The 144,179-nt window shown below is 34.7% G+C and overlaps 9 protein-coding genes, 1 long non-coding RNA gene, 1 other non-coding gene and 6 pseudogenes across 12 annotated transcripts; 6 read left to right on the forward strand and 11 right to left on the reverse strand.

Moving 5' to 3' along the window:
* The first annotated feature begins 2,615 nt into the window (after positions 1–2,615).
* Positions 2,616–7,765, forward strand: LOC120159913 (annotated as a pseudogene).
* A 164-nt stretch (positions 7,766–7,929) lies between these two features.
* LOC120159931 lies at positions 7,930–10,366 on the reverse strand. The gene is made up of 3 exons (XM_039170430.1): positions 10,255–10,366; positions 10,040–10,158; positions 7,930–8,099 (listed from the first exon to the last, which is right to left on the reverse strand). Exons 1-3 carry the CDS (start codon positions 10,340–10,342, stop codon positions 8,001–8,003), a joined length of 306 nt encoding a protein of 101 aa, XP_039026361.1. The 5' UTR covers positions 10,343–10,366; the 3' UTR covers positions 7,930–8,000.
* A 7,435-nt stretch (positions 10,367–17,801) lies between these two features.
* LOC120159930 (DDT domain-containing protein PTM-like) lies at positions 17,802–27,545 on the forward strand. Of its 2 annotated transcripts, XM_039170429.1 has the most exons (10): positions 17,802–17,954; positions 18,084–19,092; positions 19,630–20,334; positions 20,619–21,849; positions 23,442–23,730; positions 23,844–23,968; positions 24,076–24,542; positions 24,650–24,678; positions 25,535–26,047; positions 26,139–27,010. In XM_039170429.1, the coding sequence occupies exons 2-10, from the start codon at positions 18,248–18,250 to the stop codon at positions 27,008–27,010; spliced, it is 5,076 nt and encodes a 1,691-aa protein (XP_039026360.1). In that variant the 5' UTR covers positions 17,802–17,954; positions 18,084–18,247. The 2 variants fall into 2 exon arrangements, with proteins under 2 accessions (XP_039026360.1, XP_039026359.1); XM_039170428.1 differs by lacking the exon at positions 17,802–17,954 and having other exon boundaries at positions 18,248–19,092; positions 26,139–27,545.
* A 2,206-nt stretch (positions 27,546–29,751) lies between these two features.
* Positions 29,752–42,973, reverse strand: LOC120159907 (annotated as a pseudogene).
* Positions 42,974–44,983: 2,010 nt separating this feature from the next.
* On the reverse strand, positions 44,984–49,076 carry LOC120159898 (protein RETICULATA-RELATED 1, chloroplastic-like). The gene is made up of 7 exons (XM_039170412.1): positions 48,399–49,076; positions 47,865–47,963; positions 47,348–47,568; positions 47,001–47,070; positions 46,633–46,712; positions 45,764–45,828; positions 44,984–45,482 (listed from the first exon to the last, which is right to left on the reverse strand). The coding sequence occupies exons 1-7, from the start codon at positions 48,942–48,944 to the stop codon at positions 45,289–45,291; spliced, it is 1,275 nt and encodes a 424-aa protein (XP_039026343.1). The 5' UTR covers positions 48,945–49,076; the 3' UTR covers positions 44,984–45,288.
* Positions 49,077–49,152: 76 nt separating this feature from the next.
* TRNAS-GCU lies at positions 49,153–49,234 on the reverse strand. Its single transcript has one exon. It is a non-coding gene; the product is annotated as a tRNA-Ser (tRNA).
* Positions 49,235–50,129: 895 nt separating this feature from the next.
* On the forward strand, positions 50,130–50,569 carry LOC120159899 (non-specific lipid-transfer protein-like). Its single transcript, XM_039170413.1, has one exon. It carries the CDS (start codon positions 50,195–50,197, stop codon positions 50,567–50,569), a length of 375 nt encoding a protein of 124 aa, XP_039026344.1. The 5' UTR covers positions 50,130–50,194.
* Positions 50,570–55,511: 4,942 nt separating this feature from the next.
* On the reverse strand, positions 55,512–56,183 carry LOC120159900. Its single transcript, XR_005519393.1, has 3 exons — positions 56,150–56,183; positions 55,934–56,069; positions 55,512–55,838 (listed from the first exon to the last, which is right to left on the reverse strand). It is a non-coding gene; the product is annotated as an uncharacterized LOC120159900 (long non-coding RNA).
* A 10,515-nt stretch (positions 56,184–66,698) lies between these two features.
* LOC120159929 (protein argonaute 5-like) lies at positions 66,699–72,980 on the forward strand. Its single transcript, XM_039170427.1, has 22 exons — positions 66,699–67,283; positions 67,792–68,009; positions 68,113–68,262; positions 68,350–68,483; positions 68,579–68,691; positions 68,814–68,917; positions 69,509–69,647; positions 69,730–69,846; positions 69,929–70,039; positions 70,130–70,201; positions 70,462–70,581; positions 70,664–70,814; positions 70,888–71,009; positions 71,099–71,236; positions 71,309–71,451; positions 71,541–71,603; positions 71,678–71,741; positions 71,928–72,054; positions 72,145–72,218; positions 72,314–72,408; positions 72,502–72,533; positions 72,620–72,980. Exons 1-22 carry the CDS (start codon positions 66,762–66,764, stop codon positions 72,793–72,795), a joined length of 2,985 nt encoding a protein of 994 aa, XP_039026358.1. The 5' UTR covers positions 66,699–66,761; the 3' UTR covers positions 72,796–72,980.
* A 1,912-nt stretch (positions 72,981–74,892) lies between these two features.
* On the reverse strand, positions 74,893–77,326 carry LOC120159914 (lysosomal Pro-X carboxypeptidase-like). Its single transcript, XM_039170418.1, has 9 exons — positions 76,879–77,326; positions 76,631–76,817; positions 76,425–76,558; positions 76,238–76,350; positions 75,901–76,144; positions 75,634–75,786; positions 75,442–75,521; positions 75,122–75,171; positions 74,893–75,035 (listed from the first exon to the last, which is right to left on the reverse strand). Exons 1-9 carry the CDS (start codon positions 77,284–77,286, stop codon positions 74,893–74,895), a joined length of 1,512 nt encoding a protein of 503 aa, XP_039026349.1. The 5' UTR covers positions 77,287–77,326.
* An 809-nt stretch (positions 77,327–78,135) lies between these two features.
* LOC120159916 lies at positions 78,136–80,412 on the reverse strand (annotated as a pseudogene).
* Positions 80,413–80,911: 499 nt separating this feature from the next.
* On the reverse strand, positions 80,912–91,369 carry LOC120159923 (annotated as a pseudogene).
* A 3,010-nt stretch (positions 91,370–94,379) lies between these two features.
* On the reverse strand, positions 94,380–97,226 carry LOC120159924 (annotated as a pseudogene).
* Positions 97,227–106,837: 9,611 nt separating this feature from the next.
* On the reverse strand, positions 106,838–107,413 carry LOC120159917 (probable transcription factor At4g00390). Its single transcript, XM_039170419.1, has one exon. It carries the CDS (start codon positions 107,411–107,413, stop codon positions 106,838–106,840), a length of 576 nt encoding a protein of 191 aa, XP_039026350.1.
* A 2,062-nt stretch (positions 107,414–109,475) lies between these two features.
* LOC120159897 lies at positions 109,476–111,030 on the forward strand. The gene is made up of 3 exons (XM_039170411.1): positions 109,476–109,589; positions 110,385–110,507; positions 110,600–111,030. Exons 2-3 carry the CDS (start codon positions 110,425–110,427, stop codon positions 110,721–110,723), a joined length of 207 nt encoding a protein of 68 aa, XP_039026342.1. The 5' UTR covers positions 109,476–109,589; positions 110,385–110,424; the 3' UTR covers positions 110,724–111,030.
* A 1,120-nt stretch (positions 111,031–112,150) lies between these two features.
* Positions 112,151–115,006, forward strand: LOC120159901 (pheophorbide a oxygenase, chloroplastic-like). The gene is made up of 7 exons (XM_039170414.1): positions 112,151–112,663; positions 112,759–112,994; positions 113,077–113,203; positions 113,466–113,602; positions 113,956–114,115; positions 114,328–114,603; positions 114,682–115,006. The coding sequence occupies exons 1-7, from the start codon at positions 112,241–112,243 to the stop codon at positions 114,934–114,936; spliced, it is 1,614 nt and encodes a 537-aa protein (XP_039026345.1). The 5' UTR covers positions 112,151–112,240; the 3' UTR covers positions 114,937–115,006.
* A 356-nt stretch (positions 115,007–115,362) lies between these two features.
* On the reverse strand, positions 115,363–115,780 carry LOC120159908 (annotated as a pseudogene).
* Positions 115,781–144,179: the final 28,399 nt, after the last annotated feature.

A 144,179-nucleotide genomic window follows, 5' to 3' on the forward strand; every position in this document is an offset into this window, starting at 1 on the left:
CACATAATGCAACAAAATATATAATATGTAATCATAGTGCAGGTTATATATATGCACGCATAAATATAAGGATATTTGGGGACAAACAACCAGCGTATTAAACAAATATAACCCTAAGGGTGTGTTTGGTTCACAGAATGTAAGATTACCTCCGGGAATAGGATTGCCGGAATGTAACATTACCTAACAGATTACTGGGAATGTTACATTACTGTGTTTGGTTTATTTGGCAGGAATGTAAAATTACAGTGTTTAGTTGAAAGAATAAAAGATTACTAGAATGTATATTTTACCAAATTGTCCTTGTTCTATATTTTTTTAACAAGTTGAATTCTAAATATTGAAATGAAAATTATTTATATAAAAAATCATCAATTATATATTATTTTATTATTTAAATATATCATGTATTATTTTAATTTTAATTAATATTAAATTTTACATAATTTATCTAAACATATATTAAAAATTTTACATCAACATTTAACTAAATAAGCATATGAATATTGTAATAGATGAACCATTTTACTCCTACCATGAACCATTTTACTCCTACCAAAATGTACAAATATGACTTTAGATAATTTTTTAATTTATTAATTATAAATATTAATATTAGTATTAAAAATTATATTTTTCATTATTAGTATTAAATAAAAACAAGTCACTTGAAACTAAAAGGGTGAAACATTAATATCACAAAAATACATACAAATGTATACTTATGTGTTACATATACTAGAAACAAAAAAGAAAACTAGTTGCATGTGTATTTTCACGCTTCCCACTTATAACTCTAATATCCAATGGCAATCTTTCCCAACTTCTCGCTATGTACACCCAAGAATCAAATTGCACTTTTCAAGCACATCAAGAACTTCTTTATCATCCCAAGAATCAATTTTGTAAGATCCATTTTCCAAGTGCATAATCCCACTAGCCAATACAGTAGGAATGTGGTTTTTCAAAGGGGAATTAACTTCACAAAGAGTGTTGTAGAATTCAAGCTACATGGAAGGAAACAAAAAACTTAACAGTGTGTAAAAGATACATGGACACTAAGAGTATAAATTTGCACATACACCTACCTCAGTGCCTAAATCGTGTATAAATTGCAAATGAATATATACCCACAAGCAAAGGATTAAACACCAATCTAACAGATTTCTACTCCACTAATTCAATACTGTGAACTAATTCAATCAACAAATGTGAAGAATCCAACAACAAGCAAAGGGAAGATGATCAAAGGAGAGGGAAGATGATGTTAGCTGCACTTGTAAATAATGTTGAGATTTTGAGAAAGACAGTTGTAGATACGAAAATGATGGATTTCTCTATTTCAAAAACCAATTTGACATATATGAATTATTATTAAGTTATTCATTTTCTAAAATCTAAAGAAACAAAGACCTAGAAATTAAAACAAACACAATACACTAATAGTAATAAATTCGTTTGAATGTCAAAATCATTCATCAGATTAGATTTCGATTTTAAAAAACCTGAGTGCATGCCAACTTAAAGACACCAAACAAAAAATACAATAAAGCAGGGGCTTTACTCTGCTTGGTGAATACTGTAAACATTCCAACTATTCTTAGCAATGTAGTAGTTCTACACAATGGTTCAAGAATCAAATGATTAAAAGAATTCACACACAAATCACCAGAAAACTTGTCGCATCCATCATCTGTTAGGCCACATCTTCCAAGATTTAAGTATGCCAATGATTGCATGTCACATGAAATTATCATAATTCCAGGAAATTCGGTAATTGCTCAAGCTCCATGGACTTGCTAACAACTCATTGTTTTTTGTGATATGATGAAGTTTGATCTTCTATGCATGATAATGATAGAGAGTTTATCCTTATCCACCTATCTCACAACTCTACGACATTACATCCACCTACTGGTTTCCCCCATGAAATACATGTCACTATATCTGAAGGCACATCCATGTTCAATGTATAACATCTACAAAATGTACTGTTAAATTATCAGTAGAGGTAAGTAATGAGAACATACCTGAGATGGAATCCAAGCATGCAGCAGTAACGTTACATCCCTCCAGATTCAATATATTAAGTTTGTTCAAACCTGCAATGGAAATTAACGTTAGTATATAACATAATATGTTTAATTCTTTAGGTCGTCTGGTCTTATTAAGATAATAGATTATTAGTACAGGAAAGAAGATTAAGATGCAATCACTAGGAGACCCTGAAGACTATGACCTAAAAGGTAATATGTATTAATCATGTTACATTCAATGTATTAGGAACTGAAACCAAGAACAATGAATATAAACAAAGAGAAGCCATATCCTTTTATATAGCGCAATGGACGATAGTGTGTGTCCACCATACAAAAGAAAAGGTAGATAAATACCTCTCAAATAAGACAGCTCAGAATTAGTGATGTTACTATTTGATATCTGCAGCTCCTTCAGATTATTAAGCCCTGAAATAAAAGAAAAACATAAAGCCATAACCAAAAAAAAAAAGAAAACACCTAGAATCTAATATAAAGAATAATGCTTGAGGCTCAGCTACATACATTGATATCCACATTTGAGCGTAAACGCAAGACAGAACTAAACTCAGGATCTAAATGGATGTTGCGCCATTTTCCAGTACCATGCTTAAGAACTCCTACCTTAGTGCAGCTTCTTCTTCCGCTGTCCATTTCTTCCTCTGTTTTTCTGATAGAAAAGGGAAATCAAAGAAGAAGAATGCTTCTCTCACCAAATCGAAGAATGTGGTCTTTGAAATCGGAAGAGGAATTATACTCTGTGAGTTTCTCTCACCAAATTGAAGAAGTTGAATTTTTTCCATCGCAGAAGCAAGCAAACGGGAGAAGGGTATTTTAGCCCATTAAGCACAGGAATAAATAAATACCTAGGTGAGACGAGGGAATAATATTCCCAGTAATCCAGACCCAAGAAAACTATTGGTAATAACCTTATACCCTCACTTGGGAATGTGAATCATCCAAACATGTGTATCTTTAACCCGGAAAAAAAATATTACTGCCAAGAATCCAAAAATCCATGAACCAAACACCCCCTAAAACTAAATTTATCATATCATTAACTCAAAGTATTCCCCCCTTTTCTCTGCGCCACTTCTCCTCTTTCTTCCCCTGTCATCTCCCTCATGCTCACAAGAGGTGATGTTCCCCTCTTTGCTCTCTTCCTCCTGTTTTTCAACATTCATCACACAGTCGTGGATTTCAACAGCTACCTCCCAACGTTGTCGCTCCGATTGGCATCAAACCAGCTCGAGAAGCCTGATCAAACAACCTTAAACGAGATGACACCCCTAACATGGCTCACTCTTGGTTATATTCTAACCCTTTCTTTTTTATTTACCTCAATCTAAAACTATGGAACCCGACGCTGCCAACCTAACGCTTAAAGCTCATACGATTTCGGTGAGCTTTTATCTCCTATTTTGTTTTATTATTTGCGTTTCAATTCCATATACATGCACTGTAAAGTAAAAAATGAAATGAGAGAATACCTTTATAAATTTTGTATTGCTTTCAATGAAAACGGGGAAGACCCCAGTTACACTGTTTATGTGGGTTTCACAATACCCTCGTTACAAGAACAAAGCTTTCTTTTCGTGTTTCTTACTTGCTCTTTGTTACTGTTGAAAAGTCGTGCCTTCATCTGGTTTTTGTGTTTTTTCTGCCTTCCCCCCCTCAAAAGCATTTCCATGTTTTTATAGTGGAATTTGGTTGTTGTTTAATGGATGCTCCACTAGTATAAGAGTAGTGGTAGAGTATATTAGGTAAGGATACCTAATTTATGAGATTTTATTTGATTAAAAAATGGATTTAGTGGATGGCTTAATTTTTTGGTTGATTTTGGTTGCTGCTTGACATAGGTGATGACGATGATAGCTTTGGATGGCTTTTAGAAATATTCGACGGTGGCTTTGCTCGGCTGTGGGAATTTGGATGGTCACCGGTGGCGCTGGCAACTTGTTTTAGGGTTAGAAAACCCTATTCTAAAATGAGTAGGTTCGGGTCGGATCCGGGACTGGTTCGGGTCTTCGGGTCTGGGCTCCAGCTGGATCTTGTAATTGAATCTTGTAATTTGGGCTGCAATTGGACTTCTGTTGAGTATGGATTGGGCTTCTGTTGAGTATGGATTGGGCTTCTGTTGAGCTTTGTAATGGGCTCTAGTTTTTTTTATTTGGCATGCATGTAAATTAATAATAATAATAATAATTTAATAATATTATTAATATTTTTTACCCGGACAAAAACTGGTGTCTACAGCTGCTCTTCAGGGCAGGTTAAATCGGGAAAGAAAATGGGGTATGCTCTGTTGTTCTTCAGGATAGGTTAGATCTTGAAAAGTCCATATATTTTGTAAAAATCCATATATCATTTGAATTTCTTAATCTAGTGTTGAATTTCATCTTCTTGAATCCTTCCTCCTAAAAATTTCGCACGACTTATCTTTACTTTCAACCTCAAAATCATTGGTCTTCCACTTTCTTCAGAAGACATGTAAATATTAATTGCATAATAATCATGTATTTTATGAATGTCATGATCCTATTTATGTCTATAATGTATGTAATAATGCAATTCTTTTTGCATGTTCAATTTTTGAGGAAGAAAATGTCATTCTCTTGTATATTGCTTCATGAATGGATCACATCTTAGAGATGAACATCAACAATAATTCACCTTGACCCACAAACTTAATCAACATAATCCTTTATTAAACGAGGTCATGTCCCTCTTTTTCTTTGCAAACACCACCAATCATTTTTTAAGGTGGGATTGAAACACTATAAAATCGAGTAATTTAATAAAACATTTACTTTTTATCAAAATATCAAGTTTAGAGTCTGTAAAAACGAGAAAATAGGTTCGGGAGTCGGTTAACACCCCCACAGCGCCCAGAAATTGGTACCTAGTCGATTACCCCATTTTAAAATAAAAAAATTTTGAATTCGAGATTCATTTAATTTATAATTAACACGTTCTGAAAATCACTAAAATAATAACAATTATATGGGGAAGCACATGATGGAACGAAGAATGTGAAAGGCAGCTAGCTGGCCATTAGCCAATTTTTTGCTCCATAACTAATGGTAATATTGTTCTTTATATATGTCATTGTCTCTTTTTTATTCATATATCCAGCAATATCTGTTTGACTTGAACGTAGTATATATATTTCCACCGTTTTGGGATCATCAACTCCAAAGTAGGCTTTGATTAAAAAAAATCTTTCTTTCCTCTTAGCCAAATCCGAGAGAGAAAGAGAGACGGGTTCAACTGCAGTGCATGATGGTGGAGAAAATGATCATCTTCTCCAAAAGCAACTTTCTCACATGGAGAAAATGATCATCTTCAACTGCAGTGCATGAAGGATGAATATACCATCCTCATCAGCAGACCTCTTTCTCCTCACTTTGTTTCTTCTTTTTGTTCTCTGCATTCATCTTTACTTGAGATTATTATTATATTTTGGATATTTTAGTCAAAAACGAGCTTAAGCTTACGTATCTATAGTAGCCATGGAAACCGCCAAGTTTGAACTAGAATTGACACAACCTGACAAGCCTTGCGTGCCAGAAATCTATGTATAAAATTGGAAGTCTTTAGATAAAAATGGAAGTTTTTATATATATTGGCCAAAAAAGAAATCGTGGATGTTTTAAGTACTAAAAGATTTGAACGTTCAGTAATTAATATTTTGAGTTTTTTTTATTTGATTAAATTACATAGATGTTTTAAAGAAATGAGAATTGAGCGGGGTCATGGATTCACTGTGGTTACCACTTGACGACATCAATTGTTGCGCCACCGCTTCTGAGTCTCCCGTTTGCTTTCACCTTCCTGGGATGGGCTGCCGGAATCATGTGTCTGGTGGTCGGAGCATTGGTCACTTTCTATTCTTACAACTTGCAATCTCTTGTCATTGAGCACCATGATCAATTGGGTCGTCGACATCTAAATTTCAGAGACATGGCCAACGATATCTTAAGTAAGCATTACTTCAAATTGCAAATATAATTATAAACATAAGGGTAAATTATTTGTTTGATCACCCACCTATTATTTAGTTTTTGTTTTGTTCGCTTAATTATTATTTTATTTTTAAAATTATATATAATGTTACGTTTTGATTATGTTTTAGTCAACTATCGTTAAAAAAATAATAATGATACTAACATGTCATCATAAGGTAATACTACGCCATATTAAAAAATAATTTAAAAATACCATATCATAATCATCGTTAATTTTTTAACGATAAATGATTAAAACAAAAACTAATTAAAAAGTAGATGACCAGATAGATAATTTACCCTAACAATAATATATATTTATTAGAAAATGGGGGATGGTTGATGAATGATTAGAAATCGAGGGGATTCTTTCTTTTGCATTATTGATCGACAAAAATGCATCCTTGTATGTGATATTAAATTAACAAACTTAAATGCCTATGACCAAGCCATACGCGGTCCATTATGTACCTTACACTTGTGAGTTGCTGTATGATTCCAAATTCTGGCATGGGCAGGGCCAAGATGGGGTCGTTATTTTGTTGGGCCAATTCAATTCATGGTGTGCTATGGTGCTGTAATAGCCTGCAGTCTTCTTGGAGGACAATGTATGAAGGTAAGCTCATAATTAACCCTACCTTTTTTTATAGTTTAGAAACTAAAAAGAAAGCATTAATCAATTATAGTCCTGAAAAATTGTTTCCAATTCTGGCAGGCAATTTATTTGCTATCAGAACCAAATGGGAGTATGAAGCTTTACGAATTCGTGATTATATTTGGAATTTTGATGCTGATTTTAGCTCAAGTCCCATCTTTTCACTCACTAAGGCACATCAATTTGATATCTTTGTTTCTTTGCCTTGCCTATAGCTCCTGTGCCGCTGCTGGCTCCATTTATATTGGTAATTCTGCACGCTGAGAACTTTGTTTCAATCATCTGTTTGTTAAAATGATTCTGGATGATTTTGTTTCCAGTGAATTCTTCAAAGGGACCGAAGAAAGATTAGAGCCTGAGAGGTGATACCGAAAGTTAAATTGTTGGAATCTTCAACGCCATTGCCATTATCACCACGACTTATGGCAATGGTTCATCTTGATGACAAACCTCTTCACCATTCTCCAACTATCAGCAGTTGGTGTGGTAATGACATGCCTTCCCTCCCTTTTACTGAGCTTCATATCTACATTGCCCATCGAACTTTTCATTTTTCTTAAAATAACTGTATCAAACACTTACTTCCCAATTTGAGCGACATGGTCGTTTGTCACAGGTCGTCTTGCAGCCTACAAATGAAGTGCTGGAAAGAACATTTGCAGATCCAAATAGCAAAGAGTTCTCTGCCTGCAATGTTATCCCGAGCTTGGTTTCGAGATCACCGTCTGTTGTTATTTCCACAACAGTTGCAGCAATGCTTCCTTTTTTCGGAGACATCAATGCGGTCATTGGAGCTTTCGGTTTCATGCCCCTCGACTTCATTTTACCTGTTGTTTTCTTCAACTTGACGTTTAAGCCATCGAAGTGGAGTCTTGTATTTCGGTTGAATTTTACCATTGCAGTGGTTTTCTCTGCACTGGGAGTTATAGCAGCCATTGCAGCAGTAAGACATAGTTCTTGATGCCAAAATTATAGATTATTTGCTAATGTATGATGTATCCAGCCAAGTTTATCGATGCCTGGCCTTGTATCCTGTAGATCATTAAATTGAGAGGGGAAACTGTTGAATGAATCAATCTTTGATTTAAATTTATGCATTGAAATTGTTGAAAGATAGTAACAGAAGCTCAAAAGGGGGAAAACAAGAAACATCAGCTGCAAATCTGCAGCATACAGCTAAATGACAATTTATCACTAACTCTCGTACAAAAACCTAAGATGGAGCAATAAAAATGTAATGCTGATAAAAATCATATGTGAAATAAAGCTCTAATACTTTTCAAATTTATGAATCCATATCCTCTAAATGTCCAAATTCCTTCTTCCAAAAGATTGTGCTTCTTCAGGTGTCCGAAATGTCCAAATATGGGACTCAGCTTTCTCACGAGCTACAAGAATTTCCTGTTTTCAGCAGGAGCAGTTCGTTATTCGGGAAAATATAGCACAGGTAAATGCAACAACCATTTGAAGTTTTTTCTAGGTAGAAAAACCAAATAGTTGGGCAGACAATAAGCCTCCCTACAGATCCTAGTCATCGTTCCTTTACATGGAATGTTATTGTCATTGGCATTCATAAATGAAATTCTATGGTTTCGTATCCACCACAACTCCCCCCACCCCGAAAAAAAAAGAATAGTCATCGTTCCTTTACATGGAATGTTATTGTCATTGGCATTCATAAAATGAAATTCTATGGTTTCGTATCCACCACAACTCCCCCACCCCCAAAAAAAAAAAACAATACATATATATAACACCCAAGCCTAGGCCTAAGGCTCTCCTCATTAAAATTTTGCCATATCAGTAACTCTCTCCAATCTTCACCATCACATCCATCAAGGGCTTCATTTTTTTTTAAAACTAAACAATGCAAAATGTAAATGCCTTACCTCTCACCTAAGAAATATCAGTATTTACTTATTTATATGTCTAGCAATTAGTCTTTTCGTGATTCTCGCACATTAGTTTTTCCACACCACTCTTTGTACGTAAGTTATTTAAACCATTTAAATGTATGCGAAGATATTGAACTAAGACATCAAGGTAATCCTCTCGCCCTTGCCCCACATAAGTTCCTTTGCAATACTCAGCTTAGCCACTTAACCCTTTTTTGGTTATATCCCTATTTATAGTCATCTTTCCCTTCCACTTAGTTTGAGGTTACAATGGTAACATACTTGAAGAAAAAGTATTTGATTGTCTCTGAGGTAAATGTTAAAATCTTTTGAACCAGGGTTGGAGAGAGGAGGGGGTTATCTTTCATTTCTTTAATATTTTTCTTAAAACTTTTCATTATAGGATTAAAAAAATGTTTTGCCTCCCTAAAAACCTATGATTTAGGGGTTGTTTGTTTGCCTCTTAATGGAACCATTCAGTATTGAATGCTGAATTGTTCAACATTCAACGCATTTGTTTCACACCTTTGAATGATTCAGTGCTGACTGATTCAACAAAACAGTATTGAATGATTCACCACAGAAGTACATTCTGAATGATTCAGAGCCATTATCAAACAGCATGTCATATTCAGAGTTAATTCATACAGAGCATCTGAATCATTCAGCATTTGAATCATTCAACGCTTAATCATTTTGAAATAAACAAACAGCCCCAAAGTCTGCTTTCATCCTCTTCAAGTAAAATTTCTAGCTTTGTCCCAATTTTAAACCTATGTTACTCAGACTCTTCATTTCACAAAAGCCGTGTGCAACATATATTTAACCATAAAGGAGTTAGTTCTTCCAATATATGAAAAAAAACTCTAAAGAAAAATGTGCATGCTCATATCAGACACATCCTTTACGACAGGTAACACAGCTTTGAACTTTACTAAACATATTGAAATTTCCCATTAATCACTATTGAAGAGACAAAGTCACATAACTAGAAACATCTCACTAAAGTTACTACTAGTTGATGCTTGAAACATAAAATTAAAATCAATTGACACTATTTTTTTCATTATGATTAGTCGTTTAATGTCATCATTTAACATTTACAAGAATATGGCGGATTTAGGATACTAAGAAAGGCCCACTTTAAGAATTGAAATTGAGAACAAGTTCATAGACTCATAGTAAGGGGTTTTTCAATTGAAATATATATCTTACAATTAATATTGAGATTAGTGATCAAAAGCGACTCAAATGGAAATATATTTTACATATACAATTGTCAAATGTTTATCTTCAATCGTTCCTCTAATCAGATTTTAGCTTATGAAGCAATATTTAAGCATAAAGCAACTATTAATTAGTTTATAAAACAAATATCACAATAAAATTAATTATAAGTTGAACTAATATTAACGTAAAAATTGAAATAAAGAGAGGGGAAAGAACCTCGAGTTGAGAAGAGGGCTTGGTTTTCAAATACAAACAATCCCAAAGAGCACTCCACTTTCCATAGCAATTATCAAGAACTCCTACTCTATAATATTGTTGCAATTGATGAGCCGGGGCTGCCGAATAAATTAGCAAAACCATTAATTCACTAAAAAATGGATAAACTGAAATTCGTAAGAAAAAAGAAGGGGAAATATAGAGGGGATGTTTACAATAACAAAACCAGAGAGCATCGAAGCATTTGGTGCAGGTTAAGCGACGCCGAGACTGAGTAGCGGAGGATTCTTTTTCGGCACTCATTTTCCTCTCCGCCGATCTGGTCTGCCTCTCGACTCGATTCTTTGTTGATTTTTATGTTCCGGATTTGCCGTGAAATCGAAAAATGGAGTAATACGACGGCGTTGTAGATTTTTTGAGTTAGAGGTGGGCTTCGGTATCAACCCTGAGCTGAAAATATAGTTGAATTACTAGGCCCAAAGTCAATTACCAATTTTGGTATAATATCATTATTATTTTAGTCCCCGCACTATGTTGAAAGCGTCATTTTCCTTCATTTTTTTTACATAAAGTTTTGGTCAGGGCTAGTTACCTTAGTTCAGGGTCAATGTGTATTTAAGTATTAATTAAAATTTATATAAAAAATTATAGATTATTTATTAAAAATGACGATGCTATGATTTAAACTTGATCTTATAAGTTCATATTCTTAAATTTCAACCACTTATATCAATACTCGTTGGCATTCATTTTCCTTCTGAAATACTTGGTCCTTCAATTTTTATGTGTTTAAATGTAATATTGTGGAAATAATACTCATTTTATGTCTATTTATTCAAAAGGTTTTTAAGCAACTTTATTTAGGAAACTAGCATCCTTGCTAACAATGTTTTTAAAATACTTGTTTTTGTAAGATATGTCTCTATTGACCTGGTAGATTTTTTCGAGTATAATTTTTAAAGTTTATAATCTAAAATCAATATAAAAATATAATAATGGATTTTTTTTTAAATTACGAAATGTTATCTAAAATAAAAAAAATAAAAATAATAGACACAATTTTAAATTATAAATTTTTATTCAAAAAATTTGACACATGTGGCACATATAAAAAATATATATTTATACAAGCACGAGCTAACTGAAAGATAGCAACGACGCAATGTATATTTATCTTTAGCCATTCCTTGAGTACATGTTTAAAAAAAATTTTATTCAAACAATTGAAAAATAATACATATGGAGTATAAACAATGTGATATTTAAGAATATTAGGACTAGAATTTATTGATTTTGAGTTGATAAATACAATTCTTGAATTTGATTATTTTAGACACTTATTTTCATCCGGGACTTCAAGAGTCTTTATTACATTGTATAGTATATATATGATATCATATATAATAATTTCAAAAATATATAATATACATAGTTTTGAAAAATATATATTATAATTTTTGAAAACATGTTTTTAAAAACATATAATATATAGTTTTCTTAAAAATTATTTTTTTGAAAACATATATATAATATAGTTTTTGAAAACATAATTTTTGGAAAATATATATTATAATTTTTTAAAACACGTTTTCCTATCTTTTTTTATTTTATTAGTTTATTTTATTCTTTTTTTGTTTCGGTCCAATCAGGTAAGGTCCAAGTCTAGGAAACCCCGACCCGATAGTCCAAAGGTAAGGTCCAAGTCCGGGACGCTCAAGCCGCCTGATCCAGCGAGCTAGGGTTTCATATCAAATTAAGGCACCGCACGAGAGGAAGTAAAGAAAGCGTGAGGACCGCGTGCTAACAGCACCGAGAATCCTGGGCCAATTTCTAGTGACCAACCAGCCGAGATCTTTAGCATCTCAAAGTACCCAAATCGCAAAAATTCGGAGCAACTCAAGACTTAACCATCCCAAGATTTTCGGCCAATAACGACCTCCTTAAGCCTGAGTAAAACGAGGACGAGGGAAACGACCTCGTTGCCATCTGAAATAGCCCCGTCGGGGTCTATATAAATACAACTTCGGGCAATTGAAACAACAGGGAGAAAAAAACTCAGAACAAGCACCAAGAAAACCAATAGAGAAAAAACTCAACCATATACAACAAATATAGAAAAAAAGAGTCAAAGTAAAAAAGCAAAAAAACAGCCGAGATCGAAAGCAGAAAAATCAAAGCTTGAAGCTTTGCTACATCACAGGCCGCTGGAAGTACGTAGGAGCCTCATCGAAAAGGAAATGCCACCGGAAGTTGAAAAGGTTCGTCGGAAATAGGTAAAAAAAATGAAACTTTATTGTTAGATCTACGTCGGTTGGTTCTTTTTTAAGGCGTTTTGACTTTGGTTTTGGGCTCGAAGTAACAAAAGGAGTATTTTGGGTATTTTAGATTTTTTCCAACCATCGCCTCTGGTGGCCGGCGGTAGCTCTTTGGGTGCCGACAAGTGGCCGGCTATGTAAGGGGAGAGAGTTTGAGATGGGTTGAGAGAGTTTTTTTTGGGTGAAATTGGTTTAAATGTTTTTTTTTGTGATTTTAGGGCTATTTATAGGGAGAGCTTCTATGTAATTATGAAATTCTTAAATTATTTTCGCAATCATTGCAATTTTGATGAGTAATTCATTTTTGTCACATGTTATAAATCTGCCCTTGAATTTTAAATTAATTTAATTTAATCTCCATTTATATTTCTTATATTTTGCAAATTGACCCCTAATTTTTATTTTTCCTTCCAGCTTTCAATTAACATCAATTTGACCCACAATTTTTAATTATTTCCAATTTAATATTTGTTTTCTTTTAATTTAATACCTTTTATTTTATTTTATTTAACATCAATTTGACTTTTTTAGGGAAATTTCAATTTGGTTAAAATTAAATAATTAAGATTGAATATTTAAATTTAAATTTTAACTTTTAATTTTTGTAATTAAGACAATCGGGAAATCAAATTGGTATCGAAATGGTAACTAGGGGTGTAAACGAGCCGAGTCAAGCTCGAGTATTGCTGAGCTCGACTCGACTCGAAAACTCACAAGCTTAAAATTTTCAAGCTTGACTCAAACTCGAAATCCTGAACTGAAGCTCGTGAGCAGCTTGAAAAGGCTCGAAATGAAAAAAAAAATTCTTAAACTTAACTCGATTGAAGCTTCAAACTCAAACTCGAATATGAACCTTAAATACATAAAAATCTTACTGTATTTTTAAAAAAATACATAAATATTAATATTATTAAGATTTTATTTTCTAAAAAAATAAAATCTTAATATATTATATTTTCGAGCTGCTCACGAGCTTTTCGAGTCGAATATCGAGTAGCTCGTTTCGGCTTGTTAAGAACTCGAGTCGAGCTCGAGCTCGAGCTCTAGACGAGTCCATTCGATCCGAATATTTATCGGGTCGATCTCGAGTAGCTCGCGATCTGTCTTGTCTCATTTATAGCCCTAACAACAATACATATGTGCTAATCCTTCTCTGACTATGATCGACTCCCTGATCCGACAAGTTTTTGGTAAGTTGTAGATCAAATAACGATAAGTTATGGTATCCAATCAACCAAATTAAAATGATCGGTGAAAATCCCAACATATCAATCAAGTCGGAACATGATTCTACGACCACTCGAATGAAGGTTACGACAATTATATTCATATCAATACCATAATCAAAGATAATTATTACCTTATGATACACTCAAAATCTGAATATCTAATCTTATTTTTAAATATCATATTTATACAAATTTAATTAAATTTTAGAATTGTTTTTAATAATTTAAATTCAACAACATTTTGACAATGCGATTCTAAAATCCCACATCATCTATACATAAGTTTTTAAGCCAGTATACTTTTACTTGAAATAATAATAAATTGTTTAAATAGTGCTCTATGCAACATCAATATATTCAAATTTATATAATATTAAATATTATTTAATTAAAATATATATTTATGTTATTAAAAATAATATAACATAATAGCAACGTTTTTGAAATTTTAAACTAAAACTTAGTTCATTTTACGTTAAGACGTAATCATTTTACGTTAAGACGTATTGTTAATCGTTTCTCTTTCTTTAACCCTTTTTTTTAAAAAAATTTTGTGATACATTCTTTCTTTTTTTATTTTTATTTAGTCGACGACAACATTAATTTTAATATTAATTGTGATCACTAATGATTATTATTTATTTTATTTTATTCACATTGTGCCATTTGTTTTCTTTTTTTTCTTTAGTTCTTTTTAATTTTCAATAAGGATCTTTGTCCTTACAATATACTTTTCTTTGCTCTTATGTCACGTGTTATTTCTGCTTTTGTGACATGATCCTTACGACTTTTAGTATGTTTTTCGTACATTTTTGCCGTCATTTTGGTGTTTACACAAAAATTATCACAACACTTATTTTTTTAATTGATTTATCAGTTGTTACGTATAATCATATTCCCTCTTTGGTAAAAAGTTATTTGTCGATATACTCAAAAATGTGAAACGAAACAGCTTACCAGATAGTTTGATTCACTCACTACTCTTTTATCACTTTGTAAAACGTGTCGTTCGACATATACAATAATTTTTTTAAGGTTATTAGGGTTTTTTTTTACGTTAATCATCATTCTCAATAGAATATTATATTTTTCTTTATATATGTAAATTTTATGTTTTTAATGAAATTTTGATAGTTATTGTCTTTAAATTTATCTTTATATTTGGATATATTATAATTTGATTATTTTTATTAACGAAATTCAGTTGATGTCGTAAAGAAAATTACATTAAGACGTTTCGATTTTAAGTAGGGATAAAAATAAAAATACGTCGATGTTATCGTCAACTAGGGATGGCAAACGGGTACAGTTTCGTGGATTCCACACCGCATCCGCTTCAATTGGAGCGGGGATGGGTATAATTTTAGCGGATAGTGGGCGGGTGTGGATTTATAAAGTGGTACCCGTCGTGGGTGGTGGGCGGGTAATGGGTTTGAGACATTACCTGCCCCACATCCGCCCGCCCAGCTAAATATCTATTAAATTTTGGACCATTATGAATTTAGGTGTAATTTTAGAGACTAATCTATAAATTTTAATATTGTATAATATATAACATATAATTTAACCAAATATTAAGGATATTTAGTCTTTAATATGATCTTTAATTATGGAAATATTAGGCTCTTTGATTAAACCCATAATCTCACTAACCACGTCACTTTCCATGTTCTTTAGCCCATGTTGCCCATCCAAACACAAATTAGCCGTACTATATGCATTAACATCAAAAGCAGCAGTTTCCATGTTCTTTAGCCCCTCAAAACCCATATTAGGCACACTATGAGCATTAACATCGAAAGCAACTTAATAATCTAGCTCTGCGACTACATGCTCCCTACAATCTGTCTCCATAACATTCGTAAAGCCACTCCTCTGACAAACTGAAGCATGCGTTGCTACCCCATCACGAACTGTCTGGGAACCAACTCCAACATCTCATTAGTTTGCTGTCAGGCGGGTCTAGATGGATATGTCGCTAGTGGGTAGTGGGTGTGGGGATAGATTTGAAAATGCACCCGCGTGGGCGGGTGTGAATTTGAAAATTTGTACCCATCATGGGGGGTGGGCGGGTGGTAGATTAAAAAATATTAGGTGGGTATGGGGATGGGGGAAGGGGTATCCGCACCCGACCCGTCCGTTTGCCATCCCTATCGTCAACCCCTAAACTATAATGATTTGTTTAACATAATATTTATGGAAAGAACGTTCGTGAATTAACATAATAATAATACAATTTGGAAGATTTTAAAAAAGTGGAACAAAAAACATTTGGCGGGTAATACCGCTGAAAGTGGGGAATTTTTTTCCCGCCATTATAACAGTTTTATTTATGCTGTCTGTGTATTCCATTTCCCTGTGATAATCGATTTCCCCTGTACCCGACCCGCTCTGAATGTAAAAGGAGCAAAAGCGTGGGCAGGGCAGCTTTGAGTCGCTAAGAACATGCATGAATCGGACCAACTCTGAGTTGGCTCGTTTATACGCCGAGTCAATTTGATTATTTATCATCGTTTTTTTCTAATTTAAGGTTTAAGTCTTTTCCAAAAAGTAGTTTCAAAATTTAATTTTTTAAATAAAAATAATTAATAATTTATATGATATTTTAAATTATCTTCACGATTAATTCTAGTCGGGGGATCGAGTCATACGGAGGGCATTTCATAATTCGGAGGTCTTCTACGGAAGCTGCTCTTAACCTGGTGTTGGGGCAACCTACTATCTTACCTCCCCTTACCCCATTATATATGAGAACAAGGGACAACCATTTTTGTTACGTCTCTTTTTCTCTTTAGGTTATTTTTTTATTAGTTTTTCTTCTTCTTCTTTTTTTTTGCCATTAATGATAACACTAATCTTGAATTAACGGTCTACTTTTTTTTCACTTCTTATATTTTATGTATTTGAGTTATACTTTCTTGTTTAATTAATCTTTCTTTTCGTATACAATTATAGATAATTGTATTTGTTCTTGTAATACGTTTTTGTATGTTATTGTAATATTTTTTTTTTCAAAATTAAATATAATGTCGTCTTATATGTATTTTTATCTCAATATTGATAGTGTTATATTTTGTCGTCTACAATAATTTTTGTTTATATCTCTCGTTTGTTTACTTTACTTAATTGATTTTTTAATTATTTCTTTGTGTTGTCAATTTTTTATATTTATGTGATTAGTTTATGCATTTTGATGGTTCTAAGAAAAACGCTTGGCTTATTACTCTTATTTTTTTCACACTGTTCATGTTATTTTAAGTGTTTTATCTTCATTGAATAAAACTATGGCTACTGTAATTCAAAAAAAATATCTTCATAGTTTATTTTGCATTATAAAATAATTAAATTAATTATAGATTAAATTTAAAAAAATTAAAATTGATACATGCAAATTTTAAAATTATAAATCATAAATGATTCAAACATACAATTTAATTTGATTTTTAATTAAATAATTTTTATTCTTCAACGCTATCTAATTTTTCAAACTTATAAAAAATGATAGAAAGCATTCAAAAGTTTATCGATAAATAAATAATTAAATAAAAAAACTAATGTCCGTTAAATTTAAGTTAATCAATATTTGACACGAACCATACAACATCAGTGATGAATAAATTGTTATTATCTGTTGAGATTTTGAGTTCAATCACGATGTTTTGCAAGGGAGAATGAGCATTTAATGTTTTTTTAGTAAGTTCAGGTGATTAAAAAGTAATATCCATTTTAAATTCTCTCAATCATTTGACAATAAACGTTCAACCACCTTGTTACAGTCGCTGATGCTCGAACTTATGACCTCTAGGAACAATAACGATTCATTTAAATAAAAAAATAATAAACATATAACATTATTAAAATACCGTAAATTTAAGTGAATTTAGATAATTAAGGTTTTTTCAAAAAATTAAGACTTTAAAAATAAATAATAAATATAAAATATATTATAACAAATTTTATTTATAATTATTTCAATATATATATACAAATATAATATAATTGTATAAAATTTATTTTAAGTTAAAATAATACATTTTTCTTGAAATAAACAAATTGTTTTTAAATTTTTAAAAATATGTGAATTTTTATACACGTTCCATTATGACGACCCTAATAAATCGTATCGATAGCCGAGAGGATGTCCTCACATTATATCACCCCATCTAAAAGTGGCTACGGAAAAATCATTAAACATTTCACGCCCCCAACTCGTTCGAGTTGTTCAAATCGTCAACTCAAATAACCGAGTCCGCCACTCTCACTTTCTCACGCGCGATAAAAGAGGCCGTTGTTCACTTCTATTGGGATACACTATCTGCCTATCGCTTCTCTAACATGACGATATCAATGGCGGTTATCAAACCCTAACAGGTATCTCTGCACAATTCTTCTGTGTAATTACTTCTCGTTAAAGATTTACTCCTATTTTCTTAATACAAAATTTATTTTTCATCTATTTAGAAAATCGATTTATTTAATATGTTGTTAACTTGTTTTAAGGGATCTCCACGAGCCCCAGAGCACTCAAAAAAGGGGAAAAGGACGCCGAATCACGTATTCTCACAAAAAAGAAGGTTTTATTTGGAAATCCTAGTAGGCTGATTGGAAACTAGTTTTTACTTAATCCAGGGTTTGATTCGATCTGTTACCGGGTCGGTCGATCAATGGAGGCTACGTTAAAAAGGCCTAGAGGTAGGCCAAGGAAACGTCCGAGGCCGGAAGAAGAAAATGGAAGTGCCGTTGGTGATGCGAAATTCAATAATTCCAAAACTAAAAAGCGGATGCTGGAGACAAGATCCATAGCCTTTGTAGGTCGATATGTGTTGAAAGAATTTGGGGGAAGTGGTTTTTTAGGGAAGATTGTTTCGTATGACACTGGATTGTATAGAGTAGATTATGAAGACGGTGATTTTGAGGATCTGGAAAGTGGGGAACTTCGAGAATTGATTTTGGAAGAATCGTATTTTGATGATGATTTGAGTAGAAAAAAAGTTAGGTTAGATGAGTTAGTGTTAAGAAGGATTGTAAAGAAGAGAGAGTTGGAGGAGGAAATGAAGAAATTGGAGGTTTTGAAAAACGAGGCTGATGTCCTGGAAACCTCAGCTGGGAGTAAGTTGAGTGATGCGATGATGGATGAGAATGAAGGAGAGCAAGACAAAGATGATGCGGATTCTTCAAGTGATTCCTGTGAGCATGCACATGATAGGGAATTGTCATTGGAGTCAGAGATTCCTCTTATTCCACCCCCTATATTACCTCCTTCTTCGGGAACAATTGGTGTGCCAGAGGAGTGCGTTTCACATCTGTTTTCTGTGTATGGTTTTCTTAGGTCCTTCAGCATCATTTTGTTTTTGAACCCATTCGGATTGGATGATTTTGTGGGGTCACTAAATTGCTCTGAGCCAAACCCTTTACTGGATGCTGTTCATGTTGCTTTGATGCGAGCATTGTGTTGTCATCTTGAAACAATCTCTTCAGAAGGCTCAGAGCTTGCATCAAAATGCTTGAGGTATGTTCATACATTTTAACACATCATCAAATAATGATTTAATGGGTTGTGTTTAGGATGTTTAACAACAAATTTGGTTTCCACCACAATCCACTGTACTGTCATTATTGCTAAAAGTACAAGGTAGTCCCTAGGCCTCAAAGAATTAAAGAAAATCAGGAGCTCATATAAATTCTGGGGTGATTAGAAATGCAATCCTTAAAATGATACAATTGGTGCACTTTTTCCACCAATTAGGAAAGCAAATGAGAGTAGTTTTGATCTCTCTTGGAAAAAATTGTGTGCTTTATGGGTGACTAGAAGTGCCACATACTTTACATGTTACAATTAATGCACTTTTCCTCCCATTTTGAAAGCATCCTAGTGGCATCTCGCCATCTCTCTTAGGAATATAATATATGTTTGGGTTCAACTTTCAGGGCATCATAATAACTCACCAACCACCAAGAAGGAACAGAAAAGAAAAAAATAACGTTCTTACATTCATTCATCTATAGAAATTCATATAATTATAATTGTTGTATTCTTTATCTGCAGGTGTCTTGATTGGAGCTTGCTCGATACACTGACTTGGCCTGCTTATGTGGTCCAATATTTTGTGATAATGGGATATGCAGGAGGACCTGAGTGGAAAGGATTTTATGAATATGTCGCTGAGAGAGAGTACTATTCCTTGCCTGTGAGCAGAAAGTTGATGATTCTACAAATTCTTTGTGATGATGTACTAGACTATGCAGAGTTGAGAGCTGAAATTGATATGCGAGAAGCAACTGAAGTGGGAGTAGATCCTGATGCAGTTGTAATTGATCCTCTTGAAAAAGGACCTACAAGGATTCATCCTATATATTATAAAACTTCTGCATGCAAAGGAAGGGAGTTAATGGGGATAACCTCAGAGGGTTATGAGGTCAAGTCATCTTCTAGGACCTCCTCATTGGGTTTGAGAAATACTGGAGGGACTGTTGGTGTTGATACTGATGTAGATGGAAATAGTGATGAGTGTCGTCTTTGTGGCATGGACGGGACATTGCTTTGTTGTGATGGTTGTCCATCTGCATATCATTCAAGATGTATAGGTGTCATGAAAATCCATATACCTGATGGGCCCTGGTATTGTCCAGAATGTGTAATTGATAAAATGGGACCAGAAATTACAGTAAACACCTCACTTAGAGGAGCAGAACTTTTTGGTGTTGATTCATATGGGCAGGTCTTCTTGGGTACTTGTAATCACTTGTTAGTGTAAGCTTTTAAACCTGTTTCTTATTCTACGCTAGTAAGACATTCTTGTCAATGACTTGGAATTTTCCCTCTGATTATCTTCTTCTTCTAGCATTTAAATGTCTCATCATTTGAAGGGGGTTTTACTATGTGAAATTATTATCAATTTTTTACTACCTTTAACTTTTAAGTTGCTCAGTGTGCTAAGTTGCTGATATGCATGAATTTTATGCCCCATTTCTTTTCTCTGTGTTATCCAATCTGTTCTAAATTTTTGTTTACAGTTTGCAATTCGATAATTGCAGGCTCAAGGCTTCCCTTGACACGGAATCGTATGTCAGATACTACAATCTGAATGACATTCCTAAAGTTCTCCAGGTTCTTTCTTCATCCATTGAACATAAAACATTATACCTTGATATATGCAAAGCAATTACACACTATTGGAATGTCCCGGAAAATATTGTCTCTCCACTTGAAATTGGTGGCAGTGTAGCTAAGACGAAGGAAGATGCAAAATTTTTTGCTGGATTACCTCTTTCTGTTGTGAAGGATAGCCATAAGTTTTCGGGTTCAGTTGATGTTGAGAATGCAAGTAGCTTCTGTGGAAGAAATGTGGGAGTTTTGAGTCCAGATACTTCAATGTTTGCAATGAATCAAACTGACCTTCCTGGCTCCCTAAGCAATGGTAGGACAATGGGAGGGAAGGATCATCCTCCAATGAATAAGAAGCTGTCTGAGCAGATTTATATCGAGTCTGCTGTATCTGCTGCTTCAGTTAGCCAGCAAACTGCCTCTGATGTAACCCACCAAAGCTTAGTTGACAGATCAAATGTCATAGATCATACATCATGCGCCTCAGGAAGCAGTAGCAACAATTATGGTGGAGCAGCAAATGGTATCTATATGTTTTGCCAGAGCCAGAGCAAAGTGGGCAAGCAAATAGGTTTTGGAAGGGATGCAAGAAATTCTGCAGTTGATTATCTATACATGGGGATTTCTTTTAAACCTCAGCCTTATGTAAATCACTATAACTACGGGCATTTTGCTGCTACTGCGGCTGCCAAGCTGGCTGTTCTTTCATCAGAGGAAAGTCAGGTTTCTGAGGTAAATAAATCAGGTAGTGCCAGAAAGGTTGCATCTGATAGTAGCATGTTGCTGCAAGTAAAAGCTTTCTCATTAGCAGCCTCACGGTTTTTCTGGCCAAGTGCTGAAAAGAAGTTGTTGGATATTCCACGGGAAAGGTGTGGCTGGTGTTACTCTTGCAAGGTCCCAGCTTCAAGCAGGAGAGGATGCATGTTGAATTCTGCTGTCTCCACTGCCACCAAAAGTACCAATAAGGTCCTCAGTGGCCTTCCTTCTTTAAAGAATGGAAGGGGTAGTCTTCCCAGTATTGCAACATATATTTTATACATGGAGGAGACTTTGTGTGGTCTTGTTGCTGGCTCTTTCTTAAACCAAGATTATAGAAAACAATGGCGTAGGAAACTAGAAGAAGCTTCAACCTGTAGAGCAATAAAAATCCTCTTGCTTGATGTGAGTATTACAAAATATATTCATTAATTTCCTTAATACTTCTGTTAAAAAGCACCTTATCTTGATATTCCATCTTATTTTTCTGGTCAAGGTTTCCTGACATGCTGTAAACCTTGAGCATCTTATCTTTACCTAATTTTTGTTTCTAATCACTGTATGCTTTAAAATTTTGGATTAATTGAGAACATAACTGATGTGGAAGGTTTGAGTTTGTTTCTTTTCCTCTGTGGATTATCAGTTTTACTTTCTAGATATTCCAATTCTATCATTCATTTGGAGTGTTTGTGGTCTGTTTTAGAACTTTGTTTGGAGTGTCAGTTTTTTTTTGGATAAGAATAGGAGGTCTCATTAAAAACCTCCCTCTTAGTGGACCTTATCCGTAAGGTAAGGCCCAACTAGCAGAAGGAGGAAAAGAGTACCTCAATTTATTAATGAAAGCCAAGTTACATAAGACTTAAAAACACTTTTACATTCAACATAAGACCTCACACACTCCTCTAGCTTCTAGGCTCAGAAACAGATACCAACTGAAACAGCCAAAAAAATCACCCGATCCCCTCTTTTGCTAGCTTGTCAGCCTCACAATTACAAGACCTTGGAATCCACCTGACAATAAAATTTCTAAAAGAAACAATAGATACAATTTCCTTAACAAAATTTGAAAGGGAAAGAGGAACCAAAGCTTGATCTTTGATCTAATCCACGACCAGCTTACAATCACATTCAATAATGAGTCTGCCCTTGAACAACCATTCTGAAGAAACAAAGATATCAATGCCTCTTTTAACAGCTTTCAATTCTGCTAAATAGGGATGAGAAGGACCAACATTTTCTGAAAAAGAGATAAGTATAACCCGATTCCAATCCCTGAGAAGACCCCCTATTCCAGCAACTCTCCCAACTCTACTAAAAGCCCCATCCACATTCAATTTAAAAAAATCTACAGGAGGAGGAATCCACCAGCACCCAGGTCTAAGTAGTTCCTTAGAAGCAGAGATACTATCTGCCAAGGAAGGATCACCAATTAAAGAATCCACCTTAATATAGGAAAGAGGATATTTTGCTAGAAACCATCTTGCTAGCCTTAAGCGAACAGTGAAAAACAGTGAAAACTTGTTTTTATTAATAAAATTTGGGCACTCTTTTCCTCCTTCCAATGCCGTTAAAATACCTTGTAGCTTAACGGTTATGAAGGGGGGTTTTTAACGAGGCCTCTTTCTTATCAAAAAAAAAAAAAAAATTCTATCATTCATTTCTTCTTTGCTGATGTCTATTTTTTTTTCCACCCCTAGCCTGGTCTGTCCTCATTCTTGTTCACGTCAGTGCTATTATTTTGCTTTCTCTTCCTTTCCTGTTTCTCATTTCATAGTTGTTAAAATGTTCATATAACATTTGTTAAAATGTATGTATTTTGGTTAAAATGCTTGTACCCTTTTGTACTTGTAACATGAAATTTGATGGATGCCATGTTCTATATAATCAATTGCTATTGATTGATGTGGTTTTTGGTTTCTGACATGGTAGCTGATATGCGTTTTATCATGCTATTTTCTCTCTATTTGGGTTAATGTACCTTTGGTTTCCATTTTCAGCTTGAGGAGAACATTTCAGTTACTGCTCTTTCTGCGGACTGGGTCAAGCTAATGGATGATTGTTTAGTGGATCCTTGTGTTATTCAAAGCACTACATCCTCTGTGGGATTGTCACAGAAGCAGGGACCAGGTGGACGACGACGTAGGAAACAATCTATTGCATCTGAAGTTACAGCTGATGACTCTGATGATAAAAGTTTTGACTGGTGGCGTGGAGGGAGGTTATCAACTTATGTATTCCAGAAAGCAATTTTGCCTGCCTCAATGGTTAGAAAAGCTGCTCAGCAAGGTATCTTTGGTGTCCATGAAATAATTTTTTTAGAAGTCTAATTTGCTTTCTGTATAGTAGTAAAATTGGTGAAAACAAAACAATTAAATAGAATCATGGTTGTGAATGATTAGGTGGGGGGAGAAAGATTTCTGGTATTAATTATGTTGATGATTTTGAGATTCCTAAAAGAAGCAGACAATTAATTTGGAGAGCTGCAGTGGAAAGGAGTATGAACACGGCACAGCTTGCACTTCAGGTTTGCCATTAAACTGTGTTTGAATTGACCATTACTGTAACCCTGTTTCCAATAGTGTACTGGATTACCAGGAATTTTAATAAAAATTCAATTTGACTTTGGTTCAGGTTAGATACCTAGACCTTCATGTGAGATGGAATGATCTTGTTCGTCCTGATCATAACATCTCAGATGGAAAAGGTTCTGAGACTGAAGCATCAGTTTTTAGAAATGCTTTTATATGTGATAAGAAAACTGTAGGAAGCAAGATCCAATATGGAGTTGCTTTCGGCAATCAAAAGCATCTACCTTCACGTGTCATGAAGAACATAATTGACATTGAGCAAACTGAAAACAAAAAGGAGAAATATTGGTTTCATTTGACACACATTCCTTTATATTTGATCAAAGAATATGAAGAAAGAATGAGTGTTTCTGTTCTTCCATCGGTTAAGAAGCCTTTCACCGAGTTATCTGAGTTACAACGAAGGCAGTTGAAAGCTTCCCGGAGGAATATGTTTGCTTATCTGATATCTAAAAGAGATAAGTTAGAGAAGTGTTCCTGTGCTTCATGTCAAATGGATGTTTTCTTGAGGTAATCATCTTATACAGTTATCAAATCAAATATTATTTTTGTTGATATTGTAATTCCTGTTTTCTCCACCTATTTGCTCTAAGCATATTCTTTTATGCAATCATCAGGGATGCGGTAAAATGTGGCACTTGCCTAGGTATGCTAACCACTCGCTAGACTTCTCATTCTAAATTATCTTTTATAGTGAACATTTTCTAATTTTTCCTGTGGGCTCCTAATATCATCTGTTTTTTCAGCATCTGTTATGTGTACTTGACTTTTGATATTTCCATTCTATCTTCATTTTCCATGCTCATGAGAGGAAGTTTGTACTTCAATGTTTTTGGGGCTGTTCTCCCATCAGTTCATAGTTTAGATTTACATTTTCCCTACAAGTGAGAATCCTGTTGGATGGAGAATTCCTGTAAAGTCTCACTAGAAGTGATCATCTTGTTTAATTTTGATTGGCTTGAGTCAAAATTTCAATAATAGCATACATAATGAATATGAAATAAATATTAGAAGAATATATGAATCTGAAACTGTCATAAGATTTTCTTATAACTTTACTAGCAATTGGTTAATTTGAGCAGTTTTTTGAGATGGGGAAACTTGATCTTATGGTTCAAACAAAATGAATTTGTTCCTTGCAAAATTTGGATTAAGGGGAAAGCCGGAAATATATTGATTGCAGATCATTAGTGCTTGTGGAAAGCTTATCATTAGTAATCTTCTATTCATTAAGTGTTTGTGTGATGGGACTTAAAGTGATAAACATGAATCTGACTCTTATTTGGTCAACTGAATAGCTATCCAAACTCATTTATTTTGTGTGGGGAGTTATTTTCCATTTTAAACATGAAAATATGTGGGATACATGCATTTAGGTAATGTGTCTACATTTTTGCAACAAAATCACACAAGCCACCAGGAATGGATGCTCTTTGGCTTTTTGAGTTTGGTTTGGGTTCAAATATCTAATTGATTTTGTTTTTTCCCCCAATTTTTATCAGGTTATTGTCATCAGGACTGTACGTTGAGCTCAATGCATATGAATGGGAAAGTTGAGTGCTTGACCATCTGTAAGGGGTGTTACCATGCCAAAGTTCTTGCTCGAAATGAAATCAATAGCAAGTCTCCTACCGCTCTGTTGCCATTTCAAGGACGAGATTGCTGCAGTGCACCTGCAGCCACAAAAGGCATGCAGGTTAAAAGTTCTACTCAACCCATGAAACCACTGGCCTCCAACAGAAGCAAGGAGAACCAGGTTAGAATTCAGGAAAAAAGGTATGATACAAAAAAATCTGCTTTAAATAATGGCTCAGGAGCGAAGCGAGGTAAGTTGTGTAATTGGGGTGTCATATGGAGAAAAAAGAACAGTGAAAGTGAAACTGGAATTAAATTCAGGCAGGCACACATTCTCACAAAGGATGTTTCAGATAACCACTCTTTGTACCCTACCTGTGAGCTGTGTCAACAGCCCTATAACTCGGATCTGATGTATATTCACTGTGAAACATGCAGAAGTATGCAACTGATCTTTGCTGTTCTTTCCTTTCTAAATAATCTTTTGATTTTAAGTTATGATAAACGCCTATTCTTTCTTTTTTCCCCCAGAGTGGTACCATGCTGAAGCTGTTGAACTTGACGAATCAAAGGTTTCTGATGTGGTTGGGTTCAAATGTTGCAAGTGTAGAAGGATAAAAGGACCCGAGTGTCCTTTCATGGACGCTGAACTTAGAGAGCAAAAGCGCAAGAAACAGTTTGGAAAGCTGCAGAAACAGGGACAAGGAAGTCTAGCATTGGACTCTGATCTTGGAACTATTTCCGACATTAAAGAGTTCAGTCCTGTCACTCCAATGATTTCTACAGAGGATGAGCTAGGATATGCTCATGATCCTCAAGTTTTCTCGCTTTCTAAAGTAGAGCAAATAACAGAGTACATTTCAGAAGTGGGTGTTGAGTTGGATAATGCTTCTGCCACTGGACCACAGAAGTTACGTGTCAGAAGGCAAATAAAGCGGGAAGGGGAGGCGCATGGTCTTTCTGGGGATGGTCTTGAACATGTCGAGTTGTCAGCATACCCTGAACCTAATGATTTTGCGAGGCCCAAGGGGGACTCATCTATTCCTTTTGCGCAATGGGATGTTTCCAGTAATGGGGGCTTTGAAGGTGTGCTTTTATTAGATTATGAAAATCTGAACTACGAGGACATGGAGTTTGAACCACAAACATACTTCTCTTTCACTGAGCTGCTAGCATCTGATGATGGAACGGGGGATGGATTGAAGGATTCTGATAATCAAGTGGATCCCATGAACCCCGATGTTACTGCACTGCATTGTCACGTGTGTCTACAGAATGAACCCGCACCTGAACTTTATTGTGATATATGTGGTTTTTTGACGCACACCCAATGTTCTCTTTGGGATGAGTCTTCATCCTCGGAAAGCAGCTGGAGGTGTGGCCGATGTCGAGAATGGCGTTAGTTGGTCCAACGCTGTTCAAATTTTGAGAATCTCTTTTGTCTATTTTTGTTGGTCCAAATTATTACAAAGAGGGGAGGCAAAGCTAGCCACAGCCCACATGTGACAATTCTTGAATATCACACCAGTCGCGTAGGTTATCATGCATCTGGAGGAAACTGAAACCACCTCCATTGCTGTGCTTTCTCGAGGCTAAAAAGCTTCTGCTTTTTTCTTTTTGCAGTGGCTTTTTTGTTGATACGCTCCTCGAGACTCTTTCCTCAGATTGGATCAAAGGAGAAAAACCATGTTTCCAGTGTTTTGGTGAAAATGCGTTTATGACATAGCTCAACTTTGGGTGATGATCAATTGCTTTGGACATCGTGTAGGGAAAAGAGAAAAAATTAAGGTTTAGAGATATTTACGTAGAACAGCTTGAAAGATGAGCAAATGCCCCCCTTTTTAGTGATGCTTGTCTGATTGGCATTGTTTTTTTTATACAATTGAAATCCAAGCGTTCTCCCAATTTTTAAGATAATCGAAGGATTTAATTTAAGATGTTACTTGCATGTTCCGCAAGTAACATTTTCTTCTACATTCTTTCGTCAATCATCTCTTCATGTAATAATTAAACTAGACATCCAACAGTCGACTCTTCTGTTATTTGCTCAAACTATAAATTCGAATGGCTCCGGTTCCCAAGTATAATTTATTACTATCTTGATACGTTTAAATTAATAGCCTTTCTTCATGCATCCCCACAAAGCTCCGGGGGTTAATGGATTACCCCGGCAGTATTTTTCGGACATTTGGCCGCTTGTTGGGGATGATGTTCTCACATTGTATCTGGATCATTTGCATAGTCGGGTGCCAATGGAAGAAGTCAACGAGATGATCATCGTCCTAATTCCGAAGACTCAGCTCGGAACAATTAAGACAATTTCGACCAATTGCCCTCTGCACATTCGGAAGACTGTTAGACCGGAACAATTAAGACAATTTCGACCAATTGCCCTGTGTAACTTCCTTCGGAATATGCTGGTTCGACTTGGTTTTGCCCCGGAGTGGGTGTCTCTTATTATGTCCTGTGTAACTTCGGTCTCATATTGTGTCTGAGTGAATGGATGTCTCACGGAACGTTTCCGACCAGAACGTGGTTTACGACAAGGTGACCCTTTGTCACCCTTTTTATTTCTCATGTGCTCTCAAGGTCTTTCATTGTTCCTGCATAATGAGCGACAGGCTGATCTTATCAAAGGGCTTCGGATCAGTCGGCAAGCTCCGAGAATCACTCATTTATTCTATGCCGATGATTGCATTCTTTTCCTCTGCAACGCAACCAGCGAGTTCACTTATATCCGGGATGCTCTTTGTACTTACAGTGCTGCGTCAGGACAGCATGTAAACTTCATGAAATCAAAAGTGTATTTTGGGGTAAATACTTCCAACTGCAGACCGTGCTTCTTAGATTGCCATCCTTGGTGTGGCCGAAATTGATGAACCGGGATGTATTTAGGGGCTCCACTTGTGGTTGCTAGAAACCAGATGGCTGCTTTCGGATTTCTTTGGGACAAATTACTAGCTCATATTCGTAGCTGGATGAAACATCTTCTATCATATGGGGGCGAGCTGTCTATATTCAATCTGTGGGACAGGCCATTCCGACATATCTTATGGGTTGTTATCTCCTCCCAGAGGGTATCATTTCCAATATGGAAGCCATCCTCCGTTTGTATTGGTGGTTGGGCAGCCCGTCGGAGCGTGGATGGCCAATGGTTGCATGGAAGAGCGTTTTCCAGCCGAAAAGACTTGGTGGACTTGGATTTCAAGATCTCTGGCAATTTAATTTAGCAATGCTAGGGAAACAGGTGTGGCGAAGCATTCAAATGCCATCTAGTTTACTGAATCGTGTCCTATCAGGAAAATATATTCCTACTGGCAGCATCTTTGATGCACGACTGGGTGTTCGACCTACTTTTGCATGGCAAGCGATTTACTCAGCCATGAAAACTGTTATGCATGATTTCCATCTACGTGTGGGAAGAAATAGCAATTCAAGGCTTTTTGTTGATCGCTGGGTTGCTGACCATCCCATTTGCCTGCAGGGACACTATGTGGATAATGAGGTCGACCCCATCCGATGTGGCGAATTTATGATCCCGAATGAGGCTCGTTGGAATGCTCAGTTGGTTTCTGGGGTGTTTCAGGCCAATGATGCAGCCACGATTTTAGACTGTCCAATGTTGGTAATGCTCAACCCGAAACCGGAGTGAACTGCTGGTGGTATTGTACTTCTGATCGGAAAGCACTCAGAGAGAACTCACAGAGAGAATTTTAGAAAACACTTTGTAAGTGAATTGTGAATGTTTTAAACTTATTACAAAATATCAAACTGAATTAAAATTCCAATTTTTATATCCGATATAGGTTACTCAATTTAACCCAAATTTGTTTTGAATCGAACACCAACCCGATTTTAACCTATAACTGAGTTGAGATGAAGATTTTTGTAGGTTTTTTCCCCTTCAGTTCTATTCCCCCCGGAATACGAACAACACTGAAGATGAATCGCAAAAATCAAAATGAGATAAAAAAAACAAAACAAAACTACATATATATAATCAAATATCTCATGTCCCCACTATATACTTGCCTTTAATCTTATTACAAAATATATTGGGTTCGACAAGCCACTACATTGGTACAGCTGATACTACTTCATGCCATATCTTTTACATGCGGACATCTTACTAGATATACAAACCCCAATCTGGTAAACTAAGAAATGAAACCCTCACCATGGCTGTGTACAAAGAATCACAAAATGCCCGATCACCCTTGTCTCACTAAGCCGTACTAACATAATTAAATCTCATCCGTAGATCCGGCGAGCCCTTGCTTCTCTTTTCTATATGCACCTCTTTGTGGGAGGGACAAAAGCTAAATGGATGGCCGGAAGAGTATAAAAATCAAGTTTTACAAGTGTATACTGAACAAATCTTCATTTTCAAGATGGCAAGCCGGCTAGTATAGCTGCGGGATCATTCGGTGGTATTTGTGGGGTTGGTTGAGCTGTGGGAGGTGCTGCTGGTGCTGGTGACCGAGCAGTAAGGATGCTAATTAGTTGTTCCTTGATAAACTCCTTCAACCTGCAGATCAAATATAAGAAAAAGCTGCCAACCGCAAGATTTAGACATGATCAGTTTCAAGTTTAGCTACATACTCAAAATGTTAACGAAGGATCGCCTGAAGCAACTGTCATTCGCAACTGGGTTCTGTCCGCTGGATCTGTTTCAATTCTGACCTGAAAACATTACAGAAGAAAAAGCTGTGAGAAGTGACCTACCCTAGATCCCAATGGACTAAAAAGTCATAGATAATTTGACGCCAAAAGGGCAAGTCATAAAGGCTTAAAGACTAGATTCAATTCGGGTGACCCGATCAGGTAGAAGAATGAAAGGACTGGAGGAAAAATATAGAAGTGGGTAATTTCAGAACAAATTTCGATCCTCTTTCATACATGTAACACAAACCATACAAATCAAATAACTACCAAACAAGGGAAAATGATAAGAGTTCCTTGGAAGTCATGTCATTCGAATTTACCACCAAGCTCCACCATTATAATAGAACAGCTATGGAGATTGCACAGAACATATTTCTTACCAGACACAGCACCGAATGCGTACTCTCTTGAGTAGAAGGTAGTGCTTGCAACTAGATTGTTAGGATTTGGATCCTGAAAGATTTTGAAAAAAAATTAAAAGGTCAACATTGCTGCTTTAAATGAGAGAAGGGATTAGTCAAATGAAAGAGACTTACCAGCCCAGGACATATCATTATCCGGAAACTGTTGAGTAGATTAGCCATTTCTGGAAGAGGCATGGGTCTTACACCTCTAACCTGCACAATTTGGAACAGTTAGATAAGACAGCAAACCCAGCAGAGGAAACGAACTGGTCCGCAAATGATAATATGATAAAAGCACACAAAGAACAAGGCTTCGTTATATGATGGTTGTTTACTCAGTTACATGAAGGTGAAGGTGAAGGTGGGTGTCCACCTATATCACACTCCAATTGAAATAAAATGAGGGGACTAGTAACCCACTTATAGCAAAGCATACCTAAAAGGCTAAAGGATGAAACACAATCTCTCCCCCCAGCCCCCACCCCAATTCCCAACCATTAAAAAAGCACAAAACAGGACGTAAACGTACAACTTCTTGAAGTTTCAATGGTGGTCCTGAAAGTGATCTCCATTGGGGGTAAAAACTCCTCTGCAGGCACTTGAATAGGCTGCAGAAATTTATTCAACACAGCAGGAAGGCGAAGCTTCACATTAAATTGTAAAAGGTAATAATAAGTTACCTGGTAAAATTTAACAATATGCTAGATGTATACATGACATATATATTATCTTGAAGTACCATATTGGTCCCAAACTTGTAGGAGAAGTCTAGAACAGCTACATCCCGGCTCGGCCAAAGATTTACAACCTCAAGTGGGCATTGCACCTACACATATAATGCAAAAAAAAAAAAACAGCTACATCCTCGGTCCTTTCTAGAATATGACATGACCGGGAAAAAACATCAATAGCTATTAGTGAGCAACTAGCTACAAGCAGAATGAGTCCATTTCACCTGAGCTCGAGGAGGTATCATGTCAGGCACTAATGAAAGCTCCATTTTCAGGTGAGGAGGAGGCAATATTATAGCCTGAACAGAATCGAGAGGAGCAGTATTCTTGTTTCCCAAGAAAAGAACAACACGTACATGATGACCTCGCCCTATGCTTTAATGCCAATCTGAAGTAAGGTTTAGTGGGAAAATCAGCAACAACATTTTGGAAACTTTTATCAAATCAAAAACCAAAAATATATCCTAGAGTATACTAAAGAAATAATACAAATGAGCAGATAATTAAAACTAAAATTATGAGATGTAAAGGGTTCGAACCTGAATATAAGGATCCTCATATAGAACACCACTATCTTTCAGGCATAAAGCATGAAATCTTTCAGCAATATTTCCTATTGGCTGCAGATGCAAGTAATAAAACCAAATGGTAAATCTTATAAATTATAACTTACTAGAATCATCGTGCAGCAATGGCTTAACTTCTTAATTTTAGTTTAGCATGTTGCAGGATACAGTAAATGGTGAAAATTTTAAGCAAGTAATTGGAAAATAAATGCCCCGTACAATGACTCAAAGATACGTGAAAAGAAAAGGCATCATAGTTATACAATAGATAAACTACAAGCAAATAGAAAACCAGGAAGAACTTTCTCTAAGGTGACAGCCAACAATAGAATCCCCCAACCTCATCTTCTCAAGAAGCAAAGAAAAAAAATCCCATTCTTTTTTAATATTAGATATAAGAAAAAGAAAACTAAATGAAGAAAGCTGTGCCCCAGCATGAAATGCATCAGTAAGCACTGCTAGAAAGGGCAAGGAGGCATCAAAACTGTAGCACAATTTTGAAGCAGTGGGTTCGAAGGCTGTTAACGAGGTTGGATCAAAAGAAGTTACAGTGTCCTTGTACACACCATAAATAGGACACGGATTAAAACCAACTTTCTTCAATGTTGAAATAAACCACATAACGGTTCCATTCTGATTTTTAAACTCCGTAGAAGAGATTTAACCATGGGTAAACATTAATGAGAGAATGCAGTACCTGAACTGTGTTTGTCTGCTCCTCTACAGGCACTATGGCTGAACCATCAACTGCATCTGAACCACCTTCCATTCCAGAGAACGCAATGTGTTCAGATTGGACAGTAGAACCAGGAGGGCCTTCAATGGCAAGTGGGCCCAAAATATCACTAAGGAGGTCTGCTGAAGGAGGTTGTGGATCTACTTTACTTAAAGAACAATTTTGTTGCGACAAAGCTTGGTCTGTTGAAGTATCATTCTGCCAAGGTAATCAAATATAATATTAATCCAAATTACATTAAACAAAAGCTACAAACATGTATATATATATATCAAAAACATAGAAAACAAGTAGCTACTAGGATTCCAAAAAATCTAACCTCTGTATTAATCATGCTGGGCACCTTTACGAGAGTAAGCTGGTCAACAGGAATTGGTGATGTCGCCCCATTAGCAGGGTACTGGTCAGTAACAACTAAAGCATTTGATGATTGCTGTTGAGCACGCAACTTGGTAGCACTTTGCTCTGCACTGTCAGCCTCAGAATATTCAGCCCTTTTGATCAATGAAGACTGCAAATGGAGGACATGAGCAGGGTTAGCATGGTTATCCATCACTTGAATCAAGACTGACATGAAACGCCCGGAACTCAAAGCTGGTGCAGCCAATTCTAAATAAATATTGCAAAGTACACACCTTACGCTCAGGAAATTTAGGCATTTCAGCCAATATATCCATCAGAGCAGCACCTTTCTGACTCATTGCAAGATATTCAACAGCTCGTTGTTGTATCTCGACATCAATGCAACTCTCATATCTGAGTTAACAAATACAAAATTGTATTAAGCAATTTCCATATTTCAACAGACTAGTTGAGATACTAACCAATGTAAAGAAAGATATAAAAACATAAAATCTCACTTATTGAATATTGCCCAAATCTGACTTTGAAGCTCTTGATCTGGTGGCTGAGTGTGCATCAAAATCTTTGCATAAGCTGACAAAAGAATAGGAATGGTAGTAGTCCTGAAACACGATATCCACTATAAGACACTAAAATATATGGAATGCAAACACCGCCCAAACATAGAGAATCAAGGTATAAAGGTTCTTACAATGCTGTAGGAAGCTTCTCATGTAGGATGCTAAAGATTTCTTTTGGACTACACCCAGGCCTTCTAGCCAATAGGTGGCTGTATTCTCCAAGGATGTAAGCACTGACCTGAAACATACAAATTCCGAAGTGACATATATCTTTATCCCTGAAATATATAGATCTTGCTAAAATTCAGTGCTGTATAATAACTTGGAAGAGATTAACACAAATAAGGAAGTCTGATTGAATTTGGTTAAATAACAAACAAGAGAAAAGGGCAACAATACTCAGCATGGTCCATATTTTGGTCCATTATACATAGAATAAAGTTAAAAAATAAAAATCCCTTTAATATTGAGAATAGAATGACTATAAAATGGACATGCCAGATGTAAATGAAGCCAATATGGTGATTCAATAAAGATCCCTAATTTTGGCTTGTAAGGAGGTAAGCTGTGACATAAATACCAGTTTTGACGGGCAGAGATCTCTAACCTGGCCAAATATGCTTTTCCTACTGCCCAAGGATAGATAAACAAACCCATAGAAGCTAGTATTTTACTGCCATTTTTTCAAAAGGAAGTAGCATGGATTATTTAAGCCATTCAAATTGACCATACGCTGTTAGGTATTGATAAAGAGAGTGGCAGTTAGAGAAGAATTGATGAAGCGAAGAGTAATAGGGATTGATGACTCGTCTTGTCCGTTGTGTGGTAAGTGTGTGGAGTCGGTTTCTCGTCTTTTCTTGCATTGTGAGGTTGTAAGGGGTTTGTGGAGTAGATTCTTGTCATCTTGGAATGTCTCATTTGTGGCTTCTCAGAGGCTGTTGGATTTCATCACTGTTTGGGACGATTTAGTTCCGAGCTCCATCATTTGGAAGTTCATTCCTAGAGCGGTGTTGTGGTCGGTTTGGAAGTGGTGGAATGAAATTATTTATGGGAAAAGAAAGGTGGATGGTCCGTTATTGTTCTTCCTTGTTCGTTTTAGGATTGCATCATGGTTTGTGGCGAGATTCAAAGATGTGTAGATTCATTTTAACTCTCTTGTGGGTGATGTTAGAGTAGTTGATTTTGTGGGAAGAAAGAAGGGTGGTACTTCTTCCTCGTGTTGGATTCCTCATGTTGGATTCCTTCCCCCTCAGGTTTTGTTAAATTAAATGTTGATGGTGTGATGTCTAAGGGGTGAGATAAAGGAGGCATTGGTGGTTTGATAAGGGATTCTGAAGGGCTGCAACATGGTTCGTTTTCTGAGAGGATTGGGGGTGGTCCTTCTATTCTTGCAGTGTTATTGGCTATCAAAAGAGGGCTGTTGTATATGGAGGAGATAGCTTTGGTTTCATTTCCAAGGGTCATGCTTGAATCGAATTCCCTAACTGCTCTGAGATGGATTAAAAATCCGGCTCTATGTACACCTATGTTTCAGTCATTGGTGAAAGACATTGTTGCCCTAGTGGAGAGTAAAGATGTAACTGTTAGGCATATATTGAGAGTTGCTAATTGGGAATCGGATAAATTAGCTAAAGAATGAATAGGATGATTATTAGGGTATTGGTGAGGTTGTTATGCTTCTGAGCTGGTTTTATTTCTGTTCTTTGTTTGGTTTTTAAGTGTTATGTTGTAACAGAAGCTTGTTAGGATATGACTTTGTATTATTCTTATATTAATAAATTATTAGACACTCTTTTCCTCTTTCCAATGACCTTCATGGTATTGTTGTAACATGGAGGTTATGAAGAGTTTTTTTAATGAGGCATACCCTATTTCTATCAAAAAAAAAAATATTGACCATACGCTATACTTTCCAAGACCACACAACTCATCTAGAAAAAAAGAAACACAAATTATACAAACCTTGACCATGGTCTCATGTACAGCAGGCTTGTCAATATACTCTTTTACCTTTGCAGCAGCATAAGGCTGGTCACAAGCGTAAGATTCTTAGCCCAGAAACCATCAAAAAAGAAAAATACATTCAGTTATAAAATACAGAAGTAAATCTGTCAGAATTTTTTTATCATCTGTAGGTCATCGTTGTTAGTAACAAACTGCACAACACAGAACCATATGTTATCGCTAATAAAATCTCCTGCCTTGTCGGATAACATCCACATACCTGCAAGATTTAGGCAAGCTAGTCATTTGAAAATGATAACAGGCAATCATATGATGAATTTGATGTACAAAATAGAGAAGAAAACACTGAGGTACAATATTTTTTATTCATAAGAATAAATGTTAACATCCAGCTTTAACCAAACATGCTTACCATGACAAATCAGGAGAAAACTTCTCTGCAAGAATGGCAGCCTTAAGTGACAATTCTTCCAGCATTGTGGAATCAGCCGAGCTGAGATACTGGTAAAGAGATGACAGTCGGTGATATTCTCATCTTATGCTTCAGCATTTGATGTTATATGGAAAATAAATCATCCGAGTATTATACAAAGTAAAACAATTACATGTTTACGAATATGGTACCTGCAGTAATTCTTCAACGATGTCCTTTGCATTTGTTACATCACACATTCCATAAAGCAAATCAAGAGAACGCCTACGAATACTGGAAATTCCGTACTGCCGTCAGTCAACAAAAATGAATCTTAAGAGCATAAAATTCAAAGCAAAAGTCATTTAATTTTTATAATAGAAGTTGTTTGATTATTGATTACAGTTGCCATTTATATATAATATTCCATTACTGCTATTTTTTACTTTTTTTATTTAAAGTTGCAAGTATGCCCATGTATTTGAAGGTATGCAGAAGGTCATATCGCAATACCTATGTCATAATGCAACGGATACAGGTACTTCAAGACAAATGAAGAGTCAGAGCAACATATGATACAAATTAAGGTTTCTGATCGAATTAAATTAAACCACTAACTTGTCGTGTCAATTAATCAGATGAGGAACTCATCAACAGACAGAGGCGATTTCAAAACTTTTGAACTGCATGAGCAAGGATAGGTACAAGCACTGCTTATACACTTTGACATGTCTTACATGGGACAAGTGATAGATGTTACCAAGATTTGAGTCTAATTATTAATGATTCCCAAAAGAGAATCATTGAAATAACTAATTGATAGATGTTACTAGGATATAAGCCTGATTATTAATGTTAATCTTTTTTTGAATTCTTGCCTTGGAATAGTTATCACTCTCATTTTGAAAACTGACCCTACTAATGATTGTCTGTAGGTCAATAATTATGCGACTGTTCCTTGGTGGATGAACTATATTGGCAATTTCAAAGGCAAGAATAAGTATGTTCTTTAAAAACATTCTGCAAGATGCAAATTCCTTATCGGTTGGTTTGGCAAAACCTGAGTTAGATGGAAAATTGATTTTATAGCTCTCTTATAATATTATTTTTCTAGGGGAACTCCCAGTGTGTGCAAGTCTTGATTGTATACATCTTGTTCTTTAAGCATCAATGCAAGCCACCTTTAGGGGGAACTAAAACTTCAAAAATAAGAGACTCAACCTGACATCAGGGTCCTTTTTTTTTAATAAAAAGGGAGGACTCGTTAAAACCCCCTTCATAACCGTCAAGCAACAAGAGTGGCTCAACGGACATTGGAAGGAGAAAAAGAGTGCCTCAAAATTTTATTGCATAAAAACCAAGTACAAGAAGAGTACAATACCACCAAACACAACCTGACTACCACCTCAACAATGATCAACATTAAACTACATATACACAACAATGACCAAACCCAACTCAAGAAAACTATATCCTAAAAACAATCAACCAAACGCAAGCATACCACAATTGAAAAATATAACCAAAACTTCCCCAAATACAACAAACTCAATGCAACAAATATATCCCAACCAATTAGCCTATCCCTAACTTAGCAAATTCATTCACTTCCTAGTTAGCTGCTCTCAACGCATGCCTAACAATAACCCCTTTATTAACCACAATCGAGACGATATCTTTAACTATGGACAAGAACAATGGGGTGATGACAGCAGGATTCTTGATCCAATCCACAACCACAACATTATTGGATTCTAAAATAAGCCTTCGATTCGCCGACATCCCCGACTCCAAGAAAAGCCTCAACCCTCTCATAATTGCCATCAATTATGATAGAATTGGAGGGCCAGAACCAACTCTATCTGAGAACGATCCCAACACCACACCTTTCTCGTCTCTGAGCAGCCCACCGATGCCACCTCTCAACCACATTTTATCCATAGCACCATCCACGTTCACTTTAACAAAACCGGTTGAAGGCAGAGACTAGCTCACAAAATTTGAATGATCCCTTTAGGACTCGAAACACGATCAGCTACTGAAGGATCCCCCACTAGGCTATCAAAAGAAATCAACACTTTTGGAAATTTTGAAGTAAACCATGCTGCCACTCTATACCTCGTGAGAAAAGATAACAGAGCAAAATGCAACTTCCCTTGTTAAAAACGATCTCATTCCTCATCTTCCAAATTGACCCCAAAACGGCTCCTGGGATGAACCTCAAATGATTGATCGAGACACAAGGTGAAACCAAATAGAAATCAATGCTGCAGGGCACTCAGGAATAGCAAAAGAAACCTTCCAAAGCCGTAAAAGACTCACCCATAAACCCCATAACACTTTACACGAAACAAACAAATGAAAAGCAGTTTCCTGAACCAACCAGCAAAATGGATCATCAATCCCTCGCACCTCATATTTAAATAAATCCACTTTGACTGCTACATTCTTTACACCACCTGCCAGACAAGATTCGACCCGAGGAATAGCCATACCAGACCACACATGTTTTAATATAAAAAATTGTCATCTGAATTGCCAAGAAGGATTCTAAGGCAAGATTTAACTGAAAAACGACCATCACCTTCTCCTGACTACACAAGGCTATCATCAATCAAAGGCGAGGGATTAAAATTATACAACAATGAAATAAGTTCATTCCATTGCAGCATCTCCCAATTGACAAGATTTCTTCTCATAGGAATGTCCCAAAAACAGCCTGAAGAGCTTGATTTCTTGAAATCAACAATCTTCCTTCCTTGTTATTCGAAAGAGTGAACAACCTTGGAAAACGCTCTTTCAATGGAACTCCACCAAGCCAAACATCATGCCAAAACAAAATTGAATCCCCATCGCCCACCTTCATTTTAAAATTACTCCGCAAACAAACTCCACAGTCATCATCTGAACAAAAAATTTTAACAACCCCTTCCATATCCAAGATGCTTTGTAAGAGGCCGAATTTCCCAACCCCATTGAATTCGGATCAATTTTGTTATTGCAACAAATAATCATTTTCCACAAGGATTTTTTCTCATTAGCAAATTTTCACGTCCATTTTCCCAATAACGCTATGTTCATAAGCTCTAAATTTGGAATCCCAAGCCCTCCCAAAGCCTTAGGCTTGCAAACAGTAGACCAATTAACCCAATAAATTATGCTATTAACAACCGAATCCCCCAAAGAAATTTCGCCATAATTGAATTAAGCCTCTTCAATACACAACTCGACATTATAAAAATTGACATGAAATATATCGGTAAGGAGCAAAGAACAAATTTTATCAACATAACTCTACCAGCAATAGACAATGAAGTTGCCTTCTGCCTAGCCGATTTCTTGTAAAACTTTTGAATAACCAGGTCTCATAATGATGCTGAATTTTTCTTCACTCCAAGAGGTAACCCCAAATAATATGTTGGGAAGGAACCCACTGTGCACCCTATTATAGAAACCCATCACTAAGGACCCCTTCATACTGTCGTCATTTCCATATAGCCTGCTTATGGATAAATTAATTTGCAAGCCAGATATCATCTCAAAGATCAAAAGCACCCTACTCACATTATTCAACTCCCTGATCGAAGCGTTACAAAAAATTAATAGATCATCTGCAAATTGGAGGTGAGAGAGCTCAAAGGATTACCCTGATTTCCAATCTCAAATCCTCTAAACAAACCTAAACTCATAGCCATTGATAACATCAAGCTCAATAATTCACCAACCAAATTGAAAAGAAGAGGATAAAGATAACAACCCTGTCGAAGACCCCTTGCAATCCGAAACTCATCCGAAGGAGAACCATTCACTAAAACCGAAATTGAAGTCGTAGACAAGCACATTTTCATCCAAGATCTCCACCTCTTCCCAAACCCTATTCAATCCATGATTTTCAATAATATACTTCAATCAATTGAGTCACACGCTCTCTTGAAGTCAACCTTGAACGCTATTCCTTCAAGGCCTTTCCTTCTCCAACAATCAATCTCCTCATTCGCAATAAACGAACAATCCATAATATGCCTCCCCGGAATGAAGGCGAATTGGGGAGGGCCAACAACTGCATCCATACATTACCGTAATCTCCTAGATAACACCTTCGACAAAATCTTATAAAGCCCTCCGACTAGGCTAATCGGTCTAAAATCCTCAATACTTTCTTTTGATAATCCCTTGCACATCAGTAACCATTGGCATCCTAGTCATATTTTCCTGCGACCAAGCAGTTTAAAGACTACAAGTAAATCCTTAGGTTATTGGTAGCTTTGGCACATGTGAACATGATTGCTACTATTAAAAAAGAAGATCGTTTAAAAGAGAACTAAGTTATCATGTTTCTATAACTTACCAAACCAAGATATCGAATATTTGGTTCGCGAACAGCGATAAATTTTCCAAGAAGGGCAACACATTGAGACATCATCTCCTTTTCAGCATCAAGATACATGTAAGGAGAGAAAATGCACAATACAACTTAAAAAGCAACTTTCTAACATGCATGCTAATTTAGAACAGTTACATATGTACATGGTTGTATCCTATATGACACTCTAAGAGGGACCAGGAGAGTGGAGTAAATAACATTGATCAAATCATTAAAATATGTCAGAAAGAGGCAAGAAAGCAGATAGATTTCCACTTTAAAACCAGTATGCTTTCTCCCTTGTGCAAGTGCAGAGTGAGGGGTGTTATTGTCAATACAAAATACTTCTATTACATTCTTAAATGTGAGCAGAATATGCATGTGTGGATTCTAAAAAGCAAAGAATGATAGTCGGGCAATGAAGTTGATAATAAGCTTTACACGCCAAAACCAGAACTCGTAGCAAACTCACAAGTGCAAGGGCTTCAAAGAGGACAGCGTGCGATGCATTATTCTTATTAACGCTTTTCACAACATCGGTTCCCATTAATATCCTTTGTAAGACCTGAAATCAGCATGCAAAGTTCCATCAGTATCAAACTAATATTTAAAAAATCAAGAGATGAATTCTATGGGAAAGTTAAAACCTCAGACAATGTTCTCCGTGTAGAAGGATCTTCAATGGTAGGAAAATACTGGAGAGCCGTCATCGTCTTAACCTGTTAATGTTAAAAGAGAAAATAATAAACATCAGATCAGCTTTACCAAAGAGTTGATAACTACTAAAACCGAAGTCATCCACCCCCAAGAAGAGATAGGAAAAGAAACAAGGAAAACAATTACCAAGAAGCCTAGTGCAAACAATCTACAAAGTAATCAGACCAGGTACATAACATTTTTCCAAGCTTGGGATTGAATTTATAGAGGACTGAAACAGAAGTACAAACCTGAAGCCAGGGAGATGGGATACCATAGTAAGTGTATTCCTGAGGAACATCTTGGTTCCTTGCAAGGCGTTCCAATATCTTAACACATTTTGGAAGGCAAGACCAATATGCTTCATGATTATTTGATACCAAAGAAACAAGAAGGCTCATAAAAGATGTCAAAACACCAAGATCACGCTCATCTAAAAGTTGCGCTATTCGATCCACCCTAAACATAGTGCAATTAAATAAATTCAGAATAAGCACAAGTAGTATAATAAAGCATCCACTTGGGGTAAAGTTTTAACATTCTAGCATACCAGCCATCAACATTGACAACATCAGGTTTTTCCTATACAGTCGTAGCAAACATAATGCAGCTTTTTCTCTTACAAGTGGTCTGCAGCTGCTAGAAAGCTGGAATAACAGATTTCATCAGTGAATTATTTTCTAAAAGAAGCACTTGAACTTAAGAAGTTTCTGGTCTCTTACAAGTAACTTTTGAACATAAGGTGCAAAAGATTCAGCAAATTCACTCCCGCCAATATTCCCAACCTACAGAATTAATTCAGGATAAGAGTAGATATAAAAATATAGGAAAAATGGTATAAAAGTAACAATATGAAAAATACAAGGTGCATGTAATGATAAGAACCACTGCCGCAGACCCAAGAACAATGAAATACAATGTAAATTATAAAGTGATAAATAATATTTAGAGAAGTGAAAAAAAAACTTCTCTTGAGAGGAGAAAAATGTCTTGGACTAAATCCTGCTCCGAACCTTTTGTATGCATCCTTGTTAAGTATGTAGTAAGGTAGCTATTTGATGGTGTCAATCAGAAATAATTCCTCCCCATTCTAATTACAAGGAACATCTAGAACCACGAGCAAGTTTTTCAGCCTTACCATGGTAAGAGCAAGGCACTGAAAAGTCTCATTTCGACTGATTATAGCATTACGTACAGTGTTGATTGCTAGTCTCAGAAAATCATGATTTTCATTGAGTAAACAAGAAGTCCCAATGTATCCAACCTGTGATCAATTATGGGAGAACAAAAAAATGGAAACATGCAGATTTCAGTATCAAGCATAGAGTGTATGATAATTAATTAATTACACAAGCTTCCATAATAAATCTATAAGAGATTCCCATTAAAACATTTTCAGAGATTAGGATAAAATTATATGACGGTTAAAATTGGTTATTATACTGCTTCAACAGTAGAAAAAAGTTTTCAGCTTTATTTTTGGAGACACATAACATGTAACAGTAATTGTCATATACATGAAACAGAAAACTTTCATGGTAGTGCATATCCTAACGAGTGACACAGAGATCAGACGTCATAACATGCTATCCTCTTAGCTCTTTATGCACTCAAGTTTTATTGATTTATTCTTTCTTGGGAGTTGGGAAATAAGGAATGGTTATAGCTACTTCAGACCTTGGTTACAACTCTTTTCTCATTTCATCTTCTTTCCCACTCTTGAACAGGATGTCATTACTACAGCATGGATCCACTATGTCTTCTCCTACATTTAATCCCACAAATGTGCCTCTAATTGTATTAAAGGGAAAATGAAAAGGATTTTACCTGCTTTTCTGGATATTTTGGTGCAGATATCAAGGACACAGTTTCCATATGACCACAATCAACATCATAGCCCAGCATGTATCAAGGATATTCTTCTCATATGGTGTCAGTCCCTGAAGAATATGAACTTTCAATAAGAAACTTCTCACTCGTCTTCTTAATCACTACAAAAACCTTGTCCAAACAAGCTACTAAAAGGTTCTGTTTAAATGTTCCAAGAGGGGATGGCCAGTGTTTGGCCAAATTTGGCTCTAGGAATTGAATGTCGAGCCAAAACTTCTCCTAGATAAAGTTAACTACTAAAAAAAACGACGCTACATTCTTGAAGCTGAACAACAGTCTGAAATTCACAAAACAGCCCTTAAATAAATAAATATATGGATTCTTGTATAAGGGAATGAACCTGGCATTCTAGCATGTTTGAAGCTGGAAAAGATGCTCATTATGAAAGAACACAAATGCAGTTTTGGTTTCTTACTGACTATAGTTTATTTGTATGAACCTTTATGAGAATCAAAGACAATAAACAAATATGAAGATGCAAAGTTTGTGTAAATAAAATTCCCCAACAAATATGAAGTTGGTACCTGGTACACAACTTCTTGTGAGGGAAACATTAATTAGATTAAGAACCTTAGTCCTGTCCCTTTCAACGTATAGAACATGAAAGGTGAATGTAGAAAAAAGCCAAATAAGGACCACCAACAAGTGTGCTCACAGGGTGAGGTTAGAAGAGATAGAGAGGAAAATAAACAGTAATTCTAACATCAAACCAAATCAAAGCTTGAAGGACTTCTACTAACTATTAGTAAACAGCAGTATTTATAAAATCCAAATGAAATTATATTTGCAATTTGAATATGACAAGGGATTGACAAGTTCATCACTTTATTTAAATGCGTCTTTACAAGTTAGAACCCTCACTAATACGATATTGAAGTTTTAAAAACAAGCTTTTTAAACATGGTTCTGCATTATACAATCAATATCAACTTCCAGGCCTTCACTGCAAAACTGGTGAGAACTGACTCTGGAAAAAGAGTCGTGGACCTAACAGTCATTCAGCAGCCAGATTGAGCAAGCTTATCACATGAGACCTATTTAATTGCAACTCTATATAATTTATGCTTTTACCGAAAGGAGCAGGTTTATTTGATTAGAGTACTGTTGTACTACAGTGTACATATTGTGTTGCCTACCAACTATAGGACCTTAGAAATGTGCATGTTAGGAGTTTTTAGCTGGAAGATCAAGTTGTGAGAGATTTTCATGATCGGCCAGAAAAATACTTGAGAGCATTATGAAAAATTCACTCCAGTTAAGTCTTCAAATATTTTATATATAATTCAAATATTATTCTTTTTCTTTTAAATTTATGTTTTATATATAATTCAAATATTTTTGTTTAAAATTTTATTATTTTTCTTTTAAATTTATTTAAATGAAATATTTGAGAAATTTTAATATAAAATAGTTTAAATTATTAATTAAATATTATTTGATTATGATATATAAAAAATACATTAAATAAAAATGTCAATCTTAGTTTTTTTGCTAGAATTATATAACAATATTAGGATATGCAACTTATTTTATTAAAAATAAAGATTGAATGAGGTAATTTAATTAAAATTTTGTAATCTAAATAAAAATTAAATTTAAGTTTAATGATTTAAGATATAAATTACTAAAAATTTAACATGAACCTAGCTATCTTAGTAGTTAAAAATTTAACAATATTAGGATATGCAACTTATTTTATTAAAAATAAAGATTGAATGAGGTAATTTAATTAAAATTTTGTAATCTAAATAAAAATTAAATTTAAGTTTAATGATTTAAGATATAAATTACTAAAAATTTAACATGAACCTAGCTATCTTAGTAGTTAAAAATTTAACAATATTAGGATATGCAACTTATTTTATTTTTGTAATCAAAACTTCATATGTATAATTACACAAAATTAAAATTCTTATGTTATATTGCGTATTTAATCAAAATTCGTATACAGATTAATATTTATCCCTTAAAAAAATCTGAGACAAATTCTATCTTTTTATTTAAAAAAAATCCTGATAAAATAATTGACACGTCCAAGTATGAGGAGGAAAAGGAAAGAGAAATCCGAACATGAACAAGATACTGACCCTAAAACAGGGAATTCTAGTAATCCACACACACACACACACAAAGGCTTGTCATGATCAAAAGCCAAATTTATAATGGAAGGAAAGCCTTCGTTCAGTGGGAAATATTTGAACAAACCTATGTATCTAAGTCTTTCGCTCTGTTCCTTTAACTGGCTGTCATTTTGATTGTTAAGACCAATTCCGCTGGCGGTGTCTCTCATTCAATAAGCGGCCTGCCACAGACGCGAATATTGCTCTGCTCTATTGTACACCACTCCATCTGGCCCAGTCGACGAATTGCATCCCACCGTAAATGTTATTGGCAAACCGGACACCTACTGTGAAGGCCATGGCAAGCAGTGGAACCTGCTTTGCGGCCGGTGATGCTTCCACCAGACGCTCTAATCCATTAATAATTTGATAACGGGTGTTGGAAGATACCCCCAGGAAAACACCTGATTAAGATGGCAAACCATTAGCAGGATGTAGATCAACAAATAGAACTTCCTAAGTTAACGGGTCTCTACGGTAGTTGCTAACCAAACGGTTAACTAGATTTTGTCAACCGATTTTCAAACTAAGAGTATGAATAAATGAACAATTTTCAGTTAATAATTTAAAACCCATTCAAGGCTCAAGTACTGAAGCATTCCATGAAATAGTCGTCATGATTAATGGACGATTAAGAAGTACAAGATTGAAGTTAAAAGTTGGAATGTAAATATGTTAGACGTACCCCAAAGAGCAGCACTTTTCACAAGAGGTGGCACAGGAATGTCCTCGTCTGATTTCCTTATGTTCCTGATCATTTAGAAGATTTATACAAGAAATAGTTCAAAACGAAATTAAAAAAAAAGTCAAATACTATTAAAGATTTAAAGTTTAGAGATAAATCATTAAGAATTTAAGAGATTTGCTCCATTACAAAATAGAAAAAAAGTTGAAAGAAAAAAAGAAAGAAAGAAGCAGGGGGTAATTCCTCTCAGAGAATGCAGGTGATATGATTCCTGAAATTGGTTCTCATGCTAGGAATAAGAAGATTTTGCCAGTCGCATACCAAAACATTCCAACATTATAGACGAGCAGGCAACTAGATATACAGAAATGACCCCTATAAGAGTTATGATCTCGAACAAGTGGAAAAGCCAATTAGATCTCTTGCAAACTGAATTCTGGTCCCAAATAATTTGAGAAGCACATTTTTTTTTTATAGGAATTGGTAGGCCTCGTTAAAACCCCCTTCATGATTAATGGATCACAATGTGCTCCTTAATCAGAATTGCCCGTCCAGCTCAGTTGGTAGAGCGCAAGGCTCTTAACCTTGTGGTCGTGGGATCGAGTCCCACAGTGGACAATTCATAATTGCCGGAGGTCTTCCACGGAAGTTGCTCTTAACATTGCGTTGGGGGCACCCTACCACCCTACTTCCCCCTTACCCTATTACATATGGGAATAAGGTCAGTTAATTTATCATGTGCTCCTTAATCAGCGGAAGGATGAAAAGAGAAGCACATTGAACTTTTAGCAGGAAAGAATGCCAAGAAGGATTCGAGTATAAATGGTGAACAATGAAAAGATACGAGAAGCATCGAGAGAAAATTGTACCTTTTGGCAGTCATTATCAGATTTGCAATGCCTTGGCCAACAAGACCACAGCCGAACCCTACTGAGCCATATAATACACCCTGGATCCAAGATAAACCAACAAATAAACTAACAACATAGAATGTCATTAACACCTTTTTTATAAAATGGATAAAACAAGGGATGCTACAGTAGCAGCAGAAGATACAAGTAGTAGAACTGGATGAGGAAATGCAAACTGCTTTGATCATGCAAGAAATAATAGATAACTCTGCAACAACTATCTGAGGGCTAAACTAAATGCAACATCATATTTAATCAGAACATGAAGCAACATGACCTCCCTGGTTTGACATTTCCTCTAAAAGTCCTTCATTACTCAGTGGTACCTTATAAAAATATGTAGCAATCCGCTGTTTCACTGAAAATTTACAGCCTGGTCTTTCGGCTTCAAAAACACTGCAAGAGTAGAATTGTTCACATTGAGTTAAGTTTTTCAATATTTTTTTGATTAGTTAAATCCGCGTAAAGTACAAAAAATGGAATAGAGAGGAGAGGAGTAAAATGAAATTTTATGTTTTATCCAATGAATAAATTGCTATAGAATCTACTCTAGTATCAAACAGTGAGAATGTCTACCAATGAAGAACAAACTCAAAGGAATGCTTGAAATTCAACTATCAAAATATGTGCTCAAAAGTTCATATGACATAAGCTATTGATATGTTACAAAGACCTGCTAGGAAGAGAAGCAGTAGCATGCTGTAAGCTACCAAATAATCCTCTGGATGCAGATGGTTGACCAAAACGAGCATACGGTGCTAACATACCAACCAAAGCAATGTCAACCACTATACCGACCAAAAGGTCAGCAAGGAACAACTCAAACTCTGCCCAAAAATCCTTTCCCCTTTTCTGTATTTCCGCAAATGTTGCACAGCAAGAATCAATTACTATCTGCATCATGATACATAAAAAACGTAAGGAAAAATCAAGTGGAAAACTTAAGGACAGTGAAATACTCAGCATAAACTGTAATAAACAAAGAACCACATGTACATGTTGCTAAATTATAGCTAAGCTTATCAGGCTAAGCATAATGATGAGACAGCAACCAAAGCCATATAGTTAATGTTAACGGTCACTTGGTCAGTACATTGATAATTATATAACATGGGTTCATACAGATAACTTTCAGAAATCGCTAACATTCATCTAATCGTGTGAAATAAACATAAAAACTACACACAAACCTCTGTTCCAACTTTAAAAAGAAATGAAGGATCTGCTAGCATTCGATTCCGGAGCAAAGAACAGTATTTAATTAAAAAGCCAAGTGGCCAAACCGTTCCCTGTCAATTTAAAAGGTAAAAAGTGAGCATAAAGCAGCCTGTTCATAAAAATAGATCAAAATCAAAGAACAGAGAAAAAGAAGGAAACTAACAAGAACCACCACATTCTAAGCCAAATTTTATCCTTGATTCGTATTAATTTTAAATTGAACTAAACCAAAATTTAAAGTACTTCTTGCTCCTAAGAATACTGCTATTCGTGAATAAATACCATGATAAGTAATTGTACTATTCTTCAATCTCAAATGAAGCCAATTGCTCTATTTAGTTCCTTATGTAATCGAGTGTAACTGTGTAAGCAATTAGTTTATCTATATTTCTTAAAGACAATGACTCCCACTTCTGTTTCAGTTTATTTTATATCCATTTTCTAAACAACTAGACAAAATCAACGAAAAAAGAAAAAAGAAAAAGTTAAAGACGTTAAAACCCGACCTGTAAATCCAAGTAACGAAGAAGGAATAATTTCCGTAAACCATTACTTTTCGCAGCTTCCAGCATATCCGAAGGCAGCTCCACTCCTCTTGCTTTCGCTTCCTTCATCACATCCTCAAACTTCAATATTGGCCCAAACTCGCTTTCATCTTCATTGCCACCTTCACCGCTGTCTCCGCCACCAAATGATCCGCCGCCTTCATTTCCTCCACCACCACCGCCGCCGCCGAAGTCATTCTTTTGTTGATCACCGTTTCCGATCTCCAAAACCCTAGACTCATCATCAAAATTTCCTTTTACCCCTTCTAATGAACTACTAGTGTTCCCCGCGGAATCCGGCCTAACGCAGTGAATCGCAACCGCGCGATTCGTGAAAGTCAGACGGTGCGTATAAACTGATGCTGGTGAAGTTAGTTTAGAGCGAGATGCGGTATTATTAAGCTCTTTAAAACAAACGAAAGTTCTAGTTCCGATCTCCTTGATCGTCGCTAAATCGTTACCGGGAAAAATAGAGAGTTTGGAGGTTGCGACCGATGATATTGACATTTTCTGAAATCTGGAAATATAGAGTCGAACGACGGCGGGGAAGCTAAAATTGGAAGGGACAGATTCAAAGGATAATTAAAGGCCTTGTGGAGTTTTTATGTTTGGTTTAGAGCTTCGAAGTGAGGAGAGGGAGTGATGGAGCTATGCTTATATACTACGCGTGGCAAAATATGATTTTGACTTGGCAGAAAAGGGGGAAAAATATAATCGTCGCCTGAGAGATTCGAACTCTCGCGGGTGAAACCCATGTACTTAGCAGGCACACGCCTTAACCACTCGGCCAAAGCGACCCTTGATAATATGCTCTCCTTGAATATTAATTTTTTTACAAAACATGATTTTATTAAGAAATAGGGCAAAGCTTCTATTATTGATAGTGATTTCTAAAAAACTAAATTCATAACCTTGTGGTCGTGGGATCGAGTCTCATGGTGGACAATTCATAATTCTGACTGCCAGAGGTCTCCCACGGAAGCTGCTCTCAACTTAGCGTTAGGAGCAGCCTACTATTCTACCTCCCCTTACCCCCATTACATATGGGAATATGGTCAGTTAAAAAAATTAAATTCAACATTTTAAAATTAATTACAAAAAATCAAATTTTACATATATTACATTACATATTCAATTGTGATATATATATATAGTTGTTAAAAAGTTTAAAGGCTTATTTTATCTTGTCTTTATTTTTTAATTGTATTAGTTTTGTTATTAAATTTTTTTGACTGAATTGATTTTATCTTTTGATTGATACTGATCGTTAAAATATTAATGTGATAATTTATTGTGTTGACGTAATAGTTCATGTATTAATGATAATGTGATAAAATGACTAAATTAATATTTTAACCATGTTCGATGACATAATTAACTTTTGATTGAGCTCGATGGTATAATTGAGTTTTTGGTCTAGTTTGAGTTCATACTTTATTTTCATTAAAAGTTCAATCATTTATTTAATTTTTAAATAAAAATAATTAATAAAATACTAAAAAATTAAAATATTCATAAAAATTACTTAAAATAAAAACACTATAAGAATTTTAAAAATAAAATTATAATTTAAAAATATTTATAAAATATTAAAGAAATTAAATATTTTCATCTGGAAAACATTATTCATTTATCGCCTAAATTCATTATAAGAAAAGCTTAGTCCCCAACTCTCTGCTATAAATACCCTCGAACGCTTAGTCCCTAACCACACAACAATCAGCTTTCCATTGTTTGTTTTCTTCTGTTTATCCAATATGGCTAGCTCCATGTCCCTTAAGCTTGCATGTGTTCTGGTACTGTGCTTGGCCGTGGCTGCACCCCAGGCTCAAGGGACAATCACTTGTGGCCAGGTCGTATCGTCCCTGGCACACTGCATTGTTTATGTACGAAACCACTGCGCTGGTGGTGGTGTGCCTGCAACATGTTGTAACGGGATCAAATATCTCAGCACCGCCTCCCAATCAACACCGGACCGCCAATCGGCTTGCAACTGCATCAAAGGAGTGGTTGCCGGCATTCCTGGCATCAACTATGGCCTTACCAACAAGCTCCCAGGCATGTACGGGGTGAACATCCTGTACAAGATCAGCCCCTCCTCCGACTGCAAAAGGTCTTATAACATCAATTAGCTAGTATCACTGCCAATGCTTAATCTGTTAATTGATTAACCGATGTGTTTTTTCTGTTGTTGCATGCAGCATCAAGTGAAGTTAGCCATGGAAGTTGGTCAGCAAATTGAAGGGAAATAATAGTAACTACATAATAAAAATGGATGTTGAAAACCGTAGGAATACCATATCCCAAGTCATAATAAAAGCTCAGACTTTTGTATGAGATTTAAATTTCTACGATCACGTCTTAGAACCATTATATCTTCGTCTAATTATTCATCAATCTCTATTGATGCTCTTTTATTGCTTGAATGAGATGAGATTAAACAATTCTCAGCTTTCAAGATACTATACTATACACCTGCATTGTTTTTTCTACACACCTTTTTAATATATTTTGTTTTTATTTAAATATTAATTACTCGAACTAAGCGATCTCAATGGTTGAAGGAATAATTATTATCCCTAGAGATTCCGGGTTTGAGTACCAGTGACTGCAACAGGATATTTGAACGTTCATTATTAAATGATTGAGTCTTTAAAACATATACTACCACTTGTAATCACCTTATATTAATAAAAAATAAATAATTAATTATAACATTGTAATGAAATAAATAAATAAAACTAAATAAATAAAGACAATCAAACATAAGGAATTATTAAATATATAAAAAATATGAAATATACTAAAAATTTAAAAAATGAAATCATAATTAAAAATACTCAAACAAAATCACGCATGTCTTTTTTTTAAAAAAAATAAGAAAATGAAATCATAATTAAAAATAGTCAACAAAGTCACTTATATTTTTCTAATAAATTGAGATGAGTATAAAATAATTTAAAACTTTAATTAATAGACAATGTATACATAATTTATAAATATAATTACTTAAATTTAATATTTCTAAAAAATAATATTTACTTTTACATTAAAATCACTTGGTAAATTTTTAAAATTACGTATTTCTTATTTATAATATAAAAGATATATATATATATATATATATATATATATATATATATATATTACCTTTTATTCAACTGATCCATTTCTAGTATATTAGATTAATTTACAAAATGGTTTTCAAATTAATTTGGAGTTATATATTACCTAAATAATCAATAGTAAATATAATAAAAGCTTATCATTTTAAAATAAGATATTTTATAAAATTATAATTATAAATGTAATAATAATTAAAAGTAACATAAAATAAAAATAAATAAGAACATATTATTATAGATTGAAGCTTTTTATATTATCTCACCATAGCTAAAATTGATCTTTTATCTTTCTTTAATGAATTGTCATTAAAGAAAGATAAAAGATCAATTTTAGCTATGGTGAGATAATATAATATAAAATTGATATAAATAGTCCTTACTTTTTGAGGAATTTACAACTGATTAATATTAACAATCTCATTTTTTAATTGTCATGTGATTAAAAAATACATAACTGATCGATATTATTGATGCCTTAATTTTAATTTATATACTTTTAACACTTTGAATTCAATGATAATATTTTCATGGGTAAAGTACACAAATGGTCCTCCGATTATAGTGTAATGCTTTGTCGAGTCTCTTAACTATTAAAAGTTATAAAATGATCTTCTGACTATAGAATATTGCTTTGTTGAGTCCCCGACTATTAAAAGTTACAAAATGGTCACTCGAATATTCATATATTTCAAACTCATCATTTTTCGTTAAAAATTGATGGTCGTCTATGCAGGACATTAACCTGCTGATTGGAATATGATAAAATCAATGTATATTGGTATCATCGTTACTTTTAAGCATTTGTTCAACGACATAATGTTTCAAGTACTAGCTAGACAACATAATGTAAATATAGACTTGATCCACAAAATACAACTCAAAAAGTTATAAGATCGGATTTTATCATCTCCTGGTGAGCAAGTTAATGTCCAACTCAAACAATCATCAATTCTTTTAACAGAAAATGATGAGTTTGGAACATATGAATAGTAAGGTGACTATTTTATAACTATTAATAGTCGGGAGACTCAACGAAGCAACACCTTACAATCGAAAGATCATTTGTAACTTTCAATAATCAAAGGATGCAACAAATCATCATCCTATAGTCCCGAGATCATTTGCATACTTGTTACCCTATTTTTATTCATGTGTGTTTTATAAGAGTTTCATTCACTTGCAGACATTTAGTTATTATTAAATTTTTTGAATTCTTTATATTTTATATAATTTTTTATATATAATAATAATTGATATTATAATTTATTTAAATAATTATTTTAAAAAAATTTAAATGTCAAATTAATAATGCTTGAAAACCCACACTAACTTGCCTTAAACACATATATGAAGCTCTACCTACTTTATAAAATTAATGGAAATATTATCATATTATTTAGTATCATTTTTTTATTAATCCAGGACGATTACAAGTGATGGTATATGTTCTAGAGATTTTTAATCATTTGACAATGAATACTTAAATACGCTAAAGTCATTAGTTCTCGAACTCATGACCTTTACAAATAATAACTATTTTGAAATAACTTGATTCGTGCTATTTAGTATATTTTTATAACTTAATAACACTAAAATTCATATAAAATTTCATACACAGGGACTGAGTTATCCTTTAGCTTGGGGAAGGGTAGTTACCCTTTATTTTTTAATATATAGATATATATATATATAAAGGGATATATAGATAACTAAAATCTTGTTTTTATTGTTAATTATATTTTGTTCCCTGAGATGATATTGACTTGTCCCTGATTATAGATAAAATTACCACACCCAAAAAAAAAAAAACTCAACATACATATACAACATATAAAGCATCACATTTGATAGTGGAGAGTGATTGTTCAAATGCGGTTGAGTGGATTCAATCCTCAAAGACATCCCCTGTGACCTTTTCCCATCTAATCCAACAAATCTCCGCTGCGGTGCTAAGAAATAACATCTCGATAAGCCTGGTCCCTAGATGCTGTAATCTGGAGGCCGACCATTTAGCAAAGAGGACATTAATGAGGGAAGTTTCTCCTGTGCCTATCGAGCCCCATAACTATCTCGGTTCATTGAATTCTTTTGACTGTAACTTTGGTGGTTTCTGCGTTGTTTTATTTTGCTGTGAGATATGTCTTTGTCTGTCTCTGTTTTGTTGTTTGTTCGATGTTGTATCTTGCTGAAATGTGAGTGCTTGGCTAAGGCCCTGGTTTTTCAGGTGGTTTGTATTGTCGTTAGTTGGGGCTGTTGTTTTTAGCTTGTTCTTTTGTTATGTTTTGTGACATATTGTTATCTGGGAGCTTGCACTTTATCAATAACAGTTTTGGGCACTTTTTTTTCCTTTCGCTGTTGGATATGAACTTTGAGATAAGTTTTTAACGAGACCCCATTTTCTTTTAAAGAAAAAAAGCATCACATTCATAAATTTTAGTGAGCATTTCAAAAGAAACGTGTATTAATTCAACATACAATAACAAAACAAGCTCCTTTCCTTTTGTCAAAAAGATCTGAGAAAGTTTTCAAAATCTCAAACTCTTCATGTAGCTTCATTCCACTTCAAAAAAGATGGTGAGATTGTTTTGAAGTTCATGAAATGAGGTGGTGATTCTTACCTTATGGATGATTAGAATGACAAAGTTTGTTCCTCCAATGGCCACACGCTAGGGTTTGAAAGGAGGAAGATAAGAGAAAGAGATGACAGAAGAAGTGCAAATCTGTTTCCAAAACAACGGTTAATTATCTTTTCGGTTCTCCCTTATGTATTCTCTATTAAAAAAAATCCCATTTTTACTCTCAATTAGGTCCATTTGTCATCAAATTAAATCCAAACCATCAGAAGATTGAGTATTCATCACCAATGAATCTAATTTCACTCACAACCTAATTCGTCCATGACTTGGTTCAACGTATGAGCATTGATTCTAGAATTCAAGTTGTTACAAAGTTGTTAGTTTTTGTCTATTTTTCTTAATTTTGTATTCTATTTCGTTGGACCATCACTTTGATGACGGATGGAAGAAGTTTGATAGATCTTTCTTTTGTATTTTACATTTTATAATATGAATATGTTTTTACTTCGCCTATATGAATGCCATGAATGTTTGCTTTATCTTTTCACTCCTATTTTATTAAAGTTTAATTTTTTTTAATTTAATCACTTAACTTTCAAATTAATCCTAGTTTAATCACTCTAACTTATTTTATTAATATTTTCTACAATATAACATCTTTTAATTATTATTTTATTAATATACAATTAAAATAAGAGGGAAGGCCCGAGTTGGGGAGGCTGTGAGGGTGGGTGAGCTATTTGTGATTTTGGGTTTATAGTATAATTTTAAATTTAATTTTTTATTTTAAATATATACGAGTAAAATAATAATAAAAGTATCACATAAAATATTAATAAAATAAATTATAGTGATTAAAACAAAAGCATTTTGAAAGTTAAGTAGTTAAATTAAAAATAAATAAATTTTAGAGACCAAATTAGGAGTAAGAAGATAATTAAGTGATAAATAATGTAATTTACCCATAAAATGCCAATTATGGTCGGCAAAATGGAATAAAAAATAAATATTAGGTATGATTTTGAAAAAAATAAAAATTTAGATACTGACAAAAAAACAAAAGTGATAATTGAGATATTAAACCTATAGTTTACCCTAAAAATTATATAAAGAAATGTATAATACTTGAACCCAAATTTAAATTTTATCTCATAGTTAACTATAACATTCTTACCTCGTTGGATAAATTTGGATAAACTAATAAAGAAATGTTATGAGAAAGAGGTGAAAGAAGTGTGTGATGTCATAGTGCATAAGAATTCGGGAGAGAGCAATTGGGGGAACGAAAAGAAAAGTAAAACAGCTTACATTTGCTATTGCATACAAAGATATATAACACCCCTGACGATAACTGCAGCTCAAAGCTCCACAGAAATAATCATATTACCGATACATTACCATTCCCATGTAATACCGTGCTCGTAACATAGCTGCCTGAGCTACAGTTGGCTATCGACTACCAACACAGGGAAGACAAAAAAGGCAGGATGTAAATCAACATTATGATATATTTAAACGAACGAACGAACGAACGAAAACATTTTCCAATAAGCACATTCGGCGAATCCTTCGTAGACATTTAGTCTCCTTAGTATGCACTAGGTTTAGCATTGGATTTCTTAATAGCCTCGGCATAAGTCCTGTGTTGATAGGTTAGGGTAGATTCAAGCAAGTCCCACAGGATGTCTTCGGGTTCCAACCTGATGCAGTATTAAACATAGATCCGATACTCAAAATTCTATTACGAGAGAAAAATTCCAAAGGTTGTATGAGAACAGATAAAGCACAGCAGTACCAAGTTGTTTATTTATTATGGTCATGTCTGGAGTTCTCTTGTCGCTGTCATCGTAACCCTCGCCATAAAATTCCTTGGAGCTGACATCAACTGTTGGCGACTCCAGCGAAGGTTCTCCACTAACCTTGGCATAGACCTGAAGAGCCAATAAATTACATACAACCAATGCACCACTGTAAACAAAAATAATATAATTATAGGAACCATGTGCTTCACCTTAGTCATCATCTCAGCGATGGAAAGGCCGACAATTGTACAACTAAATTTCCTTTTTGGAATAAATAAATTGATTTTTTTTAAAATTCTAAATTACCTTGTTATGTATATGTATCGGGAAATATATTCAGCCATAAATAAAAAAGATAAGTTTTTTTTAAAAAAAAATTAGAAAATAATAATCCAAATACTCTAGCTTCCGCAGCTGCTTCGTCATCCTTCAGATTTAGATGTAATACCATCTATTTGTTGTTCAAGAGCGCTCTGGCAAAGGAGGGCCGGAACTGATCCATGGATGGTTGAGGCATTGAGCTGTTGTGGGCCTGATAAGTTCGTCTCAATCAAATTTTCATTTAGAGCTAAAGAATTCAAGCTTGCATACGTACAAAGTATTCTATAGGGACATGCAAGAATATGTCTTTGTATGATTTAGTTTGATTGTATTAAACTTAGGTGATTAAGTTATATATTTATCATGAATCGTTTTTCCATTTAATCTTTATCAGATGTTCCATAAATGTGTATCATCTGTATGTGAATTAGACAATAACGATACAAGGGAAGTAGGTTTCTCTATAAAAAAAAATCTGTGCAAGTATATTTCTAATAAAAATGTATTCATCATTTCTTTTACAATTCTATTTTTCTAATTATGTCCTTTTTGTTATGAAGTGTAAAAGATTGAAAATTCATAAATAATATATTTTCCTCTTTAAAGATATTAGTAATATATTATCTACTCTTATCAAATCTAATTCAATCCTTTTCTTCAGATTAGCTTTCTACTCATGCTGTATGAAGTTTCATCTTTTGATTTAGGAGATAAACTTGAAAAAGAATTAGAGTAATTATTGCAGTAACTTTTTTCACTTTTACCCATTTTGCTAGATGTGTGCATTGCCTTTAAAAGCACAATTTGTCTGGCAGCATCTGGTTTGGAAAAACGGAGTAGCATGTTTTGTCTCAATACATTTCACATTTATTTAACCTGTTTCCATTTATTAAAACAATTTTCCTAAACTTATTAAAACAATTTTCTTACTTTTATTTTTTAAAAGGTTCAGGAATAGTTAACTAATGTTAAGATAAAATTTAAATATTATTATTAAAAAGTACTTACTTTAAAATTTAATTTTTTTATATACTTTTGTTTAAAGCTGATGTCATCCATTTTAAATTATAGAGAGTTTCTTTTTAATCTCTCTAGAAAACAAGTTTGGGTGATTTTTCAAAGATTATAATCAGATGTGAAAAATGTTAAATCTGACCAGCGAACACTTTTCTGAATAGCTAAAGTAAAAAAGAAATATATACTAACAAGGAATTAAATTAAAGTAAGGTTAGAAACTTTGGTCATTGAGAATATTATTATGTATAATTACTATTTGCATCTTTATACGTTGCTTGATATACGCTCCGAACTTTTCATTTTTAATGCTTTGTTTCCCTTCATTAATGTTTTAAATGCCAAATAATTACCCAACAATTTAATTATTATCTATCAGGCACCGATGACCCTAATTTTCTTTTTATGACAGCATGGCAAAAAGGTGTGAATCATCATCCGTGCCTTCCTGGGATTCATTCGAGCTGGCGCCACGTAGGGTAAAACGCGGATCACCACCCGCGTCTTCCTGGGGTTCTGACACTCGGGGAAGGCACAGATGTTTCCTTGAATTATTGGGTACTCCATCATTACCTAAACCCTGCGAATCACTCACTCCTCCCATATAAATAACATTGTTAATAAACATAAAACCACACCAAAATTTAATTTCATATTCTTCCTTCTATAATTCTCCTCTATCAAGTTAAGTAGATCTTGTTATAGTTCTTAGAAGACAAAATTAATATTTATTATATTATTGTCATTTTAAATTTAATTATTGGATTAAATTTTTTGTACTAATGATTTTGTTTTATTTTGTGCGGGTATAAAATAGATTGCGAGATCAAATCTCTAGGCATTTTCCCGAGACGGTAACAATGTTAGATTGTGTTATTAAATTTACTGTTAATTTTTTAAATGTTTTAGCATTAGTTTATTTTTAAGTTCGTATATTATTTATTTAATTAGACATATTTAATTTATTATTTTTGTAGATATAAAACTCTCAATCTTTCAAACTTTCAAACTCTAAAAATGAGACGTATTTCAACTATTGTTTACTATGATTTAGAAATTAGGGAAGATAAAATAGGCGTTGTATTCGCATCAAATCATTCTGTCAGAATATCTTTCAAGAGAAACATCACTCTTAAGGAGCTGATCATTAAAATTTCAAGGAATGTTCATGTTGGAAGTACTAGAAGACTGTCCTCACTTCAGTACAGATTTTCAACAGTAGTATTTCCATTAACTTATACAGTGTTCGAACTCTCCAACGATGACAATGCTGCTATGATGGTTGATTCTCATAATCAAATTTCAGACGCCAATACACAAATATATGAGACATTGTTGAAGTGTCTACGGTTAGTGGCATGTCATTATGCTCCAGCTGTGGACTAGCTCAACAAGCTGATCAAGTTGACATCCCAACTACGGTAATGTGTAATGATTTTATCACCATAATGAAAAATCCACATGATGGTACCATCCAATCAAGTTCAATGGGGAGACATTCATCAACAACTTGTTACGATGTCTATCGAGATGGCTTCACGAACAATCTGTATGTCAACGTCACTTCCAGTTCAAGGGGGAAGGCATTCATCTGCCAATTTCTTTGACTTGAATATGGGGATGCCATTGACTCAACCATTTGTTCAGTTCCCATTTAACATGATGCCTTCATGTTCCAGGGGATACATTCAACTGCGAATTTCTTCGACCTCAATGTTGAGATGTCTACGACATAACACTCAGTCCAAAACCCATATGACACGATGCCTTCAAGTTCAAGGGGAAGACATTCAACATGAACTCCGATGATGATGATGATGATGTAGATTAAGTTCCCACAACTACAGTACACACCGAACCTCCAGCACACATGTATGAAGCTGACTATGGTGCAATGTACGGGCCAAAATTTACGGATATGCCTAATGTTGGTGATAAAAAATTAACTCATCAATCAATGATGTTGAGTTATATATCGGAATGGAGTTTTCATTGAAAGAAGAAGCGATGATAGCTATTAAGAATTATAACATTCGTAATTTCGTTCACTCCAGAGTCGACCGATCCACCACTGAAAAGTATGTCGACTATTGTGTCCAACGTGATAACGGATGTAACTGGATGGTTCATGCATCAAAGATGAAGAGGAAAAATAGCATATAAGGACTAACAGAATACAAAGGTCCTCATACATATTGTGCTATAGGGATCAACCAGTACCATCTCAACTGGGTCCTCCTAGATCATCACCCACTCGTTGTGTTTCATGAGTCAGTTGACTTCTTTTCCCCTCGTCTATCGATGTTATGCAAATTTTTTGAGATTTATAGGTGCTTCTGGAATAGATTGTACGAAACCAAATTACCAGTGCACGCGATCAGTCGGATGCCACTCGACAATAACATAACATATCAGAGGGACCATTGTCATCCATACATCTAGTAAGCCACTCATATTAGGTGGGATACAATGTCTCATTTCGTTAGTAGCATAAGGAGTCCATTAAAACTACAACAAATATATATAATTTTTTTCAAAATAATTTTTTAATTATATAACGATAATTAAAGGTAAATAAAAAAATTAAATACATCCCTGTGTACTAGTTTTTTGATCAATGAGTAGTCAAATTTCTTCTAATTCGTCTGATATATCACGATGATCTTTCCTTACACATGACCACATATTCAGTGTAAAAAAATATTCATTATATACTCAAAAATTTATTTATATATGAACTCAGTATTGAATTACCTCAACAATAACAGGAAGACTAACATATTCTTCACTACCGGACACAAAAAAGGTATGTGATACCACGCCCATGACTGCAGAAGCAAGAGACATCCGCCAATATCATTTTTCAAATAATCAGTTGCTCGACACATTTCTTTATACAGAGATGCCAAAACTGCATAGCCCCAAATGAATGACCCGACAACTCAAAAATCGGCTAGGTGACGCAACCACATACAATGAACTTGGTTATGAGATTTATCGGGCATCAAGATCCCTCCTATCATTCGTAATATACAAGCCCGAGTAACTTTTAGCCTGTTTCTCGGAACAGTCTTCACTCAAATGTTCAACATATATCGTCAACCATGATAGTGGTATTTGACCACCATTGAAATTAGGTGGGATACCTCCAAGATACTCATTGCACAACGAATGTCAGTCACTATCCGCCACATCCGAAATGACATCCCCATCTATCGATAGCCCCAGATATAAGGAAATGTCCTCCAGCGTAATCGTACACTCCCCATACAGAAGATGAAACGTGTGTGTCTCCGATCTCCACCTCTCGACCAGTGCATAAATAAGATTGCTTTTAAGGTTACAATGCCCTTCATATCTAGCTATGTAACTGAATTCTGCCTCCACTAAGTACGACCAAATGTGACTTGGTATCTCTAACTTAGCATTACGAATAAATGGGTCTAATATACGATCATTCTCCTCATTAAATAAATAGTATACAAATTAAAATATAAACTAATACTAAATAAATAAATAAAATATTAGCACTAATTAACATAACAAAATAATAAAACTAATACAAATTAAATAAATTGTTACTGTATCGGCAAAATGACTCGCGATATGATTCTCATCTAAACGCAACAATCTGCATTCTATTTTATAACAGCAAAACATAAAAAAATTAGGCAGTAAAATATAATAAAATAATTAATTATTTAATGATTATAATATAATAACAATAATTTTACCTTATAAGAATAATAACAGAGCCTACTTGAGCTTTGTTAGAATGAGTGATAAGAAGAGACTATTTTCGCTTTGGTGTGATTTGAGGGTTGTATGAGAGGGTATTTATAGGGGAGGGGAGGGGGTAATTAAGGCGGACGGTTGGGGATAATTTTGGTAGACGCTAATTGTGAATCGCGCCTTCGTCACGTGTCAGAACCTCATGAAGGCGCGGATAGTGATCCACGCTTTACTCTTACGTGGCATCAGTTCGGACAAACCCCAAGAAGACGCAGATGGTGATCCACACCTTTTTATCATGCTGTCACAAAAAGTATTAGATCGATAAAATTAAGACGATTGGTACATGATAGATAATTATTTAATAGTTTGATGATTTTTGGTAAAAACACCTTAGATCTATATAAAAGGTTAATTTTGGAATGATTTTTGCTTTTCTTTTTTTAAAAATTGACTTTAATAGGATTAGAAGGGCTGGTGGGGGCCATTGATATTAAAAATCGTTGATCGTGATCGTCTTCGAAAACTTACACAAGTATTGACATGAAATAACCTCGTATGCTCACACTCACGGATCATATGAAGGACCCTTTTCTAATCTTTCCCCAATTGGCCGTAATTACCCTCGATCCAATACCAGGTCGAAACGTGGCAAAGGATTTTATGGTAACTTAGAAATACCCTCTACGAAAGCAACTTCCTTGGTAAGAATCGCCCGACATTCCGGACCTTCGGAGGATCTGAATTTTTATTTTTATTTAAATTCCCACTTTTATCCTTTTATATAATCAATCGTCAACAACAGATTACGGGTACGTGAGTGGTTCCCACATTAATTAGAAAAAAAGATAAAATCAGTACTAAGAGTAATTATTTAATATAAATTTGTGTAAAATTTTACACTAATTTATATGTTTGAGTGAAAATTTAAAATTTAAACAAAACAAACGTTATTAAAATAAAAAAAATTATATAAATTTAATTTGAGTAGATCGCTTATAGAATAATTTTTATATTAATATATATAAAATAAAAAAAGTACCAGCGGTGGAGCTCTCTACCAAGTAACAACTACAGAGAAATCATTGCATCATTACCGCCGCTTACTGGTTACCGGAGAAAATACTACATTCCTTTTTTATTTTATTATTGTCGTTTTGTGGGTTGCGTCTGATGAATGGATGACAGGTATATTGGGTACCGTTTTTATCTAAATATAAATCCAATAATTACATGTTAGATATCTTTTTCTATAATATTATTGATTTAGAATCCTTTTTGACACAGTGATAATAAATTGCAGATCGTCAATAGTATTTTTGTAAGGTTTTGTTCGAGTTAGCGTCACGTAAGGAAAGGTGCAGATGGTGATCCGCGCATTCGCCAAACCTCAGACACGTACGGAAGGTGCGGATCATGCATATTGAATTATTAGTACTCCATTATTATCCGAACTTGAAAACTCAACTTTTAAACGCTCCCCCTCTTCTATAAATAACAAACCCTCTTAATACAAACATCCCCACACCAAAATTACTTGCTTATTCTCACTTCTATAAATTCATTCTATCAAGTTAAGTAGATTTTGTTATTGTTTTTATAAGGTAAAACTATTTTTTATTATATTATATTATATTATATTTATTTTATATTTAATTATTTGAACAAATTTTATTGTACTAATTATTTTGTATTATTTTTTACGGTTGTAAAATTAGAAAGTTGAATCATACCTCGAGACATTTTTATCGATATGATAACAATATGAAATTGCCTTATTTAAATTATTGTGAATTTTTTTAATTTTTTGGATTATTTTATATTTTGATTCACATATTATTTATTTAATTAGGCGTATTTCAGCTATTGTTTTTTGCAGATATGACTCTCAATCTTTCAAACTCTCAAAATAACGCATATTTCAGCTATTATTTACTATGATAGAGAAATTCAGAAGTATTAAAGGTATATGAATTTGAGTTCCCAAGACTCTGATGAGGTTTAGAATTGGCTTCTTATTGTACCAGATCAGTTCTAATTAAGAGAGCCAATTCGTCCAAAATCCACTCGAATTCATTGTGATATAGATATTCGGGAGACGTCTATAGAAAATAAAAGATATAGGCATTGTAGAAACCTAGGCCAGGAAAAAATGTCCATCTCTTTTGTCATTAAGTAACTGTTGATGCTGTGATGATGTAATTGTTGTTTATGAAATATAAGTTTGTGTTATTTAATTTTCATTTACTTTTAATTAATGTCATTTGAGCATCACATAGTAATGGGCTACTCAAGTGAAGATTAAATAAAAATATTACAAACTAAATACAAGAAAACGATATAATTCAAACAATAAAAACAACTAAATAGAAACATTAAATGCAGACAATACAATTTGAACAATTAAATAATAAAAATATTAACAAACAAAATAAATAAAAAAAAATCCATAATTAAATAAAAACTTTACAATTGCTGGTAAACAAACAAAATTAAATAAAAAATTACGAACTAAACAACTCTATCGATGTATGCTCTTGAATGTGTTCCGCAGGGCGGTGGCTATCTATGTTGATGAGGATTTCTTCGTATAACCCGTTATTCCTCCTCACTCTTATCATCATCATCATTAAGAGCAACTACATTTTGTTGATGAAGACAGATGACGATATAACACTTCCATAGAATAAGGACCCTAGAGGTGTATGACTGACTATCCCACCGCTAAAAAAAAATGTGAAAACACCGACATCGATGAGTGCAAAAAATGCATCGGAGGTGTACATGTAGGGCTGTAAATGAGACGAGACAGATCGCGAGCTACTCGAGATCGACTCGGTCAAGGCTCGATAAATACTCGGATCGAATGGACTCGACTCGAACTCGATCTCGACTCGAATTCTTAACGAGCCGAAACGAGCTACTTGATACTCGACTCGAAAAGCTCGTGAGTAACTCGAAAATATAATATATTAAGATTTAAAAAAAATAAATTATTAATAATATTAACATTTATGTGTTGATTTTTTTAAAAAAATACAATAAGGCTTTCATGTATTTAAGGTTCAGGTTCGAGTTTGAATTTGAGGATTCAATCTTGTTAAGTTTAAGATTTTTTTTTTCATTTCGAGCCTTTTCGAGCTGCTCACGAGCTTCAGTTCAGGATTTCGAGTTCGAGTCGAGCTTAAAAATTTTAAGCTCGCGAGTTTTCGAGTCGAGTCGAGCTCCATTTCAGAGTTTTCGAGTCGAGTCGAGCTCAGCAATACTCGACTCGGCTCGTTTACACCCCTATATATATGTATGTGGTGAACCTTTACTCGCCAAATAACCAGCATATGAATCCCACATTAGATCTACAAGTAAAGAAATATAATATCCAACAATAGGGGTTATAAAAACCTACGGCGGTGGCATCTGAACTAGTTGCGATGGCATTTGATCCGACTATGGTGGTATATGAAATGACTACGATGCCATCTGATACGGTTGTGGTGCCATCTAAAACGACTATGGAATGTACACCGATGTAGATAGTGGATGTTGTAATGATTTCGGTACTGCAGCTGAGGAAGAGTCGGAAGCACCTGCTATCTGTCCACGAGTCAGGGGACAATGATATTGTGACGATTGACGTCTTTATCGGCGTCGATGAATGCTCCCACCTCGTGTTTCCTTGGAAAGTAAGAACGGTTTCCCATTTGTGTTGAATCACTCATAATAATCATCCGCAACCGAATAATGATCAAAATAAATGGCTTCCGTACAAGGAATGCGTCCACATTGATCATCCCATATCATTACACACTAGATGTGCTTCAGTAGCCAACCGACTTTATTTTTGCCCCATCTATCGATGATATATATATCGTTGAGATTCTTATGTGCTTCCGGAATAGATTGTACAAAATCAAATTGACGGAGAACGCAATCAGTAGGATGCCACTCAATAATAGCATAACATATCAGAGGGGTCACTACCATCCAGACATCTAATGGGTCTCTTAAGTGATATGTGATACAAATATTCATTTCTTCAGTTGAATAAGGAGCCCATTGAAACTAAAATAAATATATATAATTCTTATCAAAATAATATTCTAATTATATAACGATAATTAAAAGTAAATAATAAAATTTAAATACATGCCTCTATACTAGCCTTCTGATCAATGAGTACCCAAATTTCTTCAAATTCATCTGGTAATTCTCGATGATCTTTTTTTGCACTTGACCACATATTCAATGAAAAAAATCATTATATAATCAACAAAATTATTTATATACAAATTCATTATTGAAATTACCTCAACAATAGCGGGAAGACCAACGAGTTTTTCATAACCGAACATAAAAAGGGCATGTGATACCATGTCTGAGACATCCGCCGATAACATTTTTTCAATAATCAGTTGCTCGACACATTTCCTTATACAGAAATGCCAAAACTGCGGAGCCCTATCTGAGTGCACCGACAACGTGAAAATCTGCAATGTGACACAACTACATACAATAAACTTGGATGCACGATTCCTATGAGTTGTAATATGCAAATCCGTGCATATATTTTAACCTGTTCCTCGGAGGTGTCGCGACTCAAATGTTTAAAGTTGTAACCAACCAATTTAACGGTATTCGACCACCGTTGAAATTAGGCGGAAAACCTCAAAGATACTCCTCGCTCAGGAATGCCAGTCATCATCCGCCACCCTAAAAATCACATCCCCGCCAAATGTATAGAAACATCATCCAACGTAATAGCACACTCTCTACACAAAAGATGAAATATGTGTGTCTCTGGCCTCCACCTCTCAACTAGTGAAAAAATAAGGTTGGGTTCAAGGTATCTCTAACTTAACGTTACAAATGAATGGATCTAATATACTATTTATTTTTGTTGATAAGAATTTTTAAAAATATAAAATGACATTATCTGAATAATTAAGGATATAATTGTTATCTATAGATATTTTAAATGTAAATATTAACAACATTTATTGTTAAAGAATTACTTTTTTTTGAATAAATATTTTCTTATACATATATATTATTGGTTTGATCACCGATTTTTTTTGTTAATTAAATATATAATATATAATATATTTTAAGAAATTCATGAGATTATTATATGTATTTTTTAAAAGAAAATTATATATGTTTATTTTTAAATGCATTACAGAAAAAACAAAACTTATAATTAATTTTGTAACATGAACAGAATTGGAGTATTTTTATAGTTTGATTGACTGTTATAATTTGTTTGTTTATGTAGTTTGATACAATTATATTTATTTTTTATTCTAATTTTTTATGAGTTTTTAGTATTTTTTTTGTTTGGTATCTCAAATGATCAGTTTTGTATAATTAGTTATTAAAATATATTATTGATTATATATTTAGTCTACGTTTATAATTGTAAGATTTCATTACAATTTTGAATATCTCTTATTTTTAAAATAAAAATTATCGACTTCTATTGATATAAAAATACATAAAAAAAAATAAAAATTTAAAATTTAGAAAATAAAGTCACAATGGAAATGGGAACAAATCCGTTTTTTTCTTCTTCCATACAGAAAACGGGTCAGTTGGGATTTGTTTTCTAAGGAATTTGTTAAAATGACCCGAACCCGGAACGAATCACCTTATAAATTGGCTCACTCTTCGCAGTTCTCATCCTCTCCCCCATATCGTGAATCTCTTTTCACTTTTTGAATTTCGCCTTTTGAATCTTCGTTCTATTGTTGTTTTATTGCAATGTCCGGTCGTGGCGGTGGAGGAAGCCGTGGTGGAAGAGGCCGTGGCCGTGGACATGATCCGGGTCACGGTCAACCTTCTCAGCCTTTACCTCGCGGCGGCGGCGGTAGAGGAAGGGGACGTGGATCATCTGGTCCTACTGCCTCTTATACCCCGCCTCCTCCTCAGGCGGCTCCGGTTCGCCAACCACATCCTCAGGCGGCTCCGGCTCGTCAACCGCCTCCTCAGGCGGCTCCGGCTCGTCAAACCCCTCCTCAGGCGGCTCTAGTTCGTCGAACCCCTCCTCAGTTGGCTCCTGCTCATCAGCCTTCGTCTAGTGCGGAATCACTGGGCAAAGAGGTGTCTCAGAAACTTGCATTGAGTCCTGTGGCTGCAACTACGGCGTCTTCTCTTCCTCCTTCGTCGACAAAGGCGATTAGTTTCCCGAGACGGCCGGGTTTTGGTACCGTCGGTACAAAATGCACGGTTAGAGCGAATCATTTTCTAGTAGATGTTGCTTGCAGTGATCTTCATCACTACGATGTACTTTCTCTCCCTTTCTCCCTCTATTTGATTTTTAAGCGCTTTAATCATTTCTACACTGAAGGATTTAGCTAATACTTGTTTTTTCAATAAAAACCCAAAGGGAAATTTTAACTATTAATGGTTTGCTTTAGATGAATTTTACTTTTTTGTTTGGTTCATATATTTTAATTTCAATATTTTTTTCCCTGTGCTAATTTTCATTTACCTCATTGCCCGTCTCTGTTTTCTTGCATTTTTTCTTGTATCTTCTAAAGACGCATGATATTTCATTTCTCCTTTAATATTTTATCGGCTAATTTTTCTCGTCATTTTTCCATGATCTAACCGTTTTAATAATGGATTGTTTCTCCGTACACGAACTTGCTTTAATGAATTCCTCTACTTTTAGTTCATTATTGATATATTAGCTTCTTTTTGCATATTTACCTCGTTATCCATCTCTGTTCAGTTGCATTTTCATCTGCTCTCTTTTAACAGCTTTTCATATCTTCTTCATTACTTGCAGGTTACTATAACACCGGAGGTAACTTCGAAAAAGGTAAACAGAGACATTCTGAAGGAGCTTTCTACGACATACAGGGCTTCCCACCTTGGAAATCGGCGTGTAGCATATGATGGCAGGAAGAGCTTGTACACTGCTGGGGTTCTCCCGTTTGAGTCCAAGGAGTTTGTAGTTAAATTACTCGATACAGATCGTGGCCAGAGTTCATCTGCTAGAGCGAGGTAATATTCTTGAATTTTATTATGGTGTGTTGAGTATTGACATTTTGCATTTTATTGGATATTATTATTTTACTTTGATCTTTCTGGTTGTTTGTTATTGCAGGAGGGAACGACAATTTAAGGTAGCAATCAAACTTGCATCCAAGCCCGACATACATTTCCTTAAGGAGTTTTTGAGCAGAAGGCATTTTGAGTGCCCTCAAGAAACTATTCAAGTACTTGATGTTGTTCTTAGGGCTGCCCCATCGGAGAAGTATTTGCCTTTTCACTATGGTCCATCATTTATCTTAAATCATTTTATACTATATCAAATTAATAAGTTTGATACATTGTTTTGCAGATATAATGTAGTTGGAAGGTCATTTTTCCATCCGTCATTAGGTGCAAAAGGGGGGCTTGGTAATGGAATTGACTACTGGACAGGATATTATCAGAGTCTTCGACCTACACAGATGGGTTTATCACTTAATATTGGTAACTATTCTATTGATTGTTAATTTTGTGGCTGTTTTTTACTTAATGTTGTAGTTTTACTGCTTTTTCTTTCTATGCCTATTTTCACTTTGCAGATGTGTCTGCCCGGTCCTTCTATGAGCCACTTTTGGTTTCAGATTTTGTTATGAAACATTTCAATCGTCCTCAAAATTTGAAAAGGCCTTTGTCTGATCAAGATCGTATTAAAGTATTATTTCATCTTAACACTAATATTTTCTATTTTCTGCAACTAGACGAATATTCAATTCAGTGTCTATAGATCAAAGTGGATGAAATTTCTTACAATGTTACTATTGTCTTATTATTTAGGTGAGAAAGGCCTTAAAAGGAGTGAAAGTTCAACTAACTTACATGAAGTATCCCAAAACTTCAAAGATTGTTGGCATATCTAGGGAGCCTATTAGTCAGCTGATGTAAGTTTGTTACAACACTATAGGAAGCTACATTAATGGGATAAATATGGTTGAATCGATTTTGTGTTACTTGTGAAGATCTTTATATTCTCTCCCATCTTTGTTACCTGTTCAAATGAGTATGGTTGACTTGATTTTGTGGTACTTGTGGTAGTCTTGTATTTGCCATGTTTAAACTGAGTTGGTTTTATTTATTTGCAGTTGGCATTATTTTCTTTGGTCATAATGACTTCAGAAATGTTTCGTAGTGTGGAAGTTAGTCAATAGCTACCACCTTTGTTTTGCAATAATCTTAAGATAACATTTGTTTAATACTGTGTTGTTACAGTGGGGTACTAAATATTTACATTCAAATAGTTGTACTAGTATATTTGTTAGTCAATGGCTACCACCTTTGTTGTTCAATTACCTTAAGCTATAATTTTTTGAAACTGTTTTATGAAAGTGAAGTACTAAATTTTAAGTCAAATAGCTGATATAAGCATAATAATTGTACTACATTTGTATTCCCTAGCATTTTATGCTTCTGTCCGGTATTTGTTTCATTCTCTCTCATTGTATCTCTTTTGTCAATTGTTTTTGGCTTTTTAGGTTTTCTCTTGATGAGAAAAGTACTAAAGTTTCTGTTCCCCAGTATTTCCGTGAGAAATACAATATTGTGCTTGAACATACATACTTGCCTGCCATTCAAACTGGGTGTGAAGCTAGACCTGTCTACTTGCCGATGGAGGTTCTTGCTTCATACTGACTTGATTTTTATTTCTTTTCTTCTTTGCTTTTAACTCGGTACTTCTAATGATTTTGTTATTCAGCTTTGTAGGATTGCTGAGGGACAAAGATACATAAAAAAGTTGAATGAACAACAAGTTCGTCAATTGTTGAGAGCAACTTGTCAACGTCCAAATATTAGGGAGGAAAATGTTAGAAAGGTATGATAATGTTGGATAATTTTAGCAGCATTTATTTTGTTGATTAGGTAACAATTGTGATTCATTTATTATGTTTCTGCAGATGGTCGAAGTTAATAATTTTGAGGCAGATGAGCTTGTTGGTAAAGAATTTGGAATTCATGTTCAGAAAGAACTTGCTTTGATTAATGCAAGAGTTTTACCTCCCCCAATGGTACTAACATGTCAATATGTTGTATCTTCAAAGGAAGTCAAACTTACTTTCATATTATAAACTAATATCTGTTTGTCCTGGTTGCTGCAGCTTAAGTACCATGATAGTGGAAAAGAACGAAGTGTTAGTCCTGGCTTGGGGTCATGGAACATGATCAATAAGGTGATATATATTTTTTTACATCTTGTCTATGAAGTGATTTTGAAAACAACAATCAGAACTGTTTTTTGGCCTCCTGTTCTTGTTCCAGGGTTTAATGTGCATCACCCGTCCAATTCATTTTAAGAGTTTTTATCGGTTTCCACTCTCCAGTATCATTTGCTTGCAGTTTATGTTTGCTAAAATCTTTGATTGTTTTATATTGGTAATTCTCTTGTGTGTAGAAGTTCCTTTTCTAGGTTTTAAGCACATTATTCTTGCAGAAAATGGTCAATGGTGGGAGACTGGATTTCTGGACTTGTGTGAACTTCTCCTCAAAATTTATGAATATGTCAAACGACTTTTGTTATGAGCTTGTGAACATGTGTAACAGCAAAGGAATGGTATGGTGTGTAGTTTTGTAAGTGCACATATCTTATTTTTAATCTACTATTGACTGGCTTCATTTTCCATTTTTTACATTAGATGTTTCGTGAGACCGCATCAATCCCAATCCGTTCAGCTCGTTCTGATAGAATTGAACAAACTCTCTTGGATATTCACCGAGAGTCTGCTGGCAAGAATACGCCACTTCAGTTGTTGATAGTAATCCTACCTGATCAAACTGGCTCCTATGGTAAGAGATTCTGATATAATGTAAATGGGTAATATTGGTTTTTCTGTGTGCAATAAAACTCTTTACTTGCCAGGAAAAATCAAGCGAATTTGTGAGACTGAGCTAGGTATTGTTTCACAATGTTGTAAGCCTGATATAGCTTCAAAGTTTAGCAAACAATATTTTGAAAACCTTTCTCTCAAGATTAATGTCAAGGTGCTTTTCTCTGCCTCAGTGGTGGTTTTATGTTTGTGCTGGCTCTTTTTCTCGTTTTTAATTATTTTTTATAATTGTTAACTAATTAGGTTGGGGGTAGAAATACGGTGCTGAATGATGCAATTCAAAAGAGAATTCCGCTTGTGAGCGATATGCCTACAATTATATTTGGTGCTGATGTCACTCATCCTCAGCCTGGAGAGGATTCGAGTTCTTCTATTGCTGCGGTATGCATATTCCTTTTTCTTTGTCATATCTTTTCTGTTCATCGTGTTAAGAGGTTTTTGGCGTGGCTGCAGGTAGTTGCTTCCATGGATTGGCCTGAAATAACAAAGTACCGTGGAATTGTCTCTGCACAGACACATCGGCAGGAAATAATCCAGGACCTCTATAAAACAACTCAGGATCCTCAAAAGGGTTTAGTTCATGGTGGTATGATAAGGTAGGGATGTAGATATAGTTTTATTTCAGGCTCCCGTCTTAGTTAATTGTGTTCTACTTCATTTATTGATCATTTCTTGTTCACTTCAGGGAATTGCTCATTGCTTTCAGGAGGTCAACCAATTTAATACCTGCAAGGATTATTTTCTACAGGTGAACTTTGTTTCTGGCCATCAAATTCCTACTTTTCTAGCTTTGTTGCTGATAACTGTTACTTAATCTGACAGAGATGGTGTGAGTGAAGGCCAGTTCAGTCAAGTTTTATTCGATGAAATGGATAATATCCGGAAGGTATTCAAAGGGTTATCTTTTGTGATGTTAGCACCCTGCTATATCTTGGGCAAAGAAACTGTGTTTTGAATAAATTCTATATAGACGTGGACATTAACATCAGCTTATTAATATACTTAGCATGTTTATGCAATGCTTTTTGGTGTTTAGTCCTTCTGACACCGTTAATTTCAATCCTTCCTCCAGGCTTGTTCCTCACTCCAGGAAGGATATATGCCACGAGTTACATTTGTTGTGGTGCAGAAGAGGCATCATACGCGCTTATTCCCTACTGAACGCAACAAATCTGATAGGAGTGGCAATGTCTTGCCAGGTATCGAGTATCTCATAATTGGGCGCCAGCATAATCAATTAACTTCTTACCGGATAACAAGTATATTTTACCGTACTCAGTGTCTTGCAGGTACAGTTGTGGATACCCACATTTGTCATCCCACTGAGTTTGATTTTTATCTTAATAGTCACGCCGGTATTCAGGTAAACTGAGGCTTGCCTTCTGCTACAATTATCTTTCTTACACCTAATCCTTCTACTGTCTGCTACTAAATGTATTCGTTATTTTTCTTGTATAGGGAACCAGTAAACCCACCCATTATCATGTCTTGTATGATGAAAATGGGTTCACTGCAGACCTTATGCAAATTCTCACCAACAATTTGTGTTATACGTATGTATTTGTTACTCTCTGCAATCTTTTAGTAGTGTGAATAAATATTGCTCAGATTAGTCCTAACCACATAATTATTTCACTCTTGTCTAGGTATGCGAGGTGTACGAAATCGGTTTCCATAGGTTAGTGATATTTTTTGCTCTTAAAATCTTTTTTTTAGCTTGCAAGTTTATTTCCAAGTTGGTTGATATTTTTATTACATTTGCAGTGCCTCCAGCTTATTATGCCCATCTAGCTGCTTTTAGGGCACGATATTATGTAGAGGAAGAGATGTCGGACAGCGGGTCCACTGGTGGAAGCCGAAAGCCAAAGGACCAGAGTGCGGATGTTCGTCCCCTGCCCAGCATCAAGGACAATGTGAAGGAAGTGATGTTCTACTGCTGAGTAGGCTGTGTTTTGTTTTTATTTTGTTTGGGGTTTTCTACAGGATGGGTTAGCTTGGAATCACAAACACTCTTGGTGGATGGTGGTTGGTTTAGTTATACAAGTACATGTTATGATGTGCAGGCCTTTAAAAAGATGGGATGGTTTTGGAGTCATTTTGCTCATCCGTGGCGTGTACGTAGAACAAATCTTTTGAATTACACATGTCAAATGGTTAATGAAAATGATCTTTTGAATTATTATCTGTGGTGTGTTCAAAATGGTTTTCAACCCTTGTCATTGGCCTACTCTAATTTTCTTTAATTAAGAAACAGATCAATTACATTGAAGAAGCAATCGGCCACAATCAGAGTCGTCGTTCAACCGGTTGCGGCAGATCGGCGAGAAAATACGCAATGAAAGCATGCGACGTCGGGAATATACGCCACGACAGCAGTAGACCGGTAAGCACGATTAATTTCATTTACATTCAAAAGATCTTCAATTTACTACCTCATTTGCTCTTATCTAATCTTATAAAGCGTAGTCAATACTATATTGGTAAATGCATTGTTTTCTTCTTATTGATATATCTCATCGACTCCTACGGTCTTTTGTATTGTTTTAGATTTAGTGTTATTTTTAAACAAAATTTACATCTATTATATGGGCATAATGACAAAAGAAATTAATTTTAACGTTTGATAATTCTCTTTTTAAAGTATATGTTAACTACATGGAAAATCATTTACGTTTACGTTTTGTCGACTTTTGGTCATTGATTTCAAAAAAACATAAGATATATGAACATTTTCGTTTTTATTTAATTAAGATATAGTCATCCCGAGTTAATTGTAGTTAACAACAGTTAAATATTTTGATATAATCACACATTTGATCGATGCTATTTATATATTCTCTCAATTTAGTTCTACTTTTAACAAATAAAAATAAATTTAATCCTATTTTGCAACTCGGGGATGACTTATAATTTTTTCGAGTTGAATCGAGTCAAATTTTTGATTTTCTGTTTAAATTTAATTATGAATATTTAAAATATTATGATATTATTTGATTTCAAATTAAATGATTTTTTATAACCATATACAATACATGTGTCTTTTATCATAATTTTTCTTCATATGTGATATACATTTATGATCAAAGTCGAGAGACTCAACTCAAACTTAAAAATTAATCCACTAATTACTAATTTTTTTTAGTTATTCTAGTTGTATTTTACAATTCGGTTTGAACTTGAAATTTTTTTTTCCGAGTCGAGTCGGATTTATGAAATTACAACTCGAAGTTAATTCAAGTAAAGTTTTCAAGAGTCGAGTTGAAAAAGTTGGTTCTTCGAGTCGAGTCAAATTTCGCTCACCCTTAATGCCACGTGTCACCTTTCGGTTGGAGGATTAACTTTCATAAACCGACTCGACTCGAAAAAATTAAAGTTCAAACTGAGTTGTAAAATACAACTCGAATAATTCGAAAATTTTAATAATAAGTAGATTGATTTTCAAGTTTGAGTCTCAAGTTTGTATCATAAATGTATATCACATGTATTGTATATGTTTATAAAAGATCATTTAAATTAAAATCAAATAATATCATTAATATTATAAATGTTTATAATTAAATTTAAATAGAAACTCAAAAGTTTTATTCAACTCTACTTGAAAAAATTTTAAGTTAACTCTGAGTTGTAAAATATGTATATAATAGAGACTAAATGTGTGATTATATTAAAATATTTAATTGCCGTTAACGACAGCTAACTCGGGGTGATTACATCTTAATTAAATAAAAATGAAAGTGACTATATCTTATGTTTTTTGAAATCAGTGACAAAAAGTGGACAAAAAATAAATGTAAGTGATTTTTCATGTAGTTAGCCTTAAAGTATATTATCTTTAAAGTTTTATTTAAGATTAAAAAAATTGTTGTGGATTAAATCTGTTAATAAATTTGATGCTAGAAGCTGAATCAACAAAAATAAATGAACACAGATATTGATGTGGTGTGTTCAAATAATTTGTGAATTTAAGATGTTCTCAACCCATTATATAAGCAAATTGATTAAACTTCAATCTAGGAAACTAATTAATTAATTAATTCCTATTGTTTGATTAGACTGGCTTTAAGATCAGCATGGTAGTGGGCAATCCTTTCTTTGATAATCTTCACCTCCATTTCCCTCTGCTTCACTAACCACTCTGGATCACTCTCCTTTTCTCTAAGTATATCCAAGCAATGAGAGCCTTCATTTTTATTTATATAATTATCATTATTTTTCCATACAAGATTAATTAGGTAAAATAAATCAAACTGATAAGTTTTCACTAACCTTCTACTGTATGTACTGCAAGAATACTGTCTGAAATGTTTTCCAAAACCCTACCGAACAAAATCCACATAAACATTTAAAGATGACGTTAGTAATTGCCGGAGGTCTTTCAATAAAGCTATTCTCAACCTGGAGCCTCTTATCCCATTACATATGGAAATAGGGTTTTGTTGTTGTTGTTAGTAATTTAGATTAAAGAATGACATTATAAAAATAGACAAACCAAATTATGTCAAATCAATACTATAGGGACATAATCCCAACTTTAAACATAATAGAGGTACCCAAACCGTTATTTGGCCTTTTAATTTAATCATTACCCGCCCCGACTATACGGGTCACGCAATCCATTCGAAAAGATGATGTTGCTACCGAATATCTGGAGAATCAGTTTTATATCCTGCAAAATTTTGCATATATATAAAAAAAATAACAATTAATTGGGATTTTATATTTTTATCTATATAAAATAACGAACAAAAAACTTGTGAAGAAAATAGTGATGGTAATACATGGCCGCCGTAGTGAGAAGTGACCCAGTGGGGACGAGGAGGAACGCCGTATGATCTCATGCATTCTTTTGTATAGCTGTTTAGGTCAAATGGATCTGCTTGGAACATTGTGTTTTTGCCGATGCCTATGGGCATCACCATTTCACTGCATATCTAAAATCATATTATGATTATTATTATTATTATTATTATGTTTTACGGTTTAGGGTTTAAGATTATTAACGTGACTAACATTAGAAAAACTTAGGTTAAAAAAGATATATGTACCTGCCAACTCCAAGCTACATCTGCTTCGGATACATTGGTTGGTTGATTAATGTAGCATGAACGATTCCCTCTATAAGCAGCAACACCGGCAAATATCTTACCCAGAATATCTTTCTTTTCATTTGTTCCATCGATTGCACCACAGATCATATTTACCGGATACCTTGGGGGGTGGTTATATTGCGCTGCTTCGGCATACATGTTCTCCAACTCGTTTTTCAGCTCTGAAGAATCTTGCAATGTCCTAGTAATCAGCCAACAAACATCAATTAATTCTAAGCTTCGGTTTCTGAGTTTAGGGTTTATGGCAATATATCAGAAAGTCCGATGTTTGTACTTGCAAGTTTTGAATTTCGAGCTGAGGGTTGAAAGTCCATTGGATCGGGAAGCGATTTTGTCGATTATAGACCATGAACTTCGTATAGTTTGGTAACAGGTCTCGCTAGCTTCCTGTATGTATATTAGATTTCGTCACACGACGACGACGAAGAAATACTCAGGTGAACATTAATCTTAATGAATACCCTAAAATCCTTGGTGATGACTGAAACGTAAGCTCCACTTGGTGTGATTTTATTGAAGTAAAGAATCGGAGCTGATGAGGCCAAAGCTCCCAAAGCAACATGAGGGTACTTCAGCCGAAGCCAAGAAGCAAGCACTGGTTTCATTGAATTTATTAATGTTAATCATCATAATGATCATATTATAGAATCAAATTAGTCTCACTTACTTCTGCCGTATGATCCTCCGATGACAATAACCGGAGAATAGAAAGCACGGAGTTTCTTCTTGATGTGCATGATGATTTCTGCATAGTCTTCAATAGCTTGTGCAGAGGTGAAATACCCCATAGTGCTTGCATTTTTAAAGGCTTCTTCACTTGATCCAAATGGTATTGATTTTCCATAGTACCGATGATGAAAAATATTTCTATTAGAATCTTAACTGATATAGTTGGAATAATTTCCTGTTATTTACCTCAATGTAAACGAGGGTAGCATTGAAGTGGATTGCATTATCATTGAGGAAACCGATTATGGCAAGATCGTTGTCGATCAGGGCCTCTGCTCCGAGATAGGCTAGAATCGGTGCGCTGCCATTTGCTCCGCCCCAATGCTTGAAATTCATCACGTATCTTTGTTGAAAAGTGGCGTAGCTTTGAGGCTGGTAGTTGAAGTGATCAAGTGTCTGAGGGTAATAAAATGTTCGGAGATCATCTGAAACGGGTGCAAATGATTGAAGGTCAGGGTTTTCGATGATCGTTCCTCTCGTCGGACTAAGCCTCGGAATGTTGAACCAGCCGGATACGGTGCCGGTGAACGAAATCAAGAGTACCATAACCATGAATTGAAGCCATTGGACTGAAAATTCAGGAGAATATTTCATGGCTCGTAATGTATCTGTAAAACAGTAATATGATCTGTTAGCCTGTGCTAGGGTCCAAAGACAACTATTGCTCCAAATATATATATAGTAATATTTAAGTATCCCAATCAATTAAAAAATCCACATCAATACTTTTTTCATATCATTTATACAAAAGATTTTATTTTCTAAATCAGTTTATTCATATATATCAAAATTTAACTTAAATTTAGGGATTATTTCTGGGATCTTAATTGATACCATTTTCTTCTCCAATCACAAAATATATTAATCGAAATCGATTCCAAACTTTAATTTTGAAAATTTAAAAATGTCAAATGTTTTAGGTTTTAACTCAATCTCTGTTTATTAATGGACTTTATGCATAATTGTTTTATTAATCTAATGGTGCATGAACACTGCATTTGGATACACCATCTTAGGACAAATAAGATCATTTTCTCTCGTATTTTTATGTTCTTTGTCTCTTTCGAAAGCACGCTCGATAGATATCAAGTATCTTCCCTGAGATTTAAGTACAAAGGACTTGAATGTTGGGACACAAAACTTTTTGTTCTTCCTATATAGTTGTCCTTTCACAATCTATGATCATTCCATTTGTAAAATGTGAAACATTTTCGATAGATAGTTAAAAAGTTACTTGAGACAGGAGTCTTGTTTGGTTTCATTGAATTTTTTATTGAGTGGAGAGATAACTTTCCAAGATAAATATTAAGATTCGAGCTTACATGAAGTGTAACAACGCAAACATGATTGAACATTTGGCCAATCAACGGATCTCTCGTTGATTTTGATATGTATACACAAGCAATTGTTGTGTTGTCCTTTTGGCACAAATTTTCAGTTTTGCTAGTCCTTAGAACCCAATTTTCTGGCCAGTTCTGCATTATGTTGTTCAATCCAGCCTCCAATGATGTTCATCTCGTTGTCTCGTTGCTCGACCAGCCAGTTGGGATCATTAGTGCTCGGAGTGTTTATATCCATGCAATGGGAACCTTCGTTTGTATATACTGCAACAATGGTATCTGATATGTTGTACAAAACTCTGAAACAACATGGTTCAGCAAAATGTAAAATAAAGCATGATAAAGAAGGGTTCATTTAAAGAGTGTTAGTTCTTCACCCTCCAGCACTCCACGGGTCACGTAGTCCATTGGAGAAGATGATGTTGCTTGCAAATTTTCCAAGTACAGATTTTATGTCCTGCAATGTTTTTTCATTGAAACATTGTTGCTTGAGTTTACTGTCGGGAAAATTTGAAGTTAAACCAGCTTACATGGCCACCGAATTCAGTTGTGATCCAATGAGGCCTCGGCGACACGGCAAAGAGGTCGAGGCAGGTTCTGGTATACTCTTCCATATCAAAAGGTGATGCTTGGAACATTGTATCGTTTTCACCATGACCAATTGGCATTACCATTTCAGTACAAGTCTGAGATGACAATTTGCAGAAACATATAAGAGGAATCAATCAAGGCCTGATAATGATACTGGGGTGATGTGGAACATTTGAATTACCTGCCAAAACCATGCACTGCCATTGTTTGGTTTGATTTCAAATATATCATTGCATGAGTGTCCCCCGAAGAAGCTTGCATTGATCCCTCTAGCAACTTTTCCCAGAATATCACTTCCTTGTGGCGCTCCATCAATTGCGTCGCATATATGTCGGACCGATGAGCCGTTGTCATTCTGAGCTGAATATACATAGACAAAGCCTAAAAACCACTTCAGCTGCTCAGAGGAATACAAAGGCCTTCAAATTTGAGCAGAGAAAAAAAAGGATTAATTACCTAGGACTAACAAGAGAATTTCATTGGAACCAAGATTAAAAAAAAAACTCCCATGAAACTTACATGCAAGAATTGAAGATGCTGCTGAGATTCATAAGTCCATTCGGCTTCTCTGCAACACGGTCGATTTCAAACCAAGATTGCCTTATAGTGCTATAACAACTCTCGCTAGTTTCCTGCACAAGTAACAAAAACAAGAATCAAGAACACACAGATAATGCAAGTAACAGAAAACATAAAAGGGTTCATATGAAAATGTCTTTTAACTCTGAAATCCTTGGTAACGATCACATGATAGGCGTTTTGAGGAGTGAGATCGTCAAAGTAGAGAATTGGAGCAGATGAGGCTAATGCACCAAGGGTGATATGGGGATATTTAAGGCGAAACCAAGATGCCAGCACTGAGTTATAATGAAAATGTAGAATCAGTTTCTGAACATATAGATATTATTGAGAGAGAACAAGTAAAGTATGACCGTACTTCCACCGTAAGATCCTCCAATGGCAATAACGGGGCAATTTTCAGCTGATAGATTTCGCTTGAGGTCAATGATCAACTGTGCATAATCTGCTAAAGCTTGTGTCGAGCTTAAGTATCCCAGTGTTGAGGCATTTTGGCCTGCTATGTTTTTATATCCGAATGGCATTGAATCTCCATAATAACGATGCTGTGATCCATTAATGTATTAGCAGCGGCCATTTTACTCTAAGCCGGTGAAAATTATGCTCAATTCTTCTTTTACACATGACCGATCACATCATCAAACTTATTTCCCAATATGTACTAGATAAATTTAGAGGACTAAATTGTATAGAATATCCTTGTACAAATGTTTCTGTTATAATTTGATTATTCTTAGTCCCTCTACTTTTCAGAATACGTATTTCAATCCTTTGATCAACCTTTGTTGCACAAGAACCTTACCAAGCAAATAATGACATACCTCTATGAATAGAAGAAGACTTTTAAAGCGAGAAGCAAGATGAATCATGAATCCAGCACCGATGGCAATTCCTTCGATACTGCCCGCCTCATCACCCGGGTAAACGAAGATGGGAGAACTCGTATTAGCCCCACCCCAATACTTGAAATTCACAATGTATTTCTGTGGGAACGTAAGGTAGCCTCGTATTTGTAACTGAAATGATCTAACGTTTGTTCGTAGTAATATGAAGAAAAATCTGTTGGAAGGCTCCTGTCTTCCTTGGTCATCATGGTTTTTTCGACCGTGCCGTAGCTCGTTGTCGTCCAAGGATATGCCGCTGATAAGCATAGTGTTGGGAGCAGAAGAAGCACTTTTGATAACAGGAAGAACAGTATTTGCGACTCCATTAACTATTGAACTTCAGCACAGAAATGAAAGGCCTCGGAGGAAGGTTTATTTTGACTGTTACTTTGATTAATTACCCTCTTTATCATGCAACATGAGATTCACCGGCCGGCATCAACAGACAACAGTAAACAGTTTCAGACAAATTGCTCTTTGGGATTTTTTTCAAGTAAATATTCTTTTGCCGGCTTTGGCATATCAATTGTCGATCAACTAGAAATTTGGAACTTTCACCTTGTTTGAAAATTGGTATTATTTTCTCATTTCAATGTGCCCATATTTCATATTTATTTTATTTATATAAATTAACAAAAGTCAACCAAAATAATAAAAAAATCTTGCACTACGTTTTGATCTAACTCGTACCAAAAATACACATTTTCATTTACTTCCGCAATGCAGGAAAAAAAGGTTCTGGTTCAGCTCTCGCTACAATCGTAGCATATTATTTCATTAACTTTGTTTGGACTGCAAGATATACTACATAAATCAACCGCCGGAAAGGATTAATTACACTTTCCAATAATTACATGAGGATGTATAATATATAAGTTGCCATTAATTGAGGCACAACAACATTCAAGCGAATAATGAGACGAGAAAGAAAGAAAGAATCATGACCGTCAATATGCGCAAGCACAAGATGGGCAAAACCTAAACGACGACCTGAAAATTTTTGCGAGCAAACTGCACACACACCCACACACCACACATTCGCATAAAGGCATGTGAAACAAACTTAATTCGCAGCTGTAGTACATAGAATACATCGCATCTGAGGATCACCGGCCTCGCTACCATTGTCGTCAGCATCCTCCTCCTCGTACTCGTATAGCTCTTCAGAGGTGGCTCCAGTCTCCTTTTTTCCGCTAGTATTAGTTTCGGTGGAGTCCATCAAGCAAGTTGTGTGATAAGCATGACAGCAAAAGAACACGACCACTGATACATTTTGTATAGAGAAAGGATCAAAACACATGCAACATCTTCCACCTCCCTAGTTTGGACTTGAGATCCATGTTTCTCACGCTAGGTGATATAGTTTGAGAAGCTCTACTTGCATCCCTCTTGGGTCGAGCATCATCTTCGTTACTCAAGCAAACTGCTCTTTTCGCTTCATTGTAGTATTTAACCAACAGATTAACACAATCAGCCTGCATATTTCAAATGTGCCCAAATGTCAGGTCCCTCAAATAGGAATTTCAAGTACTATAACAAAAGCTAAGAGGATTAGTAGTACCTTGAGTATATCATTGCACCCATGTCTAAGGGATGTTTCAGTTCTGTAATCAGTAATAATTTTAACTAGACGATCCCTGAGCCTGAAAATAACATAGAAGATTATGTTGAATATCTGTAAGTAGATAAAGTGATTCAGCTTAGATCACTGCAATCTGAAGTTCTATGTATTGATTTGATGCTCCATATGGAAGTCTTGGGGACATAATCTAAGATCGAAGCGATGAAAGATAAGGCTAATGTACAGCAATAATTTGGTGACTTTTTCTGATTCATTATCTCTGTTTGCATAAATAAATAGTTTAGCATCATAAAATTTGATGACAATGCAGGTTACATGATGGTTCATTATAGACAGTTGGCACTGTATACATAGAATATGGCTGAGAGTAGTAAGCTGGTTTGTAGATCCTACTAAGGCCCCCTGCAGTTTAAGAAACGAAGTGCTAGAAATTGCTGATTTTGTTGCCATGGGTTGGCTTGTGGTTCGGCACATTCCGAGGTACATTAATATTGAAGCGGATGCTTTGGCAAAATCGGGTGTGGGTTAATGGTTATGTCTGAAGCTTGCATTTGGCTTTGGTTTCCCCTGCAGTTTCTTTTTAATTTTGTTATTTTGGTTGTAATTCTGGTTTGGCTGAAACGGTGGGACTGGTTTTTTGTAGTTTTGCTGCGATATTCCTGTACTAGTTTGGTTATTAATAAATTATTGGGTACTCTTTTCCCCCTTCTGCAGTTCGATTTCTAATCTCTGATTAAAAATCGATTATGAAGGGGTTTTTTAACGAGGCCCACCTTATTTAAAAAAAAACTATCAGATAAAAGATGGTTCATGATAGTGCAACTTCCATCGACAGTGAATCCTCTAAGGTTTTCCTTTCACCCTTTCACCTTTTTAATTTCTTTTAAACTAAGAAACCTCTATGATACTTAGATGCAAATTACAGTACTCGGAAATAGAAAATTCAGCTCAACTGCAATTCACAAATTTCCCTTGACAAAAAGATAATACTAACCGAGGTATCTCTAGGCCTTTGGGCACCATATTTACAATATAGAGAGGATCCAGATTGCCAACAGTGTGTTCCAATAAGATGCCCACCTGCCAATCAGTGAGAGATTAGTGAGAAAAAGTTCGGGACAAGAGGAATACAGCTAATCATCAGACGACATGCATATTTCCAGCTGCATTTTATGTCCTTACCATTTCAGGTTTGTTGAGGCATTGGTGAATTAGTTCTTCCCAAAGATCATCATCATGCTGCATGGTCACAAATTCTACAGCCTGTGGAGGATAAACACTTTTATCTTTACTACCAATCCTTAAAATTGCCAGAAACATAAATATAAAGAAACAGATGAAAAGGTACCTCTTCGATATCTCCTAATTCATTTATGATGACTGCCAGAGCCTGTTTTGAGTTTCCCATTCTTCCAAGAATGAATACTTGCTCCCTTAAAAGGTATTTTGTGGCACAGACCTCGTAGGCCTGAAGTTGAATTTCAGCAGTGTTAGTTTTGAAAATTAAGATGCCATCATTATATAACAATATTTAGACTGTCCAAACCTTCTCCAACGTGTAATGTTGACTACTGCGAAGAAAAGGAAGTAGCATCTTTGGATCATACTCTACATAAAGTTCTACCTACCACAGCAAGAAAATGGACAAGACATAATCAGAAATACAATTAACATAACAAGCGCCTTGCCCACAAACAAGACTGAAGACTCAGTGCACAGCCATAAGCATTGGGGCTAGACAAGAGCATGCTCACATGCAATAATAATTAACACGTTAACAAGGCATCAAATGCAGCACAAAAATAACAAGAAACATGAACCAAGTGGAAATTTTCCAAGGTTGTTAATACCATATTGGACAGGTGATTCATTTTCCTAAAAAGAATGGTATAAATCGGTACCAGTTGTTTAAGTAAATTGCTTTTGGGGTTCTCAATGTAGTAAATAACTACCCATAAATATAGCTAGACGACTAGACCTCTATAGAATATCACTAATAGTAAGTAAAATTTAATATTTACATCACTTACAAATCCAAATTCCTTCAAACACCAATTAAATAAAATCACTATATACCATATAAACGGAAGTCACTCGTGCCCATCATTTGTAAATTCAAATTCCTTCTAACAAACATATCACACCCAAACTAGCAAAACCATGTAAAGAAAAAAAAGATAAATTTTGGAACCCATATAAACTGTTTAAAGTACAGCTTATATGGCTGGTCTTTTTTTTTTATAGAAGTTGGAGGTCTCATTAAAAACTCCCTTCGTATTCTTCTACATACTTAGAGGTATGTAGAAGAACGTAGGAAGGAAGAAAAGAGTGCCTCATATTTTATTAAATAGTAGACCAAGTACATGTGATAACACCGATCCCTCATACGGGAAATATACACCAATACAAACCATATCACCTAGAAATCTTACATTTTCAAACAAAAAGCCCCTAAGACAATAACCCTATTTCTAAAATACACCTCAAGATGTAAGATAACATAGCAAAATAAAAACCAACAATTACCACCCCAAACTAGAAAACACCTCTGAATACAACCGCCTAACAATCACGATCCAGAAGGAGGAACAAGATCTAAAGAAATATCGTAATCTTCAGGGACCCAAGAACTAGGTTTGAAGGAAGGATCAACTTCATGCACCATGACATTGAATAAATTATCACCGACCTTCAACTCCAACACCTCATCAATTCTCCCTTTAACATTTGTGAGTATTTGAATTTTAGCCCGATCAAAAGACAATGGAAACTCACAACTATTGTCAATTGCTATTAACTTGCCCCACTTAGTTGCAATGTTTTTGAAAGTATCCCAATTCCAAGCGTGAAAAGGGATACCTTCGCAAACTAACCACATGCGCCGGCACTCCACCGCTAGGCTCTCTGACCAAGTTTCCACTCTGGAAAACCATTCTGCAAGCGTCTCTAACTTATCATCCTTCACGCTTCTCAACGAATCAGAGTCTTCAAAAACCATGAGAACTACATTACCAGCAGCTCTCATTAGCGTGAAACCAGCTAATCCTTTGGCTTGTATTTGGTTAGCAAGATTTCCAAGTTTTATAAAGTTCTTGCACCACCCCACAAGACAGTTGCTCAACACTTATAGTTTATCTTCATCGACTACGCCCTCAACTTCAAAGAGTTTATTACTCGAAATATCTTCCCTCGCAGACTTACTATGAACAATTGTCGAGGACTTCCTCCAGAAAGATTGTCGGGGTTTATATTTAGCCAAAGAGACTCTAAATTGCTATCGTATACATAAATACCATTCATCTTTGATATCACTATCCTGGCTTCTTCAATTGTTGCATAGTGAATAAACCCAAAACGGACCCCTTTCGAGTTTCTTTTCTTAGGAATGAAGGCATCAATAACTTGGCCATGAGAGCCAAAAATAGACCCAAGTCTCTTCCAATGGATTGTCTCTGGAAGGTTATCGATAAAAATCGTGTAACAACCATTTCTGATCCCATTTCCGATTCTTAGATGATCATCCTTCGACCAATTTTGAAACCCATTTCTTCTCTTTTTCGTTACTTCAGAAAACTTTTCATAGGAGTACCCTTTCGTGGTGCTCTCCTTAGTTCTATCATGATCAAAATCAACGATAGGAAAAACTGATGATGCCTGTACTATAGAATTCTTTCTGACCTTTTGTTTCCCTCCTTGAGAAGAAGACATTCCATTGTTCTCAGTCCTAACAACAGGTGGTTGACAATCTGAAGTAGAACGCCCGGTTGATAAAGGACTTGCACCCGACCTCCCTGAAAATACCCTTAAATTTTGCTGATTATGGGACGAAGGCGAGTGCCATCGGCCTCAACTGTCCAACCTACCTCACGGGCCAAGGCGGCTAGTACATCGTTCATATTAGAACGCTCGGAGAGATGGAAATTACCGAACTGCCTCAATCCGGCCAGCATACGTTTGGGGTAGGCTCGCCTGTTCCTTTTCCGAAGCTTTGTTCTCTCCTTTTTGTTCTCCCTCTCATGTTTTTCCTTGCCGAAATAGGAAAGAGATATTGCATCGACGGGTCCAGAAGGGGTACTAATGGGTTTCACAGCGACTGCACCTCCTTTGGCTGTTGCAGCGACCCCACGAGTTCGCCTGGACTGAGGCGGGCGATGGGATTCCATGGAGAGAACTGGGTGGCTGGAAAGGGATGTATTGGAAAAACTGAAAGTTTGAAGAATAGGTATTTACCGAACCAGTACACTGGAAATTACAGAAGAGAACCGAAACTCGACGTTAGGATATGGGGTTTGGACGCGAGAAGAAGCAGAGTCCAGTGGTGAGGCTGAGACAACCACGGTCGACGGGAAGCAACGAAAACCGGCGGAGGATCACGTGAAGATCTGCGTCGATTGAAAGTCCCAATCGCAAATCTAATAGTAGATTTGGAATCACCGTGAGTCAGCGCTCTTTCAAGGGAAAAACGGCTTCAAACGGTGGTCGGAATGTAGCGGAGGACAGCGGCGGATGGCGGACGGCGGCGGCGGACCACGGGTGGAAAGTTGGAGGAGAGAGAAAAAAATTATCAAAAGACGCCTGGGCTACTGGAATTTGAAATTTGACCAACAAGTTGCTCCTCTCTTGCTCTTGATTGTGATTGGAACTTCGTGTTGTTAGTTTTGAAATATCTTTTTCTGCTCCTTCGTTGCTTCAAGTCATGACATGCTAGTTTTTCCTAGCAATACGCTTGATATGGCTGGTCTTATGCAGTCAAACTATGTACAACTAATTTTGGAACCTACAGCCTTTTCGTTTCTTCAACCATTAACCACACACAGAAGAAGGAAAATAATTTGCTTCTGCAGAAATGTATAAAAATATGAGAATCTCAAAGCAACTGATGCCATCAATATTTGCATAAAAGATACTAAAACACCAATGTAGTTGCCTATTTCTACCTGCATATCATGAAAATCCCTGCCGGCATGTGGGTTTGCTTCAAACAAAGAATGCAGATATAAATGCAAGAAATATCTTGAATCACACTTATTTTAGCATGCAGAAACTGTGAAACAACTTCGGATGGTGTAATTAAGTCCCTATTTTGGATCAACAAATTGACTGCTTGCCTACAATCTGCAGTCATCAACTGGACAACCTGCACCATGCACATAGTGTTTTAGGCATTAAAATTGCTTATTAATAAAGAAAATAAACTAAATTTTCTTTTTTAGTTACTTTTTGCTCTTCTTTACCCAATAGTTTTATTGAATAGAAAAAGCTAATCTTTTGCCGCTATATTTTTGGTTGAAATTCTGAATGAATCTAACCTAAACAAGCGTAGGCCTAATTAGTAAGATTTTGTAAAGAATCAGTTTCATAATTTACTAGACTGGCCTCATATGTAGAGGTATTGGCATTCTCTACAAAACCAATCATTTTTGAGAAAGCAAACTCGCTCAAATATTTCATATGCTCTTCCATAACCATACCTTTTCCTGAATAGAATCTTGCAAGTTGTGCCTTTCAATGAAGTCAAATATATCTGGCTTCATGAGCTGAAATTGCAGACAAGTACGTACATTAAGAAAGAAGCAATTAAATATCCAACGAGAGAATGGATAAAACCCTAGTTCCCATGAGCAATTTGCATCAGACATAATTTTACGGTTGACGAATATATTTGTCTATGCACAAATTTACATTGAAATACTTACATCAGCATACAGAGAAAAAGCTTTCTCGTACTGCCCATTGGTAACATACAACTCTGCAAGAGCCTATCAAGAAAAAGGGATAGGGTCATTCAATATATGTAGCATCAACAGATTCAATTCACATCAGACAATTAGAAACTGCCTCATAAACCTCTTTAAGGGCATCAGTCATCGATGAAGTATTTAACTGGGGCTCAATTGCAGAAATAACAGGCAACACAGAATAAATGACATGTGGCCAAGATTTAACAGTTGACACGAGATCCTTATGAGATGATGGATTTGTTGCCAAAGCCACAAGAGCAACCTGCAACATATCAAACAGGTGGTTTTCATTCCAAGAATGACAATAAAAGAAGGCTACACGAACATTTTCACAAGTCGCTGTCTTGACCAACCTCATAAGCAGTATCACGCAGCCTTGGGTGTTCTGTTGGCATATACGGAACCAATACAGGAAGTTGACGGAGATGAGCAAAATGGAATACCCATCTGCCAAAGCAATTGCAAGTGATTAACAAGAAATGTATGGAAAGAGTTGCATAAAATGATTTTCAGTACCTCTCCCAAGCTGTAGCAGATCCCCGCAACAATTTGGGACACAAGGATGCAGCCTCAGCATATTTCCTTTCCACAATCAAATGATCAAGGTATCTAGATCCCACCTACACATAAGGTTAACAAAAATGAAGAAAATAACAACTAACTTTAGTCATTACATGCTCGAAGGAATTGGAATTATTTAGGGCAACAAATGAAATCGGAAATAAGAGATATCAGATTCACCATAAATCAAAACTAAAATACATTAGCTTGCAGCCAGAATCTTTCATAATAATGCAAAGATTAGACATTAAGCCAGAGGATTTACATGGTAAATGATATCAAGTCATTAAAAAGAAGAAAGTTACTTCATCAAGGAGATCACTCCGTCCCTGCCCAGCCTCAATTGATGCTAAAGCTTTTTCATGATATCCGTGATGAAGAAGCCATGCAATGTGATCCTCAGCATCCCTAAAGTGTCAAAATTGTAAATGTACAGACCATTAATAGAAGGCATACCACATAAAACATTGGCCATTACTTTAATACACTATGCACAAATCCAGAGATTATTATAAAGCATCAAAGTCCATAATAGGAGAATCTTGACATCAAAATTCAAACAAAGCTCACCATTTCCAGCAAAACACACCACATAATATCTACTTAATGGTAACTTACAGCAGTTATTTGCTATTATAAACCTTTTGCGAGGCCTATAAGAATGTGCAACATAATTGTTCATCTGATGATAATTTAAAAGTATTCCTTTTATCATTATAACTGTTTTCCCAGTGCAAATCTATATAAGAGTACTACAGATACCTCAGATCTTGCCCAATGGAAGCTTATACAGATTGCTATCAACTTTAAGGGTAATGATAGATAAACAGATGTACTTGTATTCCCAAGACGGAATATGAAGTTGTTCTAAACAGATGTATTTGCTCAAAGATTAAGCTTGTATTTTGGGAAAATAAGCAACCGGCACCAAATTAATACTGCTACATTTCACAAAAATTACATATATAAACCACAATCCTTTTCCTATTTTACTTTTTTTTAATGAAAAACAAGCTTAATCTTTGAGAAGCAAGAAAAATAGAAAGAATCAGAAGTAACCTAGGTTTTGCTATGACAACATCCTTTGGCGATACAATATAGTATACTGGTTCATCACCAGCAGCCCACTGCCCGCCGGCATAACTGCTGCCTACATTCATATGAAAAGAGCACTATAACTATTGATTGAAATTCTGTCTAATAACCCGTAGCTTCAAAAACAGAGATATCAACCTGAGAAGGGAGCATGAACCAAGGAATAGTCCTTTGCTTTGTAGTGCTCAAAGCCATGAACAGGTAGGGCATCAGTTGCCAATTCATCATTGTTCCAAGACACTATGCGAACCTCTGGTCTCTGTGCATTTCCCTGCTACAGTAGATTGTGCATAGGCAATGAGAATTATATCAACAGCCGATGTCTGAAACTCTTGAGAAAGCAATACTAACAAATTCATTCGATACTATAATCCACCGCACCAACTATTAAAACTCAAGAATCAGGATCAGTAGAATGTATAGAGAAGCAAGACCAGCATATTGGACAAGAATTCTTCATACAAGCACAGCCTAAAAGTTCAATGCAGAGGAGTTACAGCAAGCGCAACCTCTGTTGCAGCTTTTGTCAAGCATAGAATCACACCATCCAGATAAATTGCCAAATTTGTAGGAAAGGGAACAGATAACGCACTAAAGATAGCACATAAAGCCTCAAAATCGGGGGTGTACACCATATCGACGAACTTAGCTTTTTTCAAAACTGTAAAGATGCATACCTGTCTTGATGGTAGCGTGCTACTAAATTCCTTCTCTCCATCTTCTTCACCAGAAATATAGGCTAGAACAACCAAAACATCACCAAAAGGAGCAATTCCTGATATGTAATAGCTAGTCTGAAATGATGCCACAATATCTACTTGGTTCATGTTAGAACTCGTGACATGCTTATAAGTTCCATTGGCTCCCTTGTTCATATTTCTTCTTATCGCTGCAATCTTCACATAAGTTCCCCATCCAATAACCAATAAGGTATCATCCTGAATAGGTTCAGACAATGAGAAATGGTATAAATGATTGAATAAACTATGCTTCATAAAGAATAGGGCCTGCGATAAGTGAAAACGTCAGAAAAACGAATGATAGCATGTAACATTGCAGCAGTTTAGAGTTTAGATGACATAAGAAAGTTTAGAACAACTTCAGACGTTTTCCATTTTAATCTTTTGACTAACCTGCCAAACTAAATGTGGAAGAAGGATTTCAGGATGAGGACTCCCTCTTGGTCTTTCTATAAATGTAATCCGCTGATCATTTGCAGCATCATAAATTTTGACTCCCATATCATTAGCCCAAGCAATGAGACTCGTTTTCCATTTCACTGCATGGATTGGACCTTCACCTGCGTGCAAAACCTAAAACCACATTAAAATACACAACATTCAGAATTCATAAAAATCTAGATTTTCAAATAAATCGAAGTTGATCGAGCATCACGAACCTGATCCTTATAGCCAAGCCACTTTTTGGTATTAAAATATAAGTAACCGGCTAAGCCACCAGTTACAAATCTCCTAGATGATTTCCTTGCATAATCAGGATCAAGTGCAATGGCCTTCATAGGACGATGATACTCAAATTTCAATTTCTCGTCAGTGAAAAGACTATTTAGTACAACAGAGCCATCATCAGAACAGCTTCCAATATATTCACCTTCTGTATCAAAACTAAGGTCATTCACAGCAGCTGAATGAGCAGCAAATTCCTTAACCTAAAAATAACCAAATAAAAATCTTAAGCATAGCAAAATATAATCAATAACAAAAGCAGATAAAAGATTAACTTAACTAACTTGTTAAAATTTATTTACTTATTGAAAATTTGAATTACAAGGAAATGTGCTGAAATGTGAAATATCCAAATAAAATTCGAAATTAAGACTCGAAATGAAGTACAAGATCAAAAGAGCTGAAACGAAAGAAAATTTCACCTGATTTCCCAAAAAGTCGAGGATATGAACCGTTCCCCCGTGCGTTCCGAGCGCGATCATGCGTTCGGCGACGGCGATACACGAGGCGGAATCTCCGGAAAGCAAGGAAGGGATGCTACCTCCCATTCTTTGATACTTAAGCCTCGGCTCTTCTTCGTCGTCCTCTTCTTCTTCATCATCGTCATCGTCAACGTCCCTGTCTTCTTCTTCTTCTCTCTCTCGTCGTCTCCTTCGACGCCGTTTTCGGATGGGAACGGAGACATTTGCATTTTGCTTGAAATTGGGAAAGGAAGAAAAAAGTGGAAGACCTGAGTAGATTCTGATATGGTTCGGTTTAGTTAATAAACGGTTAATCTGAATTATTTATTTGCTAGGCGACGACCGATGAGTAGGAGTCGCATCCCTCGTTCTTTTCTTCGTTCTTCCTCTCTGTTTGGGGTTTTCTATATACAAGGACCTTTGTTTAATTTAAAGGAATATTTGTACCTAAAAGAAAAATCGGGGCATATTTAGGTATTTCTTGGGTGGTTAATTTTAGGTTGAATTTTTCATTTTTTGTGTGTATGAAAGTATAAATTTTAAAACATAATATTAATATTATCTATTAAATTTGAACTATATTGACCAGAGATGTGGTTTAGTTCTAATTAATATTACATCTAAATTTTAACATTAGTACTAAAATGATCATTTTCTACCACATCGTAAACATTATTTTATAAAGCAAAAAATAAAAAAATATGATGAATTGATGTCAATATTAAATTATATTATATTATTTCATCATTATTTTTATTTTTAAAATAAATATTATTTTTATTCATCCAAAAAAAATCAACCTCTTACAACATACAAAATAATCAACACCCAGCATCTACCCTAAACAAACCGAAGAGAGAAAATTATATCAAATCCCACTCTAAAACAAAATCAGAAAATACAACAGTAATTTTTAAACAATCCACCAACTTCGACCTAACAATATTTTTAATCAAAAGATATCTCCATCAACATGTCAAGGACTGACCCATGCAACCTGTTATTTCTCTCTTACCAAATACGATAAAGGTAACATCATCCCTCAATGTCTTACTCTTGCAATGATTCAGCACCCAACTCACCATATGTACCCAATCACTCGTAGGTCTATTAACAAGATAAACCTGCAATATCTTCACCCAAATCTGACTATAAAGTTCACATTTAACAAAATAATAATAATAATAATAATAATAATCCATGGGTTCATTTTCAGAGCCACAAAAAGAACAAGTTAGATTAATTCAACACCCCCAAGATAACATACGAACTTTTATCGACAAACAATCTAACAGTACAAACCAAGATATAAAAGAATGGCGGGTATGAATAAACCCCCAAACAACTTTGAACCGAGGAACATTATCCTTCTTGAACCTAAGCATCGCTTTAAATTTCACGCCCAAGTTACCAACAAAAGCATAATCATCCCTCAACTTAAGAATCTTCTTCCAAGCTCGACTATTACTACTCTTAAGATGAGCTTGTCAAAGAGAACAACTCTTCAAAACATACCTTTCAACATAAGTCACTCGGAACGCATTACGTAATCTTTCAACCTGCTTTATTCCACAAACATATAAGCTCATCATATAAGCTCTATTCCACACAAGGATATTCTTTATCCCAAGCCCCCTTCACATTTAGGATAACAAATTTTCCTCCACTAACCCAAATACCTCTGACCAAACCATCCAAAGAAACGCATTACGTAATCCTCAACCTGCTATAAAACTTTAGAAGGCAACAAAATATTCTATTTCAAAATTTATGAACACTAAAAATTATAGCTTGAATAAGCTACAGTCTCCCTACAAAGGACAAACACTTGGAGGCAGCTACGAATCTTCCCAACAATTCCATCATCATTTTTACTTTTATTTGTACCAATGTTAAATTCTATTTACATAAAAAATTATCAGGTCTAATAGAATAAATGAACTAAAAATTACTATCTAAAGAATCGTTTGATAATTTAGAAAATAATATAAATTGAATATTAAATTGATTTGAATTTTAAAAAATAAAGAGAATTTAATATTTAAAAAAATAAAAATGTGAATATAAATACACAATTTAATAAATTTTATGTGAACTTACTTAAATGTCAGATTACTTATTACATTATTTTCTTATTTCACTCACTTTACAAGTGTAGCATAGAGACATGTAGGTTTTAATTGGACAACAGCATAGAGACATGGAGACATGGAGGTTTTAATTGGACAACAGCATAGAGACATGGAGACATGGAGGTTTTAATTGGACAACAGCATAGAGACATAGAGATTTTAATTTGGACAAAAGCATAGAGACATGATACATAAACTCCATTGCTGTGGAAAGTTCAAAGAAAATGTCCCTACTCTTACTCTATTCATTTGCTCCTCACCTTTACCAAAAGCTTTGGGTACTACCTACTGGCCAGTAGTATCATATTACTTTATTTGTTGGCATGTCTTCTCCAAACATATGATATATGACTTTATAACACTTAGTTTTTCAACTTTTGATATAAATAAAACCTATTACCAGAGAAGGATTGAAGGCACGTCTCTATTTATTATTTTAGGGATATTCTTATCTTAAGGATATTCTTATCTAAAGTAGTGAAAATTGTATAATACCTAAAATGAAAGGAAAATTTTCTTTCAACTATAATTTTAACACATTTAAAAAAAAATCATTATAGGTCAAACAATAAATTGTCTGATTTTTAAATATTAATTGTTAATTATTTTATTTAAAATATATAAACATTATAAAATATTTTTATAATTAAAATTAATTTGATAAGGTACGTTTAAACCCAAAATATTTATTTTTTACTATTAAGTCCACTCAATAGGTTGTTGAATAGGATATATAAAGGGAAATTTAGATAAAGAGAGAAAGTGGCCGGAACGAGCCCATTAGTGTAAGGGTGCATTCAGCATGAACCTAAATACACATGAGTGGAATGGCCCTCCACCATCTTCCTAACTCAAAATTATTGTATTTGATCTCCAATTATTTCTACCATTAACATGTCCTATAAAATAATTCATGAAAGAAAGACATTTTACTCTATCAAATACTGTATGGTAATGGTAGCATTTATTCCCCAAGCTCAACATCAATATTTTACATGTTCCAGAAGAGACTATATTTATATTGAAAGATCATAAAAAAAAATTAAAAAGAAAATATATGAACTAAGAATTGATAATTGCAACTTGGAGCAGAGCAATATAATAATTTCATCAATGCAATAGTTGCTTTACCTGTAGTCTCAGCTTCTGAAACTAGTACTATTCCTGAAGGTAAGCGATCCCTCTCTGTTTCCCTCTTCCTTTTTTATTGAAATGTTGACCAAATCCCATCAAATCTTTCATTTTGTTTGTTTGTTTGGGGGTTAAGAAGCTTCAGCAGCAGCTGGTGATTGTGTGATTGCACCAGCCATGTCTAAAGCCACACAGGGCTGCTCAACTGGTACCTGCACACCCAGTACATTTATCATAATCAATACTAATATTACCAACCTTGACTAACATTGTTGCATGTATTAATCATCACATAAACCAATACATATTTTGAAAGGCTTACAAAGTGTCCAGCACCAAGAATCCAGAAAAATTGCAGATTTTTATATGATTTGTGGAACCCTTTTGTGCCTTCATCTTCTTTACAATAAAGAGGACTTCTTTCCTTGCTTACAAAATATTTGACTCCTTCCCACCTGAATTAAAATATCAATGCATAAGTTCAATCCATTTTGTTTTTCCTTCTTTGGAGGGCCAATAAGATACAGATAGAAAGGAAAATGAGAGTCATACTTGAGTTTATCAATCCAAACTTCAGTTCCCTTTGTTGCACAGATCACATCAAGCTGCCCACTGTAGATAGTGACATTAACTCCTTTCGAAAGTAGCTCATCAACCTGGATTAATCATCAAAACAAAAATTATACATGTATCTTTGTTAGAGAACCAATCTTTTCTTTTTCCCCAGGATTAATTTGAATTAAGCAAACTATATAGACTACAGATTCGTTAAAAAGTTTAGAACTTGAGCTTTTACCTCGGCGATTCTTGGCCTCATAAAATCACCTGCCCAAGATGAGAAAACTATACCCGCCTGCCCTCCCATCTGTTAAAACACATAAAAGTTGAAATTTTGGATCAGAACTTCTAAAGAGTAATTTTTGCAGAAATTGTAATATTTCATAAACAAAGGGATAAAAAAAAGCTTACGTGACATTATCTGGGATCTTAAGCTTTTTCTTGATGACCCCATTCATCAAAACATCAAGGTCATCGTCACCATTGCCTGCTGAAATCCTCAAGGAACTCTAATATCTTGAGTATCTATTGACTGTAAAGAATCCATTGGAAAGTTCTGAAGCTGTTAAAGCTACAGGTCCCATCCCAGCATCTTTAAGAAAATTGTAGAAATCCTGCAAAATTTACCCAAAAAAAGATGAGGATTTTCTTTTTTGAGGCCAACTATGGTAAAATGAAGTGAAAAGTAGCATACCACTGAGTTGTTGCTGGCACCTATTACTGACTCAAGTTGACTCCAAGTATTTGTTGCATCAACATATTGACCATCTTTGAGTTTCTGGCTGATCTTCTCTGCTAAACTAATTGATATTCCAAATGGTTTATCAGATAACACAAATACATGGTTAAAAATATGCCAATAGTCCTCGACTCCTTGTATCTTTACAAATTTTGAAACTTGAGCCCTGTACTTTAAGAGAGAAAAAATAGTTTTTATTAAAATGCCAAATTGACGAAATTTGATGGAAAATAATAAAAGCACCAATGATTGATTATAATTTTTTAAGAGGTTTAACTTTCTAAGTATGGGGACTAATTGTCAAACTTTGCTAAGTACAGGGACTGACAGCATATTCTAACCAAAACACATTTGCATTTTTGCAAACTAAGGCAAAGCAAAGGAAAATCTTCGGTACATGTTTGATTTTTTCAGGCCATTGATATCTAGCCTGGAAACATCCTTAAGAAGAGGCCCCCAAGCAAACCGTAATCATCCATGTTCAAAAGAAAGAAAAAAAAAACTTAGATAATACCCCAATGCAAGCATTCAAGTCTGCAAATTTCCTGGGAATTTCAACAAAAATGAAGTCGCTTACAACAAAATCCTCTGGTGAGATCCAACTATTTCCCAAGGCAACTCCTACAATATCAGTTCAATGCATGAGAACAGAGTATTTTTTTTATTTGGATGAATTATTAATGGAAACACAGATTTTAATATGTTTTTACCTCCAAGTTTTAGCTTCAATTTTCCAGCATTAATGGCGCTTAGAATTGATAATCCAGCAGTGACAGCAAATTTCCCCCCCCATAAGATTCAGCCACAATGTACAAAGGACTCTTTTGAAGGCTTTCATTTCTATTGAATAATTCCATCAACAACGTAGTTAAATCAGTTGCTGCTTCATCAGTTTTCACCAACATCTGTGTGTCTTCCACAAAGCTGTACCCTGTTCCCACTGGGTTGTCCTATATATATAACATTAAATATCGTTAATTTTCCATTAAAACTAAAAAAAGAAACTTTTTTGTTGAATCATGGATATCTAAACTAACCACAAATAAAAGATCAGCCTTTTTCAACCAAGTGGAATTCCTTGCTTTCCAATTCCACTTCCAACTCCTGAAACTTTCCAATTCCAACTCCTGAGGCTCCCTTTACAAAACAATTTCAAAACACATAAAAAAAAGAAAATCCATAAACTATTCTCTGAGTATTTTATTCATACAGATTACTTACAGGTCCACCTTGTAACCAAATAACGACTGGCCATGGCTTTGAAGACTGCTTAACTCTGTAAGGACTTTTATAGAGCCACCAAAACATGTGTGCTTCTATTTAAAACAACAAGAAGAAAAATCCAATCCGGAATCTTTTACATTAAGCTATTTTTTATTCAATAAAAATAACCAACAAAATGAATGAGAATCATGTTTTCTTACTTGGTCTAACTTGAACATAGCCCCATTCTTCTTCTGACCCACCTTGGGATTTAACTTTAACAACGCTGGATAATCCTCCATGGAACAAAGAGAGCCTGAGGAAAACCAAGAGGAGAAGGACATGGAATTTTCTCATTTTGTTGGCTAAGAAAAAGAAAGGAAAATGAGTTTCCCAGATAACCCCACCACTTCACAGTTCTGTGCTTTGAAGCAAAGGTAAAAACCTGGGACTTTATATAATCACAACAAGATGATAGGGAAATAACAATTTTTGTATCTGTCACATATTATCGTTTTTTCACCTTCTGAAAAGTCCCCAAAAGGAAGCAAAATCTTAATTTTATTATTGTTAGGTCTGCCAAATTTGTAGGGATTCGGGATAAGACTGGAAAGAACCAATCAAAGCACCCACTCTTCTTTCTTCCTCTGTTCCACATACAGATTCATGCAAAACCCAAAGGTCCCATAAAACATTGGAAACTTGAGATTTTATTTGCTTTTGGTTGAAATTTTTGATGATATTTAGGCGAAAAGGTTGCTTGTTACATGCGACGTGGTCTAAAGGGTCCACATTTGAGTCCTTTCACAGTTCACAATCCTAAACTTAGCTGCAAACTACGGAATTTTAGGTGGAGACGTTAACAACTTGCTTTCTTGTTTTGGATATTACCATTCTCTCTTTTGGCGTTAACTATATACTATATACCCACATTCAATCATTTCGACATAAAAAAACAAGGATTCGTTGATATTTATCAATTAAGGGACCAAGACAGTTAATTTCTTCCTTCAATTATTTTAAGGGTAAACTAAGTATGTAGTCATCCAACTATCATGTTAGTTCCGTTTTAGCCACTTAATTATTTTTTTTCAAAATTATTCTTAAAGTTAGGTTTTGGTTTTGTTAAAAAAAAGTTAACATTGATGTTTATATGTCATCATAAATAATGTCATGTCATCATTAAAAAATTGTCACGTTAGCATTTCAATGTTTTTGTTGGATGATCAAAAACGTAACGTTATATATAATTTTTAAAAATAATAATTGGATGACAAAAAAAAACCAAAGTGATAGAAGAGGGACTAACTACGCAGTTTACTCATATTTTTAAAAAAGGTAAATTACATCAATCATCACTAAACTTTACTATCTTTCCTATTTCACTCACTGTATTTTAAAACTGTTCAATTTCATCACTAAATTTAATGTAATTAACTTTCTTGGACACTCACCCGCTTCTCCGCTAACCGCGTTATAACGTTGATTTTTTATTATATTGTGAGTTATCATTTTTCAATTCAGAATAAAAAAGGAAAAAAATTTAAAAAGGGTAAATATCTCTCTCTTCTCCTCCGTCGCCTCCTTCCCTATCCTCTCCTCCATAACTGGGAGAGTTGAAAAAGCCCAAAGGCCGACACCTGCGTCCATCGCAAAGCACCATCGTTGCCCCTGAGATATCCACGTTCGAACCATTACCAATATTTTCTGTCCACCCAAAGAGATTACTGATTTCACCCAAGCAATATGGCCACTTCTTTTACAGTTCCCAAACTTTCTTCCTCGACTTTCCACACCCTTTGCATAAATCTTTTCGTTTTCGTCCCCATGCCCAACACCCTTTCTTCTTTTCCGCGCCACCACCACCTTTTGCAGCTTCAGCAGCAGCGACGGCTCCGTTTTGTTGTTCGTGCAAAATCCAAGAATGGGTCTGAGCCGTTGCGGCACTACGATTTCGACCTCTTCACTACCGGAGTCGGAAGTACTGGTGTGTTAAAAGTTTCAAAGTTTGGCAACCAACTTTGGAAAATGTTTTTTTCAAAGTTTGGTAAATGTTTCTTTGAAAAATGTTTTTCAAAGTTTGGTAAAATTTTGGTAGATGTTTGTTGAAAATAGGAATGGGTAAATTCACTTTAGTCATTGCACTTTAGGGTATTTTCAAAGATTAGTCCCTAAGTTTCTACTATAAATACCCTTACCCATTTAGCTTCAAAATCATCCCAAAACATTTCTTTCTTCCTATACTAGAGAGCTTTCTTGTGAGTAGTGAGTGTTTTGTAAACACCTGTAAATTTTCTCTCTTAGTAAAAGATCTGCAGCAGCCCGGAGATGTAAGCACAATTGGCTGAACTCCGTTATCAATTTTCGGGTATTATTTTTCCGCTATTATTTCGCATTCTCACTAATCTGGTTATAGGGAAATTACTTGTACTCGGGTTTATTTTCCTAACAACTGGTAATCAGAGTTTTTGGTTGTGAATTTTGTCAATTTTTTCTGCGAGGTTACTATTCATTACTATTCACGTGAATAGTGAATTTCGTGAATAGTGAAATTTCGGTCGGCGATACGAGTTTGTCGACAGTGGTGTTCTAATACACGGTGGTTCGCAAGAATTGTCAGAAACGATCCAAAAGAAGCCAGATTCGAGTGGAAGCGATGGCTGCAGACGAAGGGAAGGTGAAAATTGAAAAGTTCGATGGTGCGGACTTTGGCTTTTGGAAGATGCAGATTGAAGATTTTCTGTACCAGAAAAATCTTTATCAACCTCTCTCAGGAAAGCAACCAGAGGGCATGAAGAATGAAGACTGGGCTCTTCTCGACCGACAAGCCCTCGGAGTTATCCGACTGACGTTATCCTGCAATGTTGCTTTCAACATAGCAAAGGAAAAGACCACGGCGGGTCTTATGGCGGCTCTCTCCAGTATGTATGAGAAGCCATCGGCCTCAAACAAAGTTCATTTGATGAGGCGATTATTCAATTTGCGGATGGCGGAAGGGGCATCGATGGCACAACACCTAAATGAACTCAACACAATCACAACCCAGTTGAGTTCAGTGGAAATTGAGTTCGATGATGAAGTTCGAGCTTTAATTCTCTTATCATCTCTACCAGACAGTTGGAATGCTACTGTTACAACAGTCAGCAGTTCGTCGGGAAACAGCAAATTAAAATTCGACGATGTTCGGGATCTGGTATTGAGTGAAGAAATTCGACGAAGAGAATCGGGTGAAGCATCAACCTCCTCAGCCTTACACACGGAGTCTAGAGGGAGAACTTCAGAAAGAAATTCAAATCGTGGCAGATCAAAATCTAGAAGGGGCAAATCAAGAACAGGAAATAAAGATTTTACCTGTTATAATTGCGGCAAAAAGGGTCACTTCAAAAGAGATTGCCGAGCACCGAAGAAAAATACCGGCGCACAGGAATCTGCCAACATGACGGAGGAGACAGGTGATGCCATGATTTTAAGCGTCAACAGTCCGATTGAATCATGGATCTTGGATTCAGGGGCATCTTTCCACTCCACCCCATGCCGAGAAATCATGGAGAACTATGTCAGTGGTGATTTTGGGAAGGTTCATCTAGCTGATGATGAAACCTTGAAGATCGTCGGAAAAGGAGACATCCGACTAAAGCTGCCAAACCAGACCACCTGGAAGCTGACAGGAGTGAGACATATTCCTGGCCTCAAAAGAAATCTGATTTCTGTTGGGCAGCTTGATGGAGAAGGATATAGTACAACTTTTTCAGGCTGTGAATGGAAGATTACCAAAGGAGCACTCGTCATTGCTCGTGGTAAGAAGACCGATACTCTCTATGTAACCTCAAATTTAGAGAATATCATTGCAGTAGCAGATGCTGATGGAAAATCAAACCTATGGCACCAAAGGCTCGGCCATATGAGCGAGAAAGGAATGAAGATACTTCTGTCAAAAGGGAAGCTGCCGGATCTAAAGAATGTAGATGTCGGACTATGCGAGGATTGCATCTTTGGAAAACAAAAGAAAGTCAGTTTTACAAAGATTGGCAAGACTCCCAAGGCAGAAAGGTTAGAATTGGTTCATACTGATGTATGGGGACCATCCCCTGTTCCATCTCTTGCAGGCTCACTATATTATGTCACATTCATCGATGATTCAACAAGGAAGGTGTGGGTTTATTTTCTGAAGAAGAAATCAGAAGTCTTTGATACCTTCAGAAAATGGAAGGCCATGGTGGAAAATGAGACTGGTTTGAAAGTCAAGCGGTTGAGGTCTGACAATGGAGGAGAGTACAGAGACAGTAGTTTCAGAGATTTCTGCGCAAACAATGGGATCAAGATGGAGACAACAATTCCCATAACACCGCAGCAGAATGGCGTAGCAGAGCGCATGAACAGAACTCTGAATGAACGTGCCAGAAGCATGAGGATACATGCCGGATTGCCCAAATTTCTATGGGCTGAAGCTATCAACACTGCAGCTTACCTGATCAACCGTGGGCCCTCAGTTCCTTTGGATGGCGGAATACCAGAGGAAGCTTGGAGCAAGAAAGAAATAAACCTTTCACACTTAAGAGTGTTTGGTTGTATTTCTTATGTACACATAAACTCTGCTGAAAGAAGTAAACTTGATGCCAAGTCCAACAAATGCGTCTTTGTTGGTTACGGTGGTGATGAGTTCGGTTACCGATTTTGGGACTACGAAAATCGAAAGATCATCAGAAGCAGAGACGTCATTTTCAATGAAAATATGATGTACAAAGATAGGTCAACCGCAGAATCAAGTAATACCGAAGCTGAAACAAAGGAATTTGCTGAGTTCGAGGATATTTCTGGAAATGATGTTCAGATCAATCCTGAAGCAGTTCAAGAAGAACCACACACACCAGAACTGAGACGCTCCTCCAGAATTCCTAAACCAACCCAACGGTATTCGCCTTCTTTGCACTATTTGTTGCTGACTGACAATGGTGAACCAGAGTGCTATGATGAAGCAATGCAGGTTGAGGATTCAGTCAAGTGGGAGTCTTCCATGAAAGATGAGATGGACTCGCTTATGTCAAATCAGACTTGGGAATTAGCTGAATTACCACCAGGCAAGAAAGCGCTCCATAACAAGTGGATTTACAGGATCAAAGAAGAACATGATGGGAGAAAACGCTACAAAGCAAGATTGGTTGTCAAAGGTTTTCAGCAAAAAGAAGGTATTGACTACAATGAAATTTTCTCTCCAGTCGTAAAACTGTCTACAATTAGACTAGTGTTGAAAATTGTAGCTGCGGAGAATTTACATCTCGAGCAGTTAGATGTAAAGACAGCTTTCCTTCATGGTGATTTGGAGGAAGAGATCTATATGAGGCAGCCAGAAGGCTTCATAGAGGCAGGCAAGAAAAACCTGGTATGCAGGTTGAAGAAGAGCTTGTATGGTTTAAAACAAGCTCCTAGACAGTGGTACAAGAAGTTCGATAGTTTCATGAGTAGCAGTGGTTTTACCAGATGCCAAGCAGATCATTGTTGCTACATCAAGAGGTTCGACAATAGTTTCATTATTTTATTGTTGTACGTTGATGACATGCTCGTTGCAGGCTCAAACATGCAAGAGATCATAAACTTGAAGCAAAAATTGTCGAAGCAGTTTGCTATGAAGGATCTGGGCGCTGCAAAGCAGATTCTTGGGATGAGGATCAAGAGAGACACAAAGTCGGGGACTTTGATGTTATCGCAGGCTGAGTACATCAACAAAGTACTCTCCAGGTTCAACATGCAAGATGCTAAACCAGTAAGTACACCTTTAGGTGTTCATTTCAGACTCTCCAAAGACCAATCACCAAAGACGGAGGAAGAACGTGCACACATGGTGAAGGTGCCGTATGCCTCAGCAATTGGAAGTCTGATGTATGCCATGGTTTGTACCAGACCAGATATTGCTCATGCAGTGGGAGCTGTTAGCAGGTACATGAATAATCTGGGCTAGGTACACTGGGAAGCAGTCAAATGGATCCTCAGATATCTTCGGGGTACCACAAACAAAGCACTTTGTTTCAAAGGTGGAGATATGATACTGACAGGCTATGTAGATGCTGACTTAGCCGGAAATGTCGACATCAGAAGGAGCACTACAGGGTATGTCTATACTCTAGGAGGAACTGCAGTGAGTTGGGTTTCTCAACTACAGAAGATAGTTGCTCTCTCCACAACTGAAGCAGAATATGTCGCTGTTACGGAAGCCAGCAAGGAGATGGTTTGGCTCCAAAGTTTCTTGGAAGAGTTAGGCAAGAAACAAGAAAACAATATCTTGTATTGCGACAGTCAAAGTGCTATCCATCTAGCAAAGAATCCGTCTTTCATTCCAGGACAAAGCACATACAATTGAGATATCATTTTATCCGGTCTCTTCTGGAAGATGGGATTTTGAAACTTGAAAAGATTGGTGGAGCTCAAAATCCGGCAGACATGTTGACAAAGACGGTGACTACGGACAAACTGAAGTTGTGTTCAGCTTCAGTTGGCATGCTAGAATAACAAGACCAGACATGCTGCTGCATTGATCGAGGTGTGAAGACATATTAAAATCAGTCTTCAAGTGGGAGATTGTTAAAAGTTTCAAAGTTTGGCAACCAACTTTGGAAAATATTTTTTTCAAAGTTTGGTAAATGTTTCTTTGAAAAATGTTTTTCAAAGTTTGGTAAAATTTTGGTAGATGTTTGTTGAAAATAGGAATGGGTAAATTCACTTTAGTCATTGCACTTTAGGGTATTTTCAAAGATTAGTCCCTAAGTTTCTACTATAAATACCCTTACCCATTTAGCTTCAAAATCATCCCAAAACATTTCTTTCTTCCTATACTAGAGAGCTTTCTTGTGAGTAGTGAGTGTTTTGTAAACACATGTAAATTTTCTCTCTTAGTAAAAGATCTGCAGCAGCCCGGAGACGTAAGCACAATTGGCTGAACTCCGTTATCAATTTTCGGGTATTATTTTTCCGCTTTTATTTCGCATTCTCACTAATCTGGTTATAGGGAAATTACTTGTACTCGGTTTATTTTCCTAACATGGTGTTCTTGCTTCCCGTTTCGCTGCCAATTTTGGTGATTCTGCTGATGTCTGTGAGCTTCCATTTTCGACTATTTCTTCCGAGACCACCGCCGCGGCGTTGGCGGAACGCAAGTCTCCATGTGTAAAGATAAATTTTTTATTCAACTATGTATTATCTATAGATTATTTATTTGTGTGTAAAGAAAATTTTGGAGTTAATTGCACATTGAATTATATGAACTGAATTTGCATGTACTTTTTGCAATTTTGCCTTTTGGGTTACGAGACTTTTACTTGAAATTGACGATTTCATGGACAACACTAAAGTTATGTTCTTAAAGTCTACTTGCATGAACAAATCTTTTGCCATCTCAAAGGCTAAAGTGATTTCAAGCGATAGGAAGAGAAAGGAGAGGGAAGAAGAGGGTGGAGAAGAGGATGGGGAAGGAGGCCGCGGGGGAGAAGAGTTGAATGGTGATGGAGAAAGACATTTAGGGGTTGTTTGTTTAATTCTTAATGGAATCATTCAGCGTTTAGTACATTTGTTTCGTACCTCTGAATGATTTAGTGTTGACTGATTCAGTAAAATAATGCTGAATGATTCAACACAGAAGTACATCCTGAATGATTCAGAGTCAGTAAACAAATAGCATATCACATTTAGAGCTAATTCATCCAGAGTCTCTGAATCATTTAGCATTTGAATCACTCAGCACTTAATCATTCTGAAATAAACAAACAACTCATTACTCTTCTTTTTAACCCTTTTTCTTTTTTTTTTTTCTCATTTTGAAAATGATAATTAAAATATAATAAAAAAATTCACTCCATGACACCGTTATGAAACCGTTGTGGAGATACGATTGAGTGATAAAGAAAGTTAATTACATTAAATTTAGTGAAGAAACTAAACGATTTAAAGTACAAGGAATGAAATAGAAAAGAGAATAAAATTTAGTGACGATAAGTGAAATTTACTCTTTTAAAAATTTGAATTTTACAATAGATAAATTATATCGTTTCTCATTAAATTTTATTCTATCTCATATTTAAGTAATCAGACTTTTAATTTTTTTTTAATTTCCTTACTGAATTTTACATATTAAATAATTTTTCTCACTCTGTCATTATCTCTCTAACGTTGTGATGATGTGTTATTTATTATTATTATTTAATATAAAATAATTAAAAATATAAAAGGTAAATTTTATTGTTCCTTACTGAATTTTACTATCTCTTATATCTTGCTCAACCAACTATAAAAATAAAAAAGAATGTGGTAAGATGCCACCACCAGCCATCGTTAATAGTTGTAAATGGTGGTTATTCGATCCCAAATTTCTAGGGACGTTTTGTCTCGACACCTTGAGTTTGTATTTGATCTCCATTTTATCGAAACTTACTCCGAAGTCCACGAATTAGAGATTGAAAGTTTGAAAGTCAAAACGTTTTAGTCGAGATTCACAAATTTCGAGATATTTTCCTGTGAAATTACCACCAGTTTCGAACTTAGGGGTTAAAACAAATCGACTCATGAGTTTTAAGACCAAACGGTCACCATCAACGACAGTAGGCAATGGTCGGAATGAAAAATGATGTGGTGGCCGGCGGCAACAATCGATCACCTTATTTACAAAGTAGAGAAAAATCGAGGGGAAAAAAGAGGATTCAAAACGACGTCGTTTTGATGTATATTTGAGTTTTTTCAAAACGACATCATTTGATGCTTGTGTCGTGCCATAACACTATTAAAAATTAACGTCAGAACGAGTAAAATGATTCAATATGTAAAATTTAGTAAGCAAATTAAAAAAAATAATTAGTAAAATAAGAGAAAGAATAAAGTTCAATGAAGAAGAATTTAGATAAATTTTCGTTTTGAGGATAAATTAATATAAAATATCGATTATCATAATATTAAAAATATGATGTATGAACCTGTAAATATCAGGTACAACGATGATACACGTTGCACTCTTAATAAGAGTTGAAATGCTAGAAACAATATCCAACAATAAAATCATAAATAGATGTGAATCGTACAAAAAATTAAAATAATCTAAACCTGTATAAAAAATAAGTAAGATGATGTATGCGTGTATTTATGATTTTTCTATACATTAATACTTAAACTATCTATAAATTTTAACTTTAGATGTACAAGTAGGAACCAATGCTATTTTTTAAGCATCAACCAATGATTCATATTCATATATATATATATATTCTAGATAATTACAAAATTTTATTACTAAAAAATGTAGAAAAATTGGTACAATATAACAGTAGAACCACTAAACAAAAGAATAAAAGAACAAAAGCTATCACAGCTCTATACAACCCACAACCATTAACCCCTACCAACAACCCAACAAGTAAAGAATTATACCTCAATCCCATATCTTAGCAATCCATTCCTAGTATACAATCTATCAAATGGAAGACTGAAATATATATTTGGTTTATGAATTAAACATTTTTTTGTAAATTATATAGAGGGGTTAACTTTTTTGTTCTACAAATTTCTTTTAGGCTCTATAGTACATAGATGAAAGAAAGAGATCATATTGAGTTTTTGTTTCTTAACAAAATTTGAAGAAATTATTTAAGGTTAGTTTATGTTTATGGGTTATCAAGTGTGTTTGAAGTAGTTGAATTTAGTAAGCGATCTCAGATGTAAAAAGAACGTTTCTCACCTTTAAAATCTTGCGTTGTACCTTTTCAAGCAACTGTATCCGTAATGACAGTGTTATTGATTCACCTACTTTGATGCTGCTGCTGCTTAAATAGTTATGGTTACTTGCTCAAGAGATCATCATGCTCTTGACATAAGTGTATGGATTTTCCAGGGTTCCTGACTCAAGTGATGATCATGCTCTTGACATTTGAAGTCACCAGCGAACACAGAGAAAGAGGTAAAAAGCTTAGTAACATTTTGAAGTCAATTAGTTCAATCCCCAATAGCCAACAAAAACAATCAAGTCAATTACACAGATGAACAGAGTCAGTATGTTCAAAACCGCAGCTAAAAAAAACCATCTGCTAATTAACCCCAAGGCATTACACTCATTCCCCAATAATCTCCATTATATGTTGCTTCACTAACACAGCCTTCTTAGCCACCAACTTAGCTTCATCAACCTTCAGATGCACCCACTCTTGATCCATCTTCCTCAACTTCATCTCATCCAACCCTTTCAATCTCTCCTTCCACACCTCATTGTCAGGCAAAGCCCTCGAAAACTCAGCCACCAAGTAAGGGTATTTCTCCAAAATCCCCTCCCCCTCCCCCTTTCCACTTTCCACTGTTTCCGCACCCTTCTCAGTCTTGTTCTTCGGGGATTTTTTCTCGCCCCAGATTCTTCTGGAAAGCTTGAACACTCTTCGGTCGTGATGGGTTTTAACGAGGTGCCTGTTTTTGACATGCTTGCGGTACTTGTCTCTCAGCCTACGGAGCTTGTCGTTGATTTGGGAAGGAGTGAACCTGTGGTTGAGACGCTCGATGATGCGGTTGATTGTTGGGGTTCCGATGGGAGGCGGAGAAATGGATTTGGTGGTTCTGATGAGGAAGACGAGGATCCGGATTTCGTCGGATTCGCTGAAGACCCTGGAGAATCGGCCGTTTGGAGTGGGGGTTGACATGGTGAGGAGCGGTAATCGGAACTCATTCTCACTATTCACATCGAAGAACTGGAAGAGTATAAACAGACAGGGTCCTTGCGTGATGGCTTGTAGCTAGGACCTAGGGGCGCCATTCTTTTCTTTAATGTTTTACATTTCAAAATGGGCTGATTGTAATTGTATTGAGAATAACTAATTAATTATGATTTATAATTCACAGTAATTAACGCATATATGTCAAGGAATGGGGAGGTTTTTTTGTGCCGAAATATCATACGGATCATCATTCGCGCTCTTGCGAGGTTATGTTCAAGTTGTCTCCACATAAGAGAAGATGCAAATCATCATCTATGTTTTCGTTAAATCTCTAACATATACGGAAGGCGTTGATCATGAAACGCACATTCTAAAAAAAATATTGACATGACATCACGTGAAAATACACGTTTCAAGAGACATGTCTTCCAAATTTCGCATCATCCCTCAAAATATTTTAAAAAATATACTTTAAAAAAATTAAACTATAGAGACTAACATCTTAATTTAATATATATTAGTTCCATGAGTTGAATGTTATCTTAAATAGACATATTGTAGTGTTTAGTTATATTTCTTGACAATGTGCGATGAAAGCTAAAAGGTGAATTCATTAACTTTTTTATATTTATATCTAATGAATCTACTCATACACTATTATTAAATTATCTTTAAAAATTATAACTTACCTTTAAAAATTATTTAAAAATATTAAAAAAAGTTAAAAATTGAAAAATAATATAATTAATATCATATTTTAAATAATTTACTTTTAATTTTTAACTAATTTATAATTATACCTTAAATTATTTAAAATTTAATAAATTAAATTAATAAAGTACTCAGAGTTGATAATGCTCAAACGGTACTTGTTGAACACCATAAATTTATCCTTAAATAAATAATCTACTCTTAAAAACATATCATTCCTTGGCCTTTCTATCGAAATATCACCATCAGATTCATTAATTACCTTTCAGATACTATCTCTCCTAATATTACTGATCTAACATCTTTTCTGACTAAGCGCGGATCACCATTCGTGTTTTCCCTTACGTGGAGTTAGATCGGACAGAATTCTGCGAAAGTTCGGATGGTGATCCGCGTTTTGTTAGAAAATATGTTAGATCTGTAATATTAAGTGAGAATGTGTCTGACAGGTAATTAATGGATCTGAGGGTGATTTCGATAAAACTACCAAGAAATTACATATTTTTAAGAGTATATTATTTATTTAAGGAACAATTTACGATGTTTGACGAGTACCGTTTAAGCATTATTAGCGATGAGTACAATTGAATTTTATTAATTTAATTTATAAAATTTTAAATGATTTAAGGTATAATTATAAATTAGTTAAAAATTAAAAGTGAATTATTTAAAATAAAATATTAATTATATTATTTTAAATTTTTTATAATCCTTTAAATATTTTAGATAATTTTTAAAGGTATTTTATAATTTTTTATTGCTAAAAATATGGAAAATAATGTAATTAATATTTTATTTTAAATAATTTACTTTTAAATTTTTTAATTAATTTATAATCGGATCCTTTAAAATTTTAAATTTTTAAAATTAAATTAATGGTATTCATCGTTAATGGTGTTTAACAGTATTCGTCGAGCATGGCAGACTCATCCTTTATTTGATCATTAGGTTTAATCATTAACTTAATATAAATAGTAATATGACAAATTTGATCATATAATATGATATAAAATAAGTTAATCCTTAAAATTTATATTGTATCAATTTTATCATATAAAATAATTTAATAATTTTTAATATTTTAAAATATCAATTGGATCATTATCTTAGCTTGAAACAATTATTAAATCAAATGTTAAATATTCAATTTTATTTCTATCATATTTTTAAAAAATATTTTGACATTCAATATTTATATTAGGTAAATAAAAGAAGTGATTATTTAATCGAATATTAAAAAGAATAAGAATCACTGGGCTTTGGTGCAGCCCATTTGATGTGGCTAACCAAACGAGTTCAATGTGGCCATCTTCACCACGACATACGCTGCTCTGAAGTCTTCACTCTTCACAATTATCTCAGAAATCAAAGAGCCTCGGCATTCATCAAATTCTCTATTTCCTTTTCCTTTTCAGCTGGGTGGTTTAACTTTCCAATCCATTTATTTAAGGTAACGAATTTCAGATTCTATAACCTCTCTCTACGGGGTTTTCATCTCTGATTTACCTTCATCCTTAGAAAATAATTATTTTCCTTGTTATAGCTTCATTTAAGGAAGAAAATTCTTAAAGTGGGAATTTTTTAGAACAGAAAATTTTGAGAATTTTAATTTTTGATCATTCGAGAACAATAATTTACATTAGTTTCGGGCTAGGCTCCACAATTTAGAATATGATGGGACTAGTTCTAAGTTGATTTCTTTGTATTGGTGTTAGCTTACTTTTGTTCAAAATTTACAATTAGAAAAAATAGAGAAGTAAGTGGAACTAAAGGTTTTGAATGGCGAAAATCAGTGCCTTGTGATTGAAAGCTCTGATTTTTAGGTTTAATTTGGTTATCCCAAATTGCAATTATGAAAGGGTACTAGTGAATTCTGGAAAATTATGATGTAGGTTGTTGCTGAGGCCACTTGTCTTTAACTCTTTATCATATACTAGCCTCCCTGAACTGGAAATCTAGAGTTCCGGGGAATATCGATTTTGATGTTTGTATAAATTCCTTGCTGACTGGAAAGTTTTGTGCTTTACATGCCTGCTGGTGGTAAGTGGTTGGGGAAAGTGCTCACGCGAACGAACTTTGCAATTCTAGATCTCTTTTTGTCCCTCATTTTCTGTTTTACAGGTAGTTTGAGCTACTAATTACTAGTCTAAAATCCATTTCGATTTGTTCTATAAAATGTATGGATTAACATGTAGAATTTCGTATTGATATCGGAAATGTCAACAATTTCTTTCACATGTTATAGGTCTCTTGTCTTTCCTTGTTGAAGTTGGTTTAGAATCAGAATGTCACGAGCACGAAATGTCTTGGTTGCTTCTGGCTTACTAGCTTTTGTCGCTGCAGGCTTAGCATTTCCGTTTTATATGGCGTAAGTATAATTCATTTTTCAACAACAATGTGTTGTTGGGAGCTATATGGTTATCAACTTTCAAAAGTTCAATAACGGTTTGTATCGTCCAGGACATCTAGGAAACCTGTGGATTCATCTAAACCACTTCCTCCGCAGGCAACTTTTCGAGGGCCTTACATAAATACTGGTTCACGTGATGTTGGACCTGATCACCAAATTTACCCGAAGAAATGATCTTTATTTTCTGTTGAATTAACTCCTGTTAACTGTAAGTTAACCGTATGCTCCTTTCGTTCGTGCACCACGTGAATTGACTATGCATTTGAAATTAGGCTTTCTTTCCAACTATTGGGTGCGTATGTGGAGGCTGAACTAGGAATTCGCTTTGCTTCCTGCAGCATGATGAGTATTGTGTGACAACTGAACATGAAAAATTTATTTTGTAAGAATTTAGATATGAAAAATTGTTATGCTTTCTCTGTGGAAATCAAGTGCATAACATGAAGAGGAAAAGAGCAGAGGCTATACTTTGTTTTGCTTTTATTTTTGTCATGATCTTATGTTACCTTTTATTTTCTTTTCCCCCGATTTGTCTCGTGTTCTTATTTCTAACTTAAGATGAAATATAAGCATCATCTATTAAAATGATGTCGAGTAGTTTACGCTTCCGACAGGCGTGACTGTGTTCGATATGTTACGGCCGAGACTTGTTCATGGTAGTAGGTTCTCATCTAATTGATTCGGCCGTAAAAGATTTCTTCTAAGTTTCTTGATAAAGCCCAGGATTTGTTAATTTATTGCTTTGTGGTTGGGGCTGCCTGCAGTTCTTGCAACAGAGCATACCTTTCTTGTATCTTTATACAGGGTGAGGGTGGCTCTGGCCCTCTTTTTGGTTTAAGAACTTCTTAGATCATTGTTAAATTAGGCAAATTGAGCACTGAATTTATGCAAATAGGCCCTCATCATCTTTTTTAACACTTTATGTTACAGTATCTGACGTGTGGCCTTCTTTCTTTATTCCTCCGAATTTCATCAACTCTTTCGTTCTTTCTTTTCCCAATTTTCTTAGTAACCAAACAGAAAATGGAAGAAAAATAGATGGATATAATAAAACATAATCCTTTTACCATCTTCGTAGTCCATTTGGTTTTCGTTTAAGCCATCATCTTGTTCAATATATTCTTCTTCGTTCTTGTTTTTTAAATTATTTTTATTGAAAAATCATAAATCTCAAATACTTTAGTTTTAAAAATTCGTCTATTAAAAAAAATCATAATAATGGATAATAATTTTAATTTTATTTATTTAATTTGAGAAATTCTAAGTCTAAAAGAAGTTACAAAATCGAAGAATTCATAATAGTGGAAAATGTTTTTTCAACGGGCATAGCAAATTAACTTAAAATAAATGTTTAAAAGTAAAAATATATATATTTAAATATTTATTTTACTATTAAATTTTTATATAAAAAAAAAAATATGTCAAGTAGATAATTAATCACACGCGCTGAAATGAAAAGCTTACGTGTGAAATCATTCCAGCTATTATTGCCACGTTGAGTGTGAATACAAGCATTAGTTTTCCATTGTCCTTTCTAGTTTTTCCTGGTGGCCAAGACGAGTTCAATTCTTGCACTCAACTCAAGTTTTTTTTTTCTTCTTCATCTTTCATTTTTCTTTCTAATACAAGAACCCAGCTTCAGTTTCTTAAGGAGTTCCAAAAGAAGTAAATAAATCAGAAAAAGAAAAAAAATGGCAGCCTCTCTTCTTGCTACCATCCCTACAGCCAATTTGGCTACTCCTTTTATAACATCTTCGGAAAGCAAAACCCATCTCTTTTTATGTCCACGGAAGAACCTTGCTTCAAGAAGATTCACGAAGCTTACACCTTTACACGTGGCAGCCTCTCCATCATCATCATCAGCAGCAGAACGAGCTTCAGATCAGAAACAAGATGAATTCAGGGTAGGGGATGAATTTGGTGAGGAGAGTTCAAAGTCTAAGTTCTCATGGAAAGATCATTGGTACCCGGTTTCTTTGATTGAAGATTTGGACCCATCTTTACCCACACCATTTCAGCTTCTGGGTCGTGACTTGGTGCTTTGGTTTGATAAAGGAACGAGCCAATGGGTTGCTTTTGATGATAAATGCCCCCATAGGCTTGCCCCTTTGTCCGTAAGTTTCACATCTCTCTGAATTTGCTGCTTTGGCTGTCATTAATTTGGATGTTTGTATCAACTAGTAATTGGAATTTTCTCTGAATTTTGTAGGAAGGGAGGATAGATGAGAATGGGGACTTGCAGTGTTCATATCATGGATGGTCTTTTGATGGATGTGGATCTTGCACTAGGATTCCTCAGGCTGCGTCTCAAGGTCCCGAAGCTCGTGCGAATCGGTCTCCAAGAGCATGTGCTACTAGGTTTCCTACAATGGTTTCTCAAGGCTTGCTTTTTGTTTGGCCTGATGAGAATGGGCAGGAAAGAGCAAGTGCTACCAATCCCCCCATGTAAGTTCATTGCTTCTTGTTTTCTTACCTGTTACCAGACCAGATTATATAGTTCTTGAACCATCATTGTTATGTTCTTTAGGTTGCCTGATGACTTTAGCAGACCCGAATTTGCGACTGTGAATATCCAACGTGATCTGTTTTATGGTTATGATACCCTCATGGAGAACGTCTCCGATCCTTCCCACATCGATTTTGCTCATCACAAGGTACTTTTTACTAACTTCATAGGAGTAAAGATCCATTATGGTACCCAGCTTGTTTAAGGCTTAACATTTTGCATATGCACTTACAATTTCTAGTCAGTAATTTGATTTGCCGGTGCATGTTTTGACACAGTTCTTTCGGTACTGGAATGCATTTTCGTTTCTCTGTAGTTAATCGGCAATGTGTGATTTTAAAACATGATGGCTCTATTGGGGTTGTAATGTTATTTTATTCCGGACAACTTTCGTTTTCTGTTCAACACAGGTTACTGGGAGGAGAGACAGAGCAAAGCCTTTGCCGTTTAAGGTGGAATCTAGCGGCCCCTGGGGATTTGGTGGATCAAATGAGGATAACCCAAAGATCAGTAGTAAGTTTGTTGCACCGTGCTATTATATGAATAAGTAAGTTCATTGCCCTTGTTTAAAGTTAGAAACTTCAATGCTTATTTAGAGTAATTTCTCTTATGTTTTACCAAAAAATTTCATGAAATTCTATATTTGGATGTCGCTGTATAACTCATAGCAAATACCAGGGGCTCACTGAAACTTAAGTAAAGCTGAATACATCAAAGATTATACACTAAAGCTTGGCTTTCAACTGAAACTTTAAATCAATGTTTTTTCAATAATGATGATAGAGTTGCGTTGCCTTAGACTGCAGCTTATGTGAGCTAATGACCTTCTCTTGTAGTATCATCCTTGAAAGTTCTTTGCTTCTGTCAAATTATAGTACTTTTCGCCATTTTACCCTGCAGGATAGAGATAGACACGAAGCTTCCAATAGTTGGTGAACAGAAATGGAAGATATGGATATGTTCATTCAATGTACCAATGGCTCCAGGGAAGACACGATCAATCGTTTGCAGTGCCCGAAACTTCTTCCAGTTTTCTGTGCCTGGGCCTGCCTGGTGGCAGGTGAGCACTAGTTCATTTTGCTTCTCGTACATGTGTGTCAGATTGTGTTTGATGTTCCAGTTATACAGGGATACTTAACTGAAATATGGAACCAGAGGCTTGTCTCATCTGTCGGCTTTCTTTAGCCGGCATTTAGGTTCCTAATTAGAGTTTTTCTATGCCTCATTTCTTCATAAATTGGTGAGTCACTCATTTGGGGCTTCTCGTGTCAGCTGGTTCCGAGATGGTTTGAACACTGGACATCAAACGAAGTTTATGATGGAGACATGATTGTACTCCAAGGTCAAGAAAAGATATTTCTTTCAAAATCAATGGAGGGTTCCAAGGACATCAATCAGGAGTATTCGAAGCTCACATTTACACCGACACAAGCTGATCGATTCGTCTTGGAATTCCGGAAATGGCTAAGGCGTCACGGAAACAGTCAACCCGAATGGCTCAACACCACCATCCAACCTCTCCCGTCAACAGTATTATCAAAACGCCAGGTATTGCAAAACCCGTTATTCACCTGTATATACAATCACAAACAGAGTGTGGTCTTGAACATTTCCCATCATTTGTAGATGCTTGATAGATTTGAGCAGCACACACTCAAGTGTTCATCATGCAAACAAGCTTACACGTCGTTCCAAACATGGAAAAAGATCTTAGTAGGTGCAACTGTTGCATTCTCCGCATCAGCCGGCGTCCCATCAGATTTGCAGTTTCGGGTTGTTTTAGCGGTGCTTGCAGTGATTTCTGCAGGTTTGGCATTTGCATTACATCAACTCGAAAAGAACTTCGTTTTTGTGGATTACGTACATGCTAAAATAGATTAGAGCAAGAGTGAACTGTATTTTGCAGCATTAAATGTTCACCAAGAAATCAAAACAATGAGAAATTTCCAGTGCATATAGAGTATATTTAGAAAAGGTCTAATTACAGTTTGAATCGTTTTGCTACATTGGAATCGGAAGTTCCTTTTACACCAATTTTAAGTATTGAACATTATTAAACAGAATTAGATATATCCTTATGTAATTAAACAATAAATGCAAGCCATCAACCATAAACTTCTACATATGAGAAGGATTAAAAGAAAAAGAAAAAGAAACAGCCCAGTTCAAAGATGGCTAAATTTCCATTAAAACCGCGGGTATTAAAAATATAAGACCGACAAAAGATGGAATCCTTGAGAGCAACTGATTTTTACAGCAGAACCCATATCAGGCAAATATCCTTGTTTTCATTTAGAAGAATTGAAACTAAGAACTGGTAAACTTAGTAACAGCCTTGGTCCTTCGGACACAGCGTGCTTGGCCAATTCCCCAGGCAGAACCAATCTGACGGCCGTCTGAATCTCGCTGGAGGTAATGGCGGGTTTCTTGTTGTAACGCGCGAGCCTAGAACCTTCATGAGCCAGCTTCTCGAAGATGTCGTTGATGAAGCTGTTCATAATACCCATTGCTTTGCTCGAAATACCAATATCAGGGTGGACTTAGTTTAGAACCTTGAATATGTAGACCTTTTAGGTTTCAACGCTCTTCTTGGCTCGTTTCATTTTCTTGTCGCCGGCTTCTTTGGGGAGCTTTTTCCCGGCTTTTGGCTTCTTCTCAGCTGGGGCCTTCTCGGCCGGCTTCTTCTCGGCTTTGGGTGCCATTGGAATATATTGAATTCAAAGCAAAAAGGGTTTAGAATTTGTTGTGAAAATGAGGGGTGGAAGGTGAACATATATATATATATATATAGGAGAGAGGGTGTAATAATTAATAAATTTTAATTATTACACATGTCGGGTGTGAAAATTAACCTTCTCAAAGCTTTTTTTACATTATAATATATTGGGCAACTTAACCATTAACCATTTAGTTATTTAGTATTTTTATTTTTATCGATATTTTAATTTTGTTAGTCAGTCAAATAATATAACTCTTTAATTATAATCAATTAAGCTACTAGACATTAATAATTGACGAAAATATTAACGTGGCAATTAAATATTTTAGTATAATTACACATCTGATCTTTATTTTTTATATATTCTTTCAGTTTAATCTTATTTTTATGACTTGTGGTATCATTCAATTGAATGATTTAATTTATTTTCTTTGAAATTTAATATATTTTAATTTGATATATTTATTCTCCACCAATCATAGGATGACACGTGTTACTCTCTGGTTGTAAGTAGAAGTGGTTAAAAATACTCGACTCGTTGATCCATCTACCCAATATAAGATTATCTGATATTTTAGAGGTAAATGCCCGATTTTACGAGTCAGATATCTGACATGTTATTTTTGGTGGGTTTTTGGGTCATGCCCGAGTCACAAATTACTCTTAACCAGGTACCAGCTGGTCCAATTTCTCTTTTTTATTTTATTACTATTTTTATTTTATATTAAAATTTTTATTTCTAATTTCAAGGTTATTTTACCCTAACATTCTAAATCTATATGTTTTCCAAAGTATTTCACCTTAACATTTATATTATTTTTAAAATTATTTATTTTAATCTTAAATTATTTTAAATTTAGTTATAATTTTAATATTTTATTTTATTTTTTATACTTTTAAATTTTATTTTTAGATAATATAACTTGAATTTATAAATTTTATATTTATGTTATGTATTATAAACTTTAAATTTTAATTTTTTTTTCTATATGATTTTTCTAAAAAATAATATAATTAAAATATAAAATAAAATAAATATTAAATGGGTATCCATCTCTTACGAAATGAATCATGCGTCGAATATTTACGACCTGAAAGTCGAAAGTACTCGACATTTCGGCTACCCAAATGTAAACACCCTACTTGTAAGAATACAAACCAAGCAAAATGGGGATATCAAGCACATTCCTAATGACTAACCAAGTCCATTTCATGATTTAAAATACACAACACTTTGTATATATTTTGTATCATAATTTATAAACACTTAAATTAATAATTTTATACATCTTTAAAAACATATTTTATTTAACTTAATTTAAAAATATTTTATTACTATTATTATTAAAAATATTTTTATTTTTATTTTATTAATATATATTTAAAAATATTTTATTCTTAATTTAAAAATATTTTTAAAATATAAATAAACATGCAATATATTTAAACTAATATTAGAATAAAATATACTTTTAAATTAATAATGAAATATATTTAAAAATTAAGATAAAAATAAAATATACTTTTAAAGATATATAAAATATTATTAATTTAAGTATTTATACATTTTGATACAAAATATATACAAAAATTGTTGTCTATTGACTGAGGTTTATTTTGTGCAACATTTAATGATTAAATGCCCCTTGTTTATTCATCTTTATTGTTGGTTTGGGCGTTTTTACATGCTTTCTGTGCATGATGATCATTGCTAGAAAATGTGCTTAAAAGGCCTGAAAACATCACTTTTTGTTCTGGAATCAAGTTTGGAACAGTGGGCATGAAATGCTGACGTGGCAGTGAGTCAACAGCTTCCACAAGTGCCCAGTCAACATCCAGTCAACGTCCAGTCAACATGCTTCTAGAAGATGAGCGGACGGCTAAGCATTTCAAGCACATTCAAATTTAAGATTTAGGATTTATCTTTTAGAATTAAATTCAAATTATTTTTCAGAATTATCTTTTGTAGTTTAATTTGGATTATCTTTAGTATTTCTAGGGTTTTAGAAGGCCATAAATACCCACCTCGTGTAAGTCATTTTTCATATCCCGAATTCAGAAACATTTCTTTCTTGTTCTTTCTTTTCGTTTTTTAAATTTCTCTTTTTCTTTACTTTGTTTATTTTCTTTTAAGTTTTGTTTTTAAAATGGTAAATATGACTTTCGTAATGCTTAGCTAAATTTTTTGTAAGCCAAGGACTAAACGATGACTGAATTCTAATGTGAGAATTGAAAAGCACTTAAGTAACTTTGGATACATTTCTCGATTTCTTTTGCGCTTATTTCAAATCAAAACAATTTTTTAAAACAAAAGATAGTCGATGGTCGGAATGTTGTTAAGATTAAACATGTGAGAGGAAGGATCGTCTAATTGATAGCAAATGAACTTCCTGGGAACACAACTAGCAAACCGTTGCTAAAGTGAGAATTGAGATCGGAAACGGTTTGTATGGAAACAACTATCCGAGTCGGTTTTTGATCTATAACAATTAGTGTTGATTAGATCAATTTTTAAATTGGGGATCTAAGAGTTGCACTTGGGTATTCGGTATACAAGTTAGTCGCAAGGATTTGTCCTTGTAGACAAAGTAACTGATGTGAATCCCGAAGGATAAATCTATTTCGATGATCCGAAGAATTTGAGTCAGATCGAATGCCTAAGGCTGATTTAATCAATTGAGTTTTCACCTTCCTTTATCTACCTTTCTTTTATTTCCTTTAAATCTTCTTTTTTCCTTGTTTATATTCTTCAACTATAAAACCCCCCATTTTATTTATTTTACTTAAATTCACGCCAAATGTCATAATCAAAAGCTAAGAATTTCATCAGCTTCCTTAGTCTCTATGGATCAACCATTTCTTCTCCTATAATATATTTAATTTCCTTTATTCTATTCGAGAAGAATAAATTTATTTTGATGGCAATTACTGATTATTTTCCTTAGTTTTGATTTATGACCATGAATAACCAAGATAATTATTAGAGTTTGACCCGGAGATCGAAGCACGAGCCTGAAGACTCTACGCACAAATGATTCAAGAGCTAAGTTCAGATCTAAATCCTGAAATAAAATCCAAAATAACGCATATACCGAGATAAAAAATGAAGATCAGATCTCGATGGGAGTTAGCTGCAACTCCTTCTACTTAGATGCCACTTTATATAACCTTTCCACAAGGTGAAGCTCCATTTCAATTGAAGACCAAATTATTCATCTCTTACCTACTTTCTACGGTCTTCCCAATGAAAATCCGCACAAACACTTGATGGAATTCCAAATGGTTTGCTCTAGCAAGAAACCATCAGGAGTTTCTGAAGAGCAAATAAAATTGAGAACATTTCCTTTTTCCTTAGCCAATTCGGCTAAGTAATGACTATTTTATTTACATATAAACTCAGCTAATTCTTGGGCTGACATGTGCCAAAATTTTCTTGATAGTTACTTTCCAGCGGCCAAAGCAAGTGAGTTACGAAAGAACATTATTTCATTCTTCCAGAAGCCAGAAAAAAATCTTTACGATTTTTGGGAAAAATTCAAAAAGCTTTGTGTGAGATGTACGCAACACAGATTAAGCGAACAAACATTGCTACAATTTTTTAAGAAGGATTATCACCTTTAGAAATGAAGATGATCGATGCCTCAAGCAGAGGAGCCTTAGTTAATATGATGCCAACACCTGCGAGAGAATTAATTTCTACCATGGCAACCGATTCTCAACAATTTTCAAGTAAACCAAGTTGGCGGGTTCACGAGATAAGTACATTTTCCATTTTAAATAAATTAGATAAATTAACTGAAGTGGTTAATTCATTGGTTGCAGGAAATCTAGTAATAAGAGTTTGTGTGATATGCATGATGTCAGATCATCCGACAGACTGCTGCCCCATGCTTCAAGATAACACACAAGTCAATGCCAAAGGGAACTTTCTGGGACCACCTCAAAGACCATAATTTGTATGGGAATACTTATAATCTGGGATGGTGAGACCACACGAACTTTAATTATGCATAAAATTCAAATCCAAATTATCAATTGAGACCACCTCCACAACCACAAATAAAAAAGACGTCATTGGAGGAGATGGTGGAGAAGTTCGTAATTTCCCAGGAAGAATTCATTGTTTCCCAGAAAAAATTCCAAGAGAGAACTGAAGCGCATCTGCAAGAGCTGGATAAATAAGTGAGCCAATTAGCCCAAAATATAGAAAGACTTGAGTCGCAGGGAAGACTACCTTCTCAAACAGAGTCAAATCGGCTAGAGAATGTTAGTGCTATCACTCTCTGAAGTGGAACCATTATTAGTCTCGAAGTCCCAGAAGAAGAAGAAGATTCCACACATTCAAAAGAAAATGGATCCACGCCACAATCCAACGATCAGGTACAATTTCTTTGCCTTCTCCTCATTCTACTTATTCTCATAAATCGCCCTTCCTTATTTTCTTTCTTCATGCGAAACCACACCGCTCTTCCCCTTAACACTATTGAGGCGTAACAAGAGAGCCGACGAGAAATAAATTATAGGATTTTTCAGAAAGTACAAGTTAATATTCCTCTCTTTGATGTAATCCAACATGTCCTAAGGTATGCTTAATTTTTTAAGGAACTTTGTACCATAAAGAGAAATTGCACGGCCACGAATATGTAAATTTGGGAGAACATGTTTCAGTTGTTTGACCCAAAAACTACCACAAAAATGAAGGATCAAGGTATGTTCGCCATACCTTGTAAAATAGGTGATTTTTCAATTAAGTGCGATGCGTGATTTAGGAGCTTGGATTAACGTTATGTCATTTTCTGTTTATAAGATTTACTAACAAGCCTTTGCAGGAAGCACAAGTGACTATACAGTTGGCGGATCGCTCAGTCATTTACCTAGTGGGAGTGCTCGAAAACATATTGGTGAGAGTTGACGTTCCTATTTTTCCTGCTTATTTTATATAATTGACATGGAAAATGATAGGACAAATACTTGTTCAGAAGTTCTATTAGGCCGACCCTTTCTAAGCACTGTAAATACGAAGATCGATGTGAGAAGCGGTATGTTGACGATGGAATTTGATGGCGAGATCATAGAATTTGGCGTCTAAAAAGTGATACAACCTCCTAACAATGTCGCCAGTTTAAATTTTCGATGTTATTAAACTTGCAGTTCATGAATTCGTGGGAATTAATTTCCCCAATGGTTTATGCAGGGAATCATAAGACAAAAATGACAAACTCAGGAGTTAAAAAATGTTTTACTGAAGAATTTGATTTGCGCCTAGTTTCATCTAAATCTAAGGTTTTACTTTCCATTTTAAAGGTACCGAAGATAAAGTCGAAACCATTGTGGAATCGTTTGAAGAAACCAATTTTTGGTAAAGGAGATGCATTAGCGATCATTATTCCAGAAAAGATTCGAAGAAATCTTTATGAGAATATTCAAATTTCTCATGAGGAATTTCTTAGTCGGAGGAAGCGACCGAAGTGAAAATGTTTGTCGTGGAACCTGTAGTCTGAATCAGGTCATCGAGATAAACGACGTTAAATAAAAGTGCTTCGTGGGAGGCAATCCATATTTTTAATCGTTTTTATTTTTTTAATTTTATTTCGGCAATTTATTTTCATCAATTTTTTTTTTTAAATTTTGTATGTTCCTACTTGAACTTGAAGCGAGAAACAAAAAAAAAAAATTGATTCTGAGAAGTGAAGAGATCATGCGACAGCAGACAAAGAATCATTCAGAAAAAAAGGAAGCATAATTTTCAATGTTCGAACAGTGCATAAAAATGCAGTGCAGATTTGGTTCGAAAAGTGCAGAAAAATACAGTGCAGTGTAGATTTGAAAATAGTGAAGAAAATTCAAACTGTGTGGGGGGAAAAACAAATTCAAACCGTGCATGATTTTTTTTGGCTCAAACAGTAAAAAAAAGGAGAAAAGGAAAAAATTCAAGCCTTCATCATCCAGTTTTTTATTTTTCTTTCTTTGATTCTACTTCCTTTAGATTAAAATCGTGGAATAATATATTCTTTATCTTGAATTTTATTTTGTAGAAAATTTCAATATCTTCTGGTGGCTTTTCGATCATACATTTGCTCTACAAAAAGTTTGTCACGTCAAACGATGTCGCGGCCGTCATTAAATCTAGGAGTATTCCTTTCTCTCTCCTTTGTATTTTACTTTGAATTACATTTTGGGACAAAACGACTTAATTGAGGATGAATGATAACATGTTAGATTTTTCCTCGCTTGTTGCATGCTTGAAATTGAATATTTTGATATTGATATGCTTGATCGATTGGTAGCCCATTCTCTTTATTTGTTGAGTAATTTGATTGTTTTCCAATGAATTATCTAATTTTGCTTTGAATTGACGTTGAATGCATTATAGTTCGTTGGTTTAGCTAGTTAATTTCTCAAATTATGATGTTCCATGGATTATTGGTTAATTGATGCATTCACTTGATTCGTTGAACCTATTGTGAGACTTGAGCCTAATGAGTATGAATTCTTTGTTTCAATCTTGCTCTTTGTTTCTTTGTGTGTGTCGAGCATTGTTTTTACATTCTAGAACTTGTGGTTTGATTCTTTTTTAGGCTACATGCATAATGAATTCGATGGTTTTGAATGATATAGGCATTGAGATTAACCATTTTTTTACCCCAATAAAAAAACCTACCTTTTAATTTATCCCTTAGTGAACCAAGTTTGAGTTGACTTTCCCCTTTCTTTGATTTTCACCTAATCAAAATTAACCCTAAGTCTCTTATTTTCTTTCCCTTTCTTTTTCCACCCTTGCTGAAACTTTGAAAATTGTTTTCGCCACAAAAATTATATTTTTTTTGAAAAACAGCGGCCGAAATAGTGAAAAATGTTGTTATAAATTCTGCAAAAAAAATCCCACTAACCTCATTTTATTTGATTTGTTTTTTACAATCATCCTTTAATTGGTGGAAAATAAATATATCAAATTAAAATCAATTAAATTTTTTAAAAAAATTAAATTACCCAATCGAATGATGTCACATGTCACCGTTAACTATTAACTGCTAGTGCTTTTTGATTGAGTACAATTAACTAGTTTTGTGGTTTGATTGACAAAATTAAAAGATCGATCATAGAAATAAAAATGTTAAATAGTTAGGTGATCAATGATATTATTTACCCTAGTATTTTTTATAATTAGTTAATGAAATGATACTCAAAAAAAATATTTATGAAATAACATCTATTTTTGTAACACCCCCAACCCGTACCCGACCCAAATACTAGTCTGAGGTGTTATATTGACTTTTCAAACTTTGACTCTTAAAGAAAACCAAAGAAATTTTAAACTTTCATTGAAATAACATTGTTACTTTACATAGGTTGACCAAAACAAAACAAAATCGATCAGAGTATTCGTAACTAACACATTACTTACATGCCAACACACTATACACAACAAAATACATACTTTATCAGTTACTTCTGATATGATCTTCTAGCAAATGATATTGTCCTTGCTACTCCTATTTCTACTCTTCTGGATTCTTGGTACCTACGTGTAAATCACTTACACGCTGAGTCACAGACTTAGTGAGGCATATTATACATATATAGATATAACAATGAATTCATGAACATGCATTCTTACCACTTGATCATGACATTTCAATTTGCATGCATCTATTACACTATAACATATATGATGGTGACATGTACATATAAAACTTATAGTCTTATGCTAGTTTCACTTTAATTTATCTTTGGATTGCCCATGTACATTATTGAGAACAGAAGGTACGCGAGTACACTGAGGTTGTGCACAATGCTGTCACCATAACTCGAATAAAATCCCACTAGGGGCACTGAATATTTTTCGCAAAGGACCACTATGTCCCGAAGGACCACTGATAATCCCTCTACTCTTGGCATACCAATTATACCTACAGCTCTCATATTAAATAACATGGGCTTAAATATAAATACATTTCTCATTTTCATATCTCTTCTATCACTTTTCACATAAACACATAATTCACTTCATATGAGTACAAATGATCATTTTCATTATTTCCCATACCTGAATGGATTCTCATATAATTGCATTCATTCATATAAGTTCATATTTAAAGAATAAATGAATCATGTATGAAATTACTATAACATGAACACATATATAAATATGCATGTGCATGAATATAAAATCATAAGTTCAACTATAAGAGATAGATTTATCGCAAGTCTTATCTCAATACAATTCCATTTAGGATATGCACTCACCTTAGCCTTGCTTGCTTTGACTCGATCTTAATCCTTTGATTGTTCCGGAACATGATTACGTTCTAAATCTACATAATAATACATTGATACATATCAGTATACTAATTGATATATTGTAAACTATCACTTCTTAGGCTAAGAGAGAGGCTATTTTCATCTATGTTGAGTTAATCGATCGACGGAATAGATCAAGAGGGGGTGAATTGGTAATTAAATTTTTGTGGAAGCTTTTGCAGAAAATTGAAAGTAATTGCACAGCAATTTAGAGTGGTTCGACTTTTTTCAATCAAAGTCTACGTCCACTACCTTAGTTATCCACACTAAGGATTTTCCAACAAATTCACTAATTTGTTCTTTCTTTTGAGGCCAAAGAGATAACCTTACAACACCCTCAAGAATATACCCCAATTCTTGAGAACACTATTTCTCAAAGAGAATATTACAAATTTACAAACTTACAAGGAAATCCTCACAAGGTATATTGTTTGCACAATTCTAAAACAAAGAAAAGAACACTAAAAAATGAATACAATTGAGTACCAGTAGTGTTCTTGAAAGCAAAATGAATATTGAATGAAAAATAGGCTTGAAATGCTCAAACTTGAGGTTTGATGCTTTCTCTTTGATTCTCTCTTGATTCTAGTTGCTTGTTGTTTCTTGTTGTTGATCAATGGCTTCTAAGCTTGTTTAAATACACCTTGAATCACTTCTGAACGTTGGGGATCATTAATGAAGTTATTGGAGCCGTTTAAGTGTGAAAATAATTAATATTTCTGCTTGGAGCGTGGGGGGAATCGGTACCCCCTCATAGGGAATCGATTCCCTAAGTGTAAAATTCAAATATTTCGACCGTTGAACAAGGGGAATCGATACCCCTTAGGGGAACCGGTTCCCTCCGAGCATTATGTTTTTCTCGGAGCCAAACCATTCAGGGGGAATCGTTACCCCCTTGGGGGGAATTGGTTCCCTCTGAGCAATCTGAAATTTTTGGCTTTGAAATGGTTCGAAATATTTTGTAAAATTGTTTTGAAATTATTTTAAGTTTAAAACTTAATTTTACACTTGAGTAAGGATTAAAAATGACATTTGAAAGGAGTAATATTTTGATATTCGAATAATTATATCGAATATACTTAGAAAATCTTTTTGGAAAATCTTAAAATTCATTTATCTTAATTTGTTATATCGAAATATCAAAAATATTTTCAACAATCTCCCATTTTTTGATATAACAAAACATTTTAGTAATTTTAAGATTTTGAAATCAATTTTTGAAATTACTCCCCCTTACTCTAACACTTCTCCCCTTTAAAACACTTTAACATTTCTCCCCCTTTTTGTTAAATCAAAAAGACTTTTAAAAGATTTTAAACAAGGTTTTGAAATCATTTAGCCAATTGATAACTAAATATAGCGTAAGCTGCTAAAATCATAATCAAGAGAAAGATTAGCCATTAGTTCCATAATTCAATATTCATAAACAATGTGAATGATAAAATTGGTCATAATGCAACTAATATGTAAATGATGCAAAAATAAACATTAAGCTCAAAATGAAAGTGAAAATCAAACCAAATATATAAGCATGTAAGTTCAAATTTCCAATTATCCAACAAATTCAAACACCCAAAATAAAATAATCCATGAACATCAAATGTTTCACAATTAAAGTTCTGAGTTCGGACGATAAACCCATTGACCCAAAGACGAGTTTGATAAACAAATTACTAAGGAGATAACCATAAACCAAGGTTTCTATATTCTTGGAAGGAACAATGTTTATGAAACTCACTAAAGATGATCTGTGGCAGATTAATCTTCTTTTTATGTTGGATACATATATCCACCATATATCTATGTTCCTAAGGGAGGAGTACATACCTCCGGATGGTCTAAACCAAGAGATCAAATAATGAAGGAATCTATCACATGAGTTCTTAGGGTACTCTCACTATCCTTAGACTTATAGGGTGAATCCTCTCTTTTCATTAAACCTGAGTTATCTAGTCCAAAATGGTAATGATTGTGCCGTAGTCAATAAAAATGAATTGTCCTAAAAGATAGGATTGAATTCCTATAGTTTTAGATTGGCTCGTTTTGGACACTACCACATTGGAATAGAAAAATACGGACTAATTGATGATAAACCAAAGGTTTGAGTTTAAAGAGTTTATCAAACTTCTAGGATTTAAGAGTAGGAAGATATTGGAAGTCCATATTTCTATACCTTGGATCGAAGGGATACGCTCTTCCCAGATTTTGTATGACTCAAAAAAAGTATGGTACATATGGTATAGATCTTTCCACAACCAGGTACGTTGAAACAAGAGTTCATAATGGTCATATTTGGATTGGGTGGAGGAATAAGGTCGATTTTGACTTGAGCTACTAGACAATGTCCTAGGTCGTTTAGGATTTGACATGGTTTAAGAATAATAGAATATGTAACCTGCAAATTTAAACACATATGCAATATAATCAACCTAAACTCAAATGAGTCCTCAATATTTCAAGGTTCTCTAAACCGAATCCTAAAGGGCAATGTTTTGAAAAACTATTTGGAAAATAATGTTTGAAAATCATAATACGTATAGTTTTTATGAAAATATAATTGAATCAAAAACATAATTAAACAACATTTTTGATTTTTTATTTTGAATTTAAAGATAGTTTTGAAAAATGAGTGTTTTTGACGAAATTGGTTGTAAATCATCATATAACCAATGCCCGATGTAATGTTCATCTTAGAACTAATCAAAACTAGTCCTAAGTTCAAAAATCAATGAAATAGAGGATTTTGAAATATTACCTTGAAAATTTGGATTTTATGAGAATGTGATGTTTTTTGCAAGGATTATAAGTTGAAGAACGATCTAATTCTGACTTGTATTTGATGATTTTGGCAAAAATGGAGATTTAGAGAGAAAGAGAGGATGAACGATGTTTAAAAAAGAAGAGAGGTTTTGAGAGAATGGGTTTTCTGGCCGTGATATATCCAAACCCGTGGGTATCGATTCCCTCAAGGAGGGAATCAGTTCCCATTCAAAGGGGGAATCGGTTCCCCTTCAAGGGGGTATCGATTCCCTATACTAAAACTGCAAAAATTTGATTTTAAACACTCAAAATGCTAAATTAATTTTCTCTAGTGGTATGGCAACTCATATATTGAAAATTAATCATGTTTCAATCAATCAAATTTATCATTAAAATTTATTTGAACATAAAGTTAATTTTCACCAAGAATCATAAACTCCCCCTAACTAAAAGTAATGAATGCAATCAAAAATACTATATGCATTTTTCATTTATTCTTAAAAGAGCTAAAATTATTTTAAACACTAAGTGAAGATAGGTCAGTTAAACCTAATTCTCTCATAAGTGTCCAAAAACTTTCATTGTCTAAGGTTTTGTAAAGATATCCGCTAATTGATGCAAAGTATCAACAAATTCTAGAACTACATCTTCCTTAGTGACATGGTCTCTAATGAAGTGATGTCTTATTTCAATGTGCTTAGTTCTAGAGTGTTAGATGAGATATTTAGTGAGACAAATAGCACTAGTATTGTCACACTTGATAGGAATTGTGCCTACTTCAATTCCATAATCAAAAAGTTTTTGTTTCATCCATAAAACTTGTATACAACAACTACCAGCTGAAATGTATTCGGATTCCGTGGTAGATAATGCAACACAATTTGTTTCTTTGAAAACCAAGAAATCAACATATTTCCAAGGAATTGGCAAGTACCGGAGGTGCTTTTCCTATCTAATTTGCATCCTCCATAATCCGCATCAGAGAAGGCATGCAAGCTAAAGCTAAAGTCTCTAGGATACCAAAGTCCTAAACTAGGAGTGTCCTTAAGGTATCTAAATCTCTTAATTGCTAGTAAATGTGATTCCTTAAGATATGATTAAATCTAGCATATAAGCAAACACTAAACATAATGTCCGATCTACTTGCAGTTAGATAAAGCAAAGACCAATCATTGACCTATAAAATTTCATCCACACATTTACCTCCTTCATCTAAGTCAAGCTTTGTTGATGAGCTCATTGGAGTGTCGAGGTTTCCCATTTTCCAGTCCAAACTTCTTGAGCATATCTTTGACATATTTAGCTTGATTATAAAGATGCCATCTTTTCTTTGCTTGCTTTAGAGTCCTAAGAAAAACGAGAGCTCCCCTATCATGCTCATTTCGAATTCGCTTTGCATTAGCTTAGAAAATTCTTGGCAAAGAACATCATTAGTAGAACCAAATATTATATCATCAACATAATTTTGAACTACTAATAAATATTTACCTTTACGCTTTAAAACAATGTAGTGTCAACCTTCCCTTTTGAAAAACCTTTTCAATTAAAAAGTTTGACAATCTTTCATACCAAGCTCTAGGAGCTTGTTTTAAACCATAAAGTACTTTTGTCAATTTAAGAACATGATCCGGAAATTTTGAATCTTCAAAACCTGGAGGTTGTTCCATATACACTTCTTCTTTAATAAAACCATTTAATAATGCACTTTTAACATCCATTTGATATAATTTAAATTCATGAAAACATGCAGATGCTAATAACATTCTAATTGCTTCTATCCTAGCTACAAGAGCGTATGTTTCATCATAGTCTATGCCCTCCTCTTGAGTATACCCTTGAGAAACAAGTCTAGCCTTGTTTCTCACTATATTACCACTCTCATCAAGCTTATTCCTAAATACCCATCTAGTACCTACAGTAGATTTATACTAGGCCTTTCAACTAGTGTCCAAACTTTACTTCTCTCAAATTGATGTAACTCTTCTTGCATAGGCATAATCCAATGTTCATCATTTAATGATTCTCTAATATTCTTAGGCTCTATGCATGAGATAAATGTAACATAATTACAAATATTTCTAAGAAAAGATCGAGTTGTTACCCCTTTGGATGGATCACCTATAATCTCACCATCCTTGACATAGTTGTATTCCCTTGGGTAAGAGACTTCCCTTTCTTTAATGATTGGATTCTTGAGAGGATCATGAGTTTCCTCATTTTTCGTTTCTTCCTTTGATGATGGTTCTCCATTGTCATGTCTAACGTCATTTGTATTTATAACACCTACATCATCATTCACACAAGAATCCTTCATCGGAAGAAGGTTATCATCGAAAACAACATGTATAGACTCTTCTATAACTAAAGTTCTTTTATTAAATACGCGATAAGCTTTAGAATTTAAGGAATAACCCAGAAAAATTCCTTCATCACTTTTAACATCAAATTTGCCAATATTGTCTTTACCGTTGTTTAAAACAAAACACTTACATCCAAAAGGATGAAAATAACTAATGTTAGGCTTTTTATTTTTGAAAAGTTCATATGGAGTTTTCTTTAAAATAGGCCTAATCATTACTCGATTTATAACATAACAAGCGGTATTTGTAGCTTCCGCCCAAAAGTATTTTGGCAAATTGTTTTCACAAAGCATGGTTCTAGCCATTTCTAAAGTTCGATTTTTCCTCTCAACAACTCCATTTTGTTGAGGGGTTCTAGGTGATGAAAAATTATGGCTAATACCATTAGAATTACAAAACTCAGTAAATCCAAGATTTTTAAATTCAGTTCCATGATCACTCCTAACACTAGTTATAGACTAACCTTTTTCGTTTTGTATTACTTTTGAAAACGTGATGAATTTTTCTAATGCTTCATCTTTAGTACTTAAGAATAGAACCTAAGTATATCTAGAATAGTCATCTACCAAGACAAATGCATATTGTTTTCCACCCAAGCTAGTAGTCCTAGTTGGCCCAAAAAGATCTATATGGATCAATTGTAATACTCTACTAGTTGATACATCATTAATGGATTTAAAAGAAACTCGCTTTTGTTTTCCTTTAGCACAAGCATCACAGATTTTATCATTATCAAATTTCAGTTTAGGCAGCCCTCTTACGAAGTCTCATTGAATTAACCGTTGCAAAACACTTATACTAGCATGTCCTAGTCCTATACCATAACCAACTATCTGCTCATCCTTAGCAACTAGGCATAAATTAGTCATATCAATAGAGTTTAAATGCACCATATATATGTTTCATATTCTATGACCAACAAGCATAATTCGATTAGATGTAATGTCAATAACTTTACAACCATTGGTTTCAAACATGACATTGAATCCTTTATCACATAATTGACTAATACTCAAAAGATTATGCTTTAATCCATTCACATATAAAACATTCTTAATTTGTATGGAAGAGGTATTACCTATAGTGCCTATATATTCAATGTGACCTTTTGAGTTATCACCAAAAGTCACTTCTCCTCCATTTTTGGCGTTAAGCTCAATGAACCGGTTTTTGTCCCCGGTCATGTGTCTCGAGCATCCACTATCAAGGTACCATGAATTTGAATTTGTTTATCGTGCCTTGTAGCAATGCTCATTTTCCTACAAACATAGATTAATTTCTAATTTTTGGTACCCAAATTCTTTTGGATCCATATTCATTAGTTTCCAAAATCCTAGTCCCTTAGGTATCCATTTGTATAGGATATCTTTATCTTTAGTAGTAATGAGTCCTTTAGGAACCCATATACTTCTAACGATTTTTCCATTAGAGGTTCTTCAGGGACCTCTATGATTGTAGTTTTTAAAACTTTTTCTAACAAAGTTGGATTTTGAATTTTGTCCTTTTTCAAAACGATTTGTTCCAAATTTATCAAAAGAAGCTTTAAGATCACCAATTTTCTTTTGATGATCATCATTGACCTTTGAAAGTAAATTTTGCAAATTTGAATTTTTCTTTTCAAACTCTTCTAGTTTGATTTGCAAATCTTTGATTTTACTTTCAAGATCGTTGTTGGTTTTGGATATGAGTTTATTTTCATTTTTTAATTTTGAAACATCATTTTTATATTTTAAAAACAATTTCTCATAATCTGAATCCAACCTATTATTTTCTTCTAATAGCTCATCATAAGATAAATCATCAAATTTAGATGAGTTAGAGATTACCTTAGAATCTTCCTCTAATGCCATTAAGCACAAGTTTGCTACTTCTTGTTCCTCTTCATCGGAACCTTCTTCATCGCTCCATGTAGCCACATGAGCCTTGTGCTTATTCTTTGATTGACCCTTTCTCTTCAATTATGGGCAATCATATTTGACATGTCCCGACTTTTTTCATTCATAGCAAATGACCGGGTCATTCTCTTTTGGTTCATATTTTAGGCCTTCATTTCGTTTGAATTTTCTTCCTTGGTAAGGTCTCATCATTTTTCTGAACCGTTTGGCAAACAATGCCATTTCCTCGTCATCGTCATCTTCATTCGAATTACTATCATCTTTTGTGGATTTGAGAGTAATTCCAATGTTTTTCTTTTTCTCCTTCTCCTTTGGTGTCTCTTCAATTTTATCGAGGTCCACCTCATCTTCAAGCATCATTTCATGAGTGAGAAGAGAACCGATTAGCTCTTCAAGAGTTAAGGACTTTAGGTTCTTAGCCTCGATGATTGCCATCTTCTTGGATTGCCATGATTTTGGAAGTGAGTAAACTAACTTCCTCACAAGCTTCTCGTTAGGAATGATCTCTCCATATTTGAGACCATTGAAATAGTTGAGAATCTATCCGTCATATCTTTGATATCTTCATTTGGTTTCATCCTGAAATTTTCATAGCTATGTGTTAGAAGACTAATTTTAGATTTTTTACCTCGTCTATGCCTTCATGAGTGACTTGTAGTTTATCCCCTATTTATTTGGCGATTGTACAAGATAAAACTCTTCCATATTCATCTGGTCCAAGAGAACAAATTATGATATGGATGGCTTTGGAGTTGAGCTGGAACATTCTTGTCTCTCATTCACTCCACAATCTTGGATGAGTGAGAGGCTTGATATATCCGTCTTCTACAACATTCCATGCTCCTGTCACTGGCTTGAATGAAATACATCATCCTATTCTTCCAATAGGAATAGTTAGCTCTATTGAAGAAATGAGGCTTGTTGACGGTCATCGAATCGAGACCGGAGTCGATGTTTAAAGTGGAGGCCATTGATGACTTTGATTATAGATGTAACTCTTCCCGGATCTACTCAAGAGGCGGTTAAACCTTCAAATAAGTCAAGCTTTGATGCCAATTATTGAGTTAATCGATCGAATCGGCCAAGAGGGGGTGAATTGGCAATTAAAATTTTGTGGAAGCTTTTGCAGAAAATTGAAAGTAATTGCACAACGATTTAGAGTGGTTCGACTTTCTCAATCAAAGTCTACGTCCACTGCCTTAGCTATCCACACTAAGGATTTTCCAACAAATTCACTAATTTGTTCTTTCTTTGAGGCCAAAGAGATAACCTTACAACACCCTCAAGAATATACCCCAATTCTTGAGAACACTCTTTCTCAAAGAGAAGATTACAAATTTGCAAAATTACAAGGAAATCCTCACAAGGTAGATTGTTTGCACAATTCTAGAACAAAGAAAAGAACACTAAAAAATGAATACAATTGAGTACTAGTAGTGTTCTTGAAAGCAAAATGAATATTGAATGAAAAATAGGCTTGAAATGCTCAAACTTGAGGTTTGATGTTTTCTCTTTGATTCTCTCTTGATTCTAGTTGCTTTTGTTTCTTGTTATTGATCAATATCTTCTAAGCTTGTTTAAATACACCTTGAATCAATTTGAATGTTGGGATCATTAATGAAGTTATTGCCGTTTAAGTGTGAAAACAATTAATATTTTTGCTTGGAGCGTGGGGATCAGTACCCCCTCATAGGGAATTGATTCCCTAACTGTAAATTCAATATTTCGACCGTTGAACAGGGGGAATCAATACACCTTAGGGGAATCGGTTCCCTCTGAGCATTCTGTTTTTCTCGGAGCCAAACCATTCTGGGGGAATCGGTTCCCTCTGAGCAATCTGGAATTTTTGCTTTGAAATGGTTCGAAATATTTTGTAAAATTGTTTTGAAATTATTTTAAGTTTAAAACTTAATTTTACACTTGAGTAAGGATTAAAAATGACATTTGAAATTTAGAGTAATATTTTGATATTCGAATAATTATATCGAATATACTTAGAAAATCGTTTTGGAAAATCTTAAAATTCATTTATCTTAATTTGTTTTATCGAAATATCAAAATGTTTTCAACAATCTCTTAATGAAGGTATGTATCGATGCACTGCATCGATACATCCCTTAACATGTGCATCGATGAACTATCTATGCATCGGTACACAAATCACAAGATGTTTTCATCTTAAGGGGGTGCATCGATGCACTCCTTATGCATCGATACACTAATTGCATTCGATGTTCATTTATTTGAGAATGCATCGGTACACATTGAAGATGTACCAATGCACACAACCCAGAAAATTCCATTTTAAGCACGCACTTTTTTCAGCTCAATTCTTCATCTTTCACATCCTTTAATATCCCTAGCTTGCATACTATACTTACTCATTACTACTCAATAACACTTCTTTAAATTCAAAATCCTATCCTTTATATATTCAAGAATCTCACTCAAATACCAACGTGTTAATAATTCTGACACTTCATATTCCTTAATTAAGTTGGTGACAAGTCAAATTCAACTTCCAATTCCCATTATCTAACTCTATTTCAAATTCCATTCAAGAACTCTAATCTTTAATTCTTCCTACACCCTTCATCTTGTTGTTAAAACAAATTAAGCTTTCCTTAAGCTTAATTAGTATTTAATGATCAAAACCAAACTTAAATTTCAACTAACAATCAACTTATGAGAAATCTCTCCTTTGATATGAGTCTTCACGTGGGAGAAAAGAAGAGAAGAAGAGAACTCCAGAAACCTTGTGTTTGCTTCATTCTTTCCACATGTAGCTAATATATATCTTTTCTTTAATTATTTTCCTTGCAAAAGACCATTATATCTTCTATTCCTCTTTTTTTCAATTTGATCCTACAACACATTTCATATAAGTCCTTAAACTATTCAATTAATCTACTTTAATCACTAAATTCCCAAACTTTACAATTTAGTCACTAACCCGATTGAGGATTATAATTTTAGTCATGTATTAAAGCATATACAATTGACATTTTATAACTGTAACTGTAAGTCTCTGATTTTGTTTGATTTCAGTTAAATTTTTTTGTACATCAATGCGACATTGAACTTATTCTTGACTACATCATGTTGGAGGCGTTACATCAATCTTGCAATCAAGGGAACATCTCATGCATCTGACAAAATATTCATATACTCATGCATGTATACATTCATAATAAAAGGAAGTCGACCCTAAGATCAAAAACTCTTATGCTTTTGAAAAACATTCACAGTGAGAAGACATCTAAGGGCGAATGAATTTATAACATAAAGATATCCAAGGACAAATGAATCAATCAATTAAGTATTCCGATATATTAGAAAAACATTTACCTCACGTTGAGAGTTTTTAGATATGAATAATTAATATGCTTTTGAAAAACATTCACAGTGAGAAGACATCTATGGGCGAATGAATTTATAACAGAAAGATATCCAAGGATAAATGAATCGATCAATTAAGTATTTTGATGTCTTAGAAAAACATTTACGTCACGTTAGTTCTTATATATGAATACATTAATATAAAGTTCCTAACTAATATTTACAAGTAAATGAATGAGAAATTATTATGTGTATGAACCGTCGAAATAGTGTACGCTCTAAATCTTGGACACCGAAAAACCTTTTCCTAGTTTCTTTAGTGTTTCTTCATGTCAATGGAAGCTCTTTCTTCATATTTTTTATATATGGGGTTAATAATTCATATCATGCATAAGAGGATCCTCGCTGAGTAAGGGATCTGATATTACTCAACAATTCATCTCAGACACATAGGACATTGTAAGATAATATTTATGCATTACAAGTTTACAACATTAGGAGATATTTATCATGAGCATGATGTGAAAATTTTCTTAATTAGAAGTTGCAATCAAAGGTCTAGAGTAATTAACTACCCAAACTTACTCAATACCCTATATTGAGAATGATTATGTCCGAAAGAATCGAGATAAACAAACTAACCTTATTAAGCTAAGAAACTTTAACAAAATGAAGAGAAAGTGGGCTAATTGTTCTAGCCATCTAATTGTACAAGGCGAAATTTTTGTATATGCTTGGGCAAGAAGAAAGTTATACCATATCCCACGAACTCACCTTTTTTATTGCATGTAATATAAGCAAGTTCAAGGCAACGAGATTAGTTACTGGAAGGCTATAGCTAACAAGTTGTAATTTTGGGCAAATAGCCTCTAATACCCTAAATACTAGGGTACTCCGACTAGGCACCTTAGGGGTGACTCAAAGTGTGCATTTTTTTTCTTTTTAGAAAATGGTACCATTCCTTAGATACCAATGCTCATATCCTTAATTCTTGGGTTCAATCCAAATAAAGCTTTTTTGAAAGGGTTCTGCTATCATACTAATGTCCAAACTATAGGTAAGTAGAATCTATGGAAATTTGATGGAACTTTAATAACTTTTGGCAAACTCAAATTTTTTTATTATATGAATATTTTGATCATGGTTGTACTATGAGAAGGGAATAATTTGAATGGTGTGGTGAATATGATAACGTAATAAAGATGGTTTGGATGAATAATTATAATAGTGGAGAAAGTTCATGTTGAGATACCTTAGGTAACTGGTAACTCATGCACGTGGGTTAAAGTATTTCATGCATGTGAGTTGAGAGATGATGATGGGTGTAGTTAGTCATCATGTGGAAGTTGTTAGGAAATGATTTAAGGGTTGTTAAGTTGTTAGAGATTGTTGTGAGTGAGCTATAAGTAAAAGGCATAGATGATGTGCATAACAAGTTAACTCAATAAGATGTTTTCTTGTTTTCTTCTTGTGATTGCTAAGCTATGCATTTCCTGTAATGATTGACATAGTATCATTCGCTGGATGTTCCTGAGGTCTCTCTTGCATGTTGTGCTATACTCTTGTTCATGGAGTTTTCTGCTAGCAAGACCTTCATAAACAAGAAGGTTAACATCATTCTTGATGAGGCTAACTTTCTATACTAAAAGTAGCAAGTCTTGCTGACTATTCGCAGTCATCGACTGGAGCGGTTGTTAACCGGAGCTGCGTGTCTCCCTCCTACAAAAGTGGAGGATGAGAATTGTGACATGGTGGCAAATGAATTGCATGAAGAGTTTGTTATACAAGACAGTGCACTGGTGTCTTGGTTACTGTCCACGATCAACCCTCATTTATTGTCCCAATTTGTTAGAGCGAAGACGACAGCGACGGTCTGGAGTATAGTGATGCAATTCTTTGTGAACTTATCAACCACGGCGGTTATCAGCCTTCACTGTAAACTTCAGTCTTTCAAGAAAGGAAGTGATAGCATGAGAACGTATCTTACTCGCATCAAAGAAGTCTGTGATGCGTTAGATTCGCGTGACAGTGCAATTCCTCAGGCCGAACATATTGTGAGAATATTAAAAGGCCTTCCCCGAGAGTATCAGTCGTACATTGCATTCATAACCACCATGAAAGATGCTTTGTCTCTTGATAAGGTCTGCTCGATGTTGACCGATGTAGAAACTCAACTCACTAGGTTTGATTCCTAAGAAGATTCTCTTCCGATGAGTGCTTATTTAGCTTAATCTGGTCATGGTTTGAAGACTGCTGGTCATGGTTTTCATGATCATTCCTCTGCGAGGTCAGAATCTAGTACTGGATGTCGAGTTGGAGGTTGAGGTCGTGGTCGGCCACGTGTTCATTGTCGGTTATGTGGAAAAAATGGTCATCTGGTTGTTTATTACTGGTAAAGGTTCGATTAATCATTTACTGGTAGATAGACTGATCATGTTGTGACTCGTAGTGATTTAAGATCTGTAAACTACTCTAGTTTGGAGTAAGCTCTTGTTGATGTGGATGAGTGCGTGTGTTGTACAAAAGCTCGGGCTGATGCTCAAGTTTGTTACTCTTCACAGCCGCAAAACCATGTTTCCACTAGCACGAGGGATCACTGGGTGGTTGATTCTGGGGCTACACATCATGTAACCTCTGATTCAGCTAAGGTTCTTAATAAAAAAGACTTCTCAGGACCAGCTAAACTTGTTTTTGGTAATGGAGGTTTACTCCATATTCGAGCTGTTGGTAAATCAGTTTTGTGTTCTTCTCATGCATTAATGTTAAATGACCTTCTTCATGTACCTAAGATAACTAAAAATCTTCTCTCAGTCTCGAAGCTTGCTAGGGACAATGAGGTGTATTTTGAATTCTATGCATCACGATGTTGTGTTCGTGATAAAGACACTGGTAAGGTGTTGCTGCAAGGATAGGAGAATGATGGGCTATACTTGTTTCAAGTTGATGATAATAATAATAAGAGTAATTTTTTGAAGCTAATAGCGTTGTTACTTCACATTGTTTGTGTGACCTATGGCATAGACACCTTGGGCATCCTGCTCATGGGACCCTTAAGCAAATATGCAAGCTACTTGATATAAATATTGAGCAAAATGTTAATGAAATTTGTGTTTCTTGTCACATGGAAAAGAGTCATAAACTTCCCTTCTCTGATTCAACTACTGTGTTTGAGTCACATTTCCAACTTGTTTTTACTGATCTATGGGGACCATCTGCCATTGTTTCAAATGGTTATAGATATTATGTTAGCTTTGTAGATGCTTGTAATCGACACACATGTTTGTATCTACTTAAAGATAAGTCTCAAGCTACTCAGGCTTTTCAATTGTTTCAGTAGCTCGTGACAACACAATTTGGGCTAAAAATTTTGACTGTTCAAAGCGAATGGGGTGGTGAATATCGTTGATTGTCTCGTATGAAGCTGGTATTTCTCATCGTGTTACATGTCCACACAAGTCAGAACAAAATGGTGTAGTGTAACGTAAACATATGCATGTAGTTGAACTTGCTCTAGTGCTGCTCACACAGGCCTCCATGGCAATCAGCTACTTGTTATATGTTGTGGTTATGGATTTTCACTTGATTATCATATTACCCTCGAAGGTACTAGCTAAAAGGTTTCATTTTGAGTGCCTGTTCAGCAAGAAACCTGATTATGGCTTACTTAAGGTGTTTGGGTGTCGATGCTTCCCTTATCTACGTTTAACAGACATAAGCTAGATTTTCGATCTTAGTCATGCACGTTCTTGGGTATAAGCCCTAAAAAAAAGGTTTCTCTTTCTACGCCTGATAAATGTGTACTTGTTTCTCGTCATGTGAAGTTTAATGAATAGTGTTTCCCATTTGCTTATGATAAGACTGCCAGTCAATTGGGAATTGGTTCGCTGTTGAGCAAGCCTCTTGAGATAGTGGTGGATATTAAAAAGCTGTGTACTGGTGTTGTTCAAGAGCCAAATATTGCTAACCTGTCTGTAGATACTCTTGAACGATGCTCTATATGATTTGGTGCAGATAATGAGTCTGCTGTAGTGCCTGAGGTGTCTGATGTTCCTGAAGTTTATGGAGACGCAACCACCATCTGATGACAGAAGGGACTACAGTTTCTAATGGTCACCCTATGTTGACTAGGAGTAAGTGTATAGTGTTTAAAAAGTGTACACTATGTTTTTTGATGATGTTGTGTCATCAACTGTTGAAGAAGCTCTTCAGTCAACTCTAGGGACTGATGCAGTTCATGCTGAATATTCAATGTTAATTCAAAATGGCACGTGGGTTCTTGTTCCTCTACCTGCTGACATGAATGTGGTGAGATGTAAGTGTTGTTTAAACTTAAAAGAATCTGGACATGTCTGTGCATAGGTACAAGGATCGATTGGTTACAAAAGGGTTTACACAAGCATAAGTACAAGGCTCGATTTATTGTAAAAGGGTTCACAAGTTCCTGGACTTGATTTCAAGAACACATTTAGCCTAGTTGTAAAGTTCTCAACCATGTATCTCCTTTTAACCATGGTTGTTGCAAGAGGCTGGGTCTTGAGACAAGTTGATGTCAACAATGAATTCTTAAGTGGTGACTTAAGCGAGAAGGTGTACATGGAGCAGCCTCCGGGGTTTGAACGTTGTGCTGCATATGGTACTCCACTGGTGTGTAAGCTATAAAAGGCACTCTATGGCCTCCGCCAAGCACTACGTAACTGGAATACAATTAAAGCTAGTTTTTTTGAGTTAGGATTTGTTGAGTCAAAATAAGATGTGTCGTTATTTGTTAGAGTTCAAGACAACTATTGTATATATGTTTTACTGTATGTAGATGGTAGTATCACCATAGAACCTCAGTTACAGTTGATCAGGCCATTTATATGCTTAGTACTCGGTTTTCACTTAAAGATCTAGGTGAGCTATCATATTTCTGGGAATTAAAGTTAAGGGTTGGTACTGGTTTGATGTTGAGTTAGCGTGCTTATATGTAGCTGTTGAAGAAAACTAACATGAGTAAAAACTTGTGTGTACTCTGATGGTTGCTGCAAAGGTTGTTGATCATGGTAGTGATCTAATGACAAATGCTCGAGAGTATAATAGTGTTGTGGGAGCTCTCTTATATTTCTATCATACTCGACCATATATAGCTTTTGCAGTTAATAAAGTGGCTCAGTTCATACAGTCTCCACGAACAGTTCACTTTGTGGCAGTCAAACGTTGCGTTACTTGGAAGTTTCACTTGATTATTGGTTGGTGTTCTCAAAAGGTGATGTTATGTTATTTGTTAAAGCCTTCTCGGATGCTGACTGGGTTGGTAATGCTAGTGATCGTAGGTCTATGTCTGGGTATTGTGTTTTCCTTGGAGAATGTTTGGTTGCATGGAATTCAAAGAAGCAGTAAATTGTTTCTCATTCAATAATGGAAGCTGAGTACATGAGTGTTACTGATTCTGCTACAGAAGTTACTTGGCTTACTACATTGCTTTTTGATCTTGGTTTATACTTGCAGGATATACCTGTTATTTGGTGTGACAACACGAGTGTTGTTACCTTGAGCGTAAATCTAGTATGTCATGCTCGGTCTAAGTATGTTGAATTGGATGTACACTTTGTTTGTGAGAATATTGCAGCTGGTGCACTTCGAGTTAGCTATGTTCATGCTGGGTTCCAAGTAGCAGATGGACTAACGAAGTCACTGACCAAGCCAGAATTTAAGCAGTTTCTACAAAAATTGCGAGTGCTGCCTTGTTAGAGAAGATAAGGAAAGAAGTGAGAGAATGTTGAGATACTTTAGGTAACTGGTAACTCATGCATGTGGGTTAAAGTGTTTAATTCATTTCATGCACGTGAGTTGAGAGGTGATAATGTATGTAGTTATTCATCATGTGGAAGCTGTTAAGAACGATTTAAGGGTTGTTAAGTTGTTAGAGGTTGTTGTGAGTGAGCTATAAGTAAAAGGCGTAGATGATGTGTATAGCAAGTTAATAAGTTGTTCTTGTGATTACTAAGCTGTGCATTTCCTACAATGCTTGACAGTTCACAACAAAGTAAATATGTTTAAAAAGCTCGGAAGCAAATATCCCGATTGATTATTTTGGTTGTAAATGGTTATTTAGATGATGGACAATACGAGTGCAATGCTTTAAGATAATTCACTATTCTTATGGGAACGAAATTACAAGTTGGAGTAGAAATGAATCTTACTCGATAGATTTTGAAGAGCAATGATGATGCCCTTAAGAGAAGAAAAAAGATCATGATAATAAGGATGGAAACTCCCTTTTGTCAGGAAAGAGGAAAAGAATTCTCTTGTTGACCCTAAAACATACCCTTAAGTATAGAATACTTGTCGATAATAATTGATGAGATTTTTTAATGAGTTTTGCTAATATGATATGCACAATTCTATCTACAGTAGAACTGGTCTATAGCGACGTTTTTGTCCTATAGTGGCGTTTAAAAACGCCGCTAATACAAATGCCGCAACTATTAGTGGCGTTTTTTTTGCTAACAAAAGCCGTAAAAAGTCAGGTAATGTAGCGGTGTTTGTATTTTCAAACGCCACAATAGGTATGTTATTTAGCGGTGTTTTAGGCACAAACTCCGTAACATGTTTTTTATTTAGTGGCCTTTTTTCCTGAAAACGCCGCCAAATATGTACTCCTTAGTGGCATTTTTCCCTAAATCGCAACTAATTGAATCTGATTTTCAAAATATTTTTTTTCTATTTTGTATTACCCAAATTTAACCTGTAACAATAATCCATAACCACCTTAAATTTAATTACGATTCAAATTAAGTAATAATATATAAAACTATTTAATTACGATTCGAATTAAGTAACAATATATAAAAACATAAAAAATCAAAGTTTACAAACATCCTATTTTGTAGTTCAACATTTTTCACTAACATAACAAAGCATTAACCTAAGAAATCACATAGGATGATGAATTCTTCGTTTGATTCTGCTGCATCATCTGCTTCATAGCTTCAATTTGATTTTGAAGTTCTTCATATATTTTTTTAAATGTTGATTTTCTCTTTGCATCTCTCAAACAAGACTAAACTCGAATCACCAGTTCAAGCCAACTCGTAAGACCACTCATCTTAACATTAGTTCCATATGAATAGAAAAGGAAGAGATATGATTCGTAGAGTGAAAAGGAGGGAGGGGAAAAGAGGTTTATAAGGATATATTGGAGGGCATTAGAACTTTGGTCTTGAGTAGACGAAACTTTCGATGCAGAAAAGTTCGTAAGGACGATGGACAGGAGACAAGATCAATGCTGATTGCCTGTCCATTGCCAGTAGCCGTCCCTATTTGCTGTACCAAAATGTTCATTTTGTTACTAGAAAAATATTGCAAGCTAGGAAGAATTATACAAAAAAAAAAAAAATGAAGAGGAAAGAAATCACTTTCAGACTTTGGTGAATAAGTTTGATAGCTGCATATCCAGTGCTACAAAAACAGAAGCAGAAACACCTCATTAGCATGAAATGGCTGTATGTCCTTTTTCTTTTGTAGTTCAAAAGCATTTCAAGATTTGTCATTTACTTCTGAAGGCTGTGTTATTTCATTTGTCAGAAGGTATGCAAAAGTGAAGCAATGAGTTGCAACTCCTAACGGCTGAGAAGTCAAAAACCATAATTTAATAAAGACCAAAAAAAGAAGTTAGCCATTAAGTAGCTCATTTCCCTGCAATTCAAAAGCCCAATGATAAATACATGAATGAACATCCATGTAAATACAAGGTACCAAGGTTAAATATTAAACAACAATCAATTAAATAATGGCATATTGAAATTGTTTAGTAGGAAGTTCAAAAATCAATTACTGCTATACCTTAAAGTTAAAACACATATCTAGACTAAAAATCCACTTGATGCTCAACCATGGATTGGACAGTCAGAAAAGGGTACCAAGTTTCATTTTGGCTATTTCAATCACTGATCTAGAAAATGAAAGTTCACAAGCATCCACAACATGTTGTGTCCAATTAAGGTAAACTTAAATAATAGACATTTAAAAGGAACACATTCAAGGATCATATACCAAAAGGTACAATAGCTAACAGATATTATAACAGACCTTTGAGGAAGCATTCTGCTCTATTCTTGGAAGGTAAAGTCCATGTTTCCACAATGGATAAGTTTCTGTGGAACAATGACAATTTAAAATTCTAATTAAATCTGACAATCACTGTGGATATTAGAAAGACACAATGTTTGAAATGCATACCAATAAATTTCAATGTGGCACGAAATATCCCCGTTGGCATCATATCACGGTTAATCTTATTTATAGCCACAAGGTATGACACTATAATGGATATTAGAAACCCATTTAAGCAATCATGAACATATATCGAACTTCTCAACCTAGCCCAGACTTGCACCAATAGTATACTAAAATTACAGATGCAATGTATTGGCATGAAAAACACAATATTTGAAATGCATAAAGTATATGACATCATACCTTCAGCAATATTAAGGCCTCTCCCAGTTCCTTTCATCCAGAAAAAAAAAATTCTTAATAAATTCTGAATTCTCCTCCAAAAACTTGTCTTCCAATATGCTACAATTACATATTGGTATAGGCAGAGGAACATCACCTTCATTACAATTATAGACATACATCATCAGGAAAAAGAAATGGATATTCACCCTATAGCACAAGAAAAATGAACCGAGTAACCAACAACTAATAGTACATGTATTTAGAGCTCGAACATTGTTTCGCTTCACATTCAACTTTGAAGGATTGAATAGGGATGTTGCAGTGGGAATTATTCTTATAACAAGCCCAGGCACTTCATTCAGGTTTGCAGCTACAATGTCATTATTTAAATTTGACTGAATCAGGGATTCTCTGAAAAGATTATGGAACTAACAACTCATCATATTGCAACAAGGTTGATTTTAGTGAGAATTCAGAAATAAACCTGGATAGACAACCAATACAGGTTTTCTAGCCTCATTTGTAGATGGACCATTCAACCTACTGAATTGATGAAGAGGATTGCAAGTACTTCTTAATAACGCAAAGGTAAAGGCATCTTTTAGCGTGATATCGATAATTTAGATAGTCTTTCTCATGAAAACATTCCCGACATATTTAAAATTGTTCGAAAAAAGAACCAACCTTTGAAACTTCATATTAATGTTCAGATTATCAAACCCAATTTAAAACCATCAGAGTAATTTCTAACTCATCAAATGATAATCTCATGTTGACAAATTTTTTGGTCTAATACAATTTAGGTTATTGTAAGTTTAAATATTAGAGAAATTAAGTATTTTCATATGAATTTTAAGTTTAAAAACATAATATGTCATTGTACTTTTTCTTAAAAACTTTAATATTTTGGCCATGTCAATATTTAATCAGGATTGCGTCCCTGTGCATACACTTTGTAAGCGTGGTTACTCAAACTCAAATCTCTAGAGAGAATAACACACTCTCTAACCTCTTAATCACTTGATATTCCATGAGTTTAACTTAGGGTAAATTAAAATATATGTATTTTTTTGACAAATAGTCACGTGCCTCATTTATTTACTTTTTTATGTTTTAAGAACTTAAAATAATCCTAAAAATTCACTTTGCAGACATCCAATAAAAGTATGATATTTCATAATTAGGTTTGAAGTTAATTAATGAGATAAAATAGTTAAATAATGATAAATAAGATTTATTGTTTAAAATTTAATATTTATTATGAAAAATGCTTACTTTCCAAAAAGATAATTAATTGGAATATATTTT

The sequence above is a fragment of the Hibiscus syriacus genome, unplaced genomic scaffold (assembly GCF_006381635.1).
Source record: "Hibiscus syriacus cultivar Baekdansim isolate YM2019G1 unplaced genomic scaffold, ASM638163v2 tig00111387_pilon, whole genome shotgun sequence".
NCBI lineage: Eukaryota > Viridiplantae > Streptophyta > Magnoliopsida > Malvales > Malvaceae > Hibiscus > Hibiscus syriacus.

Bases quoted from the DNA above. Each gene is read 5' to 3' on its own strand.
- LOC120159929 (XM_039170427.1), top strand. From the start codon at position 66,762: ATGTCCGGTCGTGGCGGTGGAGGAAGCCGTGGTGGAAGAGGCCGTGGC. The intron at 67,284-67,791 runs GTACTTTCTCTC...CATTACTTGCAG, and splicing joins GTGATCTTCATCACTACGAT to GTTACTATAACACCGGAGGT. The intron at 70,202-70,461 runs GTGATATATATT...TTATTCTTGCAG, and splicing joins CATGGAACATGATCAATAAG to AAAATGGTCAATGGTGGGAG.
- LOC120159899 (XM_039170413.1), top strand. From the start codon at position 50,195: ATGGCTAGCTCCATGTCCCTTAAGCTTGCATGTGTTCTGGTACTGTGC.
- LOC120159898 (XM_039170412.1), bottom strand. From the start codon at position 48,944: ATGTCAATATCATCGGTCGCAACCTCCAAACTCTCTATTTTTCCCGGT. The intron at 46,713-47,000 runs GTACCACTGAGT...TCTTGGATCCAG, and splicing joins TTGCTACATATTTTTATAAG to GGTGTATTATATGGCTCAGT. The intron at 45,829-46,632 runs GTACAATTTTCT...CTAAATGATCAG, and splicing joins CTGATAATGACTGCCAAAAG to GAACATAAGGAAATCAGACG.
- LOC120159914 (XM_039170418.1), bottom strand. From the start codon at position 77,286: ATGAAATATTCTCCTGAATTTTCAGTCCAATGGCTTCAATTCATGGTT. The intron at 76,818-76,878 runs GTAAATAACAGG...AATATTTTTCAT, and splicing joins CTACCCTCGTTTACATTGAG to CATCGGTACTATGGAAAATC. The intron at 76,351-76,424 runs GTATTCATTAAG...ATATACATACAG, and splicing joins TCATCACCAAGGATTTTAGG to GAAGCTAGCGAGACCTGTTA.
- LOC120159901 (XM_039170414.1), top strand. From the start codon at position 112,241: ATGGCAGCCTCTCTTCTTGCTACCATCCCTACAGCCAATTTGGCTACT. The intron at 113,204-113,465 runs GTACTTTTTACT...TGTTCAACACAG, and splicing joins TCGATTTTGCTCATCACAAG to GTTACTGGGAGGAGAGACAG. The intron at 114,116-114,327 runs GTGAGCACTAGT...TTCTCGTGTCAG, and splicing joins CTGGGCCTGCCTGGTGGCAG to CTGGTTCCGAGATGGTTTGA.
- LOC120159930 (XM_039170429.1), top strand. From the start codon at position 18,248: ATGGAGGCTACGTTAAAAAGGCCTAGAGGTAGGCCAAGGAAACGTCCG. The intron at 23,969-24,075 runs GTTTGCCATTAA...ACTTTGGTTCAG, and splicing joins CGGCACAGCTTGCACTTCAG to GTTAGATACCTAGACCTTCA. The intron at 24,679-25,534 runs GTATGCTAACCA...AATTTTTATCAG, and splicing joins AAAATGTGGCACTTGCCTAG to GTTATTGTCATCAGGACTGT.
- LOC120159917 (XM_039170419.1), bottom strand. From the start codon at position 107,413: ATGTCAACCCCCACTCCAAACGGCCGATTCTCCAGGGTCTTCAGCGAA.
- LOC120159931 (XM_039170430.1), bottom strand. From the start codon at position 10,342: ATGAGTGCCGAAAAAGAATCCTCCGCTACTCAGTCTCGGCGTCGCTTA. The intron at 10,159-10,254 runs GTAAACATCCCC...TTTATTCGGCAG, and splicing joins TGCTCTCTGGTTTTGTTATT to CCCCGGCTCATCAATTGCAA. The intron at 8,100-10,039 runs GTTCTTTCCCCT...TGCTGAAAACAG, and splicing joins AGCCCTCTTCTCAACTCGAG to GAAATTCTTGTAGCTCGTGA.
- LOC120159897 (XM_039170411.1), top strand. From the start codon at position 110,425: ATGTCACGAGCACGAAATGTCTTGGTTGCTTCTGGCTTACTAGCTTTT. The intron at 110,508-110,599 runs GTAAGTATAATT...TGTATCGTCCAG, and splicing joins GCATTTCCGTTTTATATGGC to GACATCTAGGAAACCTGTGG.